The sequence below is a fragment of the Salvia splendens genome, chromosome 18 (genome assembly GCF_004379255.2).
Source record: "Salvia splendens isolate huo1 chromosome 18, SspV2, whole genome shotgun sequence".
Lineage (NCBI taxonomy): Eukaryota > Viridiplantae > Streptophyta > Magnoliopsida > Lamiales > Lamiaceae > Salvia > Salvia splendens.
Genome location: NC_056049.1, coordinates 18,512,736 through 18,656,914, shown reverse-complemented (window position 1 = coordinate 18,656,914; position 144,179 = coordinate 18,512,736). Strand labels below are relative to the sequence as shown.

Here is a 144,179-nt window from a genome sequence, read left to right as displayed (position 1 = left end):
TCCGTCCCTAAAGAGTATGAACTTTCTAATTTTAAAAAATTCAAACAACATACTACCCTTACACATCATTTTATTTACAACGTATACATTTACGATTAACACTTATATCCTTATAATAATGTGGACCCCACTCTCCACTAACATTATTTCCACTATCATTTTCCTATCTCTCTTACTTTTCTCCTTATTTATTAAAACTCGTGTCGAACCTATAGTTCATACTCTTTGGGAACGGAGGGAGTAATATCTTATAACAAAAAGTTGTAAATTAAATTGTTCCTGCGTTATATCTCAATGAGATTTTTTGGGCTGAAAATCTGTTATCGCATTTAAATTTAGGTATCGAGAAATTCAATTCGAGCAGCAACTAAGCTTCTGTGGATCTAAGCCCAAATACAAATGTCCATATCAGTCCAGCTAAGTGAATGCTCACCGACAGCACCATTCATTTTCTACCTTTTCTCCAATACCACCGCGTGACAAAGTGTATGTATCTTTATTTTGATAATGAATGATAAAATAAAGATACATACACTTTGTCAAAATAATTGAAGAATAATTTTTCTTTAATAAAAGCACAACTTTAAAATCAAATTTATTTATACTTTGATATGTGGAGTATAATTTTTATGGGGCTAAATAATTATTTTTATTACTATGATATGTGGAGTATAATTTTTATGAGGCTAAATAATTATTTTTATTCTTAAACTATAAAAAATAAGTTACTGAGAAATAACAAAAATGTTATAGCGTAGTATAAAATTACTAATGTAAAAGAAAATAAACAAAATTACTAGTACGAGAAAATTATTCACAAAATGCATTAATGTATAGGTATAGCAATGAGAAAATTGAAAAATATTATTGAAAATCCACAATTGAACTATAGAAATAAAAAAATAGTTAAAAATTTGAAAAGGGTAAAAATATCTTAAAAATTCTTTGTAGTGATATTAATAAAAGGTAAGAGCCACAGGGGAAAATTTTAAAAAATGTGAGTTGCCTTTTATATTACTGTAGTCTGTATAGTTCAAAGTCTAAATTTGCATTTGGTTCTCTTTAAACTATTACTCACATTCTACTAATTCAATTTCATTTAATAGACCTCACATTCTACAAATTCAATTTCACTAACATTTACTATAAAATTAATATCGAAAATATGATCAACATAGCACTAAATTTTCCGACCAATTTTCTTTTAAATTTCTTAAAACTCGTGTCGAGTCAAATGAGTATTATTTTCAATTTAAGAATACTACTCCTATTCCACATAAATTAAAATAAGGCCTAGAGAAAACAAAAGTTTAACATTTTGGAGGGGAAAAATACCTAATTACCTATCAGTCACACACAGAGTAAAATCACAATTTTTTTCCAATGTAGTAACTGTAACTAACTCATTCAATATCTCTATTTCTTCCCGATGATTTACAAATGTTTCCAATTACGTATAATTATAAATACGGCACCTTACTTAAATCTTCACTTACTCACTCACTCACCTCTCCAGCACGCACAATATTGAATCGATAACAATTTATTTATACCCTATTTATTTCTTGAATCCAACTCAGATCTTCCCGGTCTCAATATTTTCTATTCGGTAGGCACTTTGCTATCTTGATCTGGTTTCTACTTTTAGCCTCCCATTGCGTTTGATTCGAAAATTTGGATATTTGATCTATTTTGTAGAGTTGTTAGCTTTTTTATATTGATTGCAATGTGAATTCCTTTTCTGCATTTTGCAATTGGATGCGGCTTTGAGGCTTTGTTTTTTGTAGATCTAACCTCAATGCTGCTGTGTTAGGGTCTTTTTGTAGAGAAAGATTTGATTTTGATGTGTGGATTTTAGAATAAAGTTTGGAATGTTGCTTTTAAATGGAGTAGATTGATTGATTAGTTTTCTAATATGTAGAGATGGGTATACTATGATCCATTTGAAGTATAGGTCCTTTCAAAAATCATGTATCTTGATTGTGATGATTCAATTAAAACAGGCAATACTTATGCTACATTTCTAGAATCTTGAAAAGGTGTTTCTTCAATTGTTCATTTGACTAGAAGTTTCATTCTAAATGCGAATCGAGTTGCCAGAGAAACTTGGTTCCTGTTATCGAATTTGGTTGTTCTCTGAATCTCTGATAGCCCCCATGATTGTTCATTCTCCAATGCTTTAGTGCTTGCAACCTTATGTTATAGGTTTCATTTACCACAGTCACTTTGCAATTTGAATCGGTTATAATCTCGCCTTATTTTACTTGTGTATATGTTTGAAACTTTACATTCACACCGTGGTAGCTTTTTTGGTTTGTGGTTTGTGTATACTACTACATAGAGATGTCTTGCTGTGGTTATTGTGTTGAAGAAAGAAAATTACAATGGAGCTAGTTCTATCACTATACTTGCTGCAACTTGATTTGCTATATTTATAATACCAAATCTGTATTTGAAGACTTGTAATGCCTAATGATATTCTGTTTAGTTAAGCACCATAGGAGGAACTGTAATTCATTTCTTCTCATAAGTTATTCTGGAAAAACGTTATTGTGGTTGAATTATTCAAATTTATCCAACTAGTCATTGATGTTACAGGTTGCTTCATAGACCCTCATTTCCTGAATAGTTTGTGAGTGTGATTTCTTGGTCGATAGACTCCATAACCTCTGTAACACAACTATACTTCCAGACCTTAAGCACCGGATTTTGAGGTAATAGTTTTACCCCAAGAACAAAAGGAAAAAACTTAGGGTGGTTGGAGAGGCGGAGGCCTTTTCAAGTATTAGTGAATCTACATAAATGTCAAGGGGACGGCCAGATGGAGCACAAAAGAAGCGGTTGTTGACTACTGTATTTGTTGTTGCCCTATTTCTTGTTTTTGTATACGTTTACTATGGCCCTAAGAATACCGGGGAGTCTGCATTAGAGTATGGCAGCCGGTCTTTGAGAAAGTTGGGGTCTTCGTACTTGGGTGGAGATGAAGATTCCGATCTTGGTGGTAAACGTGATGAAGCTAAGTTTGGGCTCGATGACAGTGAGGATGGTATCACACCCAAGAGCTTCCCTGTAAGTGTTTAGACAACTCATTTCATGCAAATCAAGTTTGTCTCTCATCAGAAAAATGATATGTGAATTGTATCTAATTGACTTTATGATTTCATTTTGTTCGGTTTGTAAGGTCTGTGATAATCGCCATTCGGAGTTGATTCCCTGTCTGGACAGAAATCTTATTTATCAAATGAGATTGAAGCTGGACCTATCATTAATGGAGCACTACGAGAGGCACTGCCCATTACCTGAAAGGCGGTTCAATTGTTTGATTCCTCCTCCTCCCGGATACAAGGTGAGCTCATCGAGCTGGTTTATGGTATTGAAGTTTGCTGTGGGATAAAGTTGGCAAATTGATTGTTTCACTTGTTTATTTAACTCTTTTTACCCTTTCTCGGAGTTACAGATTCCGATTAAGTGGCCGGGTAGCCGAGATGAGGTTTGGAAAGCTAATATACCCCACACTCATCTTGCCCATGAGAAGTCAGACCAAAACTGGATGGTTGTTAAAGGCGATAAAATTCATTTTCCCGGAGGAGGCACCCACTTTCATTATGGAGCAGATAAATATATTGCGCACTTAGCAAATGTAAGTTTCTCGCCATCGTAGTATGGAGAATTTCATAACTAACCCGATTGTAAAAATAGTATACTACGTTTACTGACATTTGATAAAACTCATTTTACTTGTAATCATGCTTCCATTTGGCAGATGCTCAACTTTTCAAACAATGTATTGAACAATGAAGGTAGATTGCGCACAGTATTTGACGTTGGATGTGGTGTTGCAAGTTTTGGTGGTTACCTACTTTCATCCGATATCCTTACTATGTCACTTGCTCCTAACGACGTGCACCAAAATCAAATCCAATTTGCTCTGGAGAGAGGGATACCTGCATATCTAGGTGTTCTTGGGACAAAGAGGCTTCCTTATCCGAGCAGGTCTTTTGAACTTGCTCACTGTTCTCGCTGTAGAATTGATTGGCTCCAGAGGGATGGGCTCCTTCTCCTTGAATTAGATCGTGTGCTTAGACCTGGGGGCTATTTTGCCTACTCATCTCCTGAAGCTTATGCTCAGGACGAAGAGGATCTGAGAATATGGAAGGAGATGAGTGCACTTGCGGAGCGCATGTGTTGGAGAATTGCGGTTAAGAAAAACCAAACTGTCATTTGGCAGAAGCCATTGAGTAATGATTGCTATTTTGAAAGAGAACACGGTACTCAGCCTCCTCTCTGCCGGTCTGATGATGACCCTGATGCTGTCTGGAGCGTGCTGATGGAGCCGTGCATTACGCGTTATTCAGACCGTAAGCATCTCACTACATTTTCTGTACCTAGAGATTCTCTTTAAAAGAAACAGAAGAAAATCTCATCCTGCCTCGAGAATCTATGGCAAAGTTTCTTTCATGTGATTCGGCTTATTTATACAACATTTTGTTTCCCATTATCAGATGATCACAAAATGAAAGGTAGCGGACTAGCGCCATGGCCTGCTAGATTAACTACTCCTCCTCCACGCCTTGCTGATTTTGGCTATTCGAGTGATATGTTTGAAAAGGACATGGTAAACGAGAACATTCTTCCCTATTTTCCGAATCCCTACAACTTGTTATGCTTGTGCATATGCATATATGTGGCCAAATATATTGATATTAATCTCGCTGATTAAAAACAGGAACTATGGAGACGGAGGGTTGACAACTACTGGAGTCTCTTGAGCCCGAAGATCTCATCCGATACTATCAGGAATGTGATGGACATGAAAGCGAATTTGGGTTCATTTGCTGCTGCCTTGAATGACAAGGATGTGTGGGTGATGAATGTTGTAGCTGACGATGGACCCAAAACGCTTAAGATTGTCTACGACAGAGGCTTGATCGGCTCAGTTCATAACTGGTACGTCAATTAACTGCTGCGGCTCAAGATGTTTTTGTGTCTTGTCTGTTTCTATAGTGATCTAGTACAGTTTGATAATTGCAGCATTTTAAGTTTCGAGTTCTTATCTAATAAACTGCAGGTGTGAAGCCTTCTCTACGTACCCGAGAACCTATGATTTGCTCCACGCGTGGAATGTACTCTCGGACATCGAGAAGAAGGGTTGCAGTGGCGAGGATCTACTGCTTGAGATGGATCGCATTCTGAGGCCCACCGGATTTGCCATATTCCGGGACAGGCAGCCAGTAATCGACTTTGTGAAGAAGTATATGGCGGCATTGCACTGGGAAGCAGTGGCGACTGGAGAGCCAAATCAGGAGGACGGAGACGAGGTCGTATTTATCATCCAGAAGAAGCTGTGGCTGACAAGTGAGAGCTTCAGAGATGCAGAGTAGGCGTTGAGGTTTGTTGATGTGCCTCTTGTTATATTTGTTCAACATATTCTTGGGATCAAAGAAGCATTTTCCCAGGAAAATTCTTTACTTGGTTTCTCTTCTTTCTTTTTTCTTTCTTTTTGCTATTTTTTGTTCTAATTTATGATTTAGATCACGATGCATGAAGTAATTTATTTGTAGGCTACATTTCGATTGATTCTGTTATTGTAAAATTAAGATTTTGGGGAACTTGTTGCTACTAAGAATAATTTCTTAGCCAAATTATATAAAGATTTATTGTTGCCATCCTAGATAAAAAAAGAAAAGGTTGTGTGGTATATGGAATTGGTGTAGTCTTCCATTCCAAATCTAATACTAGTATTATGTATCAAAAAAAATATTTCAATTTGGAATTAAATTATAATTTTAAATCTCATAATTTCATAATTTGAATCCTATATCTAAAATAGATAAATTGAAATTTCAAATATTTATAAACTAGATATCTTTACTATACACACTGGCCACTGCACATAAAAATAGAACACATTATACATAAAATATACACACTGTACACACATATATAAACACACATTGAAATGTGTGTGCACAAATTCTTCAATTCAGTTTTATATCAATTACTTAATTCTATGCACCAGCATATTCTCTCATTCATAGCTTAGAAGATTTTTTCCTCGCTTCTGTTGAAGCTCTGTCTTTGCCATCATCCATTTCGTCAACTTTGTTGCTAGCGGTGTTGCTACACCAGAGATGTTAGTCATTTTATGTTTGGGCACAATACCCCAAATTCGAGAGCTCTATCAGAGCGTATCTCATCTTGCAGAAAGAGGATTAATCGACTCGCTTGATTATTTACTGTTCTTTCATTTTTGTAATTCAGTTTCAATTCCAGTATACTTAGTTTTAGTATTTCTTTCGGATTCTATACACATTTTCCAATAACATATGTTAATTTTCTTGCTAATGTCAAAATCGTTTGGAGTGGCTGCACCCAAACACAACAAATAGTTTTAGCACGACACCCGCCTATGACCAAAAAATTTATTTTACATGTTTGTCAGATCCCTTTATTCATTGGTAGATCTCTTCCGCAAAGTGTGCGTGAAACAAAAAATTGAAGCGTGTGCATTTGTAATAAAGTGCGTGCATTTGTTTTTCTGTGCAAAATTTAATTTAGGGTTATTTTATAAGTTATGTAAAGAAATACATAATAAAGTAGACAGAAAAATATGAAATGATATTGTTATTATTTTATTAGATAGTAATAATAAAGAGAATTTTTTTATTGGCAAGTGTGCACGAAACAAAAATAATGAAGTATGTGCAAGTTAAAAAAAAAAAACTTGTGTATAACAAAATAAAAGGTGGTATGAATGGAAGCATAATTGTCCTTCAGCAATTTGGACTCAACTGTAAATAAGGATAATCTGCAGAAAAAACACAAATTTGACTAAACTATCTTACTGGAAATACGTCAAACACAATTTTGTAGCACATCATGTAGGAAATAACCATAAATAAACTTTGAGATGTTTCCTTTGACACGAACTATGACAATAACAACTAGTATTCGTTAATGATCATGTATAGCAAGTAAAAAGTCATTCATTACAATTATATTAGTGTTCCGATTACTAATCACAACTATATCATTTCACTATTTTGTGAAAAATTCACGTTTCATTTTTATCAGTCTACTAATATCTTGAAATCAAATTCGAACTAATATCAACTAATAAATACGGGACATTAATAATACCAATAATAAGAGGTGATATGCTAAGAGCATCTCCAGTGGGCGGATGTCCCATTAGGATATCCACTAGGACATCCCAAAAACACCTCCTACCACGTCACTAGGACTTCCCATCCCACTGCCACGTCACTAGGACATCCCCTGCACAATCCGCCCTTCCCATCGCCCTTCCCACTAGGACATCCCGTAATAAAAAAAAATCATATATTTACAAATAAAACAATTTACATTTACGGAAATAAAATTTGACCGAGAATACGAACGGGAAAAATTAACAACTTCATCGGAAAAAACATACATGATTCGAAAAAAAAAATTACATACTAATAAAAAAAAACTTCATACATTATTCTCGCTATCACTTTCACTAGACATTCTAGATATACTTGAAATTAAAGATGTAGAGAGAGAAACTTGTTAACACAAGTGGTGCGAATGAAATAAAATTCAACGAGCCGTATATATAGAGTTAAAAAAAAATTAAAAACGGGACTTCCGACCGGACGTCCGACTGGACGCCACAATGGCGGACGTCCGACTGGACGCCACAATGGCGGACGTCCGCCCGCCCGTCGCGCCGACGTCCGAGGACACCCGACGTCCTCACGGGACGTCCGTATCCGACCTTCAACGCTCCAATGGCGGACGTCCCCAACGCCCTTCCGCACGTCCGACCCGACGTCCTACCGGAAGGCCGCCACTGGAGATGCTCTAAGCGACACTACTTGCGTCTTGTAGGCGACTATGCTGATGTGGTAGTGTCATCATTAATTTTTTTTAATTTATATTATCTTCGTTCCATGTTAATTGAGTCAATTTTCAATTTGGGAAGTTCCAAGTTAATTGAGTCATTTCTATTTTTAGCAAAAAGTAATTCTCACTTTTACTTTATTCTCTCTTCATCTCTCTTATTTTATTCTCTCTTACTTTTTCCACCATCCATTTAACACACTATTCTTAAACTCCGTGCCAAAAAGAAATGCCTCTATTAACAAGGAACGAATGGAGTATCCCTCAATATTTTCTCTCTCCTCACGTCATATATTTTATTCACTTAATGTTATTGCTTCCATCCTCTAATTCTCGTTCCTATCGCCGCCATTGCTGGAATATTTGCACTAGACCTTCTGAAGGCAGGTTTTTTCTTATCTTCTCATTCTTTTTAGATATTTTCGTCGTTATTTATCCTTTGCTGAAAACCCAAACGCGAGCTGGTAGTTGCAGATTGATCAAGTCGGAGAATCGAACGATTCCAGTGGACAATATCTTATGTCACCTACGCGTGTCCCTTGAGCGGATCCAGTAGACAAGCCTTACTGATCAACTTGATGTGTTCAACCTACTCTGACTTTGTCGGGTACGCGAACGGAGAAAACTTGAAGACTTTCGAAACCTTAACCCACAATACTATTACTATTACCTAGGTGAGAGAGCGATTAGGAGGAGCTTCCGTACACAGAGGAGGCTGGAGAGAGAAGAATCAGTGAGCCTACGGGAGGAAGCTGCAGTACTGTTGGTTGTCAAGAGAGAGGCAACAGAAAGGAGGAGGAAGGGAAAGCACGTGGTAACCCCTAGAAAGATTAAGAAATCAAGACCGGCGTCGATAGGAGTAAAGATCCGGGAAGTTGCTACTAATCCCTCCCAAGCGACTCATTATCAAGAGATAGAGCAGCACATCGGGGCATTTAGGAGGATAGAGGTCGATCTAAACCAAAAGTTGTTGGAGGCTATGGTCTATTTCGAAGACCCAAAGTTGAAGAGAAACTGTGTGGGAAGAGTTTCGGAGTCGAGGCCAGCACAATCTGGGAGGAAGATTCATTATCCATCTCTGCAAATGATGGGAGTCAAGGAGAAATTCCTTGGTTACATTAGAGGCATTGGTTTTGGCTGGTTGCTGGAACATGCACCCTGTGAGGTGCCACTGAACTTTGCGAAGGAATTCTTTACATCCTTTCACTTTGATTATACTACCGATTTAGACACGGAGTCCGTCTATTTCAGGGCATTCAATCAGGAGATGGCTATGACCCTCTGAGAGTAGTCATTGAGACTAGGGTTGCTATGTCCCGAGGCGGACGAGAGAGGGGATTGGTCTTTGCGGGAGATTGGCCAACCCAAATGTACTGAGGAGTTCAACACGAAGGAGGCGTGGGATTTGATAGGGACTAAAGGTGCAGACCCTTTCAAAACTAGTGTATCAATAGTGGAAGAGATAGCTGATCCTGTCCTTAGAATGACACATCTCTTTTTGGCCCACAACCTCCTTGGCCATTCGAATACTACTATCACCGCGATAGAGCTGTATTTCAAGTGGTGCATGCTCAAGGGAGTCAAAGTGCATTTAGGGTACTGGTAGGCTCACTCATGTCACAAAATAGCCCACCACCTCGTCCGCCACTTGTATGCCTACCGTTTACATGGGGCATATCTAATTAGACATGTGATGCCCAGTCTAACTACTCCCAAGTCCTTTATTGTTATGTGTGAGGATCCAGAATGGTTCGACACAGATTATTTAATCAGCATCGGCATCATCAAGAGGAAGGGGACGGTCCTGGTATTCTATGAAGCTGGGCAATCGGAGGAAGAAAGTGAGAAGGAGACAAGTGAAGAAGACAGCGAACCTGTGGTAACTAGAAAGGGGACGACTCCCTTTGAGGAGAGGCCACACCCTGCTAAGATGAGGCCGGAATCTTCTGAGAAGAAACCACACACAACTGAGGCGAGACCAGAAGCCACTGAGGAAAAGTGGCAAAGGATCACAGAGTTCATGATGAACATATTTGGCGAGGCAAATGATAAGCAAAGAGCATTTTTGGAACTCCAGAATGAAAATATGACCAAGGCTCTCTCTCTTATTGAGAGAATGACTGATCTGGCGGAGACAAACAACCAATCGCCCAGCAGCTGTTGTCCTCAGCCTCGACTTCAAAGGGGAGCCAGCCACAGGAAGCCAGCCCGGATACCACCCATGTTAGAACAATGAGAAAGAGGAAGGAACCTACCACCACCAGCCAACCACCTGTAGCAGCACCAACCTCATCATCGGCTAAGAGAGCCAAGATCGCCTAGGGTTTTGGCTCCTCAGGGAGCCAGAAGAAAAACTAAACTAAGACGAACCAAGTAAATTTTACCTTCGGTTTTAGTTTATGTTTTTGCTTGAGCATGCTCCTGTTTACTTGTATATATGCTTGTTTTTATGCCTTGTGTGACCTTCTCACACTTAGCCCATTGCTTGGTTTAAGTGTGAGAAGTTTGTTTGTTAATGCATTTTCTTTGTCTCTGTTTTGTTTGTCTTCTCCCACTTAGCTCGTTGCACAGTCTAAGTGTGAGAAGTCTTGTATATATATGTTTGTTTGTCCTCAGTAATATGTGTACTTCTCCCACTTAGCCCAATGTTTGGTGTAAGTATGAGAAGTTTGAGTTTTTCTTTACTCAAGCACTGACCACCCTGTTTTCCACTTCATCAAGTTCGCTTGAGGGCAAGCTGAAATGAAGTGGGAGGGGGGAAAAGTCAGTGTAGTCAGTTCTTGAAGCATGTTTAGGTAGAGTCTTTGTGTTTTAGATATGAACTGGTTTAAGAAAGTGAAGGCAGGATTCCCTTAGTAAGAGTGATTGAAGAAAAATTACATGTTGATTTGTGAGATTCCCTTCTTTAATAAATCAAAATCTGTTTGGATGAAGTGAGAACGATAGAAGTGCTTTAATCTAGATCTTCTGTGAAACCCTCTAAAATGTGAGTTAAAAGCCTAGAGTAAAACACTTTCTACTGATAGATGAATAGAGTGGCTACCATTGATGCTATGAGAATTGTGACAGAAGGCAGTAAGGACTAAAGGCATTAGGGAATAACCAGCTGAGCCTAAATTCTTTCGAACTATGACCAGCCTCATTATAAGGGCAACCACTAGAAGTACCTCAAAGCTCAAACACTTAACCTTTCTCTTGGAAACCAAAAGTTTTACCCACATGTGAACAGAAGGGATAGGGCTGAGGCAACTCACCAATTTGGGGTAGAAAGAATAGGTTGGCTGATCTGATAAAATATGAGAAAATATGTATCCAGGAAAACAAAAGAAGAAAGAAGAATGGATAAGCTTTTAAGCAAGAAGGGAAGGGCCTATGCAAACTTGACCCACAGAAATGAGAAACCTTAAAAAAGAACAAAAGGGCAGGACCATAAAACCTGACCTTGGAAAAAAAAGAGAGATAAAGGGTGTATGAAGCTAGAATGGCTAAGAAAAAAAGAGAGAAAAGAATATATGGGAAACAGTCAGAATAAGCAGGGAGGTCGTCCTGGTTCTTTCTCTAAGTTCACATGTTCACAGAATTTTTTGAGTTTGTTATCAGTTATGAACTTAGAACCCTTAGGACTTCCACATTATCTCACATAACACCTTGTTAGCCCCATTACAACCTGATCAAATACTTTAATGAATTGTCCTAAGTTGGTGATTCTCACAACATCAATGGTATGACAAAGAAAATGAGTGAATGGTCCTAACAATTCTGGTGAGAATTGAGTGACTGAGTAAATCCAACAGTTAGAGGAGAGAGACTATCTTGACAAACGGACAAGCATGATTAGGTAGAAGAGAGGTGGGAAAGAAATCTGACACTGTAGACAATTGTATTGACCTTAAGCTTGTGGGGACGATTGCCAAACAATATAAACCAGTTTTGTCTCTCTTTTCTATATGACAATGTGTTTAGTTAACTTATGTGTTTTTCCTTTCTAGGTCTTTTACATGTTTGCTTTTCTGTTTACAATGTTTTGAATAAGAACCATGCTTTGAAACTTGCCTCTTTTCGTTTTCTTTTCTTTCATGCTTGAGGACAAATATGGGTTAAGTGTGAGCAGTTTGATGAGGCTCGTTTCACGCATGTGTTCTGTCATAAAACTACATCAAATTCTGTGAACTAACGGCTAATTTTGAGCCAGGTGTGTATGAAAGTCCGCCATTTTCAGAAAACCAGTTGATCAACTGGGCGGACAAATGGATCAGGAGAAGGAGTCAAATTTGCTGCGCAAATGGATCAAGTTGGATCAGATGGCATGCAGCGGGAACACCCAATTAGAAGAATGATGCGTCACACAAGAAAGATCCCCAAGGTTAAAGGGTAAAGAATACTTTTCATCTTGACTGAACTCAGTAGAACTCTTCCTCTTCCTCTTGAACATGATGGTTCGTTTGTAAATATTCCTCTTTTTCTTCTTCAATGATTGATTTTTCGTCAAAATATGGAAGTTTCACCTCACTCATCATCTTGCTAATATCTTCGAGTCCTTTCTTGATCTCTTGCCATGACTTCTACAAGGACTTCATCGTGTTGTCCATTCTAATTTCTCTTCCTTGTTGTAGCCTCTCATCTCTTTGTCTTTCAATTTCTCATAATATGATTTCAAGTCCATGATAATTTTGCTCGGGTTCTTCATTGGTTGTGTATGCCCAGTGCCCATGTCGGTTGTCTCTAATATTGAAACGCATCCATTGTTGCGCTCTTTGCTCTCCATGGTTTACACAAAACATAGTTATGATACCATAGCACAGTTCATACTTCACTAGAACGAGTCACATAAATATTGTCCATTGATAGAATGGTTTTTGCACCCGTGTCGTTTGCACGTGTCCCTTCCTATTCAACAATATTTATAAGTTCCCACTTTCCAAAATACTACTCCCTCTGTCCCACTCAAGATGGCCACATCCTTGAGTGGCATGAGATTTTAGGAAATATGATTAGGTGGAATAAAGTAGAGAGGAAAAAAGTAGTTGAATATTTTAATGAGGAGAGAGGGGGTTATTTCCAAAATTGGAAAGTGGTCATCTTGATTGGGACAAACAAAAAAGGAAAGGTGACCATCTTGAATGGGACAGAGGGAGTATTAATTAGCATATGGTAAGTAAGGTGTTAAACCCACGGGGAATGGTAGCATATGTTATGTATTTCCACACTTAGATTTTTGGTTATGCCGCCACGCTCTAAATTGGGGGTAGAAACTGAACTACGAAATATAAGTAACACTTAAACTAATGTGGGAACTAAAGGTGCAAATAAGATACAATAAGAAGAAGACATATAAACTGGAACGCAGACTGGGCAATCTATAAGATGGACAACTTGGCAGAGAATATTTTCACTTGGCGAAAATAAGAACTCTTCGAAAATAAAAACAAAGCAGCATGTTACACGAATATTACTAAGTTCAGAAGCAAATGAACTAAGTTAAAATCTAAGGAAGATAAACTAAGTATTAGCTACTAAAGAATCCAGAAAGTAGGATTGTGACCCTTAAAAGTGGCTAAACTAATTGACTCCTGATATGGCTCGTTACAAGCATGGTTTTATAGGGGTTTATTACACTAATCAAGTTGATAATGTGCGAAAAAAGTGGTGCATTTAAGTGTGGAGGGGCTGGAAAAGTGTTGAAGAGGCGGAGTGCATGGATGACTTGATCAACTTGGAAATAAAGCAAGAAATGACCAAATCCGAGGGCAAGCTGATCAGTTCCGAACAAGCAAAGGAGCCTACCCAACCAGCGAGTTGATCAAGTGAGGTTCAACACACAAGATGATGAGTCATAAGAAAGAGAAAAGAAGAAGCCACCTCAGGGGCATTAATGTCAAGACAGGATGAGCTTAACCTAGGGATTTGAGCCAAAGCCATCCTATAAATAGTCGAGAGAAGACACATAAAAGGAGTTCGTTCTTTTTGTGAGAATTGAGTATCATCTCAGTCACGTCACAGTCCTTAGTTAAGCATGGAGCACGGGAGCTAGGAGTCATCGGAGCTGGTTTTTACTTCAACCTTCCTCTCTTCTTCCTTGATTCCTCATCAAGGAAGAAGAGACTTAGATCTGCCAAAGAAACCTTCATAGTTTGTTTTTCTTAAAGCCCTAAGGGTCAAACAATTGTTATTCAGTTTTAGTTCTTTGATTTTCCAATTCAGTTGTTCTTCCTGTTTTCTCTTAGCAGCTACTCCAGTATTTTTGTTGTTGATCGATCTTCTGAATCTGAAGTTTTGAAATTCTGTTTGTTTGGTTTATCGGATATCGTTTACGAAATGGAGTTTTCAGTGCAAGCTGATTGGAATCTGATGTTTTCTGTTCTCATTTTCTTCGTTAGTCTAGTTATGTTTTGATTTTGAAGTGAGTTCTGCGCAATTCAATGATTTATGTTTAGATCTTATGTTTTGGATGGAGTATGTGGTGCATGTCTGTTGGAATTTGGTGATTTCTGTGATAAATCTAGTTTAGGTTGCCTTCGTTGCTCTGTTTTCGATTTATCATAGTTAGATCTAAGTTTTTTCTCGTCAACTTGCATGAAATTAGGATAAACCTTTTAGATATGTTTCTCTTCCCCTAAATCGCATGATCCATGTTTGGATTTGTTTGTTTCTCACTTTGATGTCGTATGCTTTGTTTTCCTCTACCATGTGTGCTTGATTTGTTGCTCAGGGAAGAAGAAGGTCATAGTTCGTTCGGATTGTAGTCACTGTCACCCTTTTCGTTTTGCAGCTTTTGGTAGTGCGCAAGTTTTCTTTCAGTGGTCCTCGTTTGTTTTATGCTTGCATGTGTTTATATCTGAGTTGATCAATTTGAAGTTATGTTGTTTTCATTTTAGTAGTCTAGTTGATCGAGTTAGTTTACAACTTAAGTAATCTTAGTTTTAGTGAACCCACCAGTAGTGAAGCGTGGGAACAGCCAACCCCCACATATCTCATACACAACTCAACCCGCCTCTGTCCCTGTGGGATTCGACCCTTACTTCCCTTTACTAGTTAATAGTATTGTGGGTTAAGGTATTGAAGGCCTTTAGTCTCTAGGTTTGCGTAACCAATGACCCGATAGTTGCCAACTTGATCAGTTGCGTTGACTCGGCTTGCCTAAATCTGTTCCGCGAACTAGAGTGCTTTTGCAATCACTAAATGATTTAAAAACCTTCAACTCCTAAAAGCTAAACTAAATGGCTACCAAAAGTGAAAAGAAAGCATGTACTTGTTGTCTCATAAACCTTATTATCCAAGGTGTAAAACCAATGGATAAAAACCTACTACTAATGGATAAAGAACTTCTAAAAGCTGATCTTGGGCTCCTAATCCTACACTAAGGACCCGTTTTTGGAGAGGATCACCTACCTCATTTCCTGGTTTGTGAGTGTAGGAAATGGGGTAGGTGATCCTGTTGAAATATTATTAAACTTGATTTTGTAATGGAAATATCTAGATATTGTAGAATTGTCTAGAAATAAGCTTGAGAAAATATCTAGATATTTTAGTAGAAATATCTAGATATTTTAGGAGAATAATCTAGATTTTAGATATTATGTAAGAAATATCTAGATTTTTATAGATAAAAATCTAGATATTTAGAATATAAAATTATTAAGTAGATTCTAGAATATGAAGAGGACTCCTATAAATAGGAGTGAGTTGTAACATTTTAGATAAGTTGAGAAGTTGAGAGTTTGAGAAATAAAGAGTGTCTTGGTTTTCCCCACATCAACATCTCCTAAATCACTTCCCAAATATTCCACCCATTGTCCCCTCAAATATTTCCTCCAAAAATACTCCTCCAATATATTTCCTATATTCCAACAAAGTGGTACCAGAGCCATAAGTTCCTACCTATAGTATGGCTAACTTGCCATCGTTCCAAGTCCCCATGCTCAATAAGAGCAGTTTTGATAATTGGAGTATCAAGATGAAAGCATTATTGGTAGCCCACGATGTTTGGGAGATCGTGGAGAGTGGCTACAAGGAGCCGCAAGACGAGACCGATCTATCCCAACAACAAAGGGATAGATTGCGAGATGCGAGAAAGAGAGACAAGAAAGCTCTCTATCTGATCTACCAAGCTCTAGGGGACGACGATTTCGAGAAGATCTCAAGTGCAAGCACCGCCAAAGAAGCGTGGAAGAAGCTCCAAATCTCATGTATTGGTGCGGAGCGAGTAAAGAAGGTACGTCTTCAAACTTTAAGAGGATAATTTGAGACTTTACATATGAAAGAGTCCGAATCAATTTCGGATTATTTTTCAAGAGTCTTGGCGGTGTCAAATCAAATGAAAAGAAATGGTGAAAAATTGGAGGATGTTAGAATTATGGAAAAAATATTGTGTTCTCTAACTCCAAATTTTGAGCATATAGTAGTTACAATTGAAGAAACAAAAGATTTAGAGGAAATGAGTATCGATCACTTATTGGGATCGCTACAAGCATATGAGGAGAAACAAAAGAAGAAACAAGAAATTGTGGAGCAACTTTTAAAGTTGCAAGTGAGCCCAAAGGAGAAAGAAGAAAGTTCGGGCAATGGTGGTGGTCGCGGACAAAGACAAGATCGTGGTCGTGGCCGAGGATATGCTCGTGGACGTGGACGAGGATATTTTTTGAACTATGAAGAAAGAAAGGAGTTCCCAAATAAGGGTCGAGGAAGGAGTTCCCCACAGTCGAGGTACGATAAATCTTCAATAAAGTGTTACAATTGTCATAGATATGGGCACTATGCTTCCGAGTGCAGAGAAGCAAAATCAAAAGTTGAAGAGAAGGCTAATTACGTGGAGAATACAAATGAAGAAAATGGTTGTGTCCTTCTAGCTTATAAAGGAGAAGCTGGGAGAAAAGATGATACGTGGTACCTCGACACAGGAGCGAGCAATCATATGTGCGGGAACAGAAGCATGTTCGTGGAGCTTGATGAATCAGTAAGTGGTAACGTCTCCTTTGGTGATGAATCTAAAATTCCAGTTAAAGGGAAAGGCAAAATACTAATTCGTCTGAAGAATGGAGCTCATGATTTTATTTCTAACGTATATTACGTGCCCAATATGAAAAATAATATTTTGAGTCTTGGACAACTCTTAGAGAAAGGTTATAATATTCATATGAAGGATTATAGCCTTTCAATAAGAGATGGCAAAAATAATTTGATCGCCCAAGTGCCAATGTCCAAGAATAGAATGTTTTTATTAAATGTGCAAAATGATGTGGTGAAGTGTCTTCAAGTATGCTACAAAGATAAGTCTTGGTTGTGGCACCTTCGATTTGGGCACCTGAATTTTGGTAGCTTAAAATTGCTATCAAATAAAGAAATGGTACGAGGATTACCGCCCATCAAGCATCCCAATCAACTCTGTGAAGGATGCTTACTTGGGAAGCACTTCAGAAAGCCATTCCCAAAGGAGTCGAGTTCGAGAGCTCAGAAACCATTGGAGTTAATCCATGCAGATGTGTGTAGACCAATCAAGCCAAGCTCCCTCGGTAAAAATAATTATTTCCTACTATTTATCGATGATTTTTCAAGAAAAACGTGGGTATACTTCTTGAAGCAGAAATCAGAAGCATTTGACGCTTTCAAGAAGTTCAAGGCTGCCGTTGAGAAAGAAAGTGGTCTAGAGATCAAAGCAATGAGGACCGACCGAGGTGGAGAATTCACATCCGGAGAGTTTCAAGAATTTTGCAAAGAAAGAGGAATTCGGCGGCAATTAACGGTTCCAAGATCCCCCCAGCAGAATGGAGTGGTCGAACGAAAGAACAGGACTATCGTTGAGATGACTCGGAGTATGCTAAAGACGAAGAATTTGCCCAAGGAGTTATGGGCAGAAGCAGTGGCGTGCGCTGTATACCTGTCTAATCGGTCTCCAACCAGAAGTGTGTGGGGAATGACTCCTCAAGAAGCTTGGAGCGGAAGAAAACCAGGGATCGCACACTTGAGAGTGTTAGGGAGCAAAGCCTATGCACATGTACCAGATCAAACGAGGAGTAAACTCGATGACAAAAGCAAGCCATTCATCTTCATCGGGTACGACTCTAACACTGAAGGCTATAAGCTATATGATCCAACTTCACAGAAAACAATGATTAGCCGAGATGTGGAGTTCGATGAAGAAGGAGTATGGGATTTCGGCTCGGACAATGACACCACTTCCATACCTCCATTTGGAGATCCAAGAATAGACGAGCAAATAAGAAAGGAGCAACAAGAACAAACAACTCCACCTGCATCCCCTGCTACATCCGTTGGAGGCTCGCCGCCATCTTTCTTGAACGAAAGAGCCACACAACGCGCACGAAATTTGGCTGAAGTGTATGAAGACACTGAAAGGTTAGAAGATCTTACCTTATTCTGCTTATTTGCTGATTGTAAACCAGTCAACTATGAAGAAGCTGCAGAAAGTGAAAATTGGCGAGTCGCAATGGATGAAGAGATTAAGGCTATAGAGAAGAATGATACGTGGGAGTTGGTGACACTACCAAAGGGTCATAAGGCGATTGGAGTTAAGTGGGCGTATAAAATTAAGAAGAATTCCAATGGTGAAGTTGAAAGATATAAAGCAAGACTCGTCGCAAAAGGATATAGCCAAAGAGCCGGAATCGACTATGATGAGGTATTTGCTCCCGTTGCTCGCCTAGAAACTATTAGACTAATACTCTCTCTTGCAGCCCAAAATAGATGGAAGATCTATCAAATGGATGTAAAGTCGGCTTTCTTGAATGGATTTCTTGATAAAGAAGTCTACATCAAGCAACCTGATGGCTACGTGGTGAATGGCCAAGAAGATAAAGTTCTAAAGTTGAAGAAAGCCTTGTACGGGCTAAAGCAAGCACCAAGGGCATGGAATAGCAGGATCGACAAGTATCTTGAAGATAACGGCTTCACCAAATGCCCACATGAACATGCGCTCTATGTGAAAAGTAAAGGAAATGATGTCTTAATAGTGTGCTTGTATGTGGATGATCTCATTTTCACAGGAAACAATCTAAGCATGTTCGAGGAATTCAAGAAGGCCATGACTGACGAATTCGAGATGACGGACATTGGGCTGATGGCATACTACCTCGGTGTAGAAGTGAAGCAACTTGAAGATGGAGTATTCATCACACAAGAACACTATGCAAAGGAGATTCTGAAGAAATTCAAAATGGAGGATTGCAAGCCAATCAACACGCCGGTGGAATGCGGGGTCAAGCTATCTAAGAACGACAAAGGAGAAAAGGTGGATCCGACACTATACAAGAGCTTGGTTGGAAGCCTATGAAAAACTCGTATTTTAACTGTTTTATTGGGCGTTAAACGTGATGATAATTGGTGTTTAAATGCATATTAATTGAGTTTACGTCCATATTTCACTATAAAGGTGCTTTGATGAGTTTATCCAGTGTTTGAAGTTAAAATAGGTAAAAAAAGGGTCAAAATGAGCCAAACATTGACTGGGGTCTGCTTCAAACGTTAATCTTCCTATCAATATGGGGTCCAAATCCTATTTTGAGAGTACCATTGTCTTCATCATCGAAAGATCTTCGCGTGGGTACCTCACACGCCCCAATCGGAGTTCGGATGAGAGAGATACGGCCGATCTACGAAAGCAGCACGGACTGCCAGGAGCTACCCGGCCGGGTGAATTTTATGTGCAATAATTCCACCCGGCCGGGTGGAAAATTTTGTTCATAAAGAGTCCAGAGACTTCTACCCGACCGGGTGAATTTTATGTGCAATAATTCCACCCGGCCGGGTCTGTCTGACTGACGTTTTTTTAGCCCAGACGCGATTTTTCTGAAGGGAAAAATAAGAGAGAGAAGCTAGGGCAACGAAAAAGCATTCTCTACCAGCCGCAAAACACACGTTCCTTCTCTCTGAAGAACTCTTGGAAGAAGATCGAAGATTCAAGCTTCGATTCCTCCGCCAATTGTAATTCGTATCATGGTTTCTCTTGTTTTTCTTAGTTTTTGTCTGATTTCCGCCATGAACATGAGTAACTAAACCCTTTATGTGGAATTCTTGGTGAAGATGCATTGATTCATAGTTTTAATCCAATTAAGTTCGTTTTTATCTTGCTCTTGTAATTGTTTGAATTATTCTTGTGCTTTTTCCTATCAATTGCTTGATCACCAATTGGGAGTGTTAGGATTTCTTAGAGTAATCGGGAGATGAATTAATTAATCTTGAAAGAAGAATAATTCACACCTTAATTCAATAAAACTCGGGAGAGTTGAGATTATGAGTGGGATCTTTAATCTAATCAAACCTTTGGGAGTTAGGTCTAAGATTTAGAAGGGGACTGTCACGACCGCCCATACAAGGGGTACCACAAACGCGGCGATCGTGACCGACATGCATGGATTTCAATTAAAAAAAAACTTAATTAATTTTGAAGAAAGGAAAACAACTTAGTTTAAAGATTTTAACGTTATTATTTTTTTGAAAAGACATAAGATAAAAGAATACTTTTAAAAAAAAGGACAACGGAAAAGTTAGACTTAAGAAATACATCAATTAAAAGCTTAAGTAAAACACGCATTAAACTTAAATCTCAGAGAAAACCATTTTCAAAAGACAACGTAGATGCACGTTTAAAACCTAACACCACCATACATGTTCCAACACCAAAACGAAAAGCTTAAGATCTTAAGACATAAATTAAAACATAGCAGCGGATAAAAGGGTTCAAGGAGAGTCAAGGATCACGCCTATGTATGACGACACAACGTATCCTAAGTTCTCTAGCCAGCTCAACATCCACCGCAACATCCCGCTCAACCTGCAAAATTTTAAAAAGAAATTGCAGGGCTGAGTACTTGTTGTACTCAATGGGCTCATGCCGAAAATATTTATCAAGTTATGTCATCCATACCAGTGATCTCGAGTTTTATACGCAGTAAAGAAAAATATCACGAGAACACAAAAAGTTTCATAGACTGGCCAGTCAAATAATCTCCCCACTTTTCACATCAATCCAACAATCACAATCACAGTGCGACGAAAGTGTGGCCACACTATTCGCCCACGAGACCGGCCGACTTGCAAGGACGGCTCACGATCCCACCAGTGTACACAGCCCGATAGGGTCTACAGCCCTACTCGGACCCGAATTCGTTTCACAATACAGCCATATAGCCTAACGGAGTAAACTCATACGAACTAGGCATCAGGCACACAATCCCAAAAACAAAGCAGTTCATGGCATGACATAACAGTTAAACCACCCTTGTATCTCCACATAATATTTTTCGGAAAAGTAAAGAGGTTTGAAAAGAAAGCCCACCTCGTTCTCTTAGCAAAATCACAACCCAACTTAGCAACTCTCGATCCTCGAGTTCACGAAAACACAACACCCTTGTCAACGACAACACAAGTCAGCCTCACACAAAAACATACTACTATGCATGTCCTATCGCTTCACTCTCATTGTTCTCATCAATCCCAAAGCCCAACATACATCACAAGGGTATAAAACACACGTAACACATTTCAACTTATCGCAAGTGATTTCAACATTTAAACACGTTCCTTGCACATACATGCATCATATAGCACTTTTAAACTTGAAACTAAGTGTCATTTAATCAAGGCAGAAAACTGGCAGAATTGCGCGACCGTTTTGTAAAAATCACTTTAAATTCACCCGACCTCAAAACATGCTAATTTTTGGTCACGATACAGAGGACACATTCAAGTTCCTCCATGAAAATTTTCATATCGAAATCACGTCATTTAGTCAGTCATATCACATATTGAACTCTCTGGTCGGAACATACGATTTCCGACAGTATTGCGCAGTTCATTTGAAAAATTCACCATAATTTCATACGATGCCCAAAAAGGCTGAAAATTTTACAAAAAACAGAAGACACATCAAATATTCATATCGTTCAAGAATCACATCAATCGGAGTTCATTTGGTCAGTCAAACAGAAAATGAAACATTCATGACGAGAACTCACGTTTCTGGCAGATTTGCGCAGTCGACTTCAAACATTTATTAAAAATTCATTTTTCGATAAAACAGGCTGAAATTCACACGAGACACCGAAAACATCTTGAAGTTTACTCAGTAAAAATTTCGTAGCAAAATTCGTTCGTTTGATGCGTCGACTACAGATCATAAGTCACTGGTCGAGCATCACAGAATTCTGGTTCAAATCCGAAAATAGGGTTTTTAAATTTCCACAACGAAAACCAAACAAGTTCATACGAACATACAATTCCCTCCCGTTAAAACTTTCGATCTATCGAACCTACGCTCTCTACATGCATGTAGGACTCAAAACATGGTTCAAAAACGGAAGAGGAGTAGAAGTGAGCAATTATACCTTCCTTTGACAAAAATCAATCGGTAGAAGCGAAGAACAAGGCGATTCGTCGGAGATTCTTGAAGGAAACTCCAATGGATGCAAGAATAAGCTTGAATGGAGGTTTTTGGAGATGGGAGAGTGGGGAAGAAGGCAAAACCGTGTGGGAGTGAGGGTGAGGAGAGAGTGGCGTGAAAAAGAAATAGTGGCTAGGGTTAAGGCTTTTAATATTTATAGTCTAGGTTAAAATCCCACACCTAAAGAATTAATTAAATTGTGGGAGGAATAAATTAAATAAAAATCTCCCAATTAGAGCACAAAGTAGGCGTGCATAATGAGGGGGGGTTTAATTCAATATTTGCTTATTTAATAACAATGAGATATAGCAATATTTACTTGGAGAGAATATTCATAAATTAGGAAATAAAGGTGAATATTCCATAAACAAGGGAACAAAAATAAATTAAATCTCCAAGTAGGAATTAATGTGGTGGGGGCCGAGAATTTCAAGAGGAAATTTGTACAAGGAAATTATTTAAATCCCCAATTAAATAGAATAGGATTTAAATTTGGTAATTCCTTTATGGAAAAAGGCTCCCATAAAAAGGCAATAATTAATTAAATTCCCACAAGGAAAATAAATGCCTAGGGGCGTGTGATATGGAGGAACAATAGAAGAAAAATATTCACATCCTCAATTAATTAGGCATGGGAATTTATTTGAATAAAAAGGGATCCCACAAATTAGGAAACAAATAAATTACTCTCCAACTTTATTGGAGGGGGCCGAACTTGATAGGCTAAATAGCCAAGGAAAAATACCCCAACTCTCTATTTATTTTGGGTGAAGAAATAAATTATCACATGATTTAATTGGATTAAATTCAAAGGAAGGGAGTCAATAAAGCACCAATTAATCAAGGGATTAATTCATTCTCCTATAGGAGATTTTCGAAAACTCCCAAGGAAAAATAAAATGGAGTTCGAATTTCTTGTAGTATAATTTACGGTCCATGGGTTTGGATTTAATTTGGATTAAAGTCCCAAAATAATTTAATTAAATCCACAAAAGAAGTACTATCTCAATAATTAGGAAGGGCCGAATATTTCAATAAATTGACTTGAGAAAGAATAAATGCATGATCCTATTAATTATTTCCCCATATTGGAATGACATAAAGTCTCAAGCTCATCATTCACATTAACCACGACAATTTATTTCACGCAAAGCACTTAATCACATAAAATCAAACGTTTCAAAATTCCAAAATTCCAATAACATAATAAAAAGGGTCACAAAAGTTTGGGATGTTACAGGGACTTCACTTATTACACCTAATCTACAGATTTCTCACCTCGGGAGGAGGTTTAATCCACCTTTGTGATTGATTCAACAATTCTAGAGACTTTAAATGGTAAATTGGTTTTAATTGGGTTAGGCTATGAGTTGTGCATCGGATCCTTGAATTCTGCATATTTCTCCATCATCTTACACAACTTGCTTCCTTGCTTTCTTGTTTAAGTGTTCTATTTTAATCTTTGCATTTACATGTTTTCATTAGTTGTTAGTTTCAAAACCAAAATTCCTGATTGTCTGGATAGTAGTTGAAGTTTGTTCGTGGTACTTAGGTTTACACTTAATTGTCTCTGTGGGATACGATATACTCTTGCTTGCTATTTGCTACGATAACCCCGTACACTTGCAGGTATTATTTGGGTAAAATAAAGTTGAGTCAAGTTTTTGGCGCCGTTGCCGGGGACAATTTTTGTGTTACATAACTTGATATCGTGATAATAATCAAGATTACTACTTCAGATTTTATTGCTTTATTTTTCTTTTAATTTTTTTTTTTAGTTCTCACATTTTTGTTTCTTGTTCAGGTGTATGCACACGCGTTCTAAAGGCTTGCCTCTAGAACCTTTCGACTCTGAGATCGAAGCATCGAACCGGAAGAGGAACGCATATAGGAGGCTCACGCAGAAAATTCAAGCTTCTTCGCCTACACGCGCAGGGGCATCTTCATATCAGAGGGATCTTTCACCTATCCGGTCACCAGTACAGGATCATATTCAGTTTGATCCCGTTTCTCCTAGTCTGATGGAGAACGAAGAGGGTAACAACGGTCCACCACCTCCGCCCACTAATGCCGAGCTTCTACGGCAGCTGGAGGAGCTACGTCAACAAGTCAATCATAGACAAGCTGTGGTGCCTGTTCAGAATCAGTATGCATACCAAGGCCAGGCAAATCCAACTGTCCATAGCAACATCGCAGCCAACACCTTTGAGCTGAAAAGAGGACTTATTCAGATGGCAGAGAATATTGCTTTTAGGGGCAAATCCACAGATGATCCGAACAAACACATTACCAAGTTCATTCAGATCTGCAACACTACGAAGTTGAATGGGGTGACAGATGATCAGATTCGACTTAGGCTGTTTCCCTTTTCCTTAGAGGATTCAGCAAAGGATTGGTTGGAGAGCTTGGAGTCGGGCTCAATCAGAACATGGGATGTTATGGTAGAGAAGTTTTTAGAAAAGTTTTATCCCCCCAGTGAGGCGATTAAGAGGCAACATGAGATCATTGCCTTTCAGATGAACCCTGCGGAGAATATCAGAGAAGCATGGGCGAGATTCAAAGCCTTGATGAAGCGATGTCCCAACCATGGGTTAACCCCGACAGTTCAAGTCATTATATTTTTAAGGGATGCGTGCCTGAAGCACAACGGGAGTTGAACTTGAGCTCAGGCGGTAATTTTCTCAAGAAAGGAGTGAATTAAGCCATGGAAGTGATTGAGGAGCTCGCATCTAATGACGAAGGATGGAGCAACGAAAGGAGTAAGGTGCATAGAGTGGCTTCTACTACAGATCATAATCCTATGAGTGCCCTATCCGACAAGTTGGATGCGTTGACCATGAAATTTGATTGCATGATAATGGGGAAACCTTCTCAAGAGCCCCAAGGAAGTATGGAGGACGTGAACTATGTGAATCAAGGGGGCAACAACAGGTACTACAATAATCCACGCCCCAACTTTCATGGTGGAGGATATAATCAGTACGGGAACACGGGGCATCCCAATCTCTCTTATGAGAACCCCAATAATGCTCTGCAACCACCCCCAGGGTTCACAGTTACTGATGGAGTGGTTAATGATCCGAAGAAGATGACCACGGAAGACATACTCAAGTCTTTCATGCTACAGTCCAACAAGCTCATGGAGCAGAACAATCAAAGGATGGAGAAAGTTGAGAAAGATGTGCAAAGTATAGTCACCCATCTGAAGTTTGTAGACACTCAGCTGAGCCAGATTGCTCAGGCTGTGAGTATGAACCACAAGCCTGGGCAGTTCTCAGGCCAGCCAAATGAGAATTCGAAAGGATGTATGGCCATCCATCTGAGGAATGGAAAGACGTATGAAGGCTCATCTCTGTCTGAGACCACGAAGGACGCTATTCTTGAGCCTAAGGCTGCCGTGGCAGAGAAACTGAAGGGCAAGATAACTGAACAAAGAGACATTGGAGGCACTTCTGGAGTGAAGGTGCCCTTACCTGAAGCACTGAAGCAGAAGACAAAGAAGGATGAGCAGTTTGCTCGATTCCTAGATATATTCAGGAAGGTGCACGTGAACATCCCACTGATTGAGGCACTACAGCAGATGCCGAAGTATGAGAAGTTTCTGAAGGAGGTGATAGCCCAGAAGACCAGTTGGGGGCAGGTAGACACTATTAATCTAACTGAAAATTGCAGTGCTCTGCTGCAAAGGAAACTGCCGCCCAAGCTGAAGGATCCTGGAAGTTTCACTGTCGACTACCTCATTGGGGGCTATAAGGTGGAGAATGCTCTCTGCGATCTAGGCGCGAGCATTAATCTAATGCCACTATCGGTGTTCAAGCAAATGAACATTGGTACTTTGAAGCCCACCTCAGCCACACTACAGATGGCAGACAGATCTGTCGTGTATCCAAAGGGCATCGTGGAAGACCTACTGATTAAGGTCGGGGAATTTATTTTTCCCATCGACTTTATGGTCTTGGACATGGAAGAAGACAAGGGAGTCCCCCTACTGCTAGGACGTCCCTTCCTTGCCACTGCTGAGGCAAATATAAACGTGAAAAAGGGAGAGTTGACAATCTTCATGGGAGAAGAAAGTCAAACGTTTTCCCACAAACCGAGAAGCATGGATGGAAGAACTGAGGAGTGCAAGGTGGTGCGTCTGAAGCACCAAGTGACTACTGAAGAAGGAGGATCGAGTGCAGTCAGAAAAGTGAAGCAGAAGGACTTTTATGAGCTTCACATGGAGATGATGGCTTCCACTGACTCGGAGCCAATAACATGGATCGATGCAGACCATAGTCGCCCTTCACCGGTGCACGCGGTGATCACTACTGAACCCCCTAGGATGGGGGGTAAAATACCAACTGATGTCAAGGGAAGAAAGATAACTGCTCCAACACTGAAGGAGCCTATCCCGAGAGAGCCTGAAAAGTGGTGGCTCACCAAGACGTGGAATGATCTATTTCCTCATGGAGGAGGAGCCAAGCGATCACCTGGAGGCAACTCTGGGATGAAAGGGGATCTCGGTTGATATTTGAAGACGTCGGGCACACGACGATAAATAGGTGCGCTGCATGGGAGGCAACCCATGGAAGATATCTTTTATTGTTTTATGTATTTCTTTTAGTGTGTTTGCTCAGTAGGCATCACCTCTCCACCAACGTTTCAAACTTATTTCTTTGCGTAGCTTTGAATAAGTTTGGGGGGTGATATGGTGGATGGTGAACCTATGAGCATGTTTATTGTTTTCATGTTATTTTTGGGTAGTTTTAAAATTTTTGCTTAGTATTTTAGTTTAGGATTAATAAACTCCCTTGGATGAAATTGAATGGGGACGGAGCCATTTGAATTGAATTCAAGCATGTTTGTTGGATGAGTTGCTAATGATTCTATGTGTTAAAATGTTTGTGAAAACTTGTTGATATGACCAAGCATGCTTGTATGTTCTTATTGTGATTTGCCTAAAGTGAATTGCTTGTTGCGTTGTCCTTTGCCATAACCCTGTGAGACTTGAGCCTATATATTTCTAAATGTGTGATTATCGTCATTGTGTTATATGTTTCTAGAACTTGCTCGCGATCTTCCTTGAGTCTACATAGTGAGTATAGATTTAGGAAGTGACGTTAGGCCATCCGTTCTAGCCTTATCATTACTTTCACCCTAAAATAAAAATCATAATCCTTTGTTAGCCATATTTGAGCCTAATAGCCTATTGTTTGATAACTTGGGGTTGTATATATGCTTGAAAATAAGTTTGGAAGAAAAGAACACTTTTGGATGATAAGAAGAGTTTAAAGATGAAGTATTGGCTGGAATATCTTTGGGAAAGTGGATGTATGCTTTTAGTTGTGAAAAAAAAGAGTTGTAAAAAAAAAGAATAATTTGGTGGTATAAGCTAGGCGAAGCCTAGAGGGGGTATAAGCTAGACGAAGTCTAGAAATGCGTAAGAAACCAAGTTTGGAGGAGAATTGGTAGATGAGAAGAGTCTATAAAGACTACTGAGGAGTTGAGTTGTTTTAAAAACGAAGTTATTATAGTTTCGAAAGGGATTATAAGTCACTTTGGCCAAATTTGCCTCACCTAACCAAAAAGCCTACATTACAACCTACAAATAAGACCTTTCAGATCCTTGATTTATAGTCACAAAATAGTAGAGGAGAGGTTAGATTTCGAGCAAGCCTATGGTAAACTATGCGTGATTGATTGATTTGAGAGCTTGTATTGTACCTATACACTTTGAGAGTGGGAGAATTACACTACATATCTATCTTGTGAGGGCAAATTGACAAGGTTGCATACGTGTTAGTAACTTGAAGCAATGATCAGTTAGTTTACATGTGTGTGAAGTTATTGATTCATGATATTGTTTATTAACTGAGGCAATGATGAGATCCAACTTATATGTACGAGTTTATATTTGATTGTTGTCTGCTTCTTGTTTGAGGACAAACAAGTGATTAAGTTTGGGGGAGTTGACAAACTCGTATTTTAACTATTTTATTGGGCGTTAAACGTGATGATAATTGGTGTTTAAATGCATATTACTTGAGTTTACGTCCATATTTCACTATAAAGGTGCTTTGATGAGTTTATCCAGTGTTTGAAGTTAAAATAGGTAAAAAAGGGTCAAAATGAGCCAAGCATTGACTGGGGTCTGCTTCAAACGTTAATATTCCTATCAATATGGGGTCCAAATCCTATTTTGAGAGTACCATTGTCTTCATCATCGAAAGAGCTTCGCGTGGGTACCTCACACGCCCCAATCGGAGTTCGGATGAGAGAGATACGGCCGATCTACGAAAGCTGCGCGGACTGCCGGGAGCTACCCGGCCGGGTGGAATTATTTCACCCGGCCGGGTGGACAATTTTGTTTCCAGAGACTTCTACCCGACCGGGTGAATTTTATGTGCAATAATTCCACCTGGCCGAGTCCGTCTGACTGACGTTTTTTAGCCCAGACGCGATTTTTCTGAAGGGAAAAATAAGAGAGAGAAGCTAGGGCAACGAAAAAGCATTCTCTACCAGCCGCAAAACACACGTTCCTTCTCTCTGAAGAACTCTTGGAAGAAGATTGAAGATTCAAGCTTCGATTCCTCCGCCAATTGTAATTCGTATCATGGTTTCTCTTGTTTTTCTTAGTTTTTGTCTGATTTCCGCCATGAACATGAGTAACTAAACTCTTTATGTGGAATTCTTGGTGTAGATGCATTGATTCATAGTTTTAATCCAATTAAGTTCGTTTTTATCTTGCTCTTGTAATTGTTTGAATTATTCTTATGCTTTTTCCTATCAATTGCTTGATCACCAATTGGGAGTGTTAGGATTTCTTAGAGTAATCGGGAGATGAATTAATTAATCTTGAGAGAAGAATAATTCACACCTTAATTCAATAAAACTCGGGAGAGTTGAGATTATGAGTGGGATATTTAATCTAATCAAACCTTTGGGAGTTAGGTCTAAGATTTAGAAGGGGACTCACTTATTGCACCTAATCTACAGATTTCTCTCCTTGGGAGGGGGTTTAATCCACCTTTGTGATTGATTCAACAATTCTAGAGACTTTAAATGGTAAATTGGTTTTAATTGGGTTAGGCTATGAGTTGTGCATCGGATCCTTGAATTCTGCATATTTCTCCATCATCTTACACAACTACTTCCCACTTCAAGGCAACAAAGAGGATACTCCGTTATCTCAGAGGTACGATCAACTATGGCCTATTTTATTCACAATCTAATGATTACAAGCTTGTTGGCTATAGCGATAGTGATTGGGCTGGAGACAAAGATGATCGAAAGAGTACAAGTGGATATGTGTTCTACATGGGAGACACTGCCTTCACTTGGATGTCTAAGAAATAGCCAATTGTCACACTATCAACATGCGAAACCGAATATGTGGCCGCCACTTTCAGTGTTTGTCACGCAATTTGGCTCAGGAGTTTATTATCGGAGCTCTGGTGGCCACAAAAGGAGCCAACAACTATTTGTGTGGATAATAAGTCGTCCATTGCGCTATCCAAAAATCCAGTGTCCCACAACCGAAGCAAACACATCGACACCCGCTACCACTACATCAGAGAATGCGTTGCAAATCAAGAGATTCAAGTCGAGTATGTGAAGTCGCAAGATCAGGTTGCTGATATCTTCACAAAGCCGCTCAAGCATGAAGACTTTGTCAAGATAAGGACATTGCTCGAAATGACAAATCAAGTTTAAGGGGGAGTGTTGAAATATTATTAAACTTGATTTTGTAATGGAAATATCTAGATATTGTAGAATTGTCTAGAAATAAGCTTGAGAAAATATCTAGATATTTTAGTAGAAATATCTAGATATTTTAGGAGAATAATCTAGATTTTAGATATTATGTAAGAAATATCTAGATTTTTATAGATAAAAATCTAGATATTTAGAATATAAAATTATTATGTAGATTTTAGAATATGAAGAGGACTCCTATAAATAGGAGTGAGTTGTAACATTTTAGATAAGTTGAGAAGTTGAGAGTTTGAGAAATAAAGAGTGTCTTGGTTTTCCCCACATCAACATCTCCTAAATCACTTCCCAAATATTTCACCCATTATCCCCTCAAATATATCCTCCAAACTAAAATACTCCTCCAATATATTTCCTATATTCCAACAGATCCTCCCTAGTTTCTTATAGCATAGACAGGATATTATGTGATAATTAATTTGGGATAAAATTTTCGGGCTGAAGATAGGATAGCTTGGATAAAATTTTTAAGAAGTTGTTTTGCAGATCGGATCATTTTGGGATTATTATTCATGTACAATGTAAATGACCTTATTACCCTCACCACTACCATCCAAAAAATTTCTTAATGAACTCAAATACATAAACGAGAAATTTGAAATCCAGAAACAAATTAAACTCAACCAAAATTCAGAAATTCACACCCAAATACCAGAATCAAGAGAAGAGTATACCCCAATCGAACGTAACATCCAAAATTGAACACGAAATCAACCAAAATTAAGAATTTAACACGAAGTGGATCCCAGAATTTAGAAATGAACACGAAGAACCCCCAAAATTGAACCGAATCCAATAGGCGATTTGCCTAACAGGCCACTCATCATCATCCTCAGCCGAGCTGAGCGGGGACGCCGAACTGACCAAACACAGAATTGGTATAAAAAGTTTTATTATTACTTTATATTAGTAAAAATATTTAATTATTATTTTATATTTTGTACTCTACGTTGGTAAATAGTTACCAATGTTAAAACACATATAACGAAAGGTATTAACCTAAAACACGGATGAAACTTTTTAAATATTTTAGGGATTTAGTCCCTAAAATCATAAACTTTGGTCAAATTTTGGTATTTTTCATGAACTTTAAATTGGTCTAAAATATCATAAACTTTACATTTTGTTTGTTATTTTCCAACCCAAACCAAATAAGATAACTTCAGCAAAAATATTGTTATACAGGGGCAACCATGAAATTTTTATGATATTTTAAATTGCTTTTTAAATTCGTGTTAAGTAGGATAAAAAGCTATATAGAAAATCACGTTAATTTAGTAAGTGCCAAGTAGGATGAAAAATACAAGGAAGTTGGTTGAATATGGCGATTGGTATAAAAAATAACAAACAAATGTAAAGTTTGTGATATTTTAGATCAATTTTAAGGTTCGTGGATACCAAATTTTGGCATGATTTTACATCATTTTCAATGGTACACTAAAACTTAAAATGAGATAGACAATTAGCTCCAACAGTACTTCAAAATCAATCTCATTTTTGGTTTTTGAATAAAAAATAACTATTTTTAGGTTTGCATTAAAATGAAATTAAAAACTTTTTAAAATTTTGTGAGTAATAAGACATATATATACTCCGTAGTATATTATTTTAAGTTTGAATTTAGTGTAAATAATTGAAAAAAAAATTATATTTGACCGGATATTTACACTGAAATAAGTTAAGTTTAGTGTGAATGGTATGAGATTATTTATACCAATATCCCTCTAATTTATAAAATCATTATTTTAAATAAAACATAGATCTCTCTTCTCTACGTTTAATGGCAATTGATGCACAAAAGAATAAAAGCTTCCATTACTAACCTCTTCTTCAACTAACTTTTTCTCTGCAGAAAAATTAGGGTTTTGAAATTCACTGCACTTTTTAATCGCTACACTACATAGCTTTTAAATTTTTATGGCGGTATTTATAGCTTATTAGACCATTTCTGATCATTTAAACAAAATTCAAACACATTTTTCTAGTTCTGTCACATCAAATAGTGATTTTATTCCAATCATTTACACTAAAACATCAAAGACTATATTTATTGGTTGGGGTGGTTGACCGCCACCTCACCATATATTTAAAAAAAATGGAATAAGAGGCCTCTGTCTCTCTTCGACCTCGGCCTCTTCCAAGGCAAACACCAACCAGGCGGTCTCCATTTTATCATCCAATGAGATTGTGTCAAATGGCACAATCTCATTGGTTGATATATATATTTTTAAATTAATATATCTTTAATATAAAATATTATAAAATTATAAAAATTATATCAAAATTCATAATTTTTCTTCCTCTATAAATAAAGACCACATTTGCTATAGTTTTGCATACAAAAAAATATCATCTTTTCTCCTCCTATAATCCTTCTTGTTTGATGAAATTTCATATTTTTTACTTTACTTTGTTGCAAACTATAGAGGATGATGAGAATAATATATTCTCCGATTCCCCAAATTTCTATCCTTCCCAAAACTACAGCCCTTTCCCAAAATTTTAATCCTTCTCAAGATTATTTCCCTAGCTTTGATGATATTCCGAATTCTGATCAATTCCAAAGTTCATTTCAAAACCAACATTCAAGCCAAGACATACCACCAACCAACTTGAGTGCTTCAAACACTCCACATGGTTGGAGTGAGCAAGAAGACATGGGATTAATGTCTGCTTGGTGTTTCGTAAGCAGAGATGCAGTTGTTGGCACCAACCAAACTAATGCCCTTCTATGGCAAAATGTTCTTGATCAATATGAGCAAACAAGAAAAGAAAATCCAGGAATGGGCCAACAAAGAAGTTCAGAGTCATTGAGACAACGCTACAAACGACTCAACACAAATGTCACAAAGTGGGTTGGTGCAACGCGTTTCCAGCCAGATGAAGATAGTCTTGAAGAAAGTCGTGGGAGCTCAAAAAGGTCGAGGACTAGTGAGGAAGGAGGACCTCAAATCGACTCCACTCCTGAGAGTCGTTCTTCAACATTGCAACGTCCTACCGGAAGAGATCAAGCTAAGGGTAAAGCTAAAAGAAAAGGCAAAGAAGTTGCAACGCCATCATATATAATCCCTAATGATTTCACTGCAGCACTGCGTGAAATGAGATATATTCTGCATTAATTTTTGGGAGAGAAATTTTCTGCATTAATTTTTGGGAGCTTCGTCTTTTGTATATTTTTGTACATCAAAGTAAGTATTCATGGTTATGTAGGTACCTCTAATATTCCTTTTGTTCTCAGTTGTACATGTTTTTTTTTCTGTCACTTACTCTATTTTTCCCAAGGGTCATGTTGCGCCATCTTCAACAGATTCTGGATCGTCTGGAAACTTAATTGTTGATTTCTATTGGGTGAGAATTTTGGTTTTATCCTCATTGTATCTTTGTTTCCTTCCCTACAGCAGTGTAGCACAACAAAACAGTAACTTAATGAAAGACAAATAGAGTCTGTGTACAATAATTGTGGAAATTAGTTTGCTGATACATTAACCACTTAACCGGAAGTCAAAGATTGATGCGCTATCTTTTTTCAGGGAATGGAGCTTTATCCTCGCATTGGCGAGAACTTCGACAGACTGCAGATTTGGGATGATGTCTTGGGCTATTCTTGCTGTTACCTATTGCATAAAGCAGGTAATGTTGCCTGAAATCATTGTTCATGGAAACACTGTCTTCACTCGTGATTATTTTAGTAGTCTTTAACTATCTCAAAATGCCACAATTTGCTTATGATGGCAATTGGCCACTCTTATGTTGTCCTCCCTGCAGTACGAAACATACGCCAAGCTATCCGATTCAATGTTGGTATATGTAACCAAATTCTTATCTCTAACTTTCCCTAAATTAACTTTGTATTGCAGCTTGCAATCTTCATTCTTGTAGCAGGCATACTCTGCATATACATAAACTATGATTGTGACGGGCAAAGGCAAGAATTTAGGAGGACGAACGGGAAATGCCTGGTCTGGGGAAAAGCACCATCCAAGGTAGTGATAATGATCCGTGATCTCACTGTTTAAAAAGAGTTATTAAATTGTTAGTTTGTCTTTTTCAAATTTGATGTACATTGTTGCCTCGTACACAACTACTACCGGTCAAACAAAGAACAGCCTTTTACTGACATCAGGATGGTAAGTCATGCTCCAAATACATTACACGTAAAAGTAGGTTCCAAACACAACGATTACCTTGTACACTTAATGTTGGTTGCGGTGTATTGCTTCATATCACCTTTCCACATTAGCTTCAGGCTACACAATTATCAGCTCAAAATATTTCACTACATGATGATCTGGAACATGGGTTGATCAAAACTAAATACGTAAAGAAATAACAAAAGTATATTATGCTTCGACAGGTGGGGCTTAGCTCGTCACTTCCATTATGTGCCGGAAATCCTGGGAGCCTTCTTCTGGACCGTACCAGCTCTGTTCGACCATGTAAGCTTCTCACCAACATTTTTAAGTTTTAAACTTAACACCTTCCTAACCCTGGCCTTCTCTCATACTTTTATGTGGTGTTCCTTACGATTCTTCTTTTTGACCGAGCTAAGAGGGATGATGACAGATGCAAAACAAAGTAAGCACACATCATTATCTTCACGTATAGATGTCATATCAATCCACCATTGCATATTGGTACTTATCGAGTAAATAACAAATTTTTTTCTCATTGTTCTTACGAACAGAGTTCTTCCATTATTACAAGTAGAATATAGAATCCTAACCTTTGTTAAGAAGTAATCTACTGAACAGGGGAAGTCTATAGTATAGTCATAGTATAACCTTTCCAATGCAATAAAGTGTCTATTTTTCTTCACTAAATGGGTATTTTCCATGGGTTTGCCTTGGTATCGTGTTCATACCGTTGTATTGAATGATCCCGGGCAGTTCCTTTTAGCCATTAATAGAAGCATATCTCCGTGAATCTCATCATAGCACAACTCCCGCATATCGTAGACTGGGTTGGTATTGCATACATGTTTGATTTATGAATGTGGTAAGATTACAGATAATGTGTTAATTGATTGTAACATTTTGATTGGAAATTTTTTCTGTTTGTTGCAGGTATGGCAAGTACTGGAGGCTGTATTGCAACAAGGTCCCTAGCAGGATTATACCTGAAATTTACTAGTAATATTTTGACATTGTTGAGGACTGACTTGCATTGATCTATTAATTAAATCCTGCTTTTGTTTTTGTTGTAAATTTTGACATAAATCTAAGATCAAGACCAATTGCATTAAATCCATGTGATCAAAATGATTTTTTTATTGGGGAAAGCATCACCCTTAAAAATCATTTTTGTATCAAAGAGAAGCATCATCTTTCAGAGGATCAAACATTGATATAATCAAATGGATTAGATTACTTAGTTCCACAACACATTATCCCAATAAATTGAAGCATCAAATAATTCAACTCAACCATAGCTTATGCACAAGTTTCAGTCTTTGCTACAAAACAACACAATCTGCAGACAATAGAGCCATTCATGCACACAGCCTCTTAAAATATTGAGAGGTCAATTGTGGTGCTAGAGTTTGAATTTTACTCCAAAAAAAATTAAAAAAATTGGCGCTTTTCTTGAATTATTTGCTTTATTTTGAAAATCTTGTTATTGGATGAATAAGCTTATTGAATAGAACACAAGATCATTAACGTTTTGATTGTATATGGAATAATGGAAATTGTTGTCCCATTTAGGAAGTTTAAATATCTTTTTTTTAAAGCTTATGTAGATATGTGATTTGATAGCTTTTCCTTTTCTTTTTTCTTTTTCTGTATCGCAATTTGAGGGATGAGTTAAATCCTATACCTTTTCTTTTTTCGTTTCTTGCGGTTTGTATTTGTTAGGAAATTCTGTCTTTGGCATTTGGGTTTTTCGTTTGAAGCAGTCTCAGTAGGAGATAAGCACAGAAGTTTGTTAGCCAATCAAGAAAGACTTTGATAGTTCAACACGAGACTTCAGACCAGATATGATGTATTATGTGCATGTTTGGTAGGGAAGAAGATACATAAACAAAACATAATAAGAAGACACATTTTAGGTCATTTTTGTGCATACAACTCCAAGCAAAAAGGGTTTCTTGATTTATTGCCTTTTATTTCTCTGCTTGATGTGGAAGGATGAAGATTACTTAAGACACTAAATTTATAGCATCTGGTTGAGTATTGGCAACAAAAGAGGAGTGGAGGTAGATGGAAACTGCTAAGTTCCATTCAAAGGGGAAGCATAAGACTTCAACCAACAAGACTGAGCCTAGGCCTAATGGAAAACAAGGTATGAAGGGACAATTGAATGAGGAAACACCTTCAAATGCAACTAAACAGTATATTGAAAATCATTACAAGGAAAAAATGAAGAACTTGCAAGAAAGGAGAGAGCGGTATGACATTTTTCTCTCGTTTACTGCAGATTACTGGATTTTACTACACATATCTCCTCTGCATGCTATGTTTAGTCTACACGATCAATGTCATTGGCAGATATTGCATTGTGACTTCTTCTGTCAACTTCCTCCACCTTGATATTTTCATTATTTTGTCAGAAGTCATATGTGGCAGATAGCCAGATATTTACATTTGATTATACGAAGCTGATGTATCACCTTTTTTTTTCAGTTGGTTCTCAAGTAGTATGAATGTTATTATTTTCCTTGTCATATCGAACAGTCTTTGTTTCATGTCTCATTGTCTTGTGAATGAATGCAGACACTTTATGCACAAATAGTCAAATACTGAATTACATGTTTCGGTTTTCTTACAGACGTAATATGCTTGAGAAGAAACTAGCTGATGCTGATGTCTCTGCGGAAGAGCAAAACAACATTTTAAAGAAGAAGGAAACAGAGTATATGCGCCGCCATTAACCATGATTGGAAAGGGTGCATTTGGGGAGGTCATCTCTACATTCTCCATGTCTAGGTCGAGCATGTAAAAGCAGAACGGAATTTACTAAGCAATTGCATTGTGAAGCTTTATTGTTCTTTCCAGGATGAAGAGTATCTATATCTTATAATGGAATAGGAGATACGATGGCGTAAAGATACATTAATTGAAGATGAAGCCAGATTCTACGTAGGAGAAGCAGTTCTTGCAATTGAATCCATCAACAAACACAATTATATTCATAGATTTTCCCTACTTATTGACTGTTCAATGAGAATGGTGTCCTTTATTATTTAGTTTGGATTAAGAACTTACTTCTTTTTTTTATATTTTTCAGGGATATCAAGCCTGATAACTTGCTTCTTGACAAAAATGGACACATGAAGCTGTCTGATTTTGGATTGTGCAGTAGTATTCAAGAAAAGGATTTTACCATAGGAAATAACTATATCAACAGGAGCAACTGCAGCACTGGCAGCGGAACAGGCGGATGCTTGTAGGTTTCCAATTCTTCAGTTTCATTTTCACACTGCAACCTAATTAACCCTTAGGTTCAATTTAGGTTCCAGAGTTGGTAAACTTCATTGGTTTAGAGTTAGTACCCAAAACTTGATTGTTAAAAAACGAAAAGAAAGAAAAGGGAAAACATGTCTTTCTCGCATAGATATTACCGGACAACCGGAACCAGGAATTGATTTTATTTGTTTGTGGCTTCTTAAGCATACTCATAATGTTTTCTTACAAGTGTGGAACATAAACATATGAACAAGGATGAACTCAAGGACATGTATATATACACATGTGTGTGTGTGTCTGTGTGGCTAGAGGGACTTATATTCACTTACTGCATTATAATACATAAGTGTATCAATACCTGTAATTGGCAAAGTACTGTAACATGAGATTACAACCTTCCTTACAAAAAAGTTGGCGGTTGGGACAACATGTGATTAGTTCACTCTCCTTTTTATTTATGTTTTAGGCCTACTCACCTGTTGGTACACCTGATTATATTGCTCCAGAAGTTGTGCTTAAAAAAGGATATGCAATGGAGTGTGATTGGTAAGTGTTTCTGAATGTTCTTATTTTCATTTAAATTTTTTTATTATCATGACTAAGATCAGTGCTCCTCTTAATTCTTGCCTTAGTCTTTGCATATGTGCAGATAGTTAACTGGAGAACGTATTTAAAACTATCATTAGAAGCTAAAGATCTTATTTGTAAACTCTTGTGTAATGTAGAGCAAAGGCTTGGTGAGGAGAGGTTCATTTGGGCTGTCTTCCATCTTCATGTGTGCTTCAACTGTAAATATCCATGAGGACAGTGAAGAAGGCAGTTTTCGAGCTACTATATTTTCTTGATTAAGCAACAGCTTGTGTAAATCATACCCTCACTACACATATCTGACATCTCCCTCTTTACTTCTTCTTACAAAGGATGAATATGATGTATTCTTTTTGTTTCAAGCTACTCCCGCCGTCCGCGAATAGGAGTCCTGTTTTTCCATTTTGATCCGTCCGTGAATAGGAGTCTTGGTTCATAATTACTATAAATGATAAAGAGGTTTCACATTCTACTAACTCAATCTACTCACATTTCATTTAAAACAAATATATACAAATGGAACTCATATTCCGCTAACTTTCTTCTATTCACTTTTCTTACATTTCTTAAAATCCGTGGTAGAACTAAATGAAACTCCTATTTGCAGACGGATGGAGTAATTAATAGTTCTCCCTCTTTTCCTTTAGCTCAGGAGTGTTGGACTAAATTCAAAATTGGACTTTATGTCCTGTGCTGTTATCTTGGAGGTATTGATAATAAAATGTAGTGTCATCAGTGCTCGTAATTGGTTGGTTACCACTAACACATAGCCATCCATATACATGAACCTATTTACAATACTTTATTTGGCAAATGAAATAATTTCCGAAAATATGAATAGTGAGAATATGATTTTCAATAATTTTATTTTTTTGTGTTTTGACAAAAATTAAAATTTTGAATTTTATTTTTAAGTTAAAAGTTAACGTCAAACGGTATTTGGTCTTTGCGTTTTGCTTATATCAATTTTGTTCCTCGTCACTAAAACCCATTAATGAATTTTTGAATGACTTGCAAGTCCCATGAGGATAATTTTGAAATTTCAGGTATTGTCATTATTGTTGGTGTAGAGATGTTCCTTTCATATATTTTAGATTTTAGCACCAACTCAAATTAACGCGCATACACGCACACACTCTCTCTCTAAATGTACTCCCGCCAATAGTGTAATTTTAGGTGCTTGGTACAGAAGTTAAAGGCTCGAGAATGACCATGGCCTGTTGCATAGGCGTACATCTCTCACCTCTACTTTCTATTCACCCTCCCATCTCCTCCTGCCAGCCATGGATTCCGACGAGGTTAGTGGTTTCCACGACCACTATAACTCCTCGGTCAATTGAGTCTACAATCTGCGCAAATATTAAAAGGTTGTGGTCTTGATTATGAGTTTTTGAGTTTAATTAGTTTTTGTTTTTTATATCGATGGAAGGCGGGGAGGTTGAGGCTTTTAATTTTGAGATTGTATTTGTTGATAAAACTTTAATTATGGTCAATAAAATTAATAATTATTCAATATGGTAATTTAATTATAATTATAACAAACTGTTCCAAAGGTAATTCTTCTAATAATTTATAAAATATGGCTCGACTTCATTAATATAGTAAGTATTATATAATTAGGTAATTATATAAATAATCTTATTTTTAATTATAATTAGTTAATTATATCACCAGTCTAATGTAATTCGTGAATGAATTAGTTGATTATTAGTTAGATTCAATGCGTTGAATGGTTGTTGGAAGTTGAAAGCTGGAAGCTAGAATTGAACTAAATTATGTCATACAAAAACTATCAATGGACATACCCAAACTCCATTGTAATATCATTTGTAGTGTACAAAAACACATATCATATACAGTTACGTACTACAAATATCATTTCTAATACCCACATCGTACGTATATATAAATATTGAATTTAGTACATTGTCTTGAAATTCCAAAAAGAAGCGTCTCTAAATTAGTAAAATTTGCACGATCAGTTTATACAAAAAATTACCATTACCAATTTTCCCTAGCTTAGAAAAATAAAGACGGAAGAAAATGAGGAAATATAAATATTTCTCTATAACTATCAGCGTTTTAGAATGGTCGCTGTTTCAATCCCACGCTTACAAGGCTATATAAGTAACAGTCAAAACCAGACGGCTTATTTTTCTTCAGCTCAATCTTAGATTCAATATGCAGGTAAATCAATTTAAATCCTCACTGAAACCCTAGATTTTTTTTTCTCTCCCTCTTTCCACAATTAACACTTCGATGAAGTTCACCGCCTTTTGAGTTATTGAAATTTGGTGGAAGCTAATCTTTGTGGCTGTGATCGGTGCAGGCGAGCGATATATCAACTCACAGCTCGAACATATGCAAGCTAAATATGTCGGTACAGGGCACTCCGACTTGACTCGATTGTAAGTACCCTAACCCAAACCTGCGGATAATTGATCGATTGGTTCTCTAATTCTTCTTTAATTTGTGAATTTTGGGAAAATTGCTTCTCTTGTAGTGAATGGGTTTTTTTTTCTGTTTTTGTTCTAAACTAGAACTTAGATTCCGTGTTTGTTCTAAACTTTTTTTTTGTTCCGGGTTTGGGAGAGACGCATGACGCGTCTCCTTTTAATGAGACGCATGAGGATTATGCGTCTTTCATAGAGACGCATGAGGACATGCGTCTCTCATTTTTTTCAATTTTTTTTGAACGACGCATGACTGCGTCTCTGGGGAGAGACGCATGAGGGTCATGCGTCTCTAATACATACACTGCAGTAGCATTATTATTCATGCTAGTGTGAAAAGTGGAGCTAGTGTGAAAAGTGGAGCTAGTGGAAATAGTAGCGTGAAAAGTGGGAAAAGTGGGAAAGGTGGCGTGAAAAGTGGGAAAGTGAGAAAGTGGAAAAGTAGGCTAGTAGCATTATTAATACATAGATGAAGCTGTTTTCCTTGGTCTGACTCCCATCGTTCAGCACTGCCATCACAAAATCGTGCATAATGAGTATATGTAATATCTCAACCAACAACACAAACATCACATCATCATTTTACTAGGCTTGTAGACCTTGCGTATTACAATATTCATACAATATCTCTCTCCAAAAAATAGCAATCATTACTCGGTGTATGTATCAGAGACGCATGACCCTCATGCGTCTCTCCCTAAGACGCATGACGGTCATGCGTCGTTCAAAAAAAATTGAAAAAAATGAGAGACGCATGTCCCTCATGCGTCTCTATGAAAGACGCATAATCCTCATGCGTCTCATTAAAAGGAGACGCATGAGGGTCATGCGTCTCTCCCAAATCCGGAACAAAAAAAGTCTAGAACAAACACGGAATCTAAGTTCTAGTTTAGAACAAAAAAAGAAAAAACCCAGTGAATGGGCGGTGAATATCCACCGAGATAGCTACGCCTCGTACGCTGGGCACTATCCGATGCTGGCCTACTTTGCCGTTGCTGAAAACGAATTCATTGGGAGAGAGCGCTACAATTTCATGCAGGTATACCTTCCGTGCTGAATCTTCATTTGTTTTGTTTGTGTTTTTGTATTTTTTGGTGTTTGGACTTTGGAGCTTGTTGTGATTGTTAATTGAGTCATTTGGTGAAGGTAAGGTATTGAAAATTTGTCGGTCTGTTGAGCTTTTCAAAATTTCATTTCCTTTCCCCCTTTAGTTGTTTCTCTATTTTGTGGACTTGGAGTTGGTGCTGTGGTGGGTTTGGTGGTTGTATTTTGTGGATTTAGGATGGTAAATGGTTACAATTGCCTCTGTAAATACTTCAGTGAGATTTGAGTCGATTGGTGCAATCTTTTCATTGTTTATTTGTCTCTTTCAGCTTTAAATTAGGTTTTATAGTCAAAATTTACAATGCTCTTGTAAATACATCAGGCTTCTGGTAGTACATGCTACTATAATTTGATTCAATGTGGAAAGTTTCTAAGAGCATCTCCAAGGGGAGAAGGTATATAGAAAAGGTATATTATGTATTTACCTTCTTAAAAAGTGAAATATACCCTTCTAAAAAGTAACAAATTCCAAAGGGAAAAGGTATATAGAAAGGTAAACTATTTTTTAAAATATAAAATAATAGTACAAAATGCATTAAAAAACATAGAGTGTAATACATTCTCAAATACCTTTCCCCTTGGAGAAGAATTTTTCATGAAAAGAAGGCAAATATGGTAGTTATAAGATTTTACCTCTCCATTGATGGGGAGGTAAAGATACCGCTTCAAAATGGGAAAATGTATAATACCTTCTCAAATACCTCTCCCCTTGGAGAATATTTTTCATGAAAAAAAGGTAAATATGGTAGTTATTAGTTTACCTCTCCATTTACCTCTCCCCTTGGAGATGCTCTAAACAAGATGAGTGGCGTGTCACATTTTGTATTATTTTAGCTTCAATTTGTCGCTGGACATGGTAGAAATGAATGAATAAAGCCCAGATAGTATGTTTGATTGGGTTTATTCTCACGACTAGTCAGAGAAGAGATGATAATTTTACTTATACCGGATCTTCGAGTTGTTGGTATGGCATTTATGAAGGTGCCATTTTGTCCAAATATCTTTTGTATTTTTATTTTACTTCCACACAATCATCAATGATAAAGTTGTTTCTGGAATCATTCTGGTTGAGTGTATTTCTAATTCTGCTAGCATATGTGCGAGTAGTTTCTACTTTCTATTTTCTTATTAAAGTTGTTCATATTTGGCTCCAGCCACTGACCTACCCAAGCCAAAGTCAGTCCGTTGACTGGTTTCAGGTAAATGGTTTTTGGTTGAGGTGAGTGGTGAGTGGTACCACTGGAACTATTGACTGTTTGTTGGTTCAGTTATGAAGTTGGTAAAATTGTTTTAGAGGTATAAGCCCATTTTAGGATTTATAAGCCCTTTTAAAGAATGATATATAACTGATTGAGAGTTCATTTCTTTTAAGTATCTTGCCCCTCTTGGACCTCCCCCTCCCCCATCTCTCCCCCGTCCTCCCCCTGGGGCAATACATTACGAAGCCAAATCCAGCTACAATCCAAGTGCACTGCATGCACAAACAGACATTTGGCCAGCCAGCCCAACTATCATCCCCCCACCCCCTTTCTTTATATATGTATCCAAATCTATGATGGGAAGTCAATCGTCTTACTGCTTGTAGCAGTGGGTGTGAAGCTCTCAGATCTTGTAGCAGTCTAATTTTATGTCCATAAAAGTTCCACTAAATTTGGGATTGAATATTGCAGTTACTGTGTCCATTTTTTTGGAAATTTTTAGCTTTAGAAAAGTACTCCATAACAAATAGGTTCTTGTTGCAATTTTAAGATTTTTCAAAATATACCCAGATCTTGGATTAGTAAAACCTGAACTGAAAAGCTCGTAATATAGTTGTGTGAAAGGCTTGAGGTGAAGTCTCTTAAAGATGGTAATCAAGAGTTAGGCGATTCATAGGGCAATTCGAAAATAAGAGAGCTTTGGAGGAAGGTGATTCTTGTATATTTTCTTGTGTGTTATGTGTTAAGGATTTACTCCCTAACCGAGATCAATTCCTCCGTGAAGTCGCGGGAACGCTCGCCCGTCGATCAAGCACGACAAGAATTAGGGTTTGTGATTGAAGAAAATAAAAGTAGCGTGAAAATATTCTATTTCGTATCGAATGAAATAAAATACATGCCTATTTATACTAGGACCCTAGGGTTGATTCGACCTACGATCCGGGAAAGAATCAACGAAGAAAACCTGAAAAGGAGCTTATAGATCGCTCGACGCAAAAATAATAAAAATAACGTATTAAATCCTAAAATACTAAAGTCATTAAACATGAATAAAATAATTAAAATAACTAAGCTTCTCTAAGTTTCTCGCGTCAATGTTTGACAAACTCGCCGAAGTGTTCCGACTGGTGTCTTTGACGACGTGAACGGTCCTTGGCGATGGTTCTCTCCGGCTCCTTGTCGCCTCGATCTCGCGTGTCGACGTCCAACTCTTCCACATGCACAGCACTCGTTGTCTCCTTCAGCCTAGCCGAGGGTTGTATCGTAACATTATGTCTCTCGGCCACTCCCTTATTATATAGGGAAGAATACAATGTAAACTTGGTAATAGATCATCTATTTCTAGACTAGGTATTACACATTTATTACATATCAATTTGATATCTTTTCTCCTCTAATCCTGCCCCTTCCTTTGGTATGTTCTTGTTTTGGTATGTTTGACACTCCCCCTCAAGTTGAGCAAGGGTATCTCCAATGCTTAACTTGGCCAATACTTCTTTGAAGACTCTTGGATGAACTGCTTTGGTTAGAATGTCTGCCAGTTGTTCCTCTGAATGGACAAACGGGAATTCAATGATGCCTCCATCGAGTTTTTCTTTGATGAAGTGTCGGTCAACTTCCACGTGCTTTGTTCTATCATGTTGGACGGGATTTTCTGAGATGCTAATTGCAGCCTTGTTGTCACAATATAACTTACTCTTTCGAGTAGGTGGGAAGCCAATCTTTGTGAGTAGTCTTCTTAACCATAGGATTTCCATGAGCCCACTTTTCATTCCTCGGAACTCCGCCTCGGCGCTGGATAGGGCTACTACTTTCTGTTTTTTACTCCTCCATGTAACCAAGTTCCCTCCTATGAAGGTAAAATAGCCTCCTGTAGATTGCCTGTCCACTGGATTGCTCGCCCAGTCGGCATCAGTGTACCCATCAATCTCCAAGTCTTCCCTTTTGGCTAGAAATACTCCATATCCTAAAGTACCCTTCAGATAGCGCACGATCCTCAATGCGGCTTCCATGTGATTAGTTTGAGGTTGGTGCATGAACTGACTAACAATGCCGACGGTGTACGCAATGTCGGGTCTTGTATGAGAGAGATAGATTAATTTCCCGACAAGCCGTTGGTACCTGTCTCTGTCCGCGAGTTCTGCTCATTCCTCTAGCTTCAAACCATGGTTGGGAATCATTGGAGTTTCTGCTGGCTTACATTCGAGGAGACCAGTTTCGGTCAACAGGTCTAGGATGTATTTTTTCTGCCTTAGGAATATTCTGTGTTTGGATCTCAACACTTCTGTTCCCAAGAAGTACTTCAGTGCTCCTATATCTTTCATCTCGAACTCCTTGAAGAGATTTTCCTTCAAACTCTGGATTTCCTCTATATCATCACTAGTGATAATCATGTCATCAAAATATATAATCAGACATGTTACCTTGTTGCCTCTTCTTTTTGTGAAGAGTGTGTGGTCAGAATGGCTTTGTTTGAATCCATGTTTGAACATGGCTTGGCAGAACTGCCGAACCATACCCGTGGAGACTGTTTCAATCCGTGCAAAGTTTTTCGTAACCGACATACTTCTCCTTTTCCAAATTCTGTAGAGAAACCTGGCGGGACCTCCATGTATACCTCCTTATCTTGTTCAAGTTCTCCATGGAGGAAGGCATTAGTTACATCAAACTGGTGTAAATTCCAGTCTTTGCTTGCCGCTACGGATAGTAGTGCTCGCACAGTCTCCATATTCGCCACTGGTGAGAATGTTTCTTCATAATCCACTCCGTAAACCTGGGTGTATCCTTTTGCCACAAGTCTCGCCTTGTATCTCTCGATTGAACCATCTGCTCGCCTTTTTATGGTGAATATCCACCGACATCCGACTGGCTTCTTTTCCTTTGGTAGTGTACATTTCTCCCATGTACCGTTTTTTACCAATGCATCTATCTCCTTCTTCATGGCATCTTGCCAGTGTTTGTGTTTACTTGCCTCCTCAAATGATTGGGGAATGTCTTCTTTCTCATATAGAGCAGTTTCGAAGGCCCGGGCCATTTCTGATAGGTGACTGTGTGTAAGGTTGGATATTGCGTACTTAGCCTTTCTCCCTTTCCATTCTGGTGAGAACCTTCGAGGCGGCACTCCTCTTGTACTCCTGGGGGGTAACTCATATGAGTTACTGCTTCCACTAGTTCCACATTCTCCATCATTTCCCCTATCAAGGTTAGTACCGTCCGATGGGATATTCTCAAAATCTGAACTGTTTACCTCAGGAATCGAAGGCGGGGATGCCGGTTGGTTGGTGTCACGTTGCTCGTCGTTCTGTATTATCGGATTTGACGGCCCGGCAGTGTTGCTAACTTCCTCAGGTGGACCAACGTCTGTGACAGGACTCGGCTCAGGCTCTCGGCTCTCCCCCTGTCTGTGGTTCCCCCGGCGACTCTTCCCCTAAGTAGTGTTAACTATTGTCAGGTAGCCAATCTAGAAGGTCCTTGTTTTGACTATTGTCTAAGGTTAGAGTCTCCCCCTGACCGCTAGATTGGTAGTAGTACTCTTCTTCCACAAAATTACAGTTCATGGTTGTGTACTTGTGTGTACCTTACGAGTTTTTAGGTCATAGCAACGGTAGCCTTTTTGATTTTTTCCATAGCCAATGAAGACACATTTGTGGGCGCAGGGATCAAGTTTCGAGCACTCGTGTTTAGGAATATGAACAAAAACTGAGCATCCAAAAACTCTGGGTTCTAGGGACAGTGATGATGGGATTTCAAAGTGCTGGGAAAAAATATCTAGGGGGGTTTTGAAGTTAAGTTTGTCATTGGGTAGACGATTAATGAGATAAACGGAGGTGGCTATGGCTTCCGGCCAAAACGATTTTGGTACTTTGGATTTAATTATGAGTGCTTGAGTTATCTCTAGAAAGTAACGGTTCTTTCGCTCAGCTACCCCGTTTTGTTCTGGGTTGTACGCACACGAGGTCTGGTGAACTAGCCCCTTAGCTCTAAAAAATTCTTGCATTTTATGGTTGACAAATTCCCCCCTATTGTCTGATCTAAGTATTTGAATGGTATGTTTATACTGAGTCTGGATAAGGTTATAAAAATCTACGAACTTATCAAACACATCATTTTTATTTTTCAAAAAATAGATCCAGGTCATGCGGGAATAGTCATAAATAAATAGCACAAAATATCGAAAGCCTTGGCCCCCAGTGATAGGAGCGGGACCCCAAACATCAGAGTGTACTAAAGCAAAAGAAGATTTGACTCTCGTATTGTTTAACTTAAACGAATGTCTATGGTTTCTGGGAACTGGCGGGGTCAATTTGAGAAATACTTTCTGGTCGGGGGTCAATTTGTAATTTAGGGAATTTTTGGGTGCAAATGTGGGAGATTCGAAAGATGGGGGTTGAAATTGGGTTTTTTCCTTTGTGTGAGGGGGTTTTGTGATTGTTGGAACTAAGGCTGATATACAAGGGTTCTGGGAAACCCTAGCCGTCGTTCCTCCCTCGCCTGTGGGAACCCTAGCCGCTCCTCCATCCCTTCCGTCCCAGCTTCCGCCGGCGATTCCGCCGGCGAGATCACCAATTGGTGGTTCATTACCTTCTGACCAGGTCCGAGCCATGGAAACCGATGCGATTGGGGGCTTTTCTTCTGTTCGGATTTCCCCACTGTTGCCGAAGACGCCGTTGCCGCCGCTGCCACCCGTCGAGTTGTCGGCGTAGGAGGCGCGGTCGTGAGCTATGGCGGCTGAGGCTCGTCCGCCTCCGCTGCTTCCACCGGTTCGACCCGCATTCCGGGCTTGCCTCGCCTTCTTCATCTCTTCCCACCACTCCGGGAACCCGTGGATGTGGAAACATGTCTCTCTGGTATGCTTCTTGCCTCCACAATGGCTGCACACTAATTTACTTTTGTCTTCGTCCTTCGGGTTTCTGGGTGAGTGATGGAGGTGTTGTGGTGCTCGATTTCGGTCGTGTACCGCAAGCCCTATGCGGATTCCCGATTCCTTACTGTCTGGATTGAGCAACTTCTCGTTCACAGACTCTCTTCGGACTAATTCGTAAGCTTTTCTTGCTGTCGGAATAGGATCCATATTTAGGATCTCTCGCTTGATCTTGCTATACTTTTGATCGTTCAGTGCCCACACAAACTGGTATCGCCGATGCCTTTGTGTGTGCTGGTTGTACTTCTCAATGCTCGAAGGGGTTTCCATTGGGTTGGGATCCCTGGTGTCGATCGATATCCAGAGATCCTGGAGCTTCTGCCAGAGGCTCTCCAGCGAAGATTCACCTTGTTTAATGCTATATGCCTGTCTGTGCAGGTCTGAGATCTGGAATTGATCGGCGCCGCTTCCATATGTCGTAGGCCGTTTCGTATTGGGATACCTCATTAACGAGGTTGGCGTCTGTTATTGATTACCCAATTGAAGCAGCAATCATCCCGCTGTTGCCACCGGTTGTAATATGGGTCCGTCGGAGGGTGGGGGGCTCTGTAACTCCATTTATGTGAGATGCCAGGCCTTTCCCTCGGATTGCTTGACTCATCAGTTTTGCCCATAACGGGTAGTTATCCTCGTTGAGTTTTTCTGCCAGGCGCACCTCCCCTAGTGATTCAATTGATGAAGGCTGTTGGGGTGGAGTTTTCTGAGACATATTTAGTCTCATAAGTTCAGCAAACTGTTCTGCTGAAAGGGTTACGGCTGTATTTGATTTTGGAGGTTTATCAGAATCCGAGTCTGACATTTTTGGTTGTGCTTTTGCAGGATCAAAGGGTCGGGAAAGGTATTTGAGACGATGATGAAAGTTTTCTGAGTCTCAAGCCCGAATAAACCTGCTCTGATATCATCTTAAAGATGGTAATCAAGAGTTAGGCGATTCATAGGGCAATTCGAAAATAAGAGAGCTTTGGAGGAAGATGATTCTTGTATATTTTCTTGTGTGTTATGTCTCTCGGCCACTCCCTTATTATATAGGGAAGATTACAATGTAAACTTGGTAATAGATCATCTATTTCTAGACTAGGTATTACACATTTATTACATATCAATTTGATATCTTTTCTCCTCTAATCCTGCAGGCCTTTGGTATGTTCTTGTTTTGGTATGTTTGACAAAGTCTTATTCGGAACACTCCTAACTGAAAGGGTTATCAGGAGATGGTGCAGCTTAATGCTTAAAAATACTACTCGTTTATTCATTGAGCTCTGGAGCAATCAGATTTGCTTGTGTTGAACTTTTATATCATCTAGCACTTCATGTTTTCTATGATATTTACAGAGATTGTATGTAGCTGGTTTTGTATCAAAGTTTGTACTAATATTTTGTGAATTCCCAACTTGTGTACAGAAAATGCTTTTGCCATGTGCTCTGTAAATGTTACTGTTGCTGCGAGGAAAATGCGATCTCAAGGATTAAAACTTCTCGTCCTAGAGAAACGGATGATGTTGGAATGCTTGGTAAGAATTAAATTTACAAAAGTTAAATTGACAAAACTAAAGTTAGCATTAGAGTCGGCACCACCCACTAGTTGGAAAATTGTGGTTGTCCAAATTTGAATTTTTTTTTCAATAGAAAAGTGTGTTGTTATCCAATGTTTATGGAGACGGAAACCACCATGACCGTTGCAAGGCACTGCACTACTGCAGGATATTGTGTGATGAATGCAGCTTGAAGGCAACGGGGTGAGGAGCAGAAGATCTTCGCAGAGGGATCATTGTTAATAATCTTGTTCGATTTCACCATTTCAAGAATGGCCACAAGTCTTGTGTTTCGCAGTCCGAGCAAGGCATGTTGAATCACCATGGTGAATTTTGCAGCTCATTTCTACTTGATAAGTAAATGAACTAGTCTCAATGTGAGATGTTTTACAACCATACAAATGTTATGCAGCATCTGAAAACAAACAAGTCTTAAATTTTAACTACTATTTCTCTGATAATCTTATGGCATCCATATGGTGACAATAAAGGGCATGGCCAGCAAAAAAAAAATTCTTTTATTGGTTGTTTTTATCTTTGACATGATTCGTGAAATGGACAATATTTGGGTCTTTTATGATAATTTTTTGTTGTATTCTAAGTCGCACCTCTTTGACATGATTCGTGAAATGGACAATTCTTTTAGTGGAGAATGAGTCTCACCTCTTTAGAGAGAAAAAAGTTTTCAAAATTAGAAAGTGCATATTTTTGTAGGACGGACTAAAAGGAAATAGTGCATATTCTTGTGGGACGGAGGGAGTAGGATTAGTTGTTTGTTAATTGGTTTTCTCCTTTTGTGAAAGATTGATTTGATTGGAACTGCAAATTGGCGGCTCCATCAACAAATTTGAATCATATTTTGACTTGTACACTTTTATTAAAGTTCTATATTATTCGGCCTTAATGTTTTATATCCACCTCAAATATATGCTACTCTCTCCGTGTACGATTAATTGAGTCTATTTAACTCAGCTTAGATTTTAAGAAATATAATGAAAAGTGTGTTGAAAAAGGTAGTAAAATATGAGTCCTAGTTTTATATAGGTGTATTAGTTTTATAATAAAACTTGAGTGTGATAAGTTAGTGTAACGTGATGTCTATTACCAAAATTAGTAATTTTAGTTATACAATATGTAAATTTAAAATCAACACAAAGACATAAGTATATCAACAGTTTAGTGTTGATATACTTATAATCTGTGTTGATAATTTTAATATACAAAATTAAAAAGTGCTAAGTTCTGAATTGGAAATTAGTTAGCATTTGATCACACATATATATGTGTAGTGATAAAATGTCAACACATTGTAATATTTCAAGATTTAATATCAACACAAATTCAACACGTCAACCGTTGACATTGTGTTGACATTTTTTTACTGTTATTTTGTCATCCGTTTACATTTTCTAATGGACCAAGTCATAGATTGTATTTTGTATAATATTTAAAGTTTGCATTTGATTACATCCATAGCAATATACTCCCTTCGTCCCATAAAAATAGTCTTCTTTTTCCATCTTGGGTTGTCTCACAAAAATAATCATCTTCCATTTTTGGCAAGTCTTTTTCCTCTATGAGGTGGGTTCCATCTCCACTAATAATACTCCAATCACTTTTTCTTTTTGTCGCTCCTTTACTTTACCAATTTTGTATTAAAACCCGTGCAATCCCGAAAGTTCCTACTTTTATGGGGTGGAGGGAGTATACGTATATATATATTGAATGTGGAGAATGGAAATACACTACACCCACTCAATACAATTATAATGAGTTATACTCCTTCTGCTCCACAAAAATATATATTTTTGTTTGGCATGAGTTTTAATGTACAATTGGTAAAGTAAGAGAAAGATAGAAAGAAAAAGTAATTGAGTCATGTTTGGTTGGCGGGAAAGTAAAGTTGGCAAGGAAAATGATTCCTGGGAAAATGAATCCCGGGAATATGATTTCTAATAACTTTACTTTCCCGTGTTTGGAAAATATCAAGATTTGAAAGTATATATTTGATTTAAACACTAAACTAAAAATATACTTATCATTTCTTATTTATAAAAAATAATAATACATACTCCCTTCGTCCCATGCTACTCGCACATTTCATTTTAGGCCGTAAATTTGGGATTGATTTTTTTGTGTAATTAAAAAAGAATTTTAGGTGTAATGAGACATCACTTAATAAAAGAGCTCTTAACTTAAACTAATATATTAATTAAATGCATTAATTCTAACTTAAATTATAAATAGTGTAAGGACTTTGTGACGAGCCGAAAAGCAAACGTGCGAGTAGCACAAGACGGAGGGAGTATTATTTAATAAATTATTAATTACAAATGATAATAATTATATTATTTTATTTGTTATTACGATAGATAGTTTAAATATGGATTATACATCATAATATATAATAATATAATAATAAATAAGATTATTATTATTATTATTATTATCATTATATTTACTTAATTTTTAATTGAATAAATTTTATAATTTAAAATTTCACTACAATTTTATTGTTAATTACTAATTTATAAATTAATAATTATTATATCATTATATAATTATAATTATATTTAATTATTTAATAAATTATTATTATTATTATAATAAAAATAAAAATAAATATTAATAATATAGTTATAATTATGATAATTTGAATTATAGTTATTTATTATCTAGGTATGGCTTATACTTTTAAATTATTTTTAAAACATTGTAATAAATAATAACAGTAATAATGATGATGATGATGATGATAATAATAATAATGATAATAATAATAATAATAATAAACTGTACTATATTGCATTAAATATGTAAGAATCCTAAAACTTGAAAAAAGAATACCTAAGAAAAGTTAGGATTCAGAATCCTGGAAAGTTGTACTAACTTTCCTTGTTTCTGGATTTTGATTACTTTCCCAGTTTGATTAAAAACGGAAACAAACATAAGAATTTAAAATTTAAGGAATCAGATTACTTTCCCAGACAGAATCCTGACAACCAAACATGGCCATTGTTAGTGGAAAATGAGTCTCACGACTTTATAGTGAAAAGACTTTTCAAAATTAGATAATGCATACTCCCGTGGGACTTACTAAAAAGAAAAAATGCATACTCTTACTAAACGGAAAGAATATATTTATTTGAATAAAAAAGTGAGTAATAAAAACAACTCTCTCCTTCACACGAAGCATTTTCTATCTGGTACAAGACTTTATGCAGAACTCACTTACATGTTTTATTTATTTAACTAGTAGACAATTTAAGATATTTTCTAAGTTTCTCTCTATGCTCAAACAAACAAAGATAGTGTGTTTAGGGCACTCACAATAGTGCCTATAAATTCGCCCTAAGTGATCGGCGGGTATATGGGCCGCTATTGCACGAGATTTCTCGAGGCCGAGGCTAATCCCCCCAAGGATAGGGCGTGACGATCGACACTATTGCATATCCTCTTTGCTGACTGCCTAAGATTTTCCGCACTATTTTCACTCTATAAATATCCTTTTTTTTATCCCATTGTTTCACCCCTTCACTCCATAATTTTTTTTAAAAAAAGTTAAGTATATTTTGGTAAAAATAGAATTTGCATATTTTTAAAGGTAAAATTTAGAATGCTATTGCAGTGTTGGGACTGAGAAATAAAATGAAAAATAAAACAGGATTTTAAGAGTATAAATTACTTGAGTTAACTAAAAAAACAAAGTGTGCACTGACCGTAATCCAGGATAACAACAGTGAAAAATGAAATTAGGTTTTCAAATTCATTTTTTAAACTAAAGGCAAGAAGAAAAAGGGTGTAAGAAAGAAATACAGTTTTTAAAAGTGTATATATATCTTGAGCTGACATTCATGAGATATCCACAATTGTTGTTATCAATCAGAGCAGTCTGAATTTGCTCTTCAATTCTTGTCTATGTACTTCTCTCACACGGATCTTTTCCAGAATCTATAAACTTCAATTTTCACTGCTACTTTTTTCTCCTTCAGATTCTTCTCTTCCGCTTCCGACATTTTACTGTTGAATTACGAACATAGAACATTCCTCAATCGATTTTTAGTTTCGGATAACAGAGAAGAAATTCTGGGCTTTTCTTTGCCAAGTCCCAGATGTTGACTTTGCGTGCCCAAATTTGTCAAGTTTCCCCTTTTGCCGCGTTGTCTTAGCTATTAATTCAGCCCTGCTGTTTTCTAACTTTCAAGTAACAAAGATTTGATTTTTTTCTAATACAGTGTATGTATATTGTACTCCAGGTTTATGTGATATAAGCAGCACTTGTATTCTCGATTAGGGTTTTTTTTTCTGGGTATCGTTTTCTTTGATAGGATCTGAAGAGAAATTGGGGATTTTTTTATTGTTTATTAGGGATTTTGTCCTAATTTCGTGATACATTAAGCTGTGCATCGTGAAATAAAAAGAGATTCAATTTTCTGGAAGAATTTTCGATTAATTTCTGAAAACGAAGCATGGATCATGTCATCGGAGGGAAGTTTAAGCTGGGAAGAAAGATTGGCAGCGGATCTTTTGGAGAGCTTTACTTAGGTACTCTTTTTTATGATTACCGAATTCTGTCGTTTTGGAGTAAAAAGAATCATGCATTGTTTTCATTCATTCAGGAGTAAATATTCAAACTGGAGAAGAAGTTGCTGTGAAGCTGGTGAGTTAGTTTCGAGGAATAATGGCAAAGTTGTGCAGCCTTTTTTTTTAATCCTGTGGAGTGATTGGTCGATCTGGATATTTTCCCCCTGTTTTCAATTGTGTAATGGTTTAAGATGTTTAGTTTTGAGCCAGAATAGGATTTTACAGATCATGGTGCTCATCCAGTTGCAATTTTTGAATTTCTATTTAATATGCTGTATTCTGATCTCGCGAAGGAACATATTTTTCTCCTTTTCAGGAATCGGTTAAGACTAAGCACCCTCAGCTTCACTATGAATCAAAGTTGTACATGCTTCTTCAGGGGGGAAGTGAGTATCTGCATTCATGAAGTCTGAGTTCTTTTCTTCTTTTCTATAAGATGTAATCCAAATTAATGCTCTTGTTTCTCTCCTGAAGCTGGGATTCCCCACCTTAAATGGTTTGGAGTTGAAGGAGAGTACAATGCTATGGCTATCGACCTTCTTGGCCCAAGCTTGGAGGATTTGTTTAACTACTGCAACAGGAAGTTCTCATTGAAAACAGTTCTTATGCTAGCAGATCAATTAGTAAGTACTAAGTATGTGTTCATTTCAACATTAACTACATTGTTAATTTGTTTTGTTATTTTCTCTTTACTGACTGCCATTTTTCATATGTAGATAAATAGAGTTGAATACATGCACTCTAGAGGTTTTCTTCATCGTGATATAAAGCCTGATAACTTCTTAATGGGGTTGGGACGCAAAGCCAACCAAGTAAGTTTGCTTTTGTTCCCAGGTCATATAGTCTTTGTTAGAAATTAGAATAGTCCATGCTTCCTTTTTGATGCTCCTAGTTGTTAATATCTTAAGCATTTGGTATCACTTGCCTGGTAAAGCTATCTATAATATTCGTTGATTTGCTTCACCTAACACCCGAATCTCTTATATTGTCTTTGATAAAATATGCTGGAAATATTGCAATTAGTCATTGGTGCAGTCGTGCAGATGAAAGCACATTTTGGGTAAAATAATCTTGTTTCTGGTTTGGACTAGTTATTCTGTCACCAAACACATCACGGGTAAAGGATGCTCAGCTTTTAGTTGTTGTTCTCTATGATGTATTGGATCATATAGCCATATGCATTCAATGGTTGATGATTGGAAACCTGAAGGCAACAGTTTGGTTGATCCTCTGAAGTTGTTGATGGAAAAACTTGTTATTTTATCTTCAAAAACATTTCAGGCCTGTACCTGAAGCAACAACTTTGTTTATCTTTGTGCCAGGTGTACATCATTGACTATGGGCTTGCTAAGAAATACCGAGATCTACAGACTCACAAGCATATACCTTACAGGTATTATTACTAGGTCGACAAAGTTGTTATCTTGCCAACTAATTCATGCTTGATCTTTTTTGTCCCTCCACACCCCTTGCCCCCAAAATATCATAAATAATGAGTGACTACTTCCTTAGACTTATATAATTGCTGATGTAAAAGAGTAGAAAGTTGCATAGGGTTGTAAATGTTTGTATCTAATACCCCATCCGTCCCAACTCCCAAATTATTTGAGTCGCAACCCATTTCGTGTTGTCCCACATTACTTGAGTCGTAATCCATTTCGGGTTGTCCCACATAACTTGAGTCGTTTCCCTTTATGGCATAAAAATCTTTGTTTTCTTTCATACTTTACTTTTTCTTCTTTCTCCTACTTTATTCTCTCATCTACTTTATTTCATATCCACTTAACCTTTAACACCACTTTCTTAAATCACGTGCCCAAAAGAAATGACTCAACTAACATGGGGCGGTGGGAGTATTTATTTAGCACCGTGTTCCTCTTTCTAGCAATCTTTATTTAGTATGATAGGAGTAACAATGCATAACTTGTTTTACTGCTACTATTGCATATGACTTAAACTGGTTTATTTTCTATGGGATTGAAACAGCACTTCGTAGCTCGTACATTTACATGACAACTAGAATAGTAGTTCAATGCTTCTGAATTTTGACTGATTGATATCTTCTGTCGGTACTAATTATTTTATATCTGATGATTCCGAGCTCTGTTGCATACTGAAATAATAATTTTGTGGGTATAATGCAAGTCTTAGCTGTTGTCAAGTATATACTGTTTTATATCTATCTAATTTGTCTCACATGTCTTTAAATGTGCAAACAATATGTGCTGATTCTTTCTCCTAGAATATTTCACTCATTTCTTTATTACATACAGAGAAAACAAGAACCTCACTGGCACAGCTCGTTATGCTAGTGTTAACACCCATCTTGGAGTTGGTGAGTCACCATTTTCTTGTTACCAGTATACTATTCTCGTTCGTCTGTCTCAGAAGAACAGAAAGATTTTTTTTGGCATCTTCTTGGTGTTGTTAAATTATGTTTGTGATCTTTTATTACAGAACAAAGCAGAAGGGATGATTTAGAATCTCTTGGTTATGTCCTCATGTATTTTCTAAGAGGAAGGTTGAGTTTAAAGTTTTTATCTATATCTTTTTCCATCAAACTTCTCTAGGCTTGATTTGCTTCCCTAATGTTTTTCATTTTCAGCCTTCCTTGGCAGGGACTAAAAGCTGGCACAAAAAAGCAGAAGTATGATAGAATCAGCGAGAAAAAGATGCTTACTCCAGTAGAAGTACTGTAACTTGCTCTGTATTAAATTTATCTTGTGTTACCCTATGATGATCATGGCAAACTGGAAAGCAAAGTGCACCTTGAATATGTTGCGTTGCCACAGGTGTAACATGGTGGATGATATGAATTTATTTGTACATTTGTGGACAGGTGCTTTGTAAATCTTATTCATCAGAGTTCATTTCATATTTCCATTATTGTCGGTCATTGCGATTTGAAGACAAGCCTGATTATTCTTACTTGAAGAGACTTTTCCGAGACCTCTTTATTCGAGAAGGTTCGTTTCTATAGAGTTTGTTTTTATGCTATGCTTTTATCTTCACTTTATAGCCTTAATATCAGAAATTTATTTCAATTCATTATCGCAGGTTACCAATTTGATTATGTATTTGATTGGACAATACTGAAGTATCCACAAGTCAGCTCCAGTTCTAAAACGAGGGTTAGTTTTCACTTGGTCATTTATTAATATTACTTCACTTTAATTAGTGTAAAATATAAATCTTACCTTTTTTTCCTTTTTTTATATTTTCTTTGTCAGCACCCTACAGGAAAAGTCCCTTTAAACCTAGGACAGCCTGCAGAAAGAGCTGAGAAGACACCAGGTAAAGAGAGATGGTTATTATTGCAGTTGCAAGAAAGAATACGAACCAAGAAAGTATTAGAATTTTTGTTTTTTTTGGGTTGATGATTTGATATCAAAAGATGTGAAACGGTAGTCTCTACTTTCTCGATTTTAACCCCTCAAAACAAGAATCTATTTAGGTTAGCTGTTGATAAAGAGAAAGAAGGTTGTACACGTGTTTGAATTCTCATTGAGTTGTCAATGGATAATGAATGTTGAACACGTGTCATGTAGTGAAGCACGATATACGGGACAGATTATCTGGTGCAATGGAGGCATTTGGCAGAAGAAATGGTTCTGGTGCAGGCTTGCATGGAGAAAACTCGAGAAACAGATCCGATGAAGTACCACCATCCAAAGACGTGGTGCGCTGCAATTGACAGAAGTTATTTCTTAGTTACGTTTTATTTGCGGACCAAAGTTTTTACAACTGAATATTGCTTGCTGATTTTCTAGAAAATTGATTCGGAAAGAGGTCGGCTTTCTCGGACCGGCAGTAGCTCAAAGAGGGCAGTCGTATCAAGCAGCAGGCCCAGCTCCTCTGGTGAACCTAGTGACAATCGTCATAGTCGGCTCGGGTCAGGCAGTGGTCGTATATCAACCACTCAGAGATTACAACCTGGATTTGAGTCCAAGTCCTCCTCTTTCACTCGTGCTGCTGCAAGAGGCATCCGAGATGAAACTCTCCGCAGCTTTGAGCTGCTGACAATTGGCAGTGGGAAAAAGAAGTAACAGTACCATATATATTACTTGTTTCAGCTTTCTCTCCGGCCAAACTATGTAAACAAAGGAGCTGCTCATCATCATGTCTCTTTGTTGATATGGCTTCTCCAAACTCCCGTCTGCGGATACGACGACATCACTGGTCAGTTTCCGATGGCAAAACCTAAATCTCCGTTTCTTGAATCGCTCTCTTTACTTATTCTTGCTTCGATACATCGTGTACGTATAAATCCACGAAGACGAATGTATTAATTTGCTAAATGGAACTACTACTTTCATGTTTGTGATTCAAATAAATACTGTCTCCACAACTGCTCTTTCAAGAATGGTACCCATGTTAGTTCCTCATGTTGCACTTTGCTACATTCTGTGTAAAACATTAGTACATGTGTTTCAGCTCCTTTTGCCTTGGAAATTTGTGAAATTGTTTTATATTTTTTATCTTTACATTTTTTTATTTATTATTTTTTTTATAAATTATATGTTGGGGAGTTTGGTTGTATTTTTATTGTCCGAATTTTCGGTATCGGGTGCTAAATAGTTGAACTTAACCTATATAGTTTTGATTATTGCATTTTTTGCTTAGAACATATGGGATCGATGATAGCAATATTGTGCGTTTTAATATAGAGCTTATATCTGAAAAATACATTATCTACAGAGCAATTCAGGTCTTTACGCTTTTAGCGTGCAGTTAATTTTTCACAAAATTGAATATCGTCCAAATTATATCTAAAACGACAAAAAAAAGTACATGAAAAAATCTAGGATTTATTTTTGCCAAAATATTTTGTCGTGAAAATCGACAATATACTAACAATATTCAAAATTCATGATAAAGATCTGAATTGCTATATTTTCCGACAATTAGCCCTATAATATTTATAACTACTATTTACTACTTCGTTCAGTGAAGGCGTTTCTTTTTGGCACGCGATTTAAGAAAAATTGTGTTAAGTGGGTTAAATAAATGAAGAATAAAACAGGAAATGAAAAGGATAAAAAGATGAAGAGAGAATAAATTAAGAGAGAATAAATTAATGGTGAGAAAAAATATGTTGACTTTTAATGAAAAGGAAAATGACGGTCTCCAAATTCTTATGATAGACTGAGACAGCAAGAAAGTTAGCAATACCGTTTTTTTTTTGTATATGGAGATTATATAAGTAAATGATACTTTGGGAGAAGCTAATTGATATTAGGGAGATGTGAGTAAAATATACCATTATCATGAAAGGATTGAACAGACATCTGATCCGTGAATTATTCATCTTACTTTGTTCAGCTTCAACACCTCATCATTTATTGCGCTCAACCTGCAAATGTTTTTAAAAAAATTATGTCAAATAAACTTATGTCAAATAAATTTCAACAATAAACAAGTTTTGTAATTAGTAAGCACATGGTCTTTCTTTTAAAAGGCCCAAGCAACCTAAAAATTTATGTGTGCTAAAGTTTGAATGATGGTTTAAGTTTCTTTTTTAAAAATTGTCATATCTAAACGTTTGCAAATTGAGAATATGACCACCTTCTACGAACACTTAACCGTCCAACTTTAGGGACACCCTATGTCTGATTGTGTACACTAGTCTGAATAGGATGTATAGTCCAACTGGAATCCGAATTTGATTTATAGATCTTTGGCAAAGGCAAAATAGATAGATATTACTCAAAATAAAATATTGGCAAGACAAATTTACATAGAAACATTTTCGAATCCAAATGTTTGCGATCATGCTTAAAACATATTCCCACCGATCAATAGTACTAGAGTCATTTTTTTCCATTTTAAGTGTTCCATAGTAGCAGAGTAATTTTCTTTTTTAGTAAAAAGTAACACATCAAATACACCCAAATTCACTTTTACCCTCTAACTCCTCATCACACCCAATTCACTTTATATGCAGTTGGAGGAGAGCTTTAACGATCTGATGATGAGTTAGAGAGGGGAAAATGAATTGGGGGACATAAAGTGAATTGGGGGCGAGGAGTTAGAGAGAAAAATAAATTTAGGTTCTTGTGTGTGATGCATTGAATTCTTTAAATTTGTGTAGGAATCGACTTGGACTAGGACGATTGAGATGATGAATAAGATAGAGAAGGATGAACGGGAAAAAGAAAGAAAGGGGAAATTAAATATTTTAATGAAGAAGAGAGAGTAAATAGACTAAATTACCCTTCATGGCCATAAGGGTATTTATGTAAAAAAAAATTAAAAAATTGCTCAAATGATATTAAATCGAAGTTGACGGACTTAAAAAGATATTTTTAAATTTTATGGACCAAAAATGATAGAATGATAGAATTCGTGGACTAAAAAAATGTTCCCTCTTTAAATTATGTACTTTTTAATGTGATTTTTAATTTTTAGGATTTAAATGATGTACATTTTAATTTTTAGAATTTTACTTATGTAATTTTTAATGTTTAAGATTTTACTTATGTAATTTTTAGGAATTTGTAATCTTATATTCAAATTTTTAAATCAATTTTTATGAATGAAATATTTTTATATTTATTGTATTTTTAAATTGATGTGTTGAATAGTGAGACCCGTGAATTTAAAAGAATAAAATGGATTAATTAAGTAATTGAAAAAAATAAATACAAAATAAATAAAAAGTAGATTAAATAAAAGTGATATGAAGTCCATGAGCATTAGGAACACACCATTGAGTAGGGGTGGGAAAAAATACCGAAATATCGCACTTATCGTACCGAAAAAATATCGAAAAAATTGATTGTTCGGTATACCGCAATTTTTGTTACAATATCATTCTTTCGGTACGATAACTGTATCAATTTTCTTATACCGTGATATACCAAATATTAGGTATACCGAATCCTTGGTGCATACCGAAAAACCAATATATGTTGAATATTATATAAATATTATATTATATTTAATCTATTTATAATTTTTTATATAAAATAGAATAAAATAGAATAAAAAAGTTTTTTTTTAAAAATTACTTTTAAATATTTTTGTATATAGAATAGTTTTTTTTTGCATAACGATATTACGTTATACTCTACAGTACTTCAGTCTGTCGTAAAAGTGTGGTATATCGCAATTACGGTGTAAGGGAACGGTATAAAAAATTAATCATACCGAATTTTTGGTATACTGGACTGCGGTATACCAAAAAATCGGTATGATATTTTGTTTTACCGCAGTTTTCGATACGGCATACCGTGACCACCAAACATTGATTAATTAAGGATGCTCTAATTCCATAAAATTTCAATTTCAATATAATATTTTTCTTAATTGCTCTAATTCCATAAAATTTCAATTTCAACATTAATATTTTTCTTAATTTTTCTCTAACATAGCTTATTTTTGAAATATAAATAATTTAATGAATGTAATTCAATCTCTTCCCGTTGCCTCTTCCTAATCAATTTTGGGCTAGCGAGAATTATTCAGAGAGCATATCAATGGAGACAAATTTTACACCTTTTCCGAACCCTAATCTTAAACCCCTGCGATTCTGTTCAATCCATTACAAAGGCGATTTTGGTGAAGTTCGAGCTGCAATGGCGCATAATATTGCACGCAAGGTACATTCTCCAGCTCATCGTGTTAGCTTTTTTCAAAGCATTTGATCGATTCTATACAAGCAGATTAACTATGCAGTGATATTAGCCTTCTCGTTGTTCGTGTTTTCGTAATTTGGTTTTTATCTATCTTATTACTATGAACATCCCTGAAAGTACCATCTTTGTATCTCTTCAGCAAAACAAAGTGAAATTCGAGCTAGAAATTGACGATTATATCAGAAATAGCTCTGTTTTAGTCGATGATATGCTATGAAGTTTTGTTATTTGTAGCAAAGGGTTATTCCTATTGCACTCTTGCAATATTTTCCACCATTGTAGTGGAGACCATGATGTGTCTATTTGAGACTGAATTTATCAGTAAACATTGAAGTGAGAGTTTTGTTTCCTTGTTTAGCAGCAGGATTTAAAACCTTTCCAGCGTGCAAGCTTGTACCTAATTATGGCAGCAGCCATGAGAGTAGTTTACTGTAAAACTGATGTTGAGTCAATTAAAGTAATGAATGATATGCTAATACATTACATTAAAGGTTGGCATGTAATTACGTTTGTAAACCGTCTTGGTATAGAAAGCCCCTATGTTAGTTTAATAATTGATCCTTCTCAATTACATTTATTGTGTCGGCTTCCTAACTCAGCTGGCAATGTTTTCTATTGAAATTGAAGCATGGAATAAGTTCCCTGTACTCTGCATAAAGGCCTTTTAGCTGTTAATCATTCAACCTGAAATATGGTTTTGTTGACTTTCATCTTTTTTCTTATATGAATCTTAATAATACAGTAATACCTACTCTTCCTGGAATATCACCTGAAAGAGTGCAAATTTCTCGAGTTTCTTCAATTCTACATACTTTTGTTTTGCCCCATCGGTGTTGATTTCGTACGAAGCTGTGAGTTATTTATTTATTGTTAAAAGTTCTCTCTTCTTCTCCAGACTTGCCTCGCGGATTGCTCTGTTTTTTTGTTTAAAGTACATCATTATATACTTTACAACTTTCAGTCTAGACCAAATTCAGTTGATGGGTAATAATTGTGGCACTGAAGATTTTACTTTCCAAAAACCTAATAGCGGAGCCACAATTGGCTGAGTTAACATTTATATTTCTTAGACATGTGTTTGACGTGTTAGGAATTAGAAATGTTAATGGTATATAGGTGTTGTTGACATCAATAACTTTTCTTGTGATATTGATCCTATATCTTATTCTCAGAAGTGGAGTGCATGCAGGATTCACTTAAACAAGAGAAGCCACTGTTTGTGTATCTAAAGAGGCTAGCAAATTGCAGTTACAACCTATAAGTTGCTTTAGGTATGACCATACTCTCATAAGTGCGAAAAGTGAATATGTATACATTAGTAACTTTATGATTTGTTATTAATGTTATTATGAGTTCAGACTTTAATGTGTCCACTAGTATTACTGTTGAACTTGTTGGATAAGTGCTTCATCTAGAAGCTTAGAGGAGTATGATTTTTAATTGCTTTTCTACAACATCCCTAAATTTTTCCAGTTGATCAAGTCTGACAATCTGACATGTTGATGGGTTTTTTCTTACATGGACATAGTTTTAGTCAAGTAAAGGAACACTATTTTTTCAACAATGATTGTTGGAAAAGAAATCACTGTTTGTGAGAAAAGCTGCAATTTGACAGGAGTTTCAATTATTTAAACTCAAGACGTCAATTTACGATTTGGATGTTTTTCAACATCCCCCAATTGTCAGCATAGATTTACAGGTTTTGGGCTTTCAACGTAGATAACGAATGTCTCCCACAAGCCTTTTTCATTGATGTCTGGACATTCAACTATAGATTGATGTTCTAATTGAAAGACCATGCTGAAATATCAATCATCTCCAAAAAATCATTGTTTTTGCCAATTGCCATAATTTGTGTTCCAACGAAAGGTTCTTTTTATTTGTTGGAAACTATGTCCTTTAGGGAAAATTTGACATGTCGAACTTGAACAGTTAGAAATCTTAATAAACTAACAAATCGAAAAGTGGTGGTGTCTTAATATTATTGTCTAATTTGCAATTTTGTTCAAATGTTGTACAATCTTTAAAGCAATTCGCTCTACTTCTTTATATTTACAATATAACCGCCTCCCTCCTTTAGAGTGCGCACAAGCAAGCAATAAAATTACTATTAGTTCAAGTAATGTACATGTACTTTGTGATAAACAATTGTGATAGACTGATAGGGATTTGAAATAGGACCTTTTGTTTGACTTAACTTTGTTACTATGTTGAATGTCCATGATAAAAACCTGTTAGCTTTTGAATGATTATCATTTATTATTTGAATATCATGAACAGCAATTAATGTTCTTTTCTTTTATTTATGTTTGGTATTCTGATGTTGCTTGAAGTTGTAGATTTAAAGCACACTATATTTAAGTTTGTAACATCGATTCTAAAAATCTAAGTCAGATTTTCAATTGGAGTCGAGCTTTTGTGATTATGAAATATAACTAGGTAAGTGTTCCTTACTAGACATATAACTGTCCAAATTTGACATTTTCCTTTTCATTTCTCAGTAGTTATGTGTTATATCTACACTTAAAGAAATCATTTTTGTCTTTCTGTGAGTTACAATTGCTTAATGGCCCGCTTTCTATGTTTTATCAGATAAAACTTGATATACTTGACTAAGATAGATGTCTTTCTCGAAAAAGGTATATATTCTGTCATTTTAAGTATTCCCAATTTGTAATTTTGTATAGATGTATAGCCTACTGTTTTGTCTAGTATACGGTGTACTAGTCCATGGATTTTCAAGCTTTGGTTTACTATAGTGTACTATTCCCTATTTCCTAAAGTATCCTAATTTGCAAGAATAATTCAGGGTTTATAATAATCTGATGAAGGGTATTTTAATCTAATAATATATTGCTGCCTTATGTAGTCGAGCTTAGGTTGGTCAGAGGTGTCAAACCAGTCCTTTTTCCAGAGCTTATTTTCTAAATAAATTAGATACTTTAGATATTAGGTTATCATTGTTATATCACCCTCTGGTATGCATAGCAGGCATGCCTCTATTGCTGGTAGTAAAAAATATGGTTGGTCCAATATCGTATCTTATGCTAACAAATCTGTTAAAAAACAAGCAACACAGGAAACATAATGAAAGTGGAGAGAAACAAATAACTTTATTTTTCAAAGTTCTAAGATAATATAAAATAAATATCCTATACTCCCTCCGTCCCCCAATATGTGTCCCACTTTGACCCGACACGAGTTTTAAGAAATGTAAAGGAAAATGAGTTCACAAAGTTAGTGGTGTGTGGGTCCTACTTTTATTTATTAGTTTTATAATATAATGTGAGTGGAATTGTGTTAGTTGAGTGGGGGTCAATTAATAAGGGACGTACCAAAATGGAAAACTGAGACACATAATGGGGGACGGATGGAGTAGTTTCGTTTGGTTTCAACCAAAACAAAGTTACATGTTTAGAAATTAAAACTGGCCAAAATCAGTTTAGTTTTTAAATTTCTAACTCAATAAAAAATCGAACCGTTCTATTGACCAAACTGAACCAACCAAATCCTAGACCCTAAACCGAACCGACCGATTGAAACCTTAATTGGATCCACTTCTGGTCTAGTGTGAACTAATAAGTACTCCCTCCGTCCCTCTGTAGTAGAGGCGTTTCATTTTCAGCACTCGTTTTGGAAAAATGATAATAAATAATTAAAATAGAGAAAATGTAAAATAAGGAAAAAATAATATAGAGAAGACTCTTAACTATATTATTCTTTTTTTTATTTTACTTTTTTTACACTTTAGCTATTTATTACTCCGACTTGTCTATATTATTCTTTCTCTCCACTTTAACTATTTATTATCATTTTTCCAAAACGAGAGACAAAAATGGAATAGCCTCTACTACAGAGGGACGGAGGGAGTATATTTTTTTCAAAATGAGTGATCAAAAGGAAGCGCCTCTACTACAGAGGGACGGAGGGAGTAATTTTTTAAGAGCCAGAATTTCCAACAGTGAAAATTTCATTTTTAAAATTTAAAAAGATTCGCTGATAGGTGAAATAAATACAATTGATGCTAACTATTTCGTTCAGCGCCTTGTTTCAACATTGGAATTTTGCAATAGTGACAGCAAATTTGAGCATTTATTTCATGTCCATACAGATATGCATTCGAAAGGTCTCCCAATTTTATTCTATAAATATGCTGTTCCCTAGAAGACCTATTGCATCGCCTTCCTCTCCGTACCCAAAACCTCCTTTTCCTTGTAGTCTTTGTTCTCTCTTCTGTTTGCCATTAATCATATCTCTAAGTTTCTTTCTTGATTAAGATTTATAAAATCACCTTTTCTTCTTCTTTCTTATACACACACATGTCTCTACATAAGCCAACACCTGACAATCGAAATTCTGAAAAATTTGAAAATGGGAGGCGTGCTGGCTTGCGTGGAATGCCAATCGCATGCCGGGTGTGTGATATGGTGTTCTTCGACAATGTTAGCCTTGTGCTACACTTTGAGTGCCATGTGAATGATGGATATAGGCTACGTGCCAGAGACCTAGCATCTTTACAAAGTGAGCAGCGTTTATCTTCGAGCGGCCCACCATGTTCTTATTCTGCTTTGGCTAGAAGGTTTCAAAGGATGAATGACTGCTTAAGATCTGATCCTTTACCCGTTCCTTCAGAAACAACACCAAACCGTACTCCAAGAGACCCTAATCTTCTTCATATCCCAGAGTTGAATGCATCACAGCCAATCAAGTATTCCGAAATGGATCATAGGAACTTTGATGGAGGCCAAATGCGCTTTCCAGTTCATAAGAATCAAGAGATAATTGTCATAAGTGACGATGAGGAGGAGGATGAGAACAAGAGCTCAGTTGAGATAGACTTGACGTTGAAACTTTAGAAAACTCATCCATATGCTTATCTGGTGTTTGCTATGTCACCATTGTTTTTCCATTAGTAGATCTGTTGTTGCTGTTTCGCTATATTGTGTTATGCATTTAATGAATGAAATTTTGTCTTTCCTTTTATTTGATGCGCATTGAAACTTCATTAGGAAAAAGCAAGATATCTTATACTCCATCCGTCCACCAAAAATAGTCCTATGGGTGGACGACACAGGTTTTAGTGATAATTTGGTAAAGAGTGAGGGAAAAAAAGTGTGTAAAGTAGGAAAGAGAAAGAGAAAGAGAAAGTGGGTAAAGTATGAGAGCGAAAGATAGAAGGTATAGATGGCACCACAGAAAAAGGGCTAGATAGTGACGGAAATTAGTGACGGCGGTTGCTAGCTCAACAACTAGTGACGGAAAATTGACTGAAAAGCGTCGTCTATGTTTTTTGTCATTGGGTGGATTAATAGCTTTAGTAACGGACAAATGTCCGTCACTAAAACTTTTTATTGACAAGTTTTTTAATAACGGATCTGCCGAAACTTACTGTGTCACTAACCTGATAAGTGAAGAAATTTCACTAATTAGTGACGGATTTTGTAGTGTGGTAGGTATAAGTGGTAAATAAGCAGGAATATAAGCGTAATGATTTGAGAGAAACTTTCCATTTTTGGATGAGACTACTTTTGTGGACACCCCAAAAAGGAAAGGTGGGACTATTTTTTGTGAACAGAGGGGGTAATAGTTTTGGTAATTCGAAAAACACGGCAAAATCTATGTCATAATTATATTTACATGAGAGATTTTTGAGGGTATTGCTTTCCTTTCTCTTCTGTGTCAGTAAATTATAGACGGTTTCAGATTCTTAGTCTTACTGAATACCAGAGATAATTATAAGGCTTGTGGATAAAATGAACTTAATTAATAATTATAAAACTAATTTAAAACATAAGAATTCAAGATGAAGAAAGAAAATGAAACATACTTAAAAATGAATAGTGAGACATGAGTGGGAAACCAAAAAATGGAATAGAGGTGGGATCCCAAGTGATTATGAAATATGAACCCATATACAATATGCTAATTAACTAATGAGGAGAACTGGACGAGGACCATAGCCAGACCTGGTTTATTTTTAGGTTATTTGAAAAGTTGTCATTGCCACAAATACAAATTTCATATGCCCAATTTTTGTTAGCAATGAGTAAGGGTAGATTCACCGAGAAACTGTGCAACTTCCCCTCCCATGAGCTATGTTGCCTTTTTGTTATTTATCTGTAATTATAATTTTTTGGAGATGGATGTTAAAGAAAATTCAACTTGTTTCATATAATGCATAACAACTTGTTCCTGAAGTTGTGTGGCTCTATTTTGCAAGAATAATCTCATATCATCATCAAATAATCTTGCAGGGATTTAAGATATACTTCACAAGTCACGCTGTAATGTGTTTGGTACTTAATCCATTTTATCTGATTCTCCTGTTTGCTATGGACATCAACATATTCAGGAACCAAACTCCAATTTATTCAGTTGTTAATTTCCTTCATTTTCATGATGCATGTGTTTTTTTGATTATATAGGGTGGAAAGAGCTGCAAAGAAAGTGAGGTAAGCAGCCGCAGTATAACGTAATATATTTTGAAATTTTAAATTAATTACTGTAGATTTTGGACTTCGTAATGCCAAATGTTCTCATGTAATCTTTAGCATGAGCTGATTGAATAAGATCAACTGGTAAATCAATGGATTTCAATGGCTCATGTCCTATTTTAGAGCTCTTAAATTTTGAACTCCTAAAATGTAGGTGCTGTAGAGAATTTTGCTCTTTCATATCATATGTATACCTTGATTTCATAATTTGCATCCCATTTACATAGTTTAGGCTGGTTCTTTGTGGAAAGATGTGGGAGGGAAAAAGTTGTTCTAAGAGGTCTTTTAGAATGAAGATAATGTTCTATTAGGCCATTTTTTGTTAAAAATCATTAAATTAGTAGTAGTTAATAATACAGTGAAAATCATGGCCGGGGTATTTCAGCATTTTGGCAATTACTAGATAAACCAAATCTTTGAAATAAAAATTATGTAGACACTTTTTGCTTCATCATTCGGTTTGTTAGATATAAACATTCCTAACACCAATGAACTTGATGTAGAAAAGAGATTTGAATTTTAACTGATCTTGTGTTGCTATTATTTGGAAACTACTATTGTGCTAATGTCTACAATCAGGCTTCATATTCTATTTTGGTGTGGCCTAATTGTCCGAGTTCTCATTTAACGCAAAACGGTAAGTATTGCATAATCATTAAGTCGGAGTTCTTATAATTGATATATGGTTTATTAATTACACAATTATGATTTAATTTGAGTTGATGCATAGGATAGGAGTGTGCCTCCTTTAATTACATGAAATGGGATGGACTGGTAATGATCTACAGGTATTAAATTACTCATAGTAATATTGGGGTTGTTTTAATGTTTATTAAGCATAACTGGCAGATGTAGAAGGCATATTTGTGTTATTTATATACCTGCCTAATGCATTAATTTACAGGGTGGAGCCTTTCAAACTTTACTATTATGGTGTGCTAAAAATGGGATTTTTTTTAATTTCTAAAACATATGGAGTCTCAATATCTGTTTATACTTTGGCTTTGGAATTTCACTTTTTTCTTATGCCTATGGTCTTAATGTTCTATATGAGATACGCTTTGTTATTATTGCTATTGCTATTGCTATTGCTATTATTTGAATATGTAGGATATTTTTAATATGATTTAAACTACTCGAATATTATGATTTATTGATTATTTTAATTTGGAAGAGTGCCAGTATATTTTATGGTAGAAAGAACAAAAAGGGGCAGGAGAAATTGCTTTAGGCCATGGTCATAAAGTATAATGGAAAATTCCATCACGAAAATAATCACAACCAACTACCAGAAAAGGGAAATGATTACAAAATAACAAACTATATTTGTCTTCTTGTAAAAACAAGCAAAAGAAAACCTCTGCAGTAAATGAAATATGCCTAATTTTAATTGAGTCAAAAATGACAAGCTGTAACATTTTAAATGAATGGTCGCCTTTAATGTAGATATATCCGTACCATTGAATTAATGACTTATTTCCTATGCTAAAAATGGGTTCAAATTCATATTCAATAGCAAATCATATTAAATGTTTCATATTTTCATTTTGTCATAGAATTAAGATAAGACCAATTTAAATAAGATAAGACCAATTTAAAGAGGATAAGACTAAATTATTTCAAATTGACAGAATCATTAATTATATATTTCTATGACTAATTTGACCCTATTTACAATTATAAGAGGAAAATTATATTCTTACAATTTTTCCCTATTCATTTATATTATTTTAAAAAATAGATTTTGTTCTTCAAAATATTCACCGTTATTAAAAGATTCAAATAAAATTTTAGATAGAACAATCATTCATGGTATTTTAATGGAGTAAACTTTTATTCATTTTATTTAAATTGTCGCATTGATATAAAGATAATTAAATTGCTCTTTTTTTTACATTTAAAAAATTGGGCAAAATACTCTTTTATATGGAAATTCTCTTGTCATTCCACTTAAGAGGTTCACATTCTTGAATGACACGAGATTTTAGGAGGAGTTGTTAGATGAAGTAGTAGAGAGGAGTATATTTTTAAAGCCACTAATATTTTATTGTTAATTTCTACAGTAACTTTTATTTTTGAAAGTATTATTATGGTACATATTGGTGGACTTTTAAAACGAAAAAAAATGTTTACAAGAAAAAAACATTGAATTAAATTTCAAAACGAGTATTTTTAAAAGTACATGCACTATCCAAATTTAAAAGATATAAACGTACAAGTATTAGAGTTTACTGAATTTGTTGTTAGGTGGAACATGTATGAATATAATTGTGTTAGCAAATTTATATTTCATCAGCTCCTTATTAAGCATATTAATTCAATCAGAAATTGACATAGTATATGGAGTACATAAATTATGACTATCTGAAATTATGACTTCGAGAGTGGGACAAGTATATAAGTGAATTGTATACAAAAACAAATGACCCTTTTTTTCCACGAAATCATGTCCCATAACAAATTAAAATACTAATTATTTTTTTCCTATTTTGAATAAATGGATCTACATTTCATTAAATTATTATATTTATAAATTATTATAAATTTAATATATAAAAGTAAGATTCACATTTTACTAATATTTTTCTACAGCAGTATTTCATTTACACTTTTAAAAATCTGTAATCTGTATTGAATGAAAGTGTGCTTTTAAATCATATTGGAGTGCTATATTTTTGGTAATTAGTAATAATGCAAAGAAAAAGGGCATAATAGTTTTAATAAAGCTATCCAACTTTATAATAAGGAAAACAACTCAGAGCCATCAAAACAAAAATTAATTCAAATGATGGTTAAACGGACTTGGTTTGTAAGAGGCAATTTCTGATTTATAGTATTATGAAGATACTCAATACTAAGATGAAAGCGAACTTCAAAAATATAAATATAATACTCCTTATTAAATTCTTGATAATTCGGTAATTGTCAGAATATTTTCAGATAATTTAAGCATATTTTCAGAGTTGTAATTTAATATGAATTCAGTCAATTAATATCACCTTATCAAATTCTTGATAATTCGGTAATTGTGGTATGAATTCTTCAATTTATATCAAAATTGACAATGTTTTAGAAACTAGATACGCGAATCGACGAAGCTATAAATTCACAGTTTAATTGACCAGATCGGTTAAGCTACCGGTTGAACCGAAACATTGTAGCAAATATATATTACTCCGTCTCGTAATAAATGTCAAACTTGTGCAATGACATTATAATTATTAGAGATATTGTTTTGTGTGTTAGGTGGAGAGAAAAAATTGTATATTTATACTATTAATATGAAAAAGAAATTTTTTCGTAAAATGAAATATGACATTTTTTATAAGACAAACTAAAAAATTGTAACATCTATATTATAAAAAAATATTAAACCTTGTATATAATTAATTAGATATATAATATATTTATATAAATTATACGTGCGTATAGTATATTTATCATTTAGGTATTAATAAAACATAACTAAAATTTAGTAAGTGACAAATGTAATTAAATACGAATAAAAAATAATATATATTGGCTTATAAGTTAAATACAAATTACTATTATTAGTTTGTGTAGACAAAAGTTTGATGTTTATTATACGTGCATTGCTAACTAATTAATGCCAATTGGATTATATTTTAAATTTAAATAATTATTAAATAAAATTAAAGGATAGTAATGTCAATTCTCTCTTATTAAAATTATTCTAAAACTTTAAATTTTCGTAACATTCTCGATTTAAATAATTTTTTCGCAAAAAATATATCAAATTAAAGGTAATGTTAAAAGGATTCTAACGAGATCTCAATTGTATATGTTCCGACGATGTTTGGATAATGAAATTTGATAATTTTTATTTCAGTTTTTTTATATGCTGATAATCAGATTTTTTATCAACAAATATATAAAAAAATCTCAATATAATGCATGTAAAATCTCAATATAAATCTGCGTTGATAATTTCGTGTACTTGTGTTGAAATACTCATGTCATTGTGTTTATATTTGTAATACACTATATTGATATAAAAAATACGAAATTTATGATATGATAACATAATGACGATCTTACCATTTTGTTGATATTTTGTCTACTATTTATTGAAATTTGTAAGATTTAATCTAATTTACTCATTTTAAAATCTAAGGGTGGAGATTTGGTCATGATTTTGGATTATGATGCTATAAGCAATATAAGAGGACCATATTTTAGGTAGTTCAAATTTAATGAATAATAGTACTACTCCTCCCTCCATCCCAACTTAGAGTCCTAATTAGTTAGGGCACAAGTTTTAAGAAATGTAAAGAAAAGTGAGTTGAATAAGTTAGTGAAATATTCGTCCCACTTATATATATTACTTTTATAATAAAATGTGAGTGAAATAAGTTGTAGGAATGTGGGGCTATACAAAAGTGAAATAAGACTCTTAAGTTGGGACAGACGGAAATGACAAAGTAGGACTCTTAAGTTGGGACGGAGGGAGTATAATTTAGTGAATTACAATTAATTCAATAAAATTATTTATTTATAACAATACATAATTAAACACAAATCATTAGTTTTTTTTGTAATTAGAATTCATTCACATCATTCATTTATTAATATAATTCATGTTGATTAGGAGTTCTGGAGCTAATTTTTTAGTTAAGATTAAGTAATTTTAATCAATTTCAAATTTTTAATCCAGTCATAATCTAGTTAACCAAATAACAATATAAACTACAGTTGATTTAATCTTAAATGTGACTCAATTTTCTTCCATTAATCCGCCATTGCTCGATAGTGTTCGGGAGGTGCATGCTGTAGTTATGGCTCCTCTTGTTTCATTTGCTGACTGCTTTTCTCCTCCTTCACCCTCTAAATATACATTTCTAAGCCAAAGATAGCTTTCTTTCTACTCCATTTTCTAGAAAATTGAGACTGATTTATGTAAATTCAACAGGACTGGGCTTGATATTGAAGCATTGTCCCCTTAATGATTTCTTCTAAAGGGAATAAATTTGGCAAAGTGCAGAAGATAATGATTTCTATTACTCAAAGTAATAGAAAAAAGATTTTATTTAGGCCAAGAATAAGAATGATCACCACGAATGGCTGATGAAACCTTGGTTAGCTACTTAGATTGATGTTATTAGATGAAGATGGAAGAACAGATAGAAGAAGTAAGGCTGCAACTCTACCTGAATTGAAGATCAAAACAGGGAAGTTGCCTGTGAATGTTGTGAGACCATATCAAGAGTGAAGGACGGACACAAGGTAAAATGGCGCAAGGCTGAACTAAATGCAAACATCTTCCATCAAACATGTGAACTAGATGTAGATGAGAACCCTATAGTTGAGAAAACTGTTGTGGTCCTTGAGTCTGAGAAGCCTTCTGCTCCTCCAATACCAAAATCATCAGAAAGAAAGCAAGAGGTTTGATATGGTAAACTACTGTCTATTTATTATTAACTGGATATAAATTATTATGAGGTTATCTCTTGAATATTTTCATAGAGTATTGCTCTTGCCGTATCTAAGCAATACTGCATTGATTCAGTCTGGATTTTGTGAGAAATACATGGTAAACAATGAGATGCATGTCCCCAGCACGTTAGATCAAAGTAGACCTAATCCATAGGTAATCTGTTTGCACATCAATTATGTTCTGATGCTCCCAGGTGAAGAGTTCCTACAAGAAGGATCTGCCAAGCTTTGCCAGAAATAGTGCTTCTGAACAACCTTATATGTCCACTCATTGTACGTAGTATGGAAAAGCGCCATTAGCACGTTCAGGAATGCTCCTGAGAACTGAAGAAACTCCTAAAGCAAAAGCTCTCAAGGTGGACAAAAATCAAGCACAGACGGAAAAGATGTCAACTAATTCTTCAGTGGTATGTTTAGTATTCATGATCAGGTTGGAAGTCTATATCCATGCTGTTGGAACACTCTTCCTCGCTTATTCCTGTGGCGAATTCTTTAAAGAACAGCCCCCGTTCCTGAAACCTACTACTCGCAAAGTATCCAAGCTCAAGACAAATTCTGCACGACAACGGATGTGTTTTTCCATTGGTGTATGAACACAAGATCCAGTCTCCTAGCCTGGGAAAGACTGATTAAGGAAGGTTTGGTGCAGATGTAAACAGTCATTATTTATTCAATTTCTTGAGTGTTTTTTCATGCATTTTAATTTTAGTCAAAGTAAGATGCCATTATTTATTGAGCTCACTTAGTGCATTTTTGTGAACTCACTTACTGCACTGTCAAAAAGGAAAGGGAAAGAAGATGGCAAGTGTATCTGCTTAAGAAGAAAAAATCCTGCTTTTGCAGTCAATAGTCAATGCTTGATGCACCAGGAGTACATAAACTGTGCATACATACTCATTTTGCGCGGTTAATTTCGCTATCTAGGCTTACAACATGCAATGCACAAAGCATATACTAGAACCTAGTGCCTTTTCTTACAGTAATGAATGGTGTGGAGCTCAAATGTGGAGCTAGATCTGGTGATAAACATTCACCAACCTTCTTTGTGAGATGTGATATAGGAGTTTGCTTGTTTTCCAGCGGGCTGAAGGGCTGGCGCGCAGGCCACTGAACTGCCTTCACCGGGCGTAAACAAGCCAGATGACCGCGTAGCTGGTTCTTGCAAAGAGGGAGCTTGCTCGTCTGTGTAGTCGCCTCTTTATCCTTTGCCACAGGAGCACCAGAAGGATCCTATTCATTCATAAGTAATTGTAAATAAGTTAGGACTATATACCAACGATGAAAGAGAGAGATGAAGATGATGAGAGAATATACCCCAAGAGCAAGAAATGTAAAAGACTGTTGTTGGTCTCCACCAAGTTGCTTTTCTATCAACTTCCTCAAGTCAGCAAGGGTGGAGTCTTTCAAAACCTTCATTGTAGTGATGAACTTCCCGGGATTCTCCTTTGACGCCTCCCACTTCACGTATACTTCAATGTGATCCTCCTCCAATTTCTCTGCAGCTAGCTCCCCGGAGCCCCTTAATTTCCCGAGATATTCTTCTCCCACGCCAAGAAGATCTTTCGAGATACTCTTCTCGAGATGGGAGATTTCATTGATTGCGGTCTTTGATGGATCAGTGTTCTCTGAATTTGCTCTAGCTGCCGTAGTAGTGTTACCGTGCTGTGAAAGTTCTCTATAATTTCCACACAGAGTGAAAATATTTTGAATCCTCAGCTGGCGAGAGGCGGCTGCTTCTTCGGTGTTTTCAGAGTCATCGTATAATCCGAGTCCCTCGTGCTCTGCTGCATCACCAAATCGCAACTTTCCTTGGTCCCGGATAGCAACATCTGGTGTCACTATCATCTGTTTCTCCTCGATCACCTCCTTCTGCATTTCATCATCACAATGACTGCTCTTATCTTCATCCTCATTATCACATTCTTCCTCCTCATACACAGTGGTCAAGCAGCTTTTGTTTGGGAAGCTGTACATTCCTTCATTGGGGTACGAGTAGCCCGAAACAGCACTAGCAATGCCATTTACATTTCCGTTGTAAATCACTTTCGTTTCCAAGTCGAGTGACTTGTCCAAATCCATGGACTTAACCATGTCTGAATCTTCACTGCAGGCCTGCAACAGTTTCTTCATGAAGCTTCCACCTTCCATATCCACGGACACCCCACCCCTCGAGAGACGAAGTTCGTGTTCAATCTCCTCAAGACGCTGTCGCAGCATCTCAACCTCCTGTTGCTGTTGGAGAATCTTTTCTTCCATCTTTCGCCTCTCCATTTCAACGAGTTCGTTGGCCATCTTCTCACATTCTCGTATCTTCCTCTCCAACTCGTTCTTCATCCTCAGCGTACGTTCATTTACTTTCGAATTGATCTCCTCTTCACTTGCCTCAACTCCTCTTTGTTCTGCAAGAGCAAGCTTTCTCTTCAGCGAAGACACTTCTTCTTCTCTCTTTGCTAGCGCCTTTTGGGCCTGATTTCGCTCTTTTTCCCGAGTTTTGTTTTCAATCTGTAACTTGCAGATGAACTGGTCCAGAGCTGCTAGCCTCGACCCCATGATAACAGCAGACGAAGAATCTTCAGCGCCTTTAACCGGTGTATGAGGACCTCGAACTATGCACTTTGCCTTCGCCCCATATTCTAAGGTCGCAATAGTTTTATGCAACTCCCTTGGCTCAGGGCTGGCACATAGTATCATCAAAATCTTCGACTTATCATCCTCAAACGAATCCTGTTCAAAAAAATCTAGTCAATTTCACAAACCAATGAATGATTCATAACATAACTGAGCTAAACAGATCATAATCAAACCTGCAGAAGCATTGTCAACTTGCTATCACGAAACGGAACATGAGAGTCACCGTTTGCAATCGATTCAACCACTCTCTTCAGTGCTATGTTGCCTTGGTTGATCTTCGCTGTCTGCATACATATATGCAAAGAACTTTCTTTCACAATCATTCCACACAGCTTTCAGAGAGAGAGTATAACTATGTCTATATGTACCTGCATCTTTGCTTCCAATCCGGTCTGACCGGCTTGTTCTATATTCTCAGAGCCCGCCATATCCACAAGCATGAGGCGTCCCCCAACAGTCGGAACATCAACAATTATCTAGCGTGTGCAAAGAAAACAATTCTCGATAGTTTTACACATCATGTGGCCCTTTAAATCATCAAAGTTTCCTAGAAATGTACTCACCAAGCAATGGCTTCTAGAGCTTCTCTCATTGCAAAGAGTGCTCTTCACTATCCTTCTCTTCTCCACTTTCTGAATCTCCTTCAGTATCTTCCCAGCCTCGTTCCCCGAAATATAAGTCGCGTTCTTCGCCTTCTTCCCCATCACTTCCAGCTTCACCTGCTTAACATACACAATTAAGAGGCTGAATTTGCAGTTGCTATAAATTATGCACTAAACCAATTCATCTAAAAAAACATGACCAAATCATCATATCAATTATCAAATAAAGAAATGCTCAAAATTGATGAAACTGAAATCAATCACCTTAGAAGCAGAGCCAGCCTTTGAAAATCCCAAATTAAAGCCTCCACCATTAGTGTTTGAACACAAAAGGTCATAAATTTCTTCATTATAAATCTCCAAAACAGTAACCTGCACAAAAGTTTGAAACCCTAATTTATCATCTTCCTCCCCCAATATCCCCTTCAACGAATTGTACACGATCCCGGGCTGCGCCAAGCACCCGAACATCGTGTAACTCTTGCCCGACCCGGTCGGTCCATACATCATGATCGTGCATTTCTGGCCCGTCTTCACGCCGTTGATCCTCGATTCCACAAATTTCTTGTAAAAGCCCTCGAGATCGTCCTTCTCCGACATCGAGACGCCGTCGAGGGTGAAGTCTCGATACCCAATTTCCGTTTTCACTCTCACGGATTTGGCGTCTCCGGTGATTTGAAGAGCATTGAGCTTGCTCTTGAGGTCCGGGTGGTCGCGGATTCGGCCAATCACCTCCACTGGGTGCTCCGGCGCCGTGAAATTGAGGCGCTGCTTTGATGTAGGGGTTTTGGTTTGGTGGTGGGATGCGTTTGATTTCGTTGAGGGTGTCAAAAGATTTGATTTTGTTGAAGGTGTCGGAGCCATTTCTTCCGATTCAAGATTTTCTGAGAAATGGGAAATTCTCAGAGAGAGGGAGAATCAAGAAAGGAAATGAAGAAGGGAGATGGAAATTGATTGACGGCGAAGGAGGAATAGTTTTTTTTATTTTTTATTTTTAAGATTTTGAAAAAGTAGCCGTTATAAGAAGAAGTAACGTCTCTCTTCCAAGCGCGCTATCGCTATGGAAAGGAACTCGTGTATGTTTCTGACTATTTAAGGAGTAATAAATATAGATATAGTAGTTTCGATTGATTTATTCATTGGATTTACAAAATACTCCAGATCACTTATCTTTTACCATTTCCTTTAAAAATAATCACATGTTGTCTTTTACTATTTCCTTTAAAAATATACTCATTCTGTCCCATCAAAGCTGAACTATTTTTCTTTTTAATTTGTCTAAACCAAGATGAATCATTACTGAAAGTAGAAATATATTATTTCCTACTTTATTCTATCCATTACTTTAATCACTCAACACACAAAATTAATTTGCATAAAATCTCATGCCGCCCAAGAAAAGGTATATACGACAGGTATATCATATGTTTACCTTCTTAAAAAGTGAACTATACACTTCTAAAAAGTAACATATTTCAAATGGAAAAGGTATATAGAAAGGTAAATTATATTTTTAAAATAAAATAATAGTACATAATCCATTAAAAAATATAAAGTGTAATACCTTCTCAAATACCTTTCCCCTTGGAGAATAATCTTTCATGACAAAAGGTAAATATGGTAGTTATAAGATTTACCTCTCCATCAATGGAGAGGTAAAGATACTTCTTCAAAATGGGAAAAAATATAATACATTCTCAAATACATCTCCCCTTGGAGAAGGATTTTTTTACGAAAAAAGGTATATATGTTAGTTATATTAGTTTACCTCTTCATTTACTTCTTCCCTTGGAGATACTCTAAAGACGAAGGGTGCGTTAATATCAAATTATTATGCATAAAAATAATAAATAAATATTTATTTAAATTAGCCTATAAATATTGATTAAAATATGTTGAATATCTAATCTAATCTAATCTAATACAATAACGCAAACACCTAAAAAATATATACATTAAGAACATATAAATTTCAATAGTGAAATACCGTCACCAATAAATTACAAAAATTAAAATTAACTTTTATAAAAATAAAAATCACCTTCGCATGAATATGATTCGTCTGAGAACTAAGAGCACCATATCTCGTCTTGTAGAAAGAGGTCTACTCGACGAGGCTTAAAAATATTGTTCTTTATTTTATTTAATAATTCAATTAGTAGTTTCATTTCTTTGTACTTCTTTGATTCCTTTGGATTGTGTTACGCCCGACAATTAATTTTATTTTATCAGAATTTTCCTAACAATCGCAAGACGAGATAGAAACTGCCATATGAGTAGAGATAGGGACGTGAGTGTAGTAAGAAACCCATTGGGTGAACAGAATAGCTAGCTAAATTTAGAGGGTTGGAATTGGAAAATTCTTACCTATTAGAATTTGATTAGCCAACAACCGGAATAGGGCTAACCCAGACCCGTGGGTCCTAGTGGACTAGACCTAGATGCAGTGTTGTCTGTTCTTCTATCTTATTTGATAACATAAAATCTTTACACCTTTATCTTTATGTGGACATCTACAAAAAATGGATACAAATAAAACAAATCTTATTTACACATACGATCTTCCTCTAAATTTGTTTAATTTAGATCTCAAGGAACCCTAATGCCAGTCCCTCTCTTAGCCATGTGAAAAGTTTTCTTGAGAAAATGATGGGCAGCTCGATCTTTCCTAGCACAGAGCACCCTCAATATGGTGTTGGCATCAGATCGGCTCCAGTTTGCAGTGGTAGGCGGTATGGGCATCTTCCGGTCTTCTCCACACGGCTCCGTTGCAACGCTGTTGAAATCCTCGATCAATTGCTCCGTGGACTGCCCCATGAGCGCCAGCACCCCTTCCGCCACCTCAGACTCTTTCTCCACCATGTCGTCTTCGACCAGGCACGTGCAGAATAACGACTTGAGGAGGTCGAAATCCTCCTTTATGGCGGGGTGGTCCAGCTGGCAGAACATCCTGTTGTTGCCGCCGGCTAGGAGCACCCTCAGGAACGACTCGAAGGACGCCTTCATCACTTCCTTGAGCGCCATCGGCTGCGCTCTCTCGCTGACGATGGCGCAAAGGAGAGTGAGGTTCTGCTTCAGAACTCTCAGCGTCGGATTGATGCGCATGTTGCCCACGCCGCCCACGTAGAGGCTGCCGTGCAGGACCGAGTTGGAGTCGATGAATATGAGGCGGTACGCAGCCACCTCGGAGACATGCTGGCAGGCGATCCGTAACATGGATAGACTGGATTCGAAGTAGGAGGTGGATGACGGTTTCCTTTTGTTGGGGAGGACTTTGGCCGACATGGACACTGATTTCTCCAAGCTATGCAGCTGGGAGACTAGGTAGTGCAAGGTGTTGAGCCTTATGTACAGCCGTTGCGTTCCGCGGCTTGTCGTCGGTTTCTGATGGCTTCTATCACCCCCGGACAGAATCTGGTTCAGATCCTCCACTCCAACGCTGCAAGCCGCCCTTTTCCACAGCTTCACGAACTTTGAGTCGCGGTTGCACCGTGTTAGTGGTGGAAGTGTAGGCATGCAGCCCTGCTTTGTTCCTACAAAACTGATTCATGAAACCAGATACGCAGATAGACAGATATATATATTCATCTTACCGCATGAGGCAACAAATGCGATGTATTCACGTAAGACGGTCTGCAAGGCATCGATGAGATAATGGAATGAGGCCTCGGTTATAGTGATGGAAATGTCGAAGAAATTCTCGAGGGCTTCCTTGGCAAAGGAGACCACCTCTACTGCTGAATAAGCGTGAGGTTCGTGTTTCGACTTGGGATTCCATGTCTGCAATACCAACACCAACCATATATTCATTGGGTAGTGATAAAATGCAAACTCTAAATATTCTACAAACTCCAAACTTTGATCTTAACAGCGTTAGAAAATGTCTACAGATGACAAAATAACAGCAACAAAAAATGTCAACACAACATCAACCGTTGAAACTGTGTTGATATTTTTTGTTGCTATGATTTTTGTCATCTGTTGACATTTTCCAATGGTCTAGATTATAGTCTGTATCACATCCCTATGAAATGAAATAGTACTATGAGATATTATGATGACTTAATAATTACTTCGGTTTGCTTTGCTGTCAAGACATGCTCCTTCCCTTTGGACAGTCTGTCTTGAATCCATTGCTTCATCTGTTTAAAAATGACGTTATCCCCTTCATAAAGAACCATCTCCCTTACAATGGCCTTGCCGCCGTCCTCGCACTCCACCGAATCCTCCACCACCATCTGCACCAGGCTCTTCTCCAACTTCCCGGCCCTCTGCAGAACAATCACCGTCTCATTCAAGAGCGGCGATCTTCCCGTCAAATATTGCTTGAGCAAACCCCCGTAGCACGTGTGCAGCGTCACTGCCGCAACCCCAGCCGCGATCGGGTGCCATCTCTTCAGAAGAGGGCTGAAAGTGTCCTTCTCCTTCATGGCCAACTCTTCTATTTTTCCTGCTAACTTCATTAGCAGCTCGCTTGCCTCTCGCGCTTCGCCATTCCTCATCAACTCCATTGCATCTTCATTTTCTACCATCTTTTTTCCCATTTGATTAATTAGTGGAATGTGAGTTCTACTTTTATATATTGGTTTTATAATAAAATGTGAGAGCAGTGATTTAGTGGAATGTGGGGTACATAACTAAAAGTTGTAAAAAGTAAACTAGCGAGGAGTAATGGCGGACAGAGGAGTATTTGTTTGCAAACCTTGTTGAATGCGTTCTTTAGAGATGATCGGATGTAATAATCAACTCGATTTCCAGTGAATTCGTCGGCGTTATCTTGACCGGAAATAACGTAATCCGGTACATCCTCTTCTAATATTTTGGTAAGGGAGAAAAGCAGAGGAAGCATATTCTCCATTAGGCCAATTGTTTCTTTATTGAAATTGTCATGGTAATTAAGCAGCCTGGCTTCCATCCACTTGTTCATGGAACTAAGAGCTTGGGCGAGCATTTTGAGATAGTAAGGATCTCGGTCTGATTTCTTAGCATCACTAGCAACCTCAGTCAACATGGCATAAGATGCAGCTAGGAGATCAGGTTCCACTTGGCCAGTCGCGACGAATTGCTCGAATAGAACCCATGTGAAGCAGAGGTTGTGGACACATCTGTTGATTCCCAAAGTGGACCATGTCTTCTTGATGAGCTCGATCAACTCATCGACTTCGTTTAGCACCATGGTCTCTTCCTTGGAGTCGAAGATGGAAGCCAGGAGTGACGTGTAGATGTGGACGTTGAGAGGGTATCCGTCAGCCCAGTGGCAGACATCGGTGCTGCCCCCGTTGGGGCTGCGCCATGCCAGAGATACCACACAGTTGCACAGACCTCGCATGGTAACAGAGTTTTTTCCTGTGTCAATCGCCTTCTGGTTGGAAGTGTCTAGAATCTCTCTGAACTTGATGGCGAATGCATCCATTTTGTCTAAGGGGATGGATGGGTGGAGTACTAGTCCTGCCTCTAGTATTTTCAGCTGCCGCCTCTGCCACATGTGGTACTCGTCTGCGTCGCTGAACTCCGATGGCTTTAGGTGGCGGAGAAGCTCCAATGGGAGGATGATCGTCTCTGCCCGCCGTCCCATCTGAACACCACCACCACCACCACCACCTAAATAAATTAACTTTATAACTAATCTTAATGCATAACTACAGAACACCAATTTACTTCACTGTAACAGAAATATTTAGTTCACTAAAATGGTGTTTTCAAATAAATTCGTGTTCTCTGGTTATGCATTTAAGTAGTACTGTATATTTGAAGATACCAACTTGGCCAACAAGAGTTCTCATCAGAGTTTTCCGCAGCCTATTGTCGCTCTGCTCACTCACTTTCATCTGCAGGCGCATAATCTCCGCAGACGTCAGCGGCCGCTTCGTCTTCGAAACAAGCGGCACCGTGAAGCCGAACCTCGGGCTCGACGGGTCGGGCGTGGACGAGTCAGGGGACGTGGGCATGGGCACTGCCCCGCATGAGTTTGTCCGCCGTGAGGCAGGCGAGTGTCTCAGCATCTTGAGCCCCAATGCTCGCTTCACGCGGCTGGTGACGGCCGTTCCGGGGCCGTTGTGCTTCCCCGGGGAGCCGGGGCAAGCCCCGTACGGGTCGGCGGTGTCGATGGAGGAGTTGTAATAGGAGAGGGCGTTACGGCCTCCGAAGCCGGGAGAGGAGCGGCACGCGGTGAAGAACACCTCGTAGGCCGCCTCGCGGAGCTCATCGCGCTCGAGGCCTTCGATCCCGCTGAAGGGCGACGAGAGGTCGTGTGCGGGTGTGGACGAACGGGGGCTGCTAGGAGTGCGGGGCGAGGAGGGGGCGCTATGGGGGCTCACGGAAATGCGGAAATCACGACCCATTGCCAGCGGGGGTCGAATTTCCGGCGAGGGAAATCTACGTCGTGAAGAATCTGGCGGGAGAGATGCACTAATTCATATAATAGTGCTAAGAAAATAGGAGGCAAGAGATGATAAACGTTGAGAAATAAGGTGGCTGGCTTGCCATTACAAAGATTACTATCCAACATTAACTATTTAAGGAAAATTCCATTTTTAGTTTGCGATCCGGATTTATTTAACCACTTCTAAATATGTGTGTCATACAGACTTATGATACTAATATGGTTTAAAATATCACATCTCAGTTCATAATTAAGAATCAATAATATCCTTTATAATCTATCCGTCCGCAATTAGGAGTCTTATTTTTTGGGCAAAAGTTTTAAGAAATGTTAAAAAAAGTGGGTAAAAAAAAGTTAGTGAAATATAACTCTCATTTATATATATTAGTTTTAAATAAAATGTGAGTGGAATGTGGGACCCTATTACCATTTATGGTAAAAGTGAACCGGGACTCTTATTCACAGACGAACTCAAACGGAAAAACGGGGCTCCTATTCGCGGATGGAGGGAGTATTTATTAATATATCAAGCATATGCAGGTTACGATATTTTATACTCCCTCCATCCGCCAATAAATGTCTTAATTTTAATCGGTAAGAGTTTTAAGAAATTGTTTGACTTTATGAAAAAAAAATGGGGAAAAAATATATTGGGAACATAATTGATTTCAATCGAAAAATGTATGATAAGAGCATCATTAACCCTGGCCCGGATTCAGGCTCCAAGTCCCCTCCACGTCATCATTCCCCTAAATTTGAGTCCCATGCCACAACTTCTCTAACCCTGCAGGCCCCATCCCAGGCCACAACCATTAAATTGCACTATTCAAAATTTACAACTTATTTTACGTGTGAAAAAAAACGCCGAAAAATATAAAACACGAAAAAGTTGTTCTTCATTCGGATATTGAAAATTACAACATAGAAATTTAAAAATACAAAAAAAACTATAAAAACATAACGTCAATGCTGAAAAACGTTGGTGCGTGTCCAAATCTCTTCAATTAGATCCGCTTGGAGGCGAGTGTGTAGTTCTTCTTGGCGCATCGCAGCTAAACGGGCCATGACATTGCGCATGTCGGGAGGAACGCCGTGCACGGGCGGGGCAGTGACAGTGTAGTTACTGGCGGTGCTGGAGAGCGGATCGTCGCTCCACAAAGTGATATTTTCTCCCTCGTCCTCAACGACATGTTATGCATTATGATACATGCATACACGATATCGGCGATTAGTGGACGCTGCCAACCACGGGCCGCTCCTTTCACAATACCCCACCGTACTTGGAGGACTCCGAATGCACGCTCCACATCTTTCCGAGCCGCCTCTTGCTTTTGGGAAAACAATGTCCTCTTATCCGTTGTCGGACATATGACAGTCTTAACGAACACGAGCCATCAATGGTAGATCCCTTCTGCCAGATAGTACCCCATACTATACCGACGGTGGTTGGCAGTGAACTCTACGTTCGGCGCTTGCCCGACACACAAGTCATTGAACAATGGAGACTTGTTCAACACATTGAGGTCGTTGTTTGACCCAGCGACACCAAAGTAGGTATGCCAGATCCACAATCGTTGGTCGGCAACGACCTCCAACACAATCGTTGGATGTGTGCTCTTGTGCCCGCTAGTGTATTGTCCTCTCCAAGCCGTTGGACAATTCTTCCACTGCCAGTGCATACAGTCGATGCTGCCCAGCATTCCCGGGAAGCCGTGGGTCCGCTCGTGCATGTTCACCAACTTGCGAATGTCGTCGGTGGTTGGCTTTCTCAAGTATGTATCCTTGAATTCTTCAATGACTGCCCGACAGAATTTAGCTAGGCAATCCCTTCCAGTATGCTCGCTTACATGGAAATACTCATCGACCATATCTGATGTAGTTCCGTAAGCTAGTTGACGTATGACAGATGTGCATTTCTGCAAAGTCGATATACTTTTCCGGCCCACAGCATCGGTGATTTGCATGAAATACGAGTCACGAGCTACAGCTGCGTTGACGATGCGCAGGAACAAAGGCCTCCGCATCCGGAACCGGCGACGGAACATCTGATCACTCCATCGATGATCTCTAGAGAAATAATCTGTGAAAAGTCGCAAACCAGCTTGTTCACGGTCTCGGTGGATATACATCCGAGTACGTGGTACCCGGACGTGTTGTTCATTCCACGCTTGAACAACAGCTTGGTAGCGTTCCACCTCGTTGTTGATTTCTTCTTGGATTGTCGGCACCGCCGCCTCTAACATTCGGCCCATTTGAGCTTCGATTGCTCTTTGACCTTCATGGTGGGAAGGCCTTTTTTTCGAATTTTATAGTGTGAGAGGGAGAGAAATAAAGTTGAATAGATATGAAAATGGATGAAGTGGTATTTATAGATAAATTTTCGAATTTAATTAAAAAAATAGAATTGCGGCCCGGTCCGTCCCGAACACCATTTAACGCTGGGCCGGACCGCGTCGCGTCCCGTCCCGGAACGATTAATCCTGAGCCGGGCCGGACCCCGGGCGCGGCCCCGGGACGCGACTGCGTCACCGGGACCGTCCCAGGCCGCATTTCTTCGCCGTTTAACTCCGGGGGCCGCGAGCCGGGACCCAAGTACGGTCCGGCCCGCAATGTTAATGATGCTCTAATCCATTAAAACTAAAGTAATAATGTTATATCATAAAATTATTTTGCATTTTCATAATTAAATGTGTACCTTTCTTGTGTTTATATGCCTAGGGTACTGACTACTAATCCCCTAATTAACATCAGCCCTCAACATAAGAACTAAAAACTAATGTGGAACATTGGATCATAAAATAGATGATACAGAATTTTCTTTTAGCAATGTTAGTCCCGCCAATTTCAAATTTGATCCTCCACTAATATTCGTGCTCATTTTATGTTATGTAAATTGTCTTCAAAATCTCCAATTCCTCTCTAACGGAAATCATAATTTTACCTATCGATTGCCCATTTATCAACTCAATAATTAAAATCTCTGCCACTATTCTTCCAAATGCATGAATCAAGATATGATTAGAAATTATTCAATTTAAGAGATCTATCCATATGAACTCAAAATTTTGTAGGAACATAACTCCCATTAGTGTGGGTTGCGGTGTTATTAAATATTGTTACATACGTAGACTAATGGGATACAAACCATAACCCTCATTGGAGAAGAATATGAGTTGCAAGCATATATTTGAATTACCCCAACTTTATTAGTATGAGGCCTTTTGGAGAGCGTCTCTAGTAGGGGTGGCACGGTACGGTATACCGCACCGAAAATGTCATACTGCATACCGTACCGCAAATTGCGGTATGAGAAAATGTCATACCTATACCTTACCGAATTTTTCGGTATACCGCATTGCGGTATACCGAAAATTCGGTATGTCAATATTTGAAAACCTTTACCTTACCGACATTGCGGTATACCGTACCGTGTTGCGGTATACCGCGGTATACCGCAAATCATACTTGTTTGATTTATAAATAATAAATATATTAAATATTATAATTTTATAAATAATAAATATATTAAATATATATAATTATTAACGGTATATACAACCGCGATATATGCAAAATTCATACCTTTGCCGTACCTTAATCTAACAGTAAGGTATCATACTGTACCGAAAAATGCGGTATACCGAAAATGCGGTATTTTCGGTATTTTTTCGGTACGGTAAGTGCGGTATTTCGGTATATTTTGCCAGCCATAGTCTCTAGAGCAAACTCGTGAAGGCTTTGCCTAAAGCGGACAATATCTACTAATATGAGTTCGGGTGTGCGCCGCCGAACCCTTACATAGACCAATATAAGGAAACCATAATACATGGTTCAGTTATAATTATAACTTAGTTATTTTATTATAGTTTTTGCATAATTTTCAGAAATTGTAAGTAAGGCAGATTGATAAGTCGCATTTTAGGCCTTGGTTACTGGTCAGTATAACGTGCGTAATTGGATTATATCTGCAAAATAGTTGCTAGAGTGTGCAGGAAAAAGGTCCCAGTCAGTACGAGAGGGTTCAGATAACTCAGGTGAAAAGAGCGCCAGAAGGGTGCAATACTGACCAGGATGCATGCCAAAAAGGCTCGAGATGGAGTAGAAGGATTGCTGGGAAGGATCAACCACAAACAAGGGCAAAAGAGTCATTTCACGCAGAGAGTCTACCCTAAAAAGCAAGGGCAGGCCTCCCTATAAAAGGAAGCCACTTGGAGAGAGAATGATCATCGACATTCACACTTAGTTAGAGTATTCTCTCTCGGTAGATCAGTTCCTTTAGCATAATCCAAGATCTTCTCGTTCCTCACCACAACCATGGTCACCTGAAGTTCCATCAGTCCACCGGAGATTCGCATTCCATCGTTCCAGCCAGTTTATTTCGTAGTCGTAGCAGTTTCATCGCCCGGAGTGGCAAAACAATCTTTATTCGCTTTCCTAGTTAATCTTTACATGGTTTCCTTTCGTTGGATCTGTTGCATTTTCAGTACTTGTGATCTTTTGATGTGTTTCGTTTAGATCCAAACGTTTTATGCAATGAAGTTGTTTTTTTTATGCATCTCTTTCGGTTGAAATCTGTTTCATTCTACCTAGGTAGCTTAGATCTAGTTGTTGCGGTAATTTCTAAGTGTTAAAGGGCATGATTTCATTTGGAGTTGCTTGATCTGTGATTGTTAGTTAAGTTGCTGTTTAGATTTAACTTCTGAAGTGAGTAAGTGCGAGATCTGAGTTTACGCGATTCTGCCACCTTGCATGTCGTCCAGTATGTGTAGTTCTTGATTTCACTGGTTTACTCTTTGAATTTTAGTGAATTAATTGTGGATCTGAATTATGAAGTTGTTGATCTGCAAATGTTAACCATGGAATCTGAGTTTGTTTGATTTTCTGCATTCTTGTTGAAGAAGATAACATGCACATCCAAGTTTGGGACCACTTTTACTTTTTAGTTACTTTTTGCTTTTGTCTTTTGCTTTTCATGCTGGTACCCTACAGACCTGACAGTGCAGACACCAAACCACCACTTATTCTTTGATATTCCGTTTAGCCTTTTATAGTAACTATCTACTTTCCACATGTCCCTGAAACACCTTGTCTCCCACTCTCACGTACACAACCACATGTCGTCCACTTTCACACCACCCAGTCAGTAGAGTACCACCTTTAATTCCTGTCTAGGTAGAATCTCAACCCAAGCGTGGTAGCTAACCAACCCCCCTCCAGACTATCACCACAATTACCCAAAGCGCATCCATCTCTGTGGGATTCAACCCTTACCTCCACTATACTAGCCAGTAGAAGTGGGTTGAGGAATTTCTTTGATGCCAGGTTCAGGCTTAGCCGGGGTTTCTATCCTGATCAGTACGATACATCCTTGCTTAACACGACACCTGCAAGCCTGTGAGCATCATAAAAAATGGCGCCGTTGCCGGGGATGGATGGCGTTATTAACTGTTATTGTGTGTGATATTTTGGCGTATATATTGTGCATAATTTTTCTCTTTTCTTTTTATTTCAGTTTATGAGAAGCAGTTCGGCTCCTGACCATTGGAAGCCGAAGATACTCCAACGAGGGACTATACTCGTGACCATTCGTTCTGGCCTGTCGACAGCCCTATCTGACCTAGGCACGAGTAGTGACGAAGAGCAAGACACCATATAAGGAAGAATACCAGAACCGGTGCTACAATTGGAAGGTAACCCAAGGAGGATGGCTGCCCACGTAGACGATGACCCAGAGATCGGATCGCTGAACGCGCATGCCGACGGAGAACCGCCGCAAGCAATAGTTGTCACCCCGGGACAGACAGCCTGTGATGTGAAGCCCCATGTTATCGCAATTCTACCCACGTACTGTGGGAAGAGTTATGAAGGGCCCTACGAGTTCCTTCATGAGTTCTGTAAGATTTGTAAGGCACAAAGAAGGCCGACGGGAGCGACCGAGGATGACTACAGATTGAAGGCTTTGCCGTTCGTCCTAAAAGGGGGGCTAACACATGGTTCATGCGTCTGCCACCCAACTCCATTGAGAGTTGGGCCGATTTCAAGTCAGCCTTCTTAGGCAAATTTTTCCCGTCATCAAAGACGAGTGCGCTGAAGAGAGAGATAACCAGTGTGAGGCAAGGGTACGACGAACCCTTGAGTGATTATTGGGCGAAGTATATGAGCCTTTTGGATGCATGTCCAAACCATTACATGGCAGACATAGAGATACATCACACCTTTTATGGAGGGATGAATAAGGCAACAAAGGATCTGGCAAACTCGTCGTCAGGAGGAAGCTTCACGCAATTAAGGGTCAGTGAAGCGAAAAAGGTCCTAGGGAAGCTTCTGAGCGCGAAGAAGGAGTACGACAATTCGAGAGATGGATACAGCAGAGAAAGGATTGCGAGTGCTTCGTCCGCTGACCAGGAGCAGAAGATAGAGCAGAAGATGAACTTGAAGATGGAAGAGCTGAAAAAGACGCTCCTGAGCGCGATCGAGAGGAACACGTCACCACCTTCCCCAACTGGGAGCTACAAGGGTGCAGAGCAGGGAAATCAAGGGCCAACCTACGATCAGTCGAATTACTTCATCAATATGGAGCAAGTCAATGCTGCAGGGTACTATAACTCTAGTGGGAATTGGATCCCGGGGAGACAGCGGGACGCACCATGGAGGGACCATCCAAATTTTCGATGCGGCGATGGGAACCAAAACCAAAACCAAAACCAAGGTCAAGGTCAGGACCAATACAACCCCCACCCGAACCAAAATCCCAACCGTAGCCCAGCAAACCCAGACCACCAATTCAACTGGTCAGGGAGGAACCAACAACCCCACAACCAAAACCCACAGAACCAAAACTCAAACCCTGTTTATGTGCCACCACACCAGAGGAACTACCAAAATTTCCAGAATCAGCATAATCAAGGTCCCCAACACCAACAGAACCAGAATCAATTCCAGAACCAAAACCAGAATCAATATCACCAAGACCAATACAACTCTCCTGCCCAGTACAACCAATACCCTCCTAACCAGAACCAGCAAAACTTCCAGAATTACCAACCCAACCAAAACCCCCAGTATAGCCAGCACCAAGGTCCGAATCAGTTCCAATATCCTAACAGGTCAAGGAGATCTATGGAGGACATGATGGGAGAAATGCTCGCTTCGCAGCAGAGTATCAAGGGTGAATTGCAGTCTAATAATGAAGTAGTGCAGGGGATGCAGAATGCCCATAAGGAGCATAAGGCTAACATAGATATGATGAATAGACAATTAGCCAAGCCGACAAATTCGATGGGTAAATTGTAAGGGAATTCAGGGAAACTCCCATCTACAGTCCATGTACCTGAAAAGGCAAACGTGAGCAAGGTCACATTGCGGTTCGGTACTGCCTATGATGGACCCCAACCGAAGAAACCCAGTGGAGAGCCCAGTAAAACGAAGGTACTGAGCTACATTGTCTCGGCGGGAGAGCTCAACAGACCTCTGCCTCAGATGCAGGATCCATTTTTCTTAGATGAAGCACCACTGGAAAAAGATGAAACCAAAGGCGTACGGTCCAGGGAAGACCCTCCTAAGGAAACGGAACCCACGACAGAGACTCCAGCCCAGGATGTGCCCAAGAGAGACTCAGGAAAGGCTGTTGAAGAACCAGTAGACGAGGCGAAAAGGAAAAACCATTCCATTACAGTTTCGTGACTAGGAGGAAGAAGGAGAAGCCAGTGGACTACATGTCCATTTTTGGGAAGCTGGATGTCACCATACCGTTCCTCCAAGCCGTGAAGCTACCCCCACTTAGGAAATTCATCAAGGATTTCATAGCCGGGAAAGCCCAGGAAGATGGGAAAATCATGGTGGAAGGGATAGAGTCAGCAATTGTGCAGGAGAAGCTACCGCCCAAGAGAGCCGACCCAGGTATGTTCACTTTACCTATAACTATAGGATATGTAAAAATCGAGCAGGCGATGTGTGATCTGGGAGCATCTATAAATGTTATGCCATTATCAATATATAATCAGTCGAAGGGAGTAAAGTTGTCAAACACTAGGGTGTTAATCCAACTGGCTGATAGGTCATGCATAAATCCTGAGGGCGTGTTGGAAAATGTATTGGTGAGAGTGCATAATTTTACTTACCCTGCTGACTTTTATGTGATCAAGATGAGTGAGTTTGAAGCTAGGGAGTCTAGCGGTATATTGTTAAGGAGACCATTTTTTAGAACAACTAAGACAATCGTGGACATGGCTGATGGAACAATTTGCATTGATTTTCATGGAGAAAAATTCACTTTTGATATCAATGAGGCCATGAAGAAGCCTATCGATTCTGAAAATCTATGCTATGTTGATGTAATTGACCCCCTAGTCCAAGATTTTCTTGAGACCGAATTATTGCAGGAAAAACTCCAAGCGTTAGATGTGTATGGACAGACTGATGTAGAATCAGCTGCATGGTGCGATCTGATCAGCAGCCAAAGGTTGACTGGTGAAGAGATAGAGTGAGCAATTAAGGACTTTTTTCAGAAGTCAGAATTTATTGGAGCCGCAGGGGCTCAACTACTAGCCAGTACAGAGGAATTCTCAAATGATGAATTAGAGAAAGAGGGGGATGCTGCAAAAAACCTTCTACCCGCAGACACACTTCCCCCACAAGTTGATTTAAAGAAAGCGGCCAACAAACAAGCCTTGGTGAGACTCCCTTCAAATCTCCGAGATGAAACCCCAGAAATCCAACCGCCGACTGAAGAGCGGCCGCCAAGCCCACAACCACAACCGCAAGTGCAGATACCCCAGGCTCCGGCGATGGTTCCCTTGAACGTACCGGCGGAGTTCCTCAGGCAGCAGGACCCAAATAAAGATGGGCGGCTGTGTTGGCGGGTTTTAGCCAAATCGGAAACGGATCAAGCATGACCAGAGGAACCCCGATAATACCGACCCAGAAACAGGTGTTCAGGCTACGGTGAACCCACCAACCTCCATTCCGATTTCCTCAACACCCTCACCAGAAAAGTAATCTCCCTCGATAATCGCTCTGTCGGCATCCTCGAAACCCTCCCCGACTCACCAAAAAACAGCACCAATGGATGTTAACCCCCTTTCCGCCCACTATGATTCTGACCTAGGGGAAACCGAAGGGAAAGAAAGGGATGAGAAGAAGAGTCAGGGGGAAGGGGATGAATCGGAGAGAGCACTGGTCGCGGAGCCTGTTTCCTAAGAAATGGAAAGAGAGGAGATAGATCTGAACGAGACGGCCAGGAAGCAAGGCCTCATGACCGATGACGAGTTTCAGGCACTTTTAGACGAGGTGAACAGGATGGAAGATGACACTTTCGGATGGCTGAGGGTCTAGACCTCGCATCAAAGGCAGTAGGAGGAGGTGAAGAAGCTACCGCGGTAAGCGACTCAGAAGGCATAGCCCACCAACCAAGAGACAAGGTGGAAGAGAAACAAACCGAAGATGAAGGGCCGAAGTCAGTGACTCCCCAGCCAGAAGCAGGGGAGAGTGATATACACATCGAGAATAAAGAGACCGAAGTACGACCAGTGGCACCACCAGTATCGAAACCGAAAGCAGTTAAAAGAAAATTGGTGTTGATGAATGATCCTAAGGCAGAACGGCCGAAGCCAAAGAGAGTGTCACAAAGATGCCTCGGGAAATGGACATCAAGCAAGGCAGGAGCAAACACGGCAGCAAGTGCAGTGGAGATCTCTAGTGAAGAAGAAAGGACTACTCCTACAAAACCTGAGGAGGAATCCTTGTCGGCTACCAACTTGAAAGATGCCTCGACAGCAACCGAAGTGGTCTCACCCACGCTGAGTGACCAGAGAGAGGAAACTGACAAGATGGCTGAGGGTCTGGACCTCACATCGGAGTCAGTTGGTCACGCAGAGCCAGTAGATGACAGTACCCATATCCGCGTGGAGACCCAGCCTACTGCCCAGAAGGAGCCTTCGACACCAACAGAGGAGAGACTGGAGGAAAATGAAGACGAAGATGAGGACAGATACCGCGAGGAGAGGAAACGGAAGGGGAAAGCCCATGTTACAAAGAAGCCAAGCAGCAAGAAGCAACGCACGGTCAACACCTGCATCGTCATCAAGGAGTTAGAACAGAGAGTCCAACCGCGCCGAAGGGAGCCGAGAGACAGTGAGTATACCGCTAGTGAAGAATCGTGGTCAGAAAGCGACGTATCCCTAGAGGACGAGGAGTATGGCGAAAAGCAGCTCCCACACAACCATCGTGAGTTGATGCATCTTCCGGTGGAAAAATTAAAGTACCGGCGTTGGAAAGTGGAGCTCACTGACAAGCTAATAGAAGACATGAAGCATTTCAACACCAAAAAGCTTCAGGATGTGTTTGATGACAAAGACGATGGCAGCAAGCAGGTTAAGAGCGGGAAGGTACTCTATTTTCCCTCTCTTGATGAACTGAATACCTGTGAGCCTTTCTTGTCACATATGCGTGCGTTGGGTTTCGACTGGTTGTTGGAAAATAGGTACCCGAGTATACCCATTAGGCTGGCAAAGGAATTTTTCACCACCTTTAGATTCAGGGTCACTATTGACCTGGATGAAGAGTCGATAACCTTTCGGGTATTCGGGAGAGAAGTGAGGATGAGCTTGATAGAGTGGACGGTCAGGTTGGGCATGTGTAGCTTAGAAGAGGCCATAGGGCCAGAATGGAGAAGTAGAGAGAGGGGGATTCCCCGGAGACATATTGAATTTGACCCACAAGAAGCGTGGGAAGAACTGACTCACCCAGCTGCTGGGCCGTTTGCGTCTACCATATCCCGCTCTATCCATTTCAACAACCACATCTTGCACCTCGTCCAACTCTACCTGGATTTCAATCTGCTAGGGCAATCAAACTGTGCAGTTCGGACATCCATGGCCGAGCTCTACCTACTCTGGTGCGCTAAACGCGGGAGGAGAGTGCATCTTGGGTTCTGGACCGCTTATCAATGCCACATTATTGCCACACACCCTGCAAGGAATCTGTCCCTCTGCCATATATTGAGAGCCTTTGTGAGGAACATCATAACAATTGTGGAGGCCGAAGATTTGTCTCCCTTGTACATGGTGGATCCTCTTGGCCCATTTGATACGCCTTTCTTCGTCCGCACAAACACTGTCGACATTAGGGAAGGAGCCCCGCGTTTTTACGCCATGGGGGAAGAAGCTATCCCTGCTGGGCGAGTAGCAATAGGCCAAGGCGCAGAGGTTCAAGCTCAGAGGCAAGCAAACCTGGAGAGGGCGGTGGCTGAACTAGCAGAGGAGAACATGCAAGCGAGGGCAGAGTTGACCTGTGTGACGAACGTGATGGAGAGCATACTGAAGGAGTTAGCAAAAGGAAAGACAGCTGAGAGAGCTGGAACGAGCGGCCATGGAGGCCAGAGTGATGAACCACAGGTAATAAAGAAGGAGGAAGAAGAACCGGAGGAAGAAGGTGTCGATGTACCGGCAGAGTCTGAGGAGAATCAATCCGATAACGAGGAACCACCTGCACCCAGCCCTACCATGCGGAGGAGTAGGAGGAATATGTGACCACCCTACTGACCAGTTAGTTTTCTTTTTCAGTTTTAGCTTTTTTATTTTATTTGTTGTTCTGTTTGTTTTAGGTAGAGTAATTATGTGTCATATGTGTATGCTATGCAAACCCCATTCACAGCACTTAGACCATGCAAGAGTCTAAGTGTGAGAAGTACAAGGTTTGTTACTTTGGTACATATGTATATGTCTGTGTTCTTATCGTGTGCATGTTTACTCACACTTAGCCTATTGCATAGTCTAAGTGTGAGAAGTTTTAGACTAAGAATGTTTTGTTCTTGTTTTGTTAATGCGTCTGTATGTCGGCCATACTAGCCATTCTCATTTTCCACTTCACAGCCATATCTGAGGGTAGACACTTGTGAAGTGGGAGGGGGGAGACAATGGCCAGTATGACATGTGTATATGTGTGGTCTGGGTTAGCTGTTTGTACTAGTGTTTGTTTAGGTCTAGGATTTGTATATATGTGTTTATGAATGGGCTTAAAACTCAACTGCCTCGAACTGATGGCAAGGGGAATTGAGGGAGATAAGGCATGTTGGACAATGGAAACCACCCCCCTAGTATCTCCTAGTTAGTATAGATGATGCTTGAGAGAAAAACCCATCCTTAGAGCCAGATACAAAAGCCCTCTTAAATGGTGAGTTATAAGCCTAAGTGGAACCACTTTCCACCAATTTAGAAAAGAAAAGAGTGGCTGCCACATGATGCCTAAGGTAAGGTGACCGCGTGTAGCAAGTCCTGAAGGCAGTAGGAACCCCCCATTCAAAAAAAAAACCCAATACCTTAGAACCCCTCTTTCTAGCCAAATCTATACCTAGATATAACCCACTAGCCACTGGGACTGTGTGTGAGCGAGACATAAGGCAAGAAGGCGACTGGCTAGGAGGACATACAGGAAAAACCAACTGGAGAAAGAAGTCGAGGGGCAAGGAGAAAATAGACCAGGAAAAATCCCAGGTCCAAAAAAATAAGAAGGAATAAGGGTGGCGAAGCCACATAAAAAAATGTTGAAGAAAATGGTCGAAAACACTTGACCACAAGAAGGAAGAAGGAATAAGGGTGGCAAAGCCACAAAGAAGCTACTGACCAGTTGGAGTCCAATATCAGGAAACGTCCAGCCGAAAAGAAGCAACAGCCAAGAGCCCAAATGCACACAGTTCCCCCACATCAAAATAAAGTAGTAGTTTTTTGGAACCTTATAGCCTTAGGAACATCCACCCCAAACACTACAACCCAATAGCCCCATTACAAGCCTTAAAGCCCTTCAGGAGCCGCATGTGAGAAGGAAAAGGGGGGCGGAAGAAGTTCAAGGGGGGCGGAAGAAGTTCAAGGCTGTCTAAAGCCTTGACGAGCAGATATACTGACTGGGAAGGAAAAGGGGGGCGGAAGAAGTTCAAGGCTGTCTAAAGCCGGATTGCACCTGATCCCAAGGGGAGGGATGGTTGAAAATATAGCCCGTTCAATGTGTTTAAGTACTTGTGTGTCTGTTTATATGTGTTTGTCTGCCGTTTATGTGTTTTTCTTTGCGTCAAAGTTTATAGTATAGTTTAGGATAGAGTCGGTCAGGGGTGTAACCAGGCTAGAATTCGACTTATTTCTTTTGTTTGTTCTTCACGCTTGAGGACAAGCATGTGGTAAGTGTGAGCAGTTTGATAAGTCGCATTCTAGGCCTTGGTTACTGGTCAGTATAATGTGCCCAATTGGATTATATCTTCAAAACAGTTACTAAAGTGCGCAGGAAAAAGGTCCCAGTCAGTACGAGAGGGTTCAGATAACTCAGGTGAAAAGAGCGCCAGAAGGGTGCAATACTGACCAGGATGCATGCCAAAAAGGCTCGAGATGGAGAAGAAGGATTGCTGGGAAGGATCAACCACAAACAAGGGCGAAAGAATCATTTCACGCAGAGAGTCTATCCTAAAAATCAAGGGCATGCCTCCCTATAAAAGGAAGCCACTTGGAGAGAGAATGATCATCGACATTCACACTTAGTTAGAGTATTCTCTCTCGGTAGATCAGTTCCTTTAGCATAATCCAAGATCTTCTCGTTCCTCACCACAACCATGGTCACCTGAAGTTCCATCAGTCCACCGGAGATTCGCATTCCATCATTCCAGCCAGTTTATTTCGTAGTCGTAGCAGTTTCATCGCCCGGAGTGGCAAAACAATCTTTATTCGCTTTCCTAGTTAATCTTTACATGGTTTCCTTTCGTTGGATCTGTTGCATTTTCAGTACTTGTGATCTTTTGATGTGTTTCGTTTAGATCCAAACGTTTTATGCAATGAAGTTGTTTTTTTTATGCATCTCTTTCGGTTGAAATCTGTTTCATTCTACCTAGGTAGCTTAGATCTAGTTGTTGCGGTAATTTCTAAGTGTTAAAGGGCATGATTTCATTTGGAGTTGCTTGATCTGTGATTGTTAGTTAAGTTGCTGTTTAGATTTAACTTCTGAAGTGAGTAAGTGCGAGATTTGAGTTTACGCGATTCTGTCACCTTGCATGTCCTCCAGTATGTGTAGTTCTTGATTTCACTGGTTTAATCTTTGAATTTAAGTGAATTAATTGTGGATCTGAATTGTGAAGTTGTTGATCTGCAAATGTTAACCACGGAATCTGAGTTTGTTTGATTTTCTGCATTCTTGTTGAAGAAGATAACATCCACTTCCAAGTTTGGGACCACCATTATTTTTTAGTTACTTTTTGCTTTTGTCCTTTGCTTTTCATGCTGGTACCCTACAGACTTGACAGTGCCGACACCAAACCACCACTTATTCTTTGATATTCCGTTCAGCCTTTTATAGTAACTATCTACTTTCCACATGTCCCTGAAACACCTTGTCCCCCACTCTCACGTACACAGCCACATGTCTTCCACTTTCACACCACCCAGTCAGTAGAGTACCACCTTTAATTCCTGTCTAGGTAGAATCTCAACCCAAGCGTGGTAGCTAACCAACCCCCCCTCCAAACTATCACCACAATTACCCAAAGCGCATCCATCTCTGTGGGATTTGACCCTTACCTCCACTATACTAGCCAGTAGAAGTGGGTTGAGGAATTTCTTTGATGCCAGGTTCAGGCTTAGCCGGGGTTTCTATCTTGATCAGTAGGATACATCCTTGCTTAACACGACACCTGCAAGCCTGCGAGCATTATCACAGATCATCTACACAGTTTGATAACTACTACCAAATAAATGGTGAATTCTATTTCGTGGTAATTATTTGTTGATTTTAGATGACTGTGTTACAAAGATACACTAACCGGGCGTAATACAATCCAATGAAGAATAGATCAGCTAAACGGAAATAAACTGAATTGAAAATAAGAAATTAGAAACTATAAACCGTAGATATAATTTGTAAGTCGAGTCGATGAGTCATCTTTCCGCAAGACGAGATACGCCCCGGTAGTTCTCTCAGTTTGGCGAGTGGTCCCCAAAGATAAAACGGTTTCATCTCTGAAGTAGCAGTACCGCTAGCAGCAGAGTTCCGACGAACGGGAGTAAGGCGGGGGAAGAGCTTCGACGGGAAGACTATGCAAAGAGGGAGAGAGCTATGCAAATGATATGAGTTTGTGGTGTGTTCAATCATGTGCAATGCATGGAGTGACTACCTATTTATAGGCCAAGTCCACCCATCGGGCATTGATGGAGTCAACAGCCATTATGTGTGCCATGATGGCTTGACTGTAACCGCCGGGGGTTACTAACTGGTGCACTAGCCATTGGGAGCTGAAGAGACACGACCCATCTGGACACACTACACGACGAGATACACCATAGACCGCCGGGGACCTTTTGTCTCCCGTTATGCGTCGGGGTCTAATGGGACATGACGTGGACCAGGACCCGTCGGGGATAGCGTGGAGTTTGGGGTGGTCTAAAAAGAACAAGCGGGGCTTGAACCCCACTCAACGACCAGCTCGAAAGAACAGCCCAAAGACCAATTTCCAAGATCCAAGGCACACGGCACCCGACACCCGACACCCGGCGCCCGGCGCACGGGTCACGGTGCACGGTGCACGGCTCGCGGGTGGGCGGCGATGGCGCGCGTGTGCGGGCTCTGTTCACCCGTCTTATTCAACGATATTTATTACACATAATAATTCACCTTATTAAATACTTCATCAAAGAAGTTTATCATCCCCGATGTGGGATAATTAACACTTAGTTAATTAATCCCTTAGTTTTTCACATAGCTCATTTCTAGTTTTATTGTGACCAACTTTAATATATTATTTCTCACTCACCGGGAATCAGATTTGAGATAATGAATATACTACGGTCATCTACTCGGAACGTAGATCGACGCTATTGCATTTAATTTCACAAAATTAAATGTCTTGTAACATTTATTATTAGTCAAAGTCGTTTGACCAAGCACGATTCCAACAATCCCCCACATGAGTGGAAATTGCCAAATGCATATGTATGCAGACACAAGCTCAACCCTCAAGAGGTATGTAAGCATAAAGATAGGTAGTTTTTGGCTTTGAACCATCCATAGTCAACACCATCGGATACACAGGCAGACTAGTAGCGCGATGCTTTGAACTGTTCCTCAACGGCGTGCACCGAGACAATGATGTTAACACTTAAACATCTCAACCTCATCCGTTCTCACGTTTTGTGTCCATTTCAGGCCTTGGACACCACTTTGGATTCATAAGTGTATTGTTTGGAGCGGCCCCACTTCACACTTACATAGGTGATTCCTCGTTAAGTATCTTGCCATACTCGGTCTCCTTGAGAACTTCATCTCAATGAGATCCTTTAAGGATCATTAAAAGTCATAGACTTAACCTCACCACTAGGCAAGTTTTTCAACACTCTATTGCTCTCTAGGGAATAGATATAGATGAGTGTTTCACACGAACTCTCATAGCTTAGTTTTCCCATTGAACCAAGTTCTTGGGATCTCCAGTCATCATGGTTGGGTTACCACTATGACAATTCTTTAGTTTGTGGATTTTAAACTTATTCCCTCTAACAATTTATTCATTTGATCACGATTTAACCATATGGTTAGCGGATCCACTAGATTACCCAATGACTTCACATAGTCAAATGTAATCACCCCCAAATAGTAAAGACATATCCACTTGTTCAAAGTGAGTCTTTGTTATCGGATATCCAGTTCGCATCACAGTACCCTTCAAGTACCGGGGGGGTATATCGAGAATTATAGCCCATGATTTTGAGTATATTTTAAGTACCTCAAAACTCTTACAAGAGCTTTCCAATGCTCCTTGCTTGAATTGCTTGTGTAACGACTCAACTTGTTCACTACGCAAACAATGTCAAGTCTAGTGCAATTAGTCAAATACATAATGCACCCAATGACCTGTGCATAATCTTCTTGTGCAACAGGCTCGCCCTTCTCAAGTGAACATTGAGCTCTATAGGTGTCTCAGTCGACATGCCATCATAGGCGTTGAATCTCTTTAGTACTTTCTCAACATAATGAGATTGTGTCAAGATGATTCCTTTGAATTAGAATTTTTCATTCCAAAAATCACATCGGCTAGACCCATATCCTTCATGTCAAAGTTTCTCTTTAAGATGGTTTTCGTATAGTTACTACCCATGATTAACATATCATCAACGTAGAAACACACTATAACGTATCCATTATCAGTGTTCTTAACGTAGACACATTTGTCACATTCGTTGATTTTAAAATCTTTTGATAACATCACACTATCAAATTTCAAGCAACGACGCTCGTTTCCATCCATAGAAGGACTTAACCAGTTTGCAAACCTTTCTCTCTTGTCCAGGTACTACAAAATCTTTAGGTTGTTCCATATAAATTTCATCTTAAGTCACCATTTATAATTATCAACTGTTCCAACGGCCTTAAACTTGGTTTTAAGGACTCATTTGCATCCTAAAAGTTTAGCATCTTCAGGTAGATCAACCAACACCCAACTGTGGTTTATCAAAATAGAATCAATTTCGCTTTGAACAGTTTCTCTTTAATGCAGCCCCTCTGGGCCAGCAAAGACTACTTTTATCGATGTCAGTTCTTCATCCAACATAAAAGCAATATAGTCAGGACCAACTGTCTTTGGTGTACTGACCCTAATACCACGTCTTAGTATTGTATCATTTGGATCGGGCCTTGTTTGCTTGTGTGATTCTGGCTCTTCATCCGCTGATTCAGAACAAGTGGCTTCATCCTCAATTCTCGTCTCAGAATTGGGTGCAATATTTTCCTTGTCTTTGCGAGGAAATATATTTTCAAGAAATACAACATTTCTTGACTTGATTGTTGTTCCCACGGTCACAGTCGGTATTTCAGACTTGTGGACAACAAATCGATATGCACTACTATTAAGTGCATACCCAATAAAGATGCAATCAACCGTTTTAGGACTGATTGTAACTTCTTTGGGCGGAGGAACCATCTCTTTTTCCAAACACCCCCATACTTTGAGGTATTTATAGGATGACTTCCTTCCCTTCTACAACTCATAAGGAATGAAATCCTTACTTTTGAGATGAATTTTGTTTAGGATGTAGTTGGCTGTCAAAACAGCTTTCCCCCACATGTTCTGGGGCATCCCTCAGTAACGCATTTATAATCTCTTTAAGAGTTCAGTTTCTTGCGTTCTGTAGCACCAATAGATTGTGGTGAATATGGTGCAACCGTTTGAAGAATTATACCACTTGTGTTGCATAATTCCTCAAACGGGGCTACATATTCGCCTCCTCTATCACTTTGAATCATTTTGATTTACAATCCAAGTTGATTCCCGACTTCGTTCTTATTGTTTTTGAACACTTCAATTGCTTCATCTTTACTTCTTAAAAAATAAAGATAGCAACATCTTGTGCAATCATCTATGAACGTGATAAAGTATTTTATACAACTTCTAGTTTGCACGAATTTTAAATCACATACATCAAGGTTAATTTTCAAGGGGTTTCATGTTTCGTTCAATAGAATGAAACGATAATCTAGTCATTTATTTTCGCCTCAAGACAAGTCTCACATTTATTTTGGGTATTGACCTTTTTTGCCTTTAGTAAATCCAAGTTTACTAAACTTTTATAGCATTAGGATTCACATGTCATAATCTATAATGCCACAAATAGGAGGAAGTATTTGCATTTTCAGTATTAGCCAATGTCTTTTCATGCGACGAATAGCCGATAGTTTAAAAAGAACCCTAGGAGGAAGTATTTGCATTTTCATTATTGGCCAATGTCTTATCAGACTCAAATACAAGTTTAAACCCCTATTTACAAGTATTGATCAATAAACTATGTTCTTGCGTATGTCCGAGACATGTAGCATTTTCTTAGAGTGATTGTCACGTCGGGCGTCATCTTGAGGACCACATCTCCAAAGTCGACACATTTGGACGAGGCTTGGATCCCCATGTTGAGCCTCTTCCCCTCAACAGTCTTGTAAGTGTAGAACTTACTTCTATCGGCACACACGTGGGCAGTGACGCCCGTGTCGATATACCAACCACCTTTGTTCTCGAAGTGGTTGACTTCTTCAGTTACCACGGCGGCTATGTTGCCTTTGGCATGTTTGATAAATTTGGCTCCACCAAGCTTCTTGGTTGGTGGCTTCATCTTTCTCCCGACATCTGAACGGGTGCCAAATGTCTCCCGGCATCTCTCATGGAATGGGCGGGGCCAAATGTCTCCCGACATTTTTTCAAGGCACGGACGGGTGTCAAACGTCTCCCGATATTTGCTAAGGCATGAACGGGAGCCAAATGTCTCCCCATGTCTCCCGATGAACGGAAGACTGACGGGTGCAAAATTTGCTCCTGACATCTCCTAAGAGACGGACGTGTGCAAAATTTCTCCCGACATCTCACATAGGGTGTAAGGGTGCAAAACGTCTACTGACATTTCCTAAGGCACGGGTGGGAGCCCATGTCTCCCGATGAACAGGAGACCGAAGGGTGCAAAATTTGCACCCAACATTTCCCACGGCACAGATGTGTGCCATACGTCTCCCGAAATATTCTAAGGCACTAACGGGAGCGAAATTTCTCCCGACGTTTTGAAGGCACGAACGGGTGAGAAATCTCTCCCGACATTTCCAATGCCACAGACGGGAGTCGAATGTCCGTCATGTCTCCCGACGAACGGGAGACGTCCCTTGGGACCAATGTGTGCCAAATGTCTTCGAACATTTTCTAAGGCACAGACGGGAGCAAAACGTCTCCCATGTCTCCCGATGAACGGGAGACGTCCCTTGAGACCAATGGGACACGCCCAACGACCCTATCCATGGGAACGACGAGAGATATCCCGTAGGACTGACCGACCATTCACATTCACGAGGTCTCTTCCCCACATTGGAGTCAGTCGTGTCGTGTTGATCCCAAAGGCATCAACTCTCGTGTTGAACCCGGCCACTCAATCCATTCGAGGATTCTACGGAGTCACTAAAAATGGAACCCGCAGTTCTCATGTTGGCCCCTAAGGTCCCAACACACGTGTTGATCCCGAATGCCTCAACACTTGATCCGTTAGAGGATCTCAAGGAACCGCTAATAGTGGAACCGTCAATTTGCATGTTGGCCCCGAAGGCCCCAACACTCGTGTTGATCCCAAAGGACTCAACACACGATCCATTGAAGGATCTCGCGGAACCACAAAAAGTGGAACCGTCATTCTTCGTATTGGTCCCGAAGGCCCCAATACCCGTGTTGACCTCAGAAGGTCCAACACTCGATCCTATCAAGGATCCCATGGAACCACTTAATGTGGAATCATCGGTGCCACCAAAGGTGGATGCACCAGTCAACCCAAACGGGTTAGTAATTGCTCATGACGTTATAGGTAGTCATAGGTAATGATGTGGACTCGACGGGAATCGTGGTCATGGCGGGGACCCAGCGGGGAACAGTGGGCACGCCGGTGTTGGAGTCAGGGAAAGCGACGACGACGAACGTAGCAACAGGATCCATCTCCATGCGAAGGTAGTAGTTTCGAAAGTTTTAGATTCAATTTAAAGTCCAAACTCCTTCTTCAACGGTAAGTATATCTCGTCTTGCGATTGTTGATTTTAGATGACTATGATACAAAGATACACTAACCGGGCGTAATACAACCCAATGAAGAATGGAGAAACTAAACGGAAATAAACTGAATTGAAACAACAAATTAGAAACTATAAACCGTAGATATAATTTGTAAGCCGAGTCGAGGAGTCCTCTTTCCGCAAGACGAGATACTCCCGGTAGTGCTCTCGGTTTGGCGTGTCGTCCCCAAAGATAAAACGGCTTCGTCTTTGAAGTAGCAGCACCGCTAGCAGCAGAGCTCCGGCGAACGGGAGTAAGGCGGGGGCAGAGTTTCGAAGGGAAGACTATGCAAAGAGAGAGAGAGCTATGCAAATGATATGAGTTTGTTGTGTGTTCAATCATGTGCAATGCATGGAGTGACTGCCTATTTATAGGCCAAGTCCACCCATTGGGCATTGATGGAGTCAACGGCCATTATTTATGCCATGATGGTTTGACTGTTACCGCTGGGGGTTACTGACTGGTGCACTAGCCATTGGGAGCTGAAGTGACACGACCCATCTGGACACACTACACGACGGGATACACCATGGACCGTCGGGGACCTTTTGTCTCCCGTTATGCGTCGGGGTCCAGCGGGAACATGACGTGGACCAGGACCCATCGGGGATAGCGTGGAGTTTGGGGTGGTCTAAAAAGAACAAGCGGGGCTTGAACCCCGCTCAACGACCAACTCCAAAGAATAGCCCAAAGACCAATTGCCAAGATCCAAGGCACACGGCACCCGACACCCACGGTGCGCGGCTCGCGGGCGGGCGGCGGCGCGCGCGTATGCGCGCGTGTGGGCTCTGTTCACCAGTCTTATTCCACGATAATTATTACACATAATAATTCATCTTATTAAATACTTCATCAATGAAGTTTATCATACCTGATGTGGGATAATTAACACTTAGTTAATTAATCCCTTAGTTTTTCCATAACTCATTTCTAGTTTTATTGTGACCAACGTTAATATATTATTTCTCACTCACTGGAAATCGGATTTGAGAAAATGAATATACTACGGTCATCTACTCGAAACGTAGATCGACGCTATTGCATTTATTTTCACAAAATTAAATGTCTTGTAACATTTATTATTAGTCAAAGTCGTTTGACCCAACACGATTTCAATATTATTTACATTGGATAATTATTTAGTTATTTCTTTCAAAATTGTATGAAGTATATGATAACAAATTGTTATACGAAGAATAGAATATAAAAAAATCATTTACAAAAATTAGTTTATACAATTGGATATATATTGCAAAAGTTACAAACACATCATAATATTTAATTAAGAACATTTGTAGAACAACACTACTAAAAAATTAATAAAAAAAAGTAGCCAACATTTATCAAGAACACTACTACTCACTAGTTCTCACTCGTCCCTATAATAGTAGAGTCATTTCTTTTTTTTAAGTAAAAAGTAGTAACACATTTTATCACTCTTACTTTCCCCTATTTCTTACTCCTTCCGTTCCATAGTAGTGGATGCATTTCTTTTTAGCATGCAATTTAAGAAAAGTTGTGTTAAGTGAGTTAAGTAAAGAAAGAATCAAGTAGAAAATGAAAAAGGTAGAGAAATAGAGAGAAAAAAGGTAAGTGAGAAAAAATGTATTGACTTTTACTAAAAATGGAATGACTCCACTACTATGGAACGTGCCAAAATGGTAAAATGACTCCACTACTATGGAACGGATACTTCATAATTTTTTTTATTATTGAAAAAATAATGCTCAAAGCCAACATAGAACATCGAGCAAGATAATTCTACACAAAGCCAAAACCGACAATAAACAACAAAGCTACAAGACAACTCCAACTCAACATGAAAACTAATAAGCCAACGAGCAAGACACCAAAACATGAAAGTAAAACCAACTAGTAATGAAGACCAACCACTTGTGGAGACTTGACTAATTAATACTCAATTCGTCGACGAATAGGAGCCACGTTTAGGAGTCCCGGTTCTTTATTTCTATAAATGGTAAGAAGCCCCACATTCCACCAACTTATTCCACTTATATATCATTTAAAACAAATACTCCCTCCGTCTCATAAAAATATGTGCACTTTCCATTTTCGCATGTCCCACAAAAATATGTGCATTCCATTTTTTGAAAGTTGTATCAATTTATAATGTAGGTCTCACTATCCACTAACTCTACTTTAACTATCATTCTACTCATCTCTCCTACTTTGTCATACCATTCTCATCATATCTCTTACTTTATCAATTTTGTCTTAATTCTCGTGCCATCTCATCCGCCCGAATTTTTATGGGACGGAGGGAGTATATACAAGTGTGACTCATCTACCTTTTTCACCCATTTTTCTTAACATTTCTTATAAACCGTGCCGAAAAGAAATGAGACTCTCATTCGAGGACGGAGGGAGTATTAGTCATTCGGCTCGGTTGCAATGAGAATCTTGAACCCTTCCTTTCACCTAATACTCAAGACGTCATAAAAGTTTTCTCTTTTCCAGCTCCCAATTCGGGTGAAACTATTGAAATATTACCTTGTTGCGAATGTCCCAAATAGATCAAAGAATGATGGGGTACAAACCATAACCCATATCAGAGAACGAGTATGAGTTGCAAACATATACTCCATTTGAGTTACCCCAACTCCATCAGTATGAGACTTTTCGGAGAGCGTCCATAGAGCAAACCCATGAAGGCTTAGCCCAAAGCGGACAATATCTACTAATGTGAGTTTGGGTATGCGCCGCTGAACCCTAACATAGACCAATTTATGAAAACCCCCGTAAATGGTTAAGTTACAATTATAGCTTAGTTATTTTATTACGGGGTTTTGCTTAATTTTCAAAAAGGTAAGTAAGGTAGGTCATCTACCTTCTACATATAACTGATAACAACTGCCTCCGTCCCATTCAATATGTCTATATTTTTAATGGCACGAAATTTTAGGATGAGTTGTTAGTTGGAGTTAGTAGAGAGAAAAAAAAGGTAATTAAATATTTTAATGAGGAGAAATGAGAGAAAAATTTATTTCTAAATATAAAAAGTGGACATCTTGAGTGAGAAAAACTAAAATGAAAAGGTGGGCATTTTAAATGGGACGGAAATAGTACCAAATACATGGAGAATTTTATTTCGTGGTAATTATTCACATTGGATAATTATTTATTTATTTAATTCTCATTCAATTTAGTATAATTGAATTATTAATTCGTTGATGAGATTAATGAGAATAATGGTATTTAAAATAATTAAACGCATAAGCAATGTAATGGGAATAATGGTATTTAAATTTTTAAATAATATAGTACATGTTTTGAGCTTATTCCTATTACAAGAAAATTGAATTTCCATGTTTTATTTGAGTAGTAAAAGTGAACTAAACGTTGGTTGACTTGCAACTTTTGTGGCTCAATCTTTTACATTGTTCTACTACGTTTCTACTTAGTTAATTTTTAAACTTATTAGTATTACACCCGTGCTATGCACGGACTAATATATATTCAAAATATTAATTAAATAAAATTAGAATAAATAGATTATATGAAAGTTGTAAACAAAATGAATAACAAAATTTTAGTTAAATGAGGATTAAAAATATATACAAATCAATAGTGAATCATAATAAATTTGAAACACTTATTAGAATATAATGTTCAAGCATTAAATTGTAGAAGATAAAAACCTATCACAATAATGGATTATACAAATGGGTAATTACTCATAATCTTTTAAAAACTTTTTTATAGACTATATTAACTTTAGATTTTAAAGTCTTTACAAACTAAAATTGTCAAATTTTCACTACTCTTTACATTTTCCAATAAAACTCGATGATAAAATAACTCTTTTGCTTCAAGTCATCCGTTGCACCTCTTATAATTGTAATAAAATAAATATACTCCCTCCATCCCAAGTTACATGAGTATATTCCATTTTGATTTATCCCAAGTTATTTGAGACATTTCTTTTTTAGCTAAAAACAAAAGATCTAATCATATTCACTTTACTCTATCCTCTACTTTATTTTATTTTTACTTAACTTACTAAACACATCTTTCTTAAATGTCGTGCAAAACAGAAACGGCTCAAGTAACATGAGACGGAGGGAGTATAATTAAAAAATTAAATAAAATACTAGTAATATTTTACCATAACTTTAAAATGGAACAAAATCAATAATATAAATAGAATAAAAACTGAAAACTATTGAAAATAAAAATTATTATTATTAAAATATGATAGAAATAAAATGGTGGTAATACAATAGTAATAATATCTGATTTAAGTGATCCTTTTAATAATATGATAGAAATAAAATGGTGGTATACAATAGTAATATCTGATTTAAGTGGTCCAAAAGGATGGTAATATATATATATCTGATTTAAGTGATTCAAAAGGATGGTAATATATAAATTAGTGAGGACTATAACATAAACAAAATATAACTGGCAAATAATATAAAAAACCTAAATTTGGTGAATGTCTAATAGTTTATTCCAAAAACTATAAGAATAAATCTAATAATCAGACTAATAATAATAATAATATAACTATTGAAAAAGACTAAATTCATACATGCAAACTGACGGGATGAGATCGTCTGCTGTGCTAAATAGCACAGCAGGAATTGCTGTGCTTAAAACGCAGGTCTCAAGGCACAAAACGGCAGGTATGTTTCTTTTATTTTCTTTTTCTTTTTCTTTTTCCTTTTGTTAAGATTTTTCATTCTTTTTTTTAATCCACAATATAAAATTCTCTATTTTTACAGTTGTGAAAATGTCAACCCATCCAGATGGGCCAGATCCAATACAAAATGAGACCAATTTTTGTGCTTCAATTTATTACTGCGAAGGATCCTAGTTTCAATTTCTTAAGAAAAAGAATGAAAAATCTTAACAAAAGGAAAAAGAAAATAGAAGAAACATACGTGCCGTTTTGTGCCTTGAGACCTGCGTTTTAAGCACGGCAATTCCTGCTGTGCTATTTTGTACAACTGACGATCTCATCCCCTGACGGAATAAGAGTATGGCAGCTGTTGAATGTCAGCACACAGCAGTTTTTTACCCTTTCAAATCAAATCACGTTCATATAACTGCAATATCTAAAAAATCTATTAATAATAGTAATAATTTTAATCAATAAATAGCTTTTTAATTAAAATGGTATTTATATAAATATCCCCAAAACTCCCCTTTTATATACGTGTAGGTAGACTAGTTTCTCACCGGTGTAATGTACCACTCATTGTATTTCTTTCAAATTGTACGAAGTATATTAAAACAAATCGTTATACAAAGGATAGAATATAAAAAATTTATTTACTAAAATTAACTTATAAATATTGATTAACATTTGGATATATATTGCAAAAGTTAAACACATCATAATATTTAATTAAGAACATTTGTAGAGCAACAACACTAAAAAATCAATAAAAAAAGTAGCCAACATTTTTTATCAAGAAATCAATAAAAATGTTACTCCCTCGTTCTACAGTAATAGAGTCATTTTTCCATTTCGAGTGTTTCATAGTAGTAGAGTTATTTCCTTTTTTAATTAAAAAGTACGTAATACATTTTATCACTTATTTTTCTCAATTTCTTACTTTATTATTTTTTTATTGAGAAAAAAATTCTCAAAGCCAATATAGAACGGCGACAGGCCCGGCCCTGGGGGGGGTCGAGCAGTGCCCCCGCCCCGGGCCCCCAAAACGTTGGGGCCTCCAAAATCCAAATACATACATGAGTATATACATGCTACTGGGCCAGGTCCAAGCAAGAAACAAGAGCCCACTGTTAAACTATTAGTTTATAGTATTATTATGGGGCCCCTCTTTTAGTTCCGCCCCGGGCCAATAAAAACTCAGGACCGGGCCGTTACAGCGAGCAAGATAATTCTACACAAAGCCAAAACCGACAACAAACAATAAAGCCATAAGACAACCCCAACTCAACATGAAAACCAATGAGCCTACAAGCAAGACACCAAAACATGAAAGTAAAACCAACTAGTAATGAAGACCAACCACTTGTGGAGACTTGACTAATTAATACTCCCCCCATCCGCGAATAGGAGTCACGGTTCATTATTTCTATAATTGGTAAGAAGACTCACATTCCACCAACTTAGCACTTATATATCATTTAAAACTAATATACAAGTGAGACTTATATTCCACTACCTTTTTACCCCACTAATTTTTCTTTACATTTCTTAAAACCATTGCCGAAAGAAATGGGACTCTCATTTGCGGAAGGAGGGAGTATCTCGGTTGCAATGAGAATCTTGAACCCTTCCTTTCACTCAATACCCAAGACGACATAAAAGTTTTCTCTTTTCCAGCTCCCAATTTAGATAAAATTATTGAAATATTACCTTATTGCGAATGTCCCAATTCGGGAGTATGATGTAGTAACAAAAAAGAAACACAACAAAACTGATAATTATATCATAAAATTGAGAGAAAAGACAATACACAATCTAGAAAATTACTCGACTGAAATGACATTTTTTATTAATGAAATTAGAATTTATAAAAGATTTTGCAACGGATTGCATTCTTCTTCGACCGAATGACTTTTAGTGGTCACAGTGATTTTAATTATAAATTATTAGAATCAATTAATAAATGTTACTTTTCGATTTATATTGATTAATGTAACTTCTAAATTTAATGGAAAGAGAATAGACACTTAAAAGTATTTAAATGCGAGCAATGAATTGAAAATTAATGGATTATGAAATTAGTAACTCCAAAATTTAGTGATCCCTTAATTTAAAAAAAAAATTCAATGAAAATAATATTTTGTAAAAATCTCCAAATTCTTTTTTAATATATATATAGAGATAGACATCGATTAACTAAATTTTCCTTTGGAAGATTTAAATTCAAATCTATCGTGAAATAGAATATTTTATATCTTGCATACTTATCTAATACTAATATTGATAATAGGGGAACACTACGATGCTACCATAGATAGGATAACAACATAACACAAATATACATCCTTAGATCTGGAAATCCAACACTCAAGATTGAATTTCGCGAACAGAATTGAGATTGTTGTATAGTGTATTAGGAATTGATGTCAGTGGCATTTTAGTCATTTCATATAGAATCAAATTGGGGATATCCCAAAAATAGCGCCACTCTCCAAATCCACCCCCCCTCTAGCCCACACACTCTCTCTCGCATACGACGATTACTCTCATTTTGCCGCCTCCATATTCACAAATCGAAACCCTAGGATTAAATTTTGTGAACAGAACACGGATTGCATTCTAATGTATTAGAAACTGCTGGTGTGGTAAACTGCAATATTTTCGTGGTAACACTGTAATATTCAATTAATAACACTGCAATCTGATAATGTAAAAATTACCCCTTTTCTCTCTATCCCCCACTCTCTCTCTCTCCCCCTCTCCCGATCTCTATCACATACGACGATTACTCTCATTTCGCCACCTCCATATTCACAAATAGAAACCTTAGGATTAAATTTCGTGAACAGAACACGGATTGCAGTATAATGTATTAGAAATTACTGGTGTGGTAAACTGCAATATTTTCGTGGTAACACTGTAATATTCAATGAATAACACTGCAATCTGATAATGTAAAAATTACCCCTTTTCTCTCTATCCCCCACTCTCTCTCTCTCTCCCTCTCCCGATCTCTCTCACATACGACGATTACTCTCATTTCGCCACCTCCATATTCACAAATAGAAACCTTAGGATTAAATTTCGTGAACAGAACACGGATTGCAGTATAATGTATTAGAAATTACTGGTGTGGTAAACTGCAATATTTTCGTGGTAACACTGTAATATTCAATGAATAACACTACAATCTGATAATGTAAAAATTAAAAATTTCCTATTTTACTCCACAGCGTTTTCAGCATAATTAAATGTAGCTGCCATGTGAGCACACGATTTCCAGATCCAACGGCCTAAAATGGTAGTATGGTGTCAGAATAAAGAGTGTTGTCATTTTAATACATCTCATTGATAATATATTTATAAAGTAATTCGAATAAGTATTTGTGGACTTTAAAATATTAAAAATATAAATATATTGTATGAGAGAGATAGATTTAATTTTAAAACTAAGATCTTTGCTCTAAAAAAAATATTTGATTCATTTATTTAAGATGTGCATCGAATTTCATAATGAGTACTCGCAAACCCTTACCAGTTACCACTCATATTGCTGCGACGCCAACATTAAAAAATACCCCAAATTATTTCGGTCTCAAATTAATGTATTGAATCAGAAATTCACAGTAGTTAGATCTCCTTGGATGCAAAGCTACCACGTTTTTAATGAGCCAACCGCAAACAAAATATCCAAATGTATAAAATTGACTGATTAGAAAATTATTGGCACTACCTCTCACTCTATTGGCCAATAATATAACATAGGCGGACGTGGGAAGACTTGTGCCTATCATACCTATTATTAGTATAAATAAATATTTTTGGAATACATGAATTTAATTCGATATTAGGTTTTATACATCTTTTATAAATTACTAAACAAATAATACGAGTTGGTAAGATAAATTTTCATGCCATCTTAATTATTTAATCAATTTTGTGAGGTGAAAATGACGAAACCATATTCTATAATTTTATTACAAAATAAAAATATTGAAAATGTCTATATTTCTTCCAATTGCAACCACAATCATACTTGGCAAGTATAATTAAGCCAAATTAGTAATTCAGAAAATAAAAGAAAATAATATTATAGAGAAAGTATTAAAATTAATATGAGAAAAAAGTAAATGCAATATTTAAAATTAATGATAGGGTTAATATTATAAATGATTATAAATTTTTATGTACCGTTAATTTGTGACACAGACCAAGTACATAATTTAGAAATTAATATATTTAATTTCTTATTATAATATAATATACTCAGCTACCTTAACTTTTTGTGGTGAAATGTGAATGATATATAGTTCCACGTCTCCTCCACAAGAATACAAAATTCGCAAAAAATAAAATTCCGAAAGTTTGAACAAGAATCTTATGTTGACAAATTAACTACTAGAGGAAAAAAAGGTATTTAATTACATAACATGATTCCCAAAGAATTTTCTGAACTTCATTAATATGATTCCGACAAATATGTCAATTAATAGACCCATTTCGTATAATTAATCAACTTAATCTAGAGTTTTCGTGGTACTGCCAGAGAACAAGTCGTGGCCTCTTTTGTTGCCATTTCTTTTGATATATAAATGTTGCTATTGAAATATTATATGTCCTACCATTCACAAAATTTAGCATTTCCTTTCTTCTAGTAATTCAATTAGTATTCTAATCTAATTTCTTGTATTACTAGCTAGCAACAAGCGCAATTAATATGTAAGACTAATTCTTTTATGGATAATAGATTAGTGGTGGAGGGGATAATAACTCATAAAGTTCAAATTTCATAGTTGTCTTTAGAGTCAAAGTCTATCATATGTTTGATTTTTCTTTTACGTGGATTGCTTATTGCAATATAAATATGAGAGGTGAGAGATGATGCTACATTTTGTAGCAAAATTTTGCTACAATCACACATGCATTTATACTCTTTTGTGACACATAAAAATACAAGTAAATGTTGTTATTTTTAGAAATGGAAATAAAGTTTATGACATCTATTCATGTAACTAAATTTCGCTACATTTAGGCTATCACAAATTATTTTTGACACATAAGTGTCACAATATCTCTCTATCATATTATTTTGATTATTGATGAAACTATTTTTGTCAATAAATAATTAAAAAGAAATAGTTACATTTTTACATGTCTCAACTCTCAACCGGAACATTTTATATATATGTATATATATATATAGGGGTGCATTATAATGATAACCCAAATTTCCGTAATAACCCTATAACTAAATCTGGACCACACATTTTTAAAATCACGTGGTCTAGATTCAAACTTAGATTTACTTCATAAAAAAAAGCGCGGGGTAAATATGTCATTTTGCTCATGATAAAATTTACGTATCCAAATTCCGCTCATTTAATTTCTAAATTTCGCTAATTTTATCATTTTATCAGTCAGTCAAAAGTATAATTTTATCAACTCAGAGTATCATTCTATCCGGCAAAACTATCATTCTATGCAATAAACCTAACATATATCATTTTATCAACTCAGAGTATCATTCTATCCGGCAAAACTATCATTCTATGCAATAAACCTAACATATATCATTTTATCATTTTATCAGTCAGTCAAAAGTATCATTTTATCAACTCAGAGTATCATTCTATCTGGCAAAACTATCATTCTATGCAATAAACCTATCATTTTATCAGTCAGTCAAAAGTATCATTTTATCAACTCAGAGTATCATTCTATCCGGCAAAACTATCATTCTATGCACTAAACCTAACATATATCATTTTATCATTTTATCAGTCAGTCAAAAGTATCATTTTATCAACTCAGAGTATCATTCTATCCGGCAAAACTATCATTCTATGCAATAAACCTAATATAATCGGCACAATACATAATATACAAACCTACAAAGCAGTAAACATATCATTTTATCAACTCAGAGTATCATTTTTATAAGGTTACTGTCATTTTATCCGCTTAGATTATCATTTTATCAGGTAAAAGTATCATTTTATTAAACAAAAATGTCATATTATTAAACAAAAATGTCATTTTATACACCAAAAATACCTATCATTCTATCGGCTGAAAGTATCATTCTACCTGGCAAAACTATCATTCTATCGGCTGAAAGTATCATTCTATCCGGCAAAACTATCATTTTATGCAGTAAACCTAACATTTATAAGCTAAAAGTATCATTTTATCAACTCAGAGTATCATTCTATCCGGAAAAACTATCATTCTATGCAATAAACCTAACATATATCATTTTATCATTTTATCAGTCAGTCAAAAGTATCATTTTATCAACTCAGAGTATCATTCTATCCGGCAAAACTATCATTCTATGCAATAAACCTATCATTTTATCAGTCAGTCAAAAGTATCATTTTATCAACTCAGAGTATCATTCTATCCGGCAAAACTATCATTCTATGCAATAAACCTATCATTTTATCATTCAGTCAAAAGTATCATTTTATCAACTCAGAGTATCATTCTATCCGGCAAAACTATCATTCTATGCAATAAACATATCATTTTATCATTTTATCATTTTACGTGATATTTGGCGAAATTCAGAAATTAAATGAGGGAAATGACAGTTTTACCCCCGCGCTTTTTTTTTATGAAGTAAATCTAAGTTTGAATCTCAACCGCATGATTAGAAATATGTGTGGTCCAGATTTGGTTATAGGGTTATTACGATATTTAGGGGTTAGCATATGATCACGACTCTATATATATATATCACTACTATATATATATATATATAGTAGTGATATAGGGTAAGTGCCCATTAAGCACATAACTAGAGAACAAATCACAGCCACAAGATCAAGAGAATCAAGGGCTAGTATTAATACATGTGATTTTCGAACTTAAAGGAGAAATTAGTTCCATCTATCACAAATTTACTTCACAATAACAAGGCGAGGGTATAATGGTCATTGCACAGAAAAATTAGGTTACGTAAATTTTTATCTCAATTGAAAGTTAAGCTCGATCTCTTCTGCAAATTCCCTCATCTTCCCGCTTCATACTACTCTTGTGGTTGAGATCGCGCGGCAGCGCTTCCATGAGTTCGGAGAAGAAAGCGTCCGATTCATCGCCGCTGCTGCTGTTATTATCGGTGTTGAAATCGAGAAGCGCCACGAGGAAGGAGCTCGGCGCCGACCGGTATCGAGCTAATCCGGAGCTCTGCTGCTGCTGGTGTTGATGTTGATCATGATTGGTGAAGAAATCAATGTCATGCTTGAAATTGGTGGTGTGAGAGGGATTGGAGTGGAGGAAGTCTCTGGAAATAGCGTCTGAGCTGAACATAGTTGGAGAGAAGAGGTTTTAATTGGAAAACATTAATGGAAACTCGCATAGAATTTTAATTGGAAAAGGTAATGGGATTGAATGGTGGTGGAAAGCGGTGGGTGGATAGATTCGATCGATCAAATTCTTTTTGGTGCAAAACAGATGTAGCTAGAGAGAGAGAGAGAGGAGGTTGTGCGTTAAATTGAGGGAATTGCAAACGGGTTGAGGAGATTAGCGGAGAAAATAAAGTCATGTGGCAGAGAATTAGAGATGTATTTTGTTATAGTGATGTATTTTGTTAACATCAGTGAAGTAAAAACATGGTTATAGTGATGTGTTCCAGGGTTAGAGTGATGTTTCTTTGATTTTTTGATATATTGATGTATTTTATTAACATCAGTGAAGTAAATACATGGTTATAGTGATGTGTTCCAGGGTTAGAGTGATGTTTCTTTGATTTTTTTGCTATAGTGATGTATTTTGTTAACATCGGTGAAGTAAATACATGGTTATAGTGATGTGTTCCAGGGTTAGAGTGATCTATCTTTGATATTTTGCTATAGTGATGTATTTTGTTAATATCAGTGAAGTAAAAACATGGTTATAGTGATGTTTCTTTGATTTTTTGCTATAGTGATGTATTTTGTTAACACCAGTGAAGTAAAAACATAGTTACAGTGATGTGTTTTAGGGTCAGAGTGATGTTTCTTTGATTTTTTGTTATAGTAATGTATTTTGTTAACATCAGTGAAGTAGACAATTACCTATTACCCAATCGAAAACTATACACAAACATGCTCCCACTGCTTTAATTTGGATCACACCACAAAATCATCTCATCATCCACTCCACAATTAGTCTCTCTTCCACACATCACTCTAAGCAAGTACTTACTTCACTGATGTTAACAAAATAGATCACTATAAGAAAATATCACATACACTTCACTCTAACCGTGGAACACATCACTCTAACCATGTATTTACCTCACTGATGTTAACAAAATAGATCACTATAAGAAAATATCACTGATTTTGTATTCTCCATACACAAATTTCTTTTGAGTGAAAGAAAACTTGGAGTGAAAAGAATAGAGCTGAAATATAAACAATCACCATCTATTTCCCCAATCAAATCAATCCTATAACATTCCTATAACATTTCTCTTGAATAACATATCGGCAAATTTGATGCTCGATAAGAGAGCATCAATTCATGGGACCTCATGTCAAGCCTCAACATCGATCGTATTGCCCAGTCCCCAGCGATTAAAACCAATCTTCGTCGCAGTTGTTGAGCGACGAGAGTGATTCCGCGGGCGTTGCGGCGGCGGCGGAGTGGACATTTCCATCTCAGTGAACTAAATCCTTCTTCCACTGCACAACTGCAAAGCTAAATCTATAGAATCTAAATTCATGAATCCATTCGCAAAATTAGAACATGAAATCTGATTGAATAAAATTAGGCGAATGACATGGAATAAGAAGTTGAAACATGAGCAGAATTAAAAGATCTGCAGCACTGCTCATTTCCGTAGATAGAAGAAGATATGATGCCAAAGATCATCGATTCATCAATCCAGCGTCTTCATAGAGGATTTTCAGCCAAATCCGCAGCTTCCCGTGATCTCGATGTTGAAAAGAGGCGATATTTGGGCACGCCGACGATTGATTTCAGCTGCATACACTGCTCAGATGATGCTGTCCGCTTGTTCGCGAGATGATTTAGTATAAAAAACATCTGAACAAATATCAATCGATTTAGTATAGATCTTATAATCCTTAGATCGATTCTCCTACACGCCTAAATATAATGTGAAGAAACGTCGAAATTGAGGGGAATTAGTGATCCTCTTTCGTGAGAGAAGGAGAGAGTGTGTTTGTGTGTGAGGGTGAATGGTGTGTGTATGTGAAAATATGAGAATAAAGTTGATTTCCTAAAATACCCTCATGCAGTTTTTTAACTAAAAATGTTTACTTATTTTAATCATTGGATTAAGATAATGTGTGGCTGAGATTTGTTCTCTAGTTATACACTTAAAATTAGTTATACTTTGATCATCTCCCTATATATATATATATATATATAGGGGAACGTTATTCTCCTTTTCACATCTTAGATCCTTTTTCCTTCTTAATATTACGCGTTAGATCTAAGGCATCAACGGATCAGATTGATTCTATAAAACTGGTTCCGTGTTGCATTATAGAAGGTGTTTGTATGCATTACAGGGTTATTATTGACATTTGACGGAAAAGTAACTGCCACATTTTGGTATCTGCGAATAATGCACCACATGGTCACGAGTAATGCATTTAATTGACTATATAATGCACAATATGTGAACTGCAATGCATACGAATAAGATGTACCATGTTATGATGTTTGGACACACGTTTCTTGTTTCCCCTAAGGGTTTAATAAGCTTAGGGGCTAGGGTATAGTACGTAGACACGTATGTAATCTTTACATGGTAACGAGTAATGGATATAATTGACTATATAATGCACAATTTGTGAACTGCAATGCATACTAACAAGATGTGCTGTGTTATGATGTTTGACACACGTTTCTTGTTTCCCCTAAGGGTTTAATAAGCTTAGGGTCTACGTACTATACCCTAGCCCCTAAGCTTATTAAACCCTTAGGGGAAACAAGAAACGTGTGTCAAACATCATAACATGGTACATCTTATTCGTATGCATTGCAGTTCACATATTGTGCATTATATAGTTAATACATCCATATATATATATATATGTATATATATATATATATGTGTGTGTGTGTGTGTGATCAAATACTAATTTTTTATAGTAATAACTATAACTAAATATCAATTTTGTATGTGAAAAATATCAACACAAAGACATAAATTTATCAATCTTTCTTGTGTTGATAAATTATGTCTTTGTGTTGATATTTAAATTTACATGTTGTATTGATATAATTATGTCTTTGTGTTGATAATTTTAATACACAATATTGAAAGTTATTAGTTATTACTGTAAATTAGTTAGCACACTAACTCAACCCTATATATATATATATATGGGAGTGTTCATATCCACAACTGAAATTATGTCAAAAATCAAAGCAAATCACAGTCATTGGATCTTGTGATGTAACCGTTAGATTAATGTCACGTGTCATCTAATAATGTAGATTGTGTAGTCTAATAATGTAGCTCGGCTAATAATGTAATTGTAGCACCCCGAAAAATTGCGACTTTTTTTTTATTATTTTTATTTGATGGCTTATTTTATTTTAATTAATGTGGATGTTGAATGAAAATTTCTTTTGTGGAAATTGAGTCTCTATGTGTTTGAGTTAATTATGTGAAATTAGTTGTTGTGAGTTATGTGAGTTAATGTGATTAAGCTTCCAATGTGTGAATTAACTTAAATGGGATAATGCATAATCATTCTAGCCATTTTATTTGAAATTTTCGGCCCTCCTATTAATTGGAAATAATACTTTCTTTCTTGGATTTAATTAATTGCTTTGGGATATTTATCCAAATTAAATCCAAATCAAATTATACCAATGCTATTCTACATGATTTTCGACCCATTGGCCATCCCTTGAGATTTTTGAAATCTCCTATTAATAGGAGAGAGAATTATTTTTGTAGATTTAATTGGTATCTTGTCTATCTCTTTCCTTGAATTAAAGTCCAATTAAATCTTACCATATCTTGCCAAATCTCTCCATATCCTATGTTAATTAGGATTTGATTCTTTCTTTCCCTAAAACCTCATAATTTTCGCCCATATGCCTTTCAATTACTTGTGGGATTAATTTATTTGTTACCTATTTTGTGGGAGTCTTTTCCTACAAGAAATTACCAAATTTAAATCCTATTCATATTTGATTTGAGGATTAAGTATTTTTCCTTGATTTTTCCCATTATACACGCCCCTTTTTATTTCCCCACTTGGAGATGCTTCAATTATTTTGTTACCTTATTTATGAGATACACAATATCTTTTTACCTATTTTGTGAGTATCTTTCTCTCCAAGTAAATACCAAATAAATATCTATGCTAATTAAATAGCAATTTTCGAAAATTACTCCCCCACATACTACGCGCCTATTTTCCTTTTAATGGTGAGATTTATTCATTGACCTCTATTTTATTCTTCCACAATTTTAATTGATTTATTGTGGGATTTATCCTAGACTATAAATTAAAAGAACCCTAACCCTAGCCCTCATATTTTTGCCTCCCTCTTCTCTCCATACCACACGTCTCTCTCTTACTCTCCTTCTCCACCAATCCTTCACCAATTCCTTGTTCTTGCATCATTGTAGAGTTGGAAATTCAAGATTCATCGAAGAATCGTATCATTCGTCATTCCTACCGATTGTTTTTCAAGAGAAATGTATACTTTGATTCATCTTTCTCCTTCTTACCATTGAATCCATGTTTCTTTATCCCCTCATGCATATAGTGAGTGTAGAAATCGTAGATCTAAAAATTAAACGGTTGGAAAGGATGTTTGCATGAGAAAGTATGTGTATGTGCGTGTATGTATGTGTGTGTGTGAGTTTGTGGATGATTCATTGGTGAATGCTATGTGTAAATAGGAGAACATGGTTGTGATGTCGTTTTTTGAAGAGGGAATATGTGTTGAAAGCATGAATATGTATGTGTGGATGAATGATAGACAAACCCTAGTTTGTAAATGTTGAGCATGAAAACTGTGGTGTTCGGACAGTAGGTTCCGCCGAGTGTTTGGCTGACCAAACGATCTTATTTTGGCACGATTTTTTCACTGAGTGCAATTTTACGTGTCTTCTGTCTTGTGTCAAAATTTCAGCCTCTTTTGACGAAATATGGATTTTTAACGAATTTTTCAATTGAACTGCGCAGTCCTGTCAGAATTTGTATCCTCGTCTAGTGAGTTTCGTTTTTATTTTTTACCTACCTAAAGATGTGATTTTGGTGTGGATTTTAATTGGATGAACCTTGATGTGTCTACTATGTGGTGACCAAATTTTAGCTTCAAATGATATCGGATGGATTTTTAATAATTTTTACAAAACGACTGCGCTATTCTGCCAGACTCATGCTTGATTGAAATAGTCTTGTTGGCAAGTTTTGAATGAAATACATGATACATGTGTGAGTAAGAACTTATCCTATGATGTGATTATGCGTTGTACATTGATGTATGCCTAATGGTTCGTATCGTTTATGATGGTGAACGTTGGGATGGGCAATATGAGAAAATGATGAAAGGAACGAAAGGAACGTTGGGATGGTGAATGTTGGCAAGTTTTGAATGAAATACATGATACATGTGTGAGTAAGAACTTATCCTATGATGTGATTATGTGTTGTACGTTGATGTATGCCAAATGGTTCGTATCGTTTATGATGGTGAACGTTGGGATGGGCAATATGAGAAAATGATGAAAGGAACGATAGGGCATGCATGAGTAATGTGCTGATAGAAAACTGATTGTGTTGTATTATGTGGTTATGATGTTGATAAGAGTTGTTGTGCGTACATGTGTACGAAGAGCAAGGATTTCAATAAAGTTGTGAACCGTGTTTGTAAGCAATCGAGGTGGGCTTTCTTTACTAAAACTCTTTTACGTTTCAAAATTATGATATTGGAGATATAAGCGTGGTTTAAAGTGTTATGTCATGCCATGATTGTTTTTGGTGTTGAGATTGTTGCCTGATGCCTAGTTCGTTTGAGCTTGCTCCGTTAGGCTATAGGGCTATGATTGTTTGATGTTGAGATTGTTGCCTGATGCCTAGTTCGTTTGAGCTTGCTCCGTTAGGCTATAGGGCTATGTGTGAAACGAATTCGTGTCTGAGTAGGGCCGCAAACCCTATCAGGCTGTGTACACAGGTGGGATCGGGAGTCGTCCTTGCTAGTCGGTCGGTCTCGTGGGCGTATAGTGTGGCCACACTTTCGTCGCACTATGGTAAGAGGATGTGATTGATTGATTGTGGAGAAAGTGGGGAGATTGTTTTGACTGGCCAGTCTGCGAAAATGTTTTGTGATACTCGGTGATATTCTTTTCTAAAATGTTAAAACTCGAGCTCACTATGGTATGGATGACATAACTTTTATCAAATATTTTGGCGTGTATCCACTGAGTATGTCAAGTACTCAGCCCTGCATATATTTTCTTTATGTGCAGGTTGAGCGGTGATGTTGCGGCGGATGTTGAGTCGAGCCTTAAGAAATTCCGTATGCGTCGTGTCTTCATACATAAGCGTCTCCCTATGACTCTCTAGACACCTTTATTCCGCTGCCTTGTTTCGAATCGTTCTTGATAAAGTCTTTCGTTTTGCTCTACACTACTTTATGACATTAATTACCTTGAGATATTAACCCGCTGCTTAATTGTTTAATCGATTAAAACTTTTCTTTTGAAGCTTTGTTTAAGATGTTGTCTTTCATTGTTTTCCCCTTCTTCTTCCCCGCTCCTTAGTCCCTTCCTTAGTCACGATTTCCCCGTCTTTACTATCCTTAGTAAGGGCGGTTGTGACAGTAATACTTTTAGTGTAATAATGTAGCTCGGATATTATTATCATAGCCATCCAATCTAAGGATCAAAGGGTTGAGATTTGCTTTGATTTTTGACAGGATTTCACTTATGGACCCCACACACACACACACACACACACACACACACACACACACACACACACATATATATATATATATATATATATATATATATATATATATATAGGGATGTATTCATTTCCTTTTTATATCTTTTGTTCTTTGTTCTTTTTAATCTCAGCCCCACGATTTTGTCATCCAACGGTTAGATTGGTGCCACGTGTAATTTAATAATGCAGATTTTCAGTTGAATAATGCACACCGACTAATAATGCACCATTATAGTGTAATAATGCAGATTTTCAGTTGAATAATGCACGCCGACTAATAATGCACCATTATAGTGTAATAATGCAGATCATCTGGACCGTTGATGAATGAGATCTAACGGCCAATATTAAGAAGAATAAATGATCTAAGGGATGAATAGGAGAATAACACTCCCCTATATATATATATATATATATGGATGTATTCATATCCTTTTTCTATTTTTTGTTCAACCTTCTCCCTAAATCTCAGCCCCACAATCTTAAGATCTGATGGCCCAAAATCATGCCACATGTATTTAATTAAAATATTTTAATAATTCGAAAAGGTCAAATTGGGTATACACAAATTAGTTTGTTATGCCAATTGCCTTGATTATCTCTATCAAAGATCACATCGGTTATTTTTCACGATTACACGCTTCAATCTTTCTTCTCTGTCAAAAATTTCTCCATGACTTCTCCAGTGAAGAAATTCTCATTCCTAAATTGTTGTCTGTTTTTCTAAATCGAAGAACACACGGTTTTTATTTGTTCTCAAAAAATACCGATTAGTGGGAGCACTCAGTCATTGATATTGTGTTTAATGGAAGAAGGTAATTAATTTTTTTCCTTCATTGATTATTAACCCGAAGTGATAACGGAAATACCAATTAGTTGGAGTGATCAATCGTTGTAGAATCTGGTATTGTTTTGTTGTATTACCTAATTTCATGAACTGTCTATTTTTTATGTTCGGTTATTAATGTACAATTCCAGTAGGGTTTACTAGAAGTTTTAGAACACAATACATGTAATCGAGTTAGAATACCGTAGGCTTAATCTTGATGTAGGGCTATAGTTTTTGATTTTTTGCCGCAACTTAAATCCTTTCCCTAAGGGTTTAGCAATCGTTGGGCTAGGGTGTAGTATGAAGTAAGTAACACTACCGTCGTCAAAGTGCACGAGTTTCAGTCATTCCTCTAGGGTTTAGTTATCATCTCGGCTAGGGGGTAGTATTAACCGATAAATATAATGTACAAATAATTAAGTATAATGTATTATATCTAATCAGTAATGTACGATGTATGTACTGTAATGTATACTTTTCCTGATATGTTTTTGTTATGATTGTATACAGTGTTTTAGTTTTAGTTTGGTTGTGTTACACAATTCCTTGAGTAAGTAATATAAGATTGGTAGTTTTTTATCATTTGGCGCACGTTTCATTTATTCTCCAAGGGTTTAGCAATCCTTAGGGCTAGGGTGTAGTATGTAGTAAGTAACAAAACTGTCACCAAAACTGATAAATGTAATGTACATATATTACTGTGTAATGGTTTTTATTGAGTCAGTAATGGACGATTTATGATCTGTAATGTATATGTTTGCTGAACCGTTTTTTTGTGACTTTATACAGTGGTGGTTGTACCTGAATGTTCTCTAGAATTAAAGCCCGTCGTTGGTCAGAAGTTCCAATCACTAGATTTCACTTTTGCATTTTATGATGTATATGCTCGCGTTGTTGGTTTTGATACGTGCAAATAAGGAATGAGGAAGACGGACAGTGTTACTACTTGATATTATGTTGTATGCAATAGGGAAGGCAGCAAGAAGTCGAACGAGGGTGACCAATTGAATGCACGTTCTGGTTTTTCTGTGAAACGGAGACGGTTATCCAAGCATTGTGGTTGTAAGTGAGTATATCGTTCAAGTTCTTCTCCAAAGGAGGACTTCCAGGTTATATTATTCAGGAGTTCAACGAGGTTCATAACCATTATATGGTTGAGTCAGAGCATCAACATTTTATGGCACTTAATCGAAAGTTGGATGATGTACATTACAAATTCATTCTTGACTGTTCTAAGGCTAATATATGCCCCACACTTACCTTTAAGGTGTTGAAGGAAATTCTCGGTGGGTTTGAACTTGTCGGTTGCACTGTCGGGGATATCAGGAACGCTTCTCGAGACATCAAAGCATACGCACATGGGTTCGACGTGCACATGGTGTTGGATGATATGGCTAAGAAGAAGGAAATGTCTGAGGCGTTCACATATCACTACGAAGTTAATGCCACTAACCAGTTGGTTGCTCTATTTTGGTGCGACGGTTTGATGAAGAGGAATTACCATATGTTTGGTGATATTGTGGCGTTTGACTCCACTTACAACAAAAACAGGTATACGTTAAAAGGAACTATATTGTACATTACAACGCATGTATTGTACATTACTCTATGCATTACAACGCTTGTCCTATACATTATTCATAGCTAATGATGCATTATTCGTAGGTAATGATGCTAATGATGCATTACTCTATGATACGCAGGTATTGTATAATCTTCACACCTTTCATGGGAAAGGACAATCATGGAAGACCTGTAACCTTCGCCGCCGGATTGGTGTGCAACGATAAAACATGGGCATTTGCTTGGTTGTTCAAACATTTCGTTGAATGCATGGGTGTAGCACCCAAAATTATTGTAATAAATCAAGACTTGGGCATGAGATCAACTATTGAAGAGGTTCTTGTTGGGACTCGACACCGATTGTGTATGTGGCATATAATGCATAAGTTGGCCACCAAGATTCCAAACAGGTTGCTGAGGGACGAAGATTTCAAGAAGGAATTCAATCCCTGCGTTTGGTCGGACCTCCTTGAACCCGACGAATTCGAAGATGAGTGGAATGGAGTGGTGGAACGTCATGGGCTGGAAGACGTTGATTGGTTCAACACATTGTACGACTATAGGCAATTATGGATATCAGCGTACTTCAGAGATTTTCCACTGGGTTCGATGATTAGGACTACGTCCATATTCGAATCGGAGAACAGCTTCTACAAATAAATTTTGAAACCCCGAGCTAACATTGCCGAATTCTACTTGAATTTCAACAATGCCATTGAATTTCAGCGGAACAGTAGAACAAAGTTGGACTACCACGATGCAACTGCCCTGCCCATATTGGCCACTGCTTTGCCATTCGAGAAACATATTTCGACGCTGTACACTAATAATATGTTCAAGAAAATACAAGAAGAAATTGTTGAGGGTAATGACAGATGCTGCGTGCTTGGTTTTTCATCTACAGATATGGTTAACACCAACAAGCTTGGGGACAACAATCGCAATTCGTATTTTGTGAGGCACGATAAGACTGATGACTCATACTCGTGCAAATGCAAACTTTCGATAGGCAGAGATATTTGTGCAGCCATATCTTTTTTTTGTTCAGGAACAATGGAGTGAAAAAAATTCCTGATAAATACTGCGAAAGCAGATGGATGAAAACTCCGTTAGCCAAGGTTGTACATGGGCAGTTTGATGACGCCCTACCTACCAGGTCCATCGTTGACGATAGTCAAACTGTTTCAAATCAAGAGATTTCGATCTTCTATGGTTTTCTTCGACGATTTGAGACGGACATTGATGTGCTTCGTGCATTCGTAGGTGGTGTGGAAGTACTTGGTAATTCTCTTCAAGTTGGAACTCCTACAACGTCCGCCTCGGAAAAGAGGCGAATGATTGAAGAGTTTTATGGAATGGTAAGGCCTTAGGTAGTTGAGGTCCATCCTCCGGATGTTGTCAAGACCAAGGGCCACACTAGCAGCTCCCCGAGCCGTCTAATTTCCAAGAGAGAAAAGGCTATAAAGGAGGCTACTAGACCTCTTAGACGGTGTAAGGCATGCGATGAGATGGGCCATCACGACTCTAGAAATTGTCCAATGCTTAAAGAGATGGCGATGGAGAAAGAGGTGCGGAAGGCCAAGAGGAAAAGTTGATGTATTTTGCACCTCACAACATTATTGGTTTTGTTTTTCGGATTAGTCTTATGATTCAATTCGTTGTCTTAGTCTTATTAGTATTACCACTGTCAACATTTTATACATAATAATATTGCATTATTAATCTGTTAACGTACATTATTCATGAAGTTGTACATTATTGTTCACAAGCACTTACGTATTGTACACAATTATTCCAGTACAATTCATTAATAAGCACATTCTGTACATTATTTGATTAATTACATCCATGATATTTTGAGAGTCTATGATCGCATAACTCTATATGCAATATCTGTTCAGTTTGTTGTACATTATTATTTAAATTCAGTTAATGAGCTTTACATTATTTTATTCCTATTTTACATTATTAAGCAGTAACGTGACATTATTCGGTAATTTACATCCATTATATGTTTTGATTTAATGACATCATACACTAATACCAAAATATGATTATGTTTGCAAGAAGTTCAGCACACTAGATATTGTTCAAAACATACCAAGCCACAAGTCTGTTGTTTTCCCTTCCAACATGAGTTATCAAAAAAACATAGAGTTCAAACTAATATAAATAGTGTATCCAATCATCATCCATATGATCACTCCAGCCCATAATTGTCGACCCACTTATCTAAGTTGAACTTTGGCGGCCTCTCTCTCCAATGCCTGGTGGCTTGACTTTAGTTGATGCCACATCTGGAGTTATGTGCACAAGTAAGGAGAGTCTTTGCAAATTTTATTCGGAGCATTTTCAAGCTCTTTGTCCCCTTAGCGTTGAATCCGCACTCCCATTCTTTCTCCCTCTCGCCATAGTAGGTCTCCATATGCCGCATGACATAGACCCCCGTTTCCATGGTGCAGATGTTGTTCCTCAAGGGCATTGTCACGACATGTGTACTATATTTTCGTACCTGAGCTGCCATTTTTGGAACCTTGCACTTCGTAAATGCATCTGCCAAGAACTTTTTCTACATCAAATAAATAAAAAGGTTTAAGAACTCAAAATACTATACATTTTGTTGAATATAATGCAACGTAACTGAAGACCCACATTACGTACCAGAATGGAAGGTGTCTTCCCATACTTTGCGCTGAAGGAGCCGTGGGATTCAGCCAAACTATGGTCGATGATGTTCATTTTACCATCAGGCAGATTGAAACAGACCACGTACTGTTGGCTCGTATCCCAAATTGGGAAGAAGAACTGCACAATGAAAGGTACATTACATGACACAATATTGTGTACATTATTAATGACTATCAGATACATTATTATACTATCACTCACCATGTCATATTTCTCCCATTGAAAGCTACTCGTTCCAAGCGCTTCTTCTAATAGTAGAGTCCAGAACGACTCGAACTGCCGTTGTTCTGTCCATTCAGGATGTGTGTCGACCACGGTGTGTTTCTACAGTTTATTTGACTAACTTGTTAATTATTTGTAATTACAACAGTAATTTGTAAATGGCATTATAACATTTTTCACTCACGCATGGATTTGTTGAGAAAAACAGCTTAGAAACAGTCTCTGGTGCCTTGAGCACTACCATGTTATTCAGGTACGAGCTCCAAGTATCTATAATAGCTGGGCACGCGGTCCACATACGCACACTGACAATAACCACATAATGTAACAGTTCAATAATGTACCTAGATATGTATATAATGCATGTGTAATAGGGGTATAATGCAAGAGATCAACAACAGTAATGATTATTGCAACTGAAACTTAACAGATGATTCAAGGAAACATATCAATAATGTACCAAAACTATTACATTTTCCATGCAATTCAGTAATGTACCAACAAGTCCATGTAATGCATACATTATAGATGCAACAAGATTGACAAAACTATATAATGAAGCAAATAAGGTGCAATAATGTACCAATCCATACATATAATGCATTTGTTACAGCTAATTCACTATTGCATATTGTATCATGTCAGTAATGTATGTAAATTGGCATATAATGCAGTTTTTATTTCACTCACCAATAAGAAGTGGATAGGCCTGGTGAAAGACGCAATTAGGCCTTTTGCTCAACTGGGATATGTGACCTCAAGAACGGATAACAGGTACCCACACCAATTCATGTTTGGAATCTCATCAACATTGTCGATGAAATGCAAAATCTTTGGCTTGCAATTGCCGTCGGCAGGAGTTTCTATAACGGTATTTTCCAGCATGAACATGAAGAGTTTCTTGAAATCTGGTCCCCCATCAACGTCCTGCATCATCAACTTAGCAATGTCTCCAGGGGTCATTTTGAACTGCCCCTTATTACACCGTACTGCAACATAGTCGTTAAACTCGAAGTTGCTTTGTTTGCTGGTTGGGCGTGAAATGGGTGTCGGACCTCTCGGAAAGCCTAACGTCAGATGTACGTGCTTCTCATCTAGGGTTAGGCTCTCACCCCCAGACAATGGAATCTGGCACCGAGCTAGATTAAATGTCGTGAGAACCCAATAGGCTAGGTATCCAAGAATCTCCTTTATGTTGAAATGGATGATAGCTCCAAAACCCAGTTCACGAACGACTTCCTTTTACCGTGGAGTTAGGCTTTTTAAACAGTTCAAGAACTCGGTTGGGGTCCGTCGACAGTAGAGATGGTCGACTTTCTTGCCTCTCGGTTTCCTCGGCTCTGCCTCTTCACGAGCTGTACTCGTCTCTGCCTCTTGCTCAGCCAATCTCTCCCGGAACTTTTGCGCTATCGCAATAGGAATGACATCATCAACCGCTTCATCAATGTCCAACCTAGCGTGCTTGGCTGCTGTCCAAAATACGACATCAGAACATGTTTATAATTAAAGGTATCAATAATGTATCGTATTTACATTATGTAATGCACACTACTTGGTATATAATGTACAACTGCCATCAAATAATGCACAAATGAATATAACATTTACCCATTAACAAGCTTTCTGTTACACTGATTGATGTAGCTTAAACCAAATACATAAAGCACACCACTGCTTACAATAATGTACAACTACTACATGAATTCTAAAGGCAAACGCAATAGATTGCTCTCCTGCATCCTGTGTTGGTTGGCTTTTGAAAGGTCGGCCTCTTTTCGTCATTGTGGATTGGAAGGACTTGGAAAGAGGTCGAAAACACGAATAGAATGAGGATCAAGTTATATGGAATGATAACCGAACCGATTGGATCAGTTAGCAAATGTCGTTGCCACTTAATTAATGCAATCTAGCTCTTGCCCTTTCCGCCTTGCCAAAGTAATTTATAACTCTCAATTTTGCACAGCTTTAACAGTAAAGCGGCAAGTTCAGGGTCGATCCCACAGAGACGTTGGTGTGTCGAGTGTGTGAGTAGTGAATAGGGGGGTTGGCTGCTGCCACGCTTTAACTTTAGAGTTTTTAACTACTGGTTCTAATCTAGACAGAATTAAACTAGCTAGCTTGATCAATGGAAATTTAACTACTGGATCAAGTGAATTGCAGGTAATAACAGAAAAGTAAATGCGCGGATTAAAAGCGAAAATAACTTTGATTAAACTAAAAACTGAGTACAACGTGAAATTTGAACTAAGCTACCACTTTGGAATCTAAGAAAGCGGTAAAAACTGAGAAAAATCTCAGTGGGAAACTTAAGATAACGCTAACAGAAATGAGTATTCTGCAGCGCTCCCTTTCGGTCGCCCTTTAAACTAAGCTATCTAACTAAGCTAGAGAACTGAACTAAACTAAGCTAGAGAGCTGAACTAAACTAAGCTAGAGAGCTGAATTACGCTAAATAACTAAGCTAAGCTAAACTAGATGGAAAGTAAAGTCTCGGATGTCTTCTTGTGGTGGCACACCCTCTATTTATAAGCTCGATTCGGCCGCCAGCTGGATAACGATCTTGACAGGGAATATTTGCTCATTCTGAGAGTGAGCGACTCATTGATTGCTACGTGCTGTTCTTCTAGAATGACGACACTTTTAAGTAACAGATTCGTGACTCAACTCCGTCCTTGCGTCTCATATTCCAGCACGTGTCCCCTTCTAGAACGTCGTCCTTGATAACAGAATGGTGCGCTATATCCAGCTCATTTCCTCACGTGTTCTTCTTCTAGAAGCCAGCGGTCCCCACCTAACTGCTTGATCGCTCCCCCTTGATCAACCCCCGATTCTTAGCCTTTTATCGCCTTTTGTACTTGCTTGATCAGTTCGGCCTTGCTGCCTTGGTTAAGTGGTATTTCTGCACATTTAACACTTGTTTTGCGCGATAAACCGATCAAGTAGCATGTATTTCACCCTTAAACCGATGCATGAAATGAGCCTTTTCTTACTACTCACACTTAAAACATACTTGTCCTCAAGTATAAAGAAAAATAAAAGAAAAAGATAAGGCAGATTTCAGGCATGGTTTACTTATTTCACTAGTAAAGGAAAACGAAAAGAAAAACAAAACTTTAAGATAAAAACACGTATTCACATGTTTGCATTAGACCGAATAATTTTCCAACAATCATACCCGAGGTCGAGGTCAATCCATTTGTCAGTAGCTTGTGTTTCTTCTCTTTCGCCTTTGCTTGATCAAGGTGTCAGCTTGTCAAGATTGCTCAATTTAAAAACCACTGTTGGATTCACTCAGTCACTCATTTCTCACCAGAGATGTTAGGACTGTTCACTCGGTGTTGCACAAATTTAATACTTTGAATCAGACTACACAAGAGAGTTCCTTAAGGTCTTTGTTTTGGGTTGTAACGGGGCTCAAGGGTAGTAACGTGTTAGGTTAGGGTCCTAGGGGTTCTAAGTTTAAATATAAAATTTTTAAAGAAAAATCACATGAGTCGAAAGGCCAAAGATTTGACTAAACTCGCTGGATTAGAATTGAGATATTTATTTATTGGTGCTCCCTCTTGGTCAGATTTCGACCTTTAGCCTTATAACCTTCGGCTTATTATTATTTTTACTTTTGATTTCCTGGGTCAGGTTACAACTATTTCCTACCCTTTTTTTTCAAACCTTTTCATTCTTTTCATATGATCAACCGGATTGTCTAACTTGATCAACCCGGCTACCCTTTATTCCGACCATTCTTATTGCTATCCCCCTTTTGTTTCCCTTGACAAACTTCATTTCTTTGACCATCTTTCCTCATGTGATATGAAACTTTGAATTTGGTTTTAAGGCTCGAATTGGATACTAGGGGGTGCCTTGACTAATGAGGCGGGTTTGTGGAACGAAAGATGAACACGGCTCAAATGGTTAAGTCCTAATGCCTTTAGTCATTACTACTTGTGCAATTTTCATCTCAATATTAAAAGTCAGCCTCTCGTAATTTTTTTCTTTTGTAAAAATAGTAGAAAGTGTTCTACTTTTGGCTTATAACTCACATATAGAGAGGTTTCACAGTTGGTTTAGAAATTGAGCGTTCATACTTGCGTCATTCAAATTGATCAAGTTTTTGCAATCAAGTTTTACATGTGAGCATACTGAATCCTTTTTCTAACTCTCCCAAAAAGTAATCAAGTCTTCCATTTATCCAATTTCATGCATATTGCCTATTTATTACTACCTGGAATTTGTTATTTTTGAGAAAAATTTTTAGCATGTATGATTTTATTGTAACTAACCCGTCCCCCCTCCCCACTGCATATGAACTCGTCCTCGAGGGACTGGATGCAGTGGAAAGAAGAGTTAGGCACAGGCGATGGCATAACAACAATCAAGGGAACTTCTCACACTTAGACCAGACACTGGGCTAAGTGTGAGGCAGTGCCAGCAATCAAAACATGCTAATAACCACACAAAAAATAAAACAGATATAGGCAAAACAGAGAACAACTTCCATAAACTTCTCACACTTAGTCCAGACACAGGACTAAGTGTAAGAACGGAGTCAAAAACACAATTTACACAAAGAAACGGGGTTAAGAGTGATACTACTGCCTTCTAGATTGTTGAATCAGGGGAATGTTGCGCGCCTTCCTTATCACCTCCATTACACAGGTCTTCCTTATTGCTTCTAAGGCTTCGTGTTTATCAGAGCTCCTCCTCCTTAGTATATTTTTTTATTCTTTTTTTTTCCTTTGGGGCGGAAGCATGCTGGCAGCGTTAGCAAGCCTCATACCTTGGTTGGTATGGTGGCCCGTACTAGGGGAAGGAAGGATATTTTCTTCCCCTTCCTCTGCTATCACCTGGTTGCTCTCCACAGTCTTGCTTGCTGCCTTGAACCCTCGGCTTCAAGAAGTAGCTGGTTCATTGTCTAGTGACGCGTCCTTCTCGGGATGGAGTCTTCCTCTATAGTCGATGAGAGGTTAAATTCTGTCTCCTTTCGTCGTAGAAGGAGGTCACTGGGACGAGGCAGCCCTTCTGTTGGTGGTGGCGGAGTAGGGTCTTTAGACCGAGAAATTCTTAGGCGAGCTTTTAGGGCGGTGTAAATCTCCATGGAGTCAGTGCCGACGGGAAAACTTCTAAGCACAGAGTCCACATGCCCTATGTCAGCCGGGTCCATATATTGGAGTGGGCCGATGAATCTAGGGGGCGATAATGGTGTTTTGGTAAATCGTGGACTCGGTGGTGAAAAGGATCTCTGATTATTACTGTTGGGACCGGCTCCTGAAGAAAATGAAGAGGTATTGGAGGTCTCGAGTTGATTGCCCTGCATTTCTTTCTGATTATGTTTGTTGGTGACTTAAATTTGGAGAGAATTAGATGAGGATAGCACAAGGGTTCTGAAGGCAGTTGATAGAAAGTGATATTCGAAAAACCCCCTTTTATACTCAAACTCCGACTGTTGAGATCCCTGCCTATTGAGATCTCTGTGACTTTTTGCGTACTGGCACGCCTTTTCAGAATGCCAGATGGCCAAGCTTCTCAGATACGCTTCCTTCCTCTCTCCAGGTCGTCCTTTCATTTCAACAGTCGGCGCCGCCTGACACCTCTCTAATATCTGCGCACGTCTTATCATCACATGCTCTTATCAACTCAATCACTGCACCACCAATTAAATTCAATTTGCACTGATAACGTGAAACATTAAATCCCGATGGCAGCTCACATAATTCCACTTGATCAGTTCCTTTCCTCCACTTCCGATTTTTTTTATTAACTAAGAAACTTGACACACTTAAAAAAAACTATTTACACTAACATGGATTTGACCGGGTCTCCTTGGAATGTCACTTGATCCTATTAAGAGATTTAGAATTTGTCGCTTGATCAAGCAGACTATCCATGAATACCCGATCACTCCTTCTACCTGTTTACTGGCATGAGCTAGGCATTGGTAGTGAAATGACGTCCACTACAAACGCCTCCATTCCGTTCCTTCCGGGTAACTTGCTTTCCTCCAGACTGTTGGTCCTTCCTGAGAACTTTGCCCTTTTAGGCGCAAGTTGCTCCCAGCTTCTCTGTTTGCTTTGATCAATCCTTCTTTCCTGGCAGATCCGCTGTCCTTCAGACTTCGACTTGATCAGATGCATGTGCCTTTCAGGGAACTTGTCTGGAATGGCTTTCGTATTTTCTTTTTGCAGAATTTGGCATAGGTGACTCGCCTCTATGTTTTCACATCTTCTCCTATCAACTGCTTCTCACTCAAACTCCTGTAGAAGGAGTAACCATCTGATCAAATGCGGGTTTGATCTGCTCTTCGACGATAGGTATTTGATGACCACATGGTTTGTATACACCATCACTTTGGAACCTCGTAGGTGCTGTCTGAACTTCTCAAATGCAAAAACTACTGATAGCATCTCTTATTCGGTCACATCATAGTTCCTTTGCGCCTGACCCAAGGTTTTTGATGCACAGAGGACAACATAACTTTTCCCCTGGATTTTCTGACTTAATATTTCTCTCAAAGCACAGTTACTAGTCTCACATATCACCTCAAAGGAGTGATTCCAGTCAGGGCCGTGTATTATAAAATAATGCATCAATCGATCTTTCAGAAATGGGAACGCAACCTTGCAGACATCAGAAAATTTAAACTTTACGTCATCCTGGGGAAACTTCGTCAGGATCTGGGCTCTTCCGGCGAAATCCTTGATGAGTCCTCCACGGGCCCCAGCGTACTTTAACAAGGCTCTGATCTCCTCCTGGTTAATAGGGTACGGAAATTTTGCCACTTGAGTGTGCCTTGCCATGACTGTTCGAGGTTCCGACCAGTTTGAACTTCGCTTCTTGGGCATTAGCTGGGGTTGGTGTTGGAAGAGTAGTTCTTCCTGTTTCTGCAATCGTGGTTTGACTGTTTTGTGATCTGTCTGGCTGTACAAGTCCTTGAAAGCCATCGGTGATGCTGATACGGAAAGTAGTTGCCTTGTAAACGAGGATTCCTTCTTTAGTATTCCTTTTAATGGAGCGGCTTGGTCAGGTGGTCTCTCGACCCTTCTTGGTTGAGTAATCTCTCTTGCCTCGGCTGGTTGTGACGGCTGGCAAAATTCCATAATTGCCCTTCTAATGGCTTGATCATCCATTGCTCCAATCACTGTCGTATCAAACCATTCTGCTGCCTCTCTCTTCAGTTGTTCATCTTCAGTGTAACCAGAGGATGGCTCTTCGAAGGATTCCTTTTTCGAATACTCCTGTTTCCGAGGGCTGATAGCGTTTACTGTTTGTATGCTCTCTCTGCCCTGTGGCTTTTTTGCCGCTTCATTAATGCCGACCGTAAGTCGCCCTCCTTTAAACTCCAGATTAATTGTCCGATGGCGGACGTCAATGACTGTGTTAGCGGTGGATAAGAAAGGTCTCCTCAAAAGGATCCCAATAGATTCCTCTGCTCCTGGTTCCATCATTTTTTTAACAAAGAAGTCGGCGGGATACATGAATCTGTTCACCTTGACGATTTCATCTTCTAGAAATCCCTCGGGGTAAATGCAAGACCCGTCTGCTAGCTGTATTTCCATATTGGTTTTGACGAGCCTAGCATTCTCCAGCCTCGTGTATATAGAATATGGCATAATATTGATGGAAGCCCCTAGGTCGCACATTGCGTGCTCCATTTGAACGTTTCTGATGGAAATTGGGAGCATAAATACCCCTGGGTCAGTTCTCTTGGAGGGAAGATCACTAGGTTGGATCATACCGGTCACTTCCTCTGCTTCAACCTTCCTCCTCTTTTCAGCACCCTGTTCACAGATGTTTGACTCTTCTTTCGCTATGACTTGATCAATGGCTCTGTATTCAAGGCTTTCATTAAGACTTGTCTTGGATGCTGGAAAACTTGCAGTTGAGCTCTGATAAACTCCTTCTAATTTCAGAGAGACTGTGTTGACATTCTCTCGCCCTGCTGGAGGTTGCACTGTAGCCAGAATCTTTCCTTCATTACCTCTTAGCTCGCCCAGTGACATGGCGACCTGAGATAACTGCTTCGTAAGCATTTCTAATGCAACTCTCTGTTCTCTCTGGGCTTCCTGCATTTCTCGCACAACATCATGGGACTGGTGTGCAATCATATCCCCTGGACCTTTATTTTGCTGCATGTTATTTCTCTGATTAAATCGGCCTCCTCCATGGCCTTGCTGGTAAAAACCGGAAGACCCATACTGCTCTGGTTGGTTCTGGGACAGATGATTTTGTTGGTTTCCTTGGAAGTACTGTTGGTTCCCTTGGGATTGTTGGTTTCCCCTGTGGTACTGCGGGACATAACTCACCATTTGATTACTTGGTTGCCTACCCCGGTTGCTATACTGAGGGACTTGGTGTTGGTACCCCCATTCTCCTTCCTGTTGTCGGCTTGACCAGTTAGGCTGTCCTCCACTTGACCAGTTCCCTTGAGGTCCACTTGACCAACCTGCCTGACCTCCTTGCATTCTATTCCCTCCAGTGTTTGGTCTATCCAAGATTCGAGCTGGCCAGTTGGACTGCCCGTCAGAGGGCTGTACCTGTTATGGTTGGCTTTGATTCTGATCAGTCCATCTGAAGTTGGGGTGGTCCCTCCACGGAGCAACTCTCTGCTTCCCCTGGATCCAGTTGCCATTTGTGTTCCAGTGGCCTACGGCGTTTACTTGCTCTACCTCATGGGGAAACTCGCAGTAATAGTAATCATGCTCTTCTGGCGGTGGCTAAAAAGGGTTTTTGAGAAATCCTCTTGTGCTGCGAGGTTGAGGTCGTTCTTGCTGTCCACCGTGAGTCCGCCATAGAAGATCGAGTAGATCTCCTTCTCTCCCAGCTTGTGGTTAGGGCATGCTTGAAGCAGCCCTTGGAACCTATCCCAGTACTGGCCGAGGGGCTCGTCATACTCCTGTCTGGCTTCTGTTATTTCCCTTTTTAGGGCACTTGTTTTTTATGTTGGAAAGAAACGATCGAGGCATATCATACGGAACTCAGCCCACGTCCTGATGGATCCTTCCGGCAGCCTTGACAGCCAGACACCTGCATCGCCCTTCAAAACGAAGGGAATAGCCTTAAGCCTGTAATCTTCGGACGTGGATCCAGCTGGCACGGGCTGAATATCACAGTATCTGCAGAATTCTTCCAGGAAAGCATACGGACATTCCTTCGAAAGGCCATAGAAATGGGACAAAACGGCCAGTACTCCTGATTTGATTGCGATGGTCCGCATTCCAGGAGTAGCGGCGATGGCATGTGTGGGCTCTCTCTCATCATGAGCGTGTAGAGAGCCGATTCCCGAGTCATCGGTGACAACGGCCATCTCTTCTTCCGTTCGTTCTGGTGGTGGTGGTTGTGTTTTCTGCTCGGTGGCTGCTGCTGCTTCTAATGCGGCTCTGCGACGAGTGATGACAATGCCGGCTTCCTGGACTCTCCACTGAGTGTTAGTTCTTCTGTATATCAAGGGATGATTCCAGTAATCGCCTTGGTGGTACCTTCTCATCAACAGCAGGAAAAAAAATGAGAAACAAAATTATATACACCTACGCACTACGCACAAACATAAAGTAACACCATGCTTCCCCGGCAACGGCGCCATTTTGGAAGGACTTGGAAAGAGGTCGAAAACATGAATAGAATGCGGATTAAGTTATATGGAATGATAACCGAACCGATTGGATCAGTTAGCAAATGTCGTTGCCACTTAATCAATGCAATCTAGCTCTCGCCCTTTCCGCCTTGCCAAAGTAATTTATAACTCCCAACTTTGCACAACTTTAACAGTAAAGCGGCAACTTCGGGGTCGATCCCACAGAGAAGTTGGTGTGTCGAGTGTGTGAGTAATGAACAGGGGGGTTGGCTGCTGCCACGCTTTAACTTGGGAGTTTTTAACTACTGGTTTTTGTTGGAAGATATACCGAAGATCAAGGAATCATCGAAGATCAAGGAATGATTTACAATAATTGGGAAGATTGATTTGTAATTAATACATTACCTAATATATGGTAGGATCCCGCAATCTAGGTTTACCATATTGGAGGGATTATAGGCCTATAAAGTCATGTAATATACATTGTAATTGCAAGCAAGTAAATAAACCAAAAATTATTCTCCTTCTTACTGTTTGTCATAGCACCAGAGCAGAGTAAAATCTGGCTCAGAAAAATCTCATCATAGCCAAGAAACCTTACCAATATCGGCCGAGAAGGCTAAAACCGATCCCAAGCCAAAGAAAAACCAATCCCAGCCGAACGGCTAAACCTACACATAAAGATGTCAGTATCAGATTCCGAAGGAGACAATAAACCCACAATCAAACCATCCAAGATGAAAACAAGTAAACACGTCATTGTTGCATTCAAACTAAATGGGAAGAACTATCCTTTATGGGCACGACTTATGAAAGTCGCGATAGGAAGCCGAGGAGGGTATTCCCACATCAAAGATCCACCGCCAGAATCGAAGAATCCCGGTTATGCCGAATGGGAAGAGACCGATCTCGTGGTGTTTTCGTGGATCATCGACAACATCGAGAACGACATAATTGTCGACTTTTCTCCCCACCAAACTGCGAAGGCAATCTGGGACAATCTTGCCTGACATTTGAAGGCAAGAAAGACCCATACTTTATATACGATTTGGAGGACAAAGCCATCGCACTCCGTCAAGGAAGCCTGGATCTCGAAACCTACTAGCGATGAATCCACGGACTATGGATTAATGTAGATAGGTGTCGAAAACAGCCAGTGGACTGCTGCGACAAGGGGGTAAAGTAATTCCAAGAATTCTCAAACACCACACGACTATTCAAGTTCCTCACGGGACTCAACCCTGAGTATGATACAATCCGCAGAGATATACTCCAAGAAGAACCGTACCCCTCAGTTGAAGAAGCTTACGGAAGAGTTCAGAGAGAGGCGGCTCGATTGAAGATCATGCCACCGGCATCCTCCAAACCCACCGAAGATCCTGGCGTTGGTAGCGCCGATGCATCATCGGGGGAAATCGGGTTTGGCTTTCGAGCACAGAGAGACCGGCAGACGAACCGAGGACCACCGCGACCACCACTCACCGGAGCCAATCACCAAGCCAGAGGAAGGGTCGACAAAACCAAGCTTTGGTGCTCACATTGCGGGAAAAATAAACACACGCGAGATACCTGCTTCCTCCATGTGGAATTCCCGGAATGGTGGGACGAGAAACAGAGGACAAGGGCGCAAACAAAATTCGCAGCCATCGGGGTCACCGAAACTGGGCAACGACAGGGAAATCCCCAAATTCAACCCAGAGAGGGACCAGTGGGAGGACCGAATCAGAGTATCCTAGAATATCCCGGCGATAATGGCGGTGGCGGCGGAGGCGGTGGAGTACGGGTTGGAAATTTCATCGAGAGGACCAGAAATCAGACAGAGGCTCTGAAGTGGAATGGAGGCGGAGGTATTGGGTTTGATCTTCGATCAAACCCTAAAATCCCTTCTTTTTTGCAATTTAATCCTCATACTATTAGAACCATGCAATTGAGCCCACTACTTATTGATAATCCCAAATGTGACCCCCCAGACCCGAAAATTTATGAAAAACACCCCAAAAATCCTAGGAAAACCGAATTATGCCCCATGTCAGCCATGTTCCCACACGTAATCGGTTTACACCCTTGATGGATATTTTCGCTGCTTTATCTGTAAAAAATATTGAAATTGTTGATAGGAAGGGATGGATTTTTTATTGTGGTACCACAGATACTATGACTCCAGAAAAATCTGATTTCAGTAATTTTAAAGAAGTTACTAAAACCTTTATTAGAACTGCCAATGGGGAACTGATTACTGTAGCGGGGGCGGGGACCATACAAATTTCCCCCACTCTTCGACTGTCAAACTGTTTGTTTGTTCCAAGTTTATCTCGGCGGCTGATGTCAGTAAGCCACATAACAAGGGAGTTGAATTGCACATTGCTAATGCATCCGACTTTCTGCATTTTACAAGATATTCGGACGAGGAGGATCATTGGGCATGGCACTGAGGATCAAGGACTCTACTATGTGGATGGGGTAGCTCAACATGGCAGTGCGATGCTGGCTCACGGATCCACGAGAAAGGAGGCTTGGCTGTGGCACAGAAGACTAGGACATCCGTCTCATGGTTACTTTAAACTTTTGTTCCCGAATTTTTCTTTACCCAAGGATTTTTCTTGTGAAACTTGCGTTTTGGTCAAGAGCCACCGATAGTGTTTTAAACCTTCTAATTCTCGAATGAAATTTATGTTTGATTTGGAACATGCTGATGTGTGGGGGCCTGCACCTGTTATTGGGGGTAGTGGATTTAGATATTTTGTGACTTTCATTGATGACTGCACGAGAATGACCTGGATCTATTTTTTGAAACACAAGTCTGAAGTGGCTGATAAATTCATCCTGTTTTTTCAAATGATACACACCCAATTTCGCAAAACCATAAAATCCTTCGCTCGGATAATAGGAGGGAATTTGTTAACAACATTATGGCCGACTTCTTTCGCACTAAGGGTCTCGTACACCAAACATCCTGTGCTTACACACCCAAACAAAATGGGGTCGCTGATAGAAAAAACCGAACCCTCCTAGAAATGACCCGTGCTCTTATGATTGAGTCCAACGTCCCTAAATCTCTTTGGCCAGAAGCTATTACAACATCTGTCTACCTAACCAACAGAATGCCCACCAAAATCCTAAACACCAAAACTCCCCTCGACATCCTTTCCCAACAAGCCCAGCTACCAGAATCTCTTACCATGGCACCGAAAGTATTTGGGTGTATTGTATACGTTCACATTCCAAAACACGAGAGAAACAAATTTTCCCCGTGCGTAACCAAATGTGTCTTCGTGGGGTATGGAGTCAACCAGAAAGGGTATAGGTGCTTCGATCCAAACACTAAGAAAATCATCACCGCCATAAACTGCGACTTCCTATAAACCGAGTTCTTTTATACACACCACCTTAGCAGTCAGGGGGAGAAAACCGAGAGTAACCCAAAAAGTAATCATGAGGACTTTTGTACCATTGCCAAGCCACTCAATTGAGGATCTACCAGAGTCAGTTGTTACTGCCGCCGAGCACGCCTCACCCGAGTCTCCTCAACCATGTTCACTTGACTCTCCTCAGCCAATATCCGAGGTATGTCCGGAACCAAACTCTGAGGAAAATGCTACAGTTGATTCTAACAATGCAGAAGAGGAGAATACTATAGATGGTGACACAGGGAGATATATTATTCCTCTACGGAGCAATCGAGGTGTTCCCCAAAGAGATACTCCCCGGAGAGGATCGGCAAGAAAAACAGATATGGAGTGGCTAACTTTGTTCAAGGCAATCTGAGTAAAATGGCCCGAGCATTCGAGGCTGCCCTGTATGACGAACAGGAGATACCACAGACATCCGAAGAAGCAATGAAGTGCAAATACTGGAGGGAAGCCATGCTCACCGAAATGAAAGCTTTGATGAGAAATGATACTTGGGTGAAAGGGAAGCTACCTGAAGGGGTAAGAGCCGTGGGATGTAGATGGGTATTCATAATCAAACAAAGACCAAACGGTTAGATTGATCGATATAAAGCTCGCCTAGTAGCAAATGAATATACTCAAACATATGGGGTCGATTACGCCGAAACCTTCTCTCCAGTGGCAAAAATCAATACAGTGCGTGTGCTGTTCTCGATCGCAGCCAACCGGGACTGGCCCCTCCGCCAGTTTGATGTCACAAATGCGTTCCTACACGGTGAGCTGCCAAAACTAGTATACATGGTCCCTCCCGCAGGATTCGCTGGTGAATTTCGGAATGGAGAAGTATGCAAGTTGAAAAGAATATTGTATGGACTAAAGCAGTCCCCGAGAGCATGGTTCGGCAGGTTTACCGAAGTGATGAAGAAATATGGGTACAAGCAGAGCAACTCGGATCATACGCTGTTCCTCAAAAGGAAGAATGGAAAGATCACGTGTCTCGTCATTTATGTTGACGACATAATCATAACGGGAGACGATGAAGAGAAGATAGGTGAATTGAGGAAGAACTTGTTCACGGAGTGCGAAATGAAGGACCTAGGTCTTCTCAAATATTTTTTGGGGATTGAAGTCTTAAGATCAAACCGAGGAATTTTCATAAATCAGAAGAAATATGTGCTCGATCTGCTAACAGAAGTTGGAATGATAGACTGTAAGCCAGCCGACACTCCAATGGTGCAAAATCATGGGTTGCAGATACGTGAAGGAGGAAAACTCACTGACAGGGGGAGATATCAGCGTTTGGTAGGGAAACTTATCTATCTCTCACACACCCGTCCGGACATAGCATATGCTGTAGGTGTGGTTAGCCAGTTTATGCACTCACCACAGGAAGATCATTGGGAAGCAGCCTTAAGGATCGTTCGATACTTGAAAGGAACGGCAGACCATGGAGTGCTGTTTGAAAAACACGGTCACTTGGAGGTACATGGATTCACTGATGCAGATTGGGCCGGGAACCCAAATGACAGAAAATCAACCGCCGGGTACTTCACCTTTGTAGGAGGGAACCTTGTTACTTGGAGAAGTAAGAAACAGAAAGTGGTCGCTTTATCAAGTGCGGAGGCAGAATTCCGAGGCATAAAAAGTGGTCTCACTGAAGTATTATGGTTGAAAAGACTCTTGACTGAACTTGGTCTCCACTCGCCACAACTGTGCAGACTATTTTGTGATAACGAAGCTGCGATCAACATTTCAGAAAATCCAGTTCAACATGATAGGATGAAGCACGTGGAGGTGGATCGACATTTCATAAAAGAGAACATTGAAGCTAAAATTGTCGAGCTACCGTTTGTCAACTCCGAAGATCAGCTGGCTGACATATTAACTAAGGCAGTAAATTCAAAGTCCTTCAGAGAAGTATTAGACAAGTTAAGCATTGGAAATCCCATCACTTAACTTGAGGGGGAGTGTTGGAAGATATACCAAAGATCAAGGAATGATTTACAATAATTAGGAAGATTGATTAGTAATTAATACATTACCTAATATATGGTAGGATCCCACAATCTAGGTTTACCATATTGGAGGGATTATAGGCCTATAAAGTCATGTAATATACATTGTAATTGCAAGCAAGTAAATAAACCAAAAATTATTCTCCTTCCTACCGTTTGTCAGTTTTAATCTAGACAGAATTAAACTAGCTAGCTTTATCAATGGAAATTTAACTACTGGATCAAGTGAATTGCAGGTAATAACAGAAAAGTAAATGCGCGGATTAAAAGCGAAAATAACTTTGATTAAACTAAAAACTGAGTACAACGTGAAATTTAAACTAAGCTAACACTTTGGAATCTAAGAAAGCGGTAAAAACTGAGAAAAATCTCAGCGGGAAACTTAAGATAACGCTAACAGAAATGAGTATTCTGCAGCGCTCCCTTTCGGTCGCCCTTTAAACTAAGCTATCTAACTAAGCTAGAGAACTGAAATAAACTAAGCTAGAGAGCTAAACTAAACTAAGCTAGAGAGCTTAACTACGCTAAATAACTAAGCTAAGCTAAATTAGACGGAAAGTAAAGTCTCGGATGCCTTCTTGTGGTGGCACACCTTCTATTTATAAGCTCGATTCGGCCGCCAGCTGGATAACGATCTTGACAGGGAATATTCACTCATTCTGAGAGTGAGCGACTCATTGATTGCTACGTGCTGTTCTTCGAGAATGACGATGCTTTTTGGTAACAGATTCGTGACTCAGCTCCGTCCTTGCGTCTCATATTCCAGCACGTGTCCCCTTCTAGAACATCGTCCTTGATAACAGAATGGTGCGCAATATCCAGCTCATTTCCTCACGTGTTCTTCTTCCAAAGCCAGCGGTCCCTACCTAACTGCTTGATTGCTCCCCCTTGATCAACCCCCTCGATTCTTGGCCTTTTATCGCCTTTTGTACTTGCTTGATCAGTTCGGCCTTGCTGCCTTGGTTAAGTGGTATTTCTGCACATTTAACACTTGTTTTGCGCGATAAACCGATCAAGTAGCATGTATTTCACCCTTAAACCGATGCATGAAATGAGCCTTATCATGGATCTGTGAGACGAACAAAAATCAAAACCCAATAACATTTCCTCTACAGAATCGCCCAATACACAATTGTAAACCAGTAATTAACTACAAACTTCAATGATGGACAGAACCCTAAAAAAATGCACATGATTTCATGATTTTCGAAAATATGGACCAAAACGTGTTTGAAAACCGTGATATTGTTTGCGAGAAAACATTAAATCGACCACTAGGTGGTGTGTCGGTGGTGAAAATCGGCAATTAACAGTGGGTATTATCAAAAATTGAACCATTTAAACCCTACCTTGTTGTCGCCTTGAACTTGATGGTCGCGCGCGGAGGGGGAGACGTTTCGACTGTGAAACGGCACGGGAGGTTGATTTAACGGCGAAAATCGACGCAAGGGTTTGGAAATTGGGGGGAATTAGGGAAGACGAAATTGAATCGTGGGTTGAGGAGTGAGACGGTTGAAGTGAGACAGAGAGTGAGTAGATGGAAGGTCGATTGAAAATCCCGCTTAATTCTCGCTCCTTCCGTTTGTGATTCAGTGTTGTTTTACAATTATACCTGCATAATGTACAGAATATGCCTAATAATGATTGATATTAAGTAGGAACTTAACACTAAGGCCATGTTTGGTTGCCAGGATTCTGTCTGGGAAAGTAATCTA

The 144,179-nt window shown here is 38.3% G+C and overlaps 7 protein-coding genes, 3 long non-coding RNA genes and 2 pseudogenes across 14 annotated transcripts; 10 read left to right on the top strand and 2 right to left on the bottom strand.

Annotated features, from left to right (window-relative positions):
* The first annotated feature begins 1,440 nt into the window (after nucleotides 1-1,440).
* LOC121775739 (probable methyltransferase PMT3) lies at nucleotides 1,441-5,651 on the top strand. Its single transcript, XM_042172773.1, has 8 exons — nucleotides 1,441-1,609; nucleotides 2,599-3,069; nucleotides 3,182-3,346; nucleotides 3,458-3,640; nucleotides 3,764-4,358; nucleotides 4,503-4,615; nucleotides 4,727-4,947; nucleotides 5,069-5,651. Exons 2-8 carry the CDS (start codon nucleotides 2,803-2,805, stop codon nucleotides 5,379-5,381), a joined length of 1,857 nt encoding a protein of 618 aa, XP_042028707.1. The 5' UTR covers nucleotides 1,441-1,609; nucleotides 2,599-2,802; the 3' UTR covers nucleotides 5,382-5,651.
* Nucleotides 5,652-15,772: 10,121 nt separating this feature from the next.
* On the top strand, nucleotides 15,773-16,907 carry LOC121776854. The gene is made up of 3 exons (XM_042174011.1): nucleotides 15,773-16,099; nucleotides 16,280-16,840; nucleotides 16,884-16,907. The coding sequence occupies exons 1-3, from the start codon at nucleotides 15,773-15,775 to the stop codon at nucleotides 16,905-16,907; spliced, it is 912 nt and encodes a 303-aa protein (XP_042029945.1).
* An 8,079-nt stretch (nucleotides 16,908-24,986) lies between these two features.
* On the top strand, nucleotides 24,987-26,792 carry LOC121776853. Its single transcript, XM_042174009.1, has one exon. The coding sequence runs from the start codon at nucleotides 24,987-24,989 to the stop codon at nucleotides 26,790-26,792; it is 1,806 nt and encodes a 601-aa protein (XP_042029943.1).
* Nucleotides 26,793-32,694: 5,902 nt separating this feature from the next.
* LOC121776852 lies at nucleotides 32,695-35,167 on the top strand (annotated as a pseudogene).
* Nucleotides 35,168-36,234: 1,067 nt separating this feature from the next.
* Nucleotides 36,235-37,990, top strand: LOC121776850 (annotated as a pseudogene).
* A 2,135-nt stretch (nucleotides 37,991-40,125) lies between these two features.
* LOC121777868 lies at nucleotides 40,126-40,585 on the top strand. The gene is made up of 3 exons (XR_006045564.1): nucleotides 40,126-40,215; nucleotides 40,358-40,436; nucleotides 40,532-40,585. It is a non-coding gene; the product is annotated as an uncharacterized LOC121777868 (long non-coding RNA).
* A 724-nt stretch (nucleotides 40,586-41,309) lies between these two features.
* LOC121777867 lies at nucleotides 41,310-49,758 on the top strand. Its single transcript, XR_006045563.1, has 4 exons — nucleotides 41,310-41,520; nucleotides 48,525-48,756; nucleotides 48,839-49,216; nucleotides 49,406-49,758. It is a non-coding gene; the product is annotated as an uncharacterized LOC121777867 (long non-coding RNA).
* Nucleotides 49,759-53,057: 3,299 nt separating this feature from the next.
* On the top strand, nucleotides 53,058-58,301 carry LOC121777241 (casein kinase 1-like protein 10). Its single transcript, XM_042174430.1, has 14 exons — nucleotides 53,058-53,782; nucleotides 53,857-53,897; nucleotides 54,138-54,207; nucleotides 54,296-54,444; nucleotides 54,538-54,633; nucleotides 55,144-55,214; nucleotides 56,095-56,156; nucleotides 56,279-56,342; nucleotides 56,427-56,511; nucleotides 56,661-56,787; nucleotides 56,879-56,952; nucleotides 57,052-57,115; nucleotides 57,370-57,500; nucleotides 57,592-58,301. The coding sequence occupies exons 1-14, from the start codon at nucleotides 53,707-53,709 to the stop codon at nucleotides 57,865-57,867; spliced, it is 1,386 nt and encodes a 461-aa protein (XP_042030364.1). The 5' UTR covers nucleotides 53,058-53,706; the 3' UTR covers nucleotides 57,868-58,301.
* A 2,952-nt stretch (nucleotides 58,302-61,253) lies between these two features.
* Nucleotides 61,254-69,118, top strand: LOC121777242. Of its 5 annotated transcripts, none has more exons than XR_006045446.1 (4): nucleotides 61,254-61,422; nucleotides 62,631-62,729; nucleotides 63,853-63,897; nucleotides 67,713-69,118. It is a non-coding gene; the product is annotated as an uncharacterized LOC121777242 (long non-coding RNA). The 5 variants fall into 5 exon arrangements; XR_006045447.1 differs by having other exon boundaries at nucleotides 62,631-63,897; nucleotides 67,713-68,740; nucleotides 68,857-69,118; XR_006045445.1 differs by lacking the exon at nucleotides 63,853-63,897 and having other exon boundaries at nucleotides 67,884-69,118.
* A 5,076-nt stretch (nucleotides 69,119-74,194) lies between these two features.
* On the bottom strand, nucleotides 74,195-77,660 carry LOC121777969 (kinesin-like protein KIN-10A). Its single transcript, XM_042175314.1, has 6 exons — nucleotides 76,904-77,660; nucleotides 76,601-76,756; nucleotides 76,406-76,513; nucleotides 76,211-76,321; nucleotides 74,721-76,130; nucleotides 74,195-74,636 (listed from the first exon to the last, which is right to left on the bottom strand). The coding sequence occupies exons 1-6, from the start codon at nucleotides 77,501-77,503 to the stop codon at nucleotides 74,361-74,363; spliced, it is 2,661 nt and encodes an 886-aa protein (XP_042031248.1). The 5' UTR covers nucleotides 77,504-77,660; the 3' UTR covers nucleotides 74,195-74,360.
* A 1,383-nt stretch (nucleotides 77,661-79,043) lies between these two features.
* Nucleotides 79,044-83,047, bottom strand: LOC121776414 (protein unc-13 homolog). Its single transcript, XM_042173590.1, has 5 exons — nucleotides 82,402-83,047; nucleotides 81,342-82,214; nucleotides 80,713-81,171; nucleotides 80,233-80,419; nucleotides 79,044-80,172 (listed from the first exon to the last, which is right to left on the bottom strand). The coding sequence occupies exons 1-5, from the start codon at nucleotides 82,978-82,980 to the stop codon at nucleotides 79,229-79,231; spliced, it is 3,042 nt and encodes a 1,013-aa protein (XP_042029524.1). The 5' UTR covers nucleotides 82,981-83,047; the 3' UTR covers nucleotides 79,044-79,228.
* Nucleotides 83,048-124,169: 41,122 nt separating this feature from the next.
* LOC121776849 (protein FAR1-RELATED SEQUENCE 5-like) lies at nucleotides 124,170-126,177 on the top strand. The gene is made up of 5 exons (XM_042174008.1): nucleotides 124,170-124,570; nucleotides 124,723-125,113; nucleotides 125,309-125,529; nucleotides 125,631-125,856; nucleotides 125,953-126,177. The coding sequence occupies exons 1-5, from the start codon at nucleotides 124,170-124,172 to the stop codon at nucleotides 126,175-126,177; spliced, it is 1,464 nt and encodes a 487-aa protein (XP_042029942.1).
* Nucleotides 126,178-144,179: the final 18,002 nt, after the last annotated feature.

Excerpts from the sequence above, each read along its gene's own strand:
- LOC121776849 (XM_042174008.1), top strand. The coding sequence starts at position 124,170 with ATGGTTGAGTCAGAGCATCAACATTTTATGGCACTTAATCGAAAGTTG. Across the intron at positions 125,114-125,308 it reads AACGTCATGGGCTGGAAGAC|CGGAACAGTAGAACAAAGTT; the intron begins GTTGATTGGTTC and ends ATTGAATTTCAG. Across the intron at positions 125,857-125,952 it reads CATTCGTAGGTGGTGTGGAA|GTAGTTGAGGTCCATCCTCC; the intron begins GTACTTGGTAAT and ends GTAAGGCCTTAG.
- LOC121776853 (XM_042174009.1), top strand. The coding sequence starts at position 24,987 with ATGGAAGTGATTGAGGAGCTCGCATCTAATGACGAAGGATGGAGCAAC.
- LOC121777241 (XM_042174430.1), top strand. The coding sequence starts at position 53,707 with ATGGATCATGTCATCGGAGGGAAGTTTAAGCTGGGAAGAAAGATTGGC. Across the intron at positions 54,634-55,143 it reads TGGGACGCAAAGCCAACCAA|GTGTACATCATTGACTATGG; the intron begins GTAAGTTTGCTT and ends TCTTTGTGCCAG. Across the intron at positions 57,501-57,591 it reads TACCACCATCCAAAGACGTG|AAAATTGATTCGGAAAGAGG; the intron begins GTGCGCTGCAAT and ends CTGATTTTCTAG.
- LOC121777969 (XM_042175314.1), bottom strand. The coding sequence starts at position 77,503 with ATGGCTCCGACACCTTCAACAAAATCAAATCTTTTGACACCCTCAACG. Across the intron at positions 76,514-76,600 it reads GCTCTAGAAGCCATTGCTTG|ATAATTGTTGATGTTCCGAC; the intron begins GTGAGTACATTT and ends TGCACACGCTAG. Across the intron at positions 76,322-76,405 it reads GATTGGAAGCAAAGATGCAG|ACAGCGAAGATCAACCAAGG; the intron begins GTACATATAGAC and ends ATATGTATGCAG.
- LOC121776414 (XM_042173590.1), bottom strand. The coding sequence starts at position 82,980 with ATGGGTCGTGATTTCCGCATTTCCGTGAGCCCCCATAGCGCCCCCTCC. Across the intron at positions 80,420-80,712 it reads TGACAGCAAAGCAAACCGAA|ACATGGAATCCCAAGTCGAA; the intron begins GTAATTATTAAG and ends TTGGTATTGCAG. Across the intron at positions 80,173-80,232 it reads CGCATTTGTTGCCTCATGCG|GAACAAAGCAGGGCTGCATG; the intron begins GTAAGATGAATA and ends TCAGTTTTGTAG.
- LOC121775739 (XM_042172773.1), top strand. The coding sequence starts at position 2,803 with ATGTCAAGGGGACGGCCAGATGGAGCACAAAAGAAGCGGTTGTTGACT. Across the intron at positions 3,347-3,457 it reads CTCCTCCTCCCGGATACAAG|ATTCCGATTAAGTGGCCGGG; the intron begins GTGAGCTCATCG and ends TCGGAGTTACAG. Across the intron at positions 3,641-3,763 it reads ATATTGCGCACTTAGCAAAT|ATGCTCAACTTTTCAAACAA; the intron begins GTAAGTTTCTCG and ends TCCATTTGGCAG.
- LOC121776854 (XM_042174011.1), top strand. The coding sequence starts at position 15,773 with ATGGCTAACTTGCCATCGTTCCAAGTCCCCATGCTCAATAAGAGCAGT. Across the intron at positions 16,100-16,279 it reads GTGCGGAGCGAGTAAAGAAG|CATATAGTAGTTACAATTGA; the intron begins GTACGTCTTCAA and ends CCAAATTTTGAG. Across the intron at positions 16,841-16,883 it reads TCGTGGAGCTTGATGAATCA|TTAAAGGGAAAGGCAAAATA; the intron begins GTAAGTGGTAAC and ends CTAAAATTCCAG.